This window comes from Carassius auratus, chromosome 49, assembly GCF_003368295.1.
Source record: "Carassius auratus strain Wakin chromosome 49, ASM336829v1, whole genome shotgun sequence".
Lineage (NCBI taxonomy): Eukaryota > Metazoa > Chordata > Actinopteri > Cypriniformes > Cyprinidae > Carassius > Carassius auratus.
Window position 1 is genome coordinate 13,763,979 of NC_039291.1, and position 113,066 is coordinate 13,877,044.

The 113,066-nt window shown below is 38.0% G+C and overlaps 5 protein-coding genes across 9 annotated transcripts; 2 read left to right on the forward strand and 3 right to left on the reverse strand.

Moving 5' to 3' along the window:
• Positions 1 to 3,199: 3,199 nt before the first annotated feature.
• LOC113065921 (succinate--hydroxymethylglutarate CoA-transferase-like) lies at positions 3,200 to 11,210 on the reverse strand. Its single transcript, XM_026237457.1, has 8 exons — positions 11,184 to 11,210; positions 10,779 to 10,886; positions 10,644 to 10,694; positions 10,426 to 10,539; positions 8,741 to 8,771; positions 4,229 to 4,293; positions 3,941 to 4,014; positions 3,200 to 3,209 (listed from the first exon to the last, which is right to left on the reverse strand). Exons 1-8 carry the CDS (start codon positions 11,208 to 11,210, stop codon positions 3,200 to 3,202), a joined length of 480 nt encoding a protein of 159 aa, XP_026093242.1.
• Positions 11,211 to 13,298: 2,088 nt separating this feature from the next.
• On the forward strand, positions 13,299 to 39,975 carry LOC113065923 (glycogenin-1-like). The gene is made up of 7 exons (XM_026237458.1): positions 13,299 to 13,305; positions 14,269 to 14,407; positions 14,494 to 14,668; positions 15,042 to 15,204; positions 38,160 to 38,286; positions 38,671 to 38,881; positions 39,518 to 39,975. The coding sequence occupies exons 1-7, from the start codon at positions 13,299 to 13,301 to the stop codon at positions 39,662 to 39,664; spliced, it is 969 nt and encodes a 322-aa protein (XP_026093243.1). The 3' UTR covers positions 39,665 to 39,975.
• A 1,465-nt stretch (positions 39,976 to 41,440) lies between these two features.
• Positions 41,441 to 83,221, reverse strand: LOC113066312 (cytoplasmic protein NCK1-like). Of its 5 annotated transcripts, none has more exons than XM_026238190.1 (5): positions 83,038 to 83,221; positions 61,454 to 61,505; positions 58,836 to 59,079; positions 44,664 to 45,382; positions 41,441 to 44,536 (listed from the first exon to the last, which is right to left on the reverse strand). In XM_026238190.1, exons 3-5 carry the CDS (start codon positions 59,059 to 59,061, stop codon positions 44,336 to 44,338), a joined length of 1,146 nt encoding a protein of 381 aa, XP_026093975.1. In that variant the 5' UTR covers positions 59,062 to 59,079; positions 61,454 to 61,505; positions 83,038 to 83,221; the 3' UTR covers positions 41,441 to 44,335. The 5 variants fall into 5 exon arrangements, with proteins under 5 accessions (XP_026093975.1, XP_026093977.1, XP_026093976.1 ...); XM_026238192.1 differs by lacking the exon at positions 83,038 to 83,221 and adding an exon at positions 67,919 to 68,110; XM_026238191.1 differs by lacking the exon at positions 83,038 to 83,221 and adding an exon at positions 65,693 to 65,796.
• A 3,164-nt stretch (positions 83,222 to 86,385) lies between these two features.
• LOC113066313 (solute carrier family 35 member G2-like) lies at positions 86,386 to 91,152 on the reverse strand. Its single transcript, XM_026238196.1, has 2 exons — positions 90,893 to 91,152; positions 86,386 to 88,065 (listed from the first exon to the last, which is right to left on the reverse strand). Exon 2 carries the CDS (start codon positions 88,043 to 88,045, stop codon positions 86,801 to 86,803), a length of 1,245 nt encoding a protein of 414 aa, XP_026093981.1. The 5' UTR covers positions 88,046 to 88,065; positions 90,893 to 91,152; the 3' UTR covers positions 86,386 to 86,800.
• Positions 91,153 to 100,799: 9,647 nt separating this feature from the next.
• LOC113065924 (uncharacterized) lies at positions 100,800 to 102,738 on the forward strand. Its single transcript, XM_026237459.1, has 5 exons — positions 100,800 to 101,408; positions 101,509 to 101,565; positions 101,651 to 101,701; positions 101,795 to 102,100; positions 102,194 to 102,738. Exons 1-5 carry the CDS (start codon positions 101,225 to 101,227, stop codon positions 102,736 to 102,738), a joined length of 1,143 nt encoding a protein of 380 aa, XP_026093244.1. The 5' UTR covers positions 100,800 to 101,224.
• Positions 102,739 to 113,066: the final 10,328 nt, after the last annotated feature.

Genomic DNA, 113,066 nt, shown 5'->3' on the forward strand with positions numbered 1-113,066 from the left:
CTTTCAAAGTGGTATCATTCAGGGGGTGAGTGCTCCGACTCGTTAGCTCTGCACAAAGGTTTTGCGGTATCATGTCAGAAACAAGAGTCGGATGTGTTGTGGATCTTTTGAATGATCTTTTCAGAAATCTAAAGGAAAAGATGACCGACTTAAAATGCAACTTTTTGCAAAGCCAGTGCAGGACAACAGATTTAACTCAGATGCCTGATTCTGAACCCTCTATTCATTTGCAAGGTTTACACAGAGTCCAAGGCTCTGTTCCAAAACACAACTACTTAGGCAGCACTTTGAGGCAGCATGATTATAAGGCCTTCTAAAATTCTTTCTTTTGGTCAAAATATAAGGCTGCATTGAAAGCACTCTCGGTGACAGAAAAAGGCAATTGATGCAATAATGATAAGAAGAGATTAAAAATTTTAAAGTTTTCAATTTAATTAAAATAGATTATTTTACCCAATATGTGTTATGTACTGTATTTACAATGCTTATCATATATAGCATCATATTGAAGCTTAGAACTATTGATAATGTTAAACCAATGGATCAAATAAATCAGCCCCTGTTGATAGATGAATAAAAAAGAAGTTGGTTCTGAAACCCATTCAAAAGTATCTGTGTATACAATATTTAGTTTCTAACAACATAACCGAAAATAATAATAAAAGTCATTGTTTTTAATTACTGTTAATAATATTTTTTTTTACATTTTTAATTTACTTACTTTTTTTCAACACTGATAATAATATTACAATGTTTCTTGAGCAGGCAAATCAGCATATTAGAATGATTTCTGAAGATCATGTGACACTGGAAGACTGAAATACTTGAAATGATAATAACATAATGAAAAATATAATAAAAGTATTTCAGAATTTGATTGTTTTTACTGTATTTTATTTTAAAAAATTTCGCCTTGGTGAGGCAAAAGAACTTACTAACCCCAAACTTTTGCAAATTGAAAACGTATTATATAATAAACTAAAAATGTTGTGCTCTAAAAGAGATAGGTCACCAAAATATGAAACTGTCATAAATTTACCCCAACCTCAAGTTGTTCCAACCTGTATATTTGAAGGGTAGTCATTTACTTTTTTCCATACTATGGAAGTCAATTTGGTGGTTACCAACATTCTGTGCTCAAACGAAGACAGAAGTTCATGCAGGTTTGAAACAACTTGAGGGCTAGTAAATTAGTAAGAGAATTTTAATTTTAGGGTGAACTATGCCTTTGACGTCATGGCTTCAGATAGTCAAGCTCTAGCTATTTCCTGCATTTCGAGAGTGATTAGTCACATGGCAATTAGAGCTCAGCATGAGCAAAGACAGCACATTTCCGACATACATCCGGGCATCAGCACGAGCAAGAACATTTATGAAGAATGATACCGGAGTAGACTGTGACCGCATTTTGTTTCATTACAATCATATTTGAGCATATTAAGATCGGGTCTAAAATTCATGAACATTTACTCATTTGTCTTAAAACTCCTCAGCTGTATCTCAAATAATGTGCAAAATAATAGTTTCTGCATTGTCAGTGATCCAACACTGATTTTCAAATGTCAAATTTCTGCAAAACTCCAAGTGGTTCAGATCAAATAAACAGTGGAGGATGCGGACCAAATCTGCTTTGTGAATTTTGGACTCTTATCATGCATTTCTGATTCCATGATCTTCAACAGTTTATTATGTGTGTCAGAACACAATGAGAAGCTGAGTGGAGGAAACACAGTCATTCAGCATAAACTGAAAAACATGTTTGTTGCATGCAAATATTTATCTATCAAGTCTTTAGTCAATCTAGAATTTCAGCTCAGAAAACAGCTTGTAGCTTAAAAGGTTATCTGAGGTTTCAAGTAGTTACTATGGTGAAAAACTCAATAAAAAATCCTATTAAGTGATATGGCAGATGCAAAAGACATTTGAAAAAAAGATGCTATACTGTACGTCTCCGTTCCAGTTTTTAAGTTTTCAGTAAAACACACTGGCAATTGCGAAACAATAAGGGAATATAGAACATTCACCAAGTGAACCAAATATCATCCGTCAGATTCTCCTGGCACACAGTGAAGCCTGTTTAGCATCACAGTCAACAGACAGCAACACACACTCATGAACAAGTACACTTAGCGTCTCGAACTCCATTGATGCTACACGCTCAGCGTCTCAAATGGCTTCTTTACGGCATTGACGTCTTCTGAGCGAGCCAGAGCTGCTATTTAGATCCTATGTAAGTTCGCATTTCCAGGCAGTCTGCAGGTGAGACGCGGTACGAGTGCTGTGACATTTGTTGAAGTCCCTCGCTCATTCGAAAAGCAAAGGAAAATTGCAGACGCAAATTATTCAAAATCATATTTGTAAATGGTGTGCTATTTTCTCCACAAGGACAGGTATTCAAAGTCTCAAAAGCTGATTTGTTCATGAAATACACAGTGGCATGACAGGAAAACCTACGTTTACTTACAATACATAATACATGTAAATTAGCATTTACCCTTAGCATGCCAACCACATCATTACTTACGACAGGAACAGATTGAGTTGAGTCACCACTTATATAAAGAAGAAAAGTCATCCAAAAAGTACATGTGACTTAATGTTCAAGATTACAGTGACCACTTGAATTAGAAACTTCACTTGAACTTTACTTAAAAGCCATAAATGGCATAATTTACAGTAAAACAACACTCAAGGTGAACATTTAAGGCATAGGAACATTAACACACACACACACACACACACACACACACACACACACCACACACATATATATATATATATATATATATATATATATATATATATATATAATATATATATATATATATATATATATATATTCATTTCATTCAAAGTAAGAGAAAAAACCATAAAGTCAAAACTATCAAGCCATCATGGTAAATTAAATAGTGCATGCTGAAGTCTAGTAGCTAGGGAAAATTGATTTATATGCTTATACAGTTATGGAGAGCTGATTTATTTATACTGTAAAGTAAAACGTTCATGTTTTCTCTAGAGTCTGGAATTGGTCAGATTAAACCCACTTCCAGCGAACTGCATACTTTCAAGCCAAAGAAATGAAACAGAGTCGTCAGGTTCGATTTAAAAAGCTTGTTCCATGTTTTAAGCAAAAGACAACAGTCTTGAAATCTGAAAAAGGGATTCTTCTAAGAGCTGAATATGTCATCATGGAGATATTCTACGAAGTACTGAATACATCAAAAGCACAAACACTGTTTTAGATCTACTAACTGTAATACTAAGATTTCCACTCCATTTGAAAGCATAATTCTATGCTTCGTGCTGTTGGTTTCAGAGCAAAATGCAAAACTGACATTTCATTCAACGGCGTGCTTCACTCGGCAGCGATAAACACAGCAGCACATATACTTCATTTTCATCAACCCACCAAAATAAGAGCTTACTTATTTTAGGTTTTAAAATGATACAAATTCACAAAAAAAGGTAATATTAGCATTGTATTTTAAAGTGTACTATAAAAATCTGTATTTTTATTTTTATTTTATACTCAATTTATATTTTCAATAGTATTACAACACTGATTGTTTTGTTTATTATTTCATTAAAATACAAACTATATCAATGCAATAATACTATTTTTACACTGGGAACAGGTTTGGAGAAATGCAGCATTACATCACTTGCTCACTAAAGGATGCTCTGCAGTGAATGGGTGCCGTCAGAATGAGTGTCCAAACATAGTGTTATTAGTCGGAAGCAATGGTTTAAAGTTTATTACAAAAATGCAGCTTTTTGCTTCACAAGACATTAACCGATGGACTGGAGCGGTGTGGATTACTTGTGGATTATTGTGATGTTTTTATCAGCTGTTTGGACTCTCATTCTGACGGCACCCATTCACTGCAGAGGATCCACTGCTGAGCAAGTGATCGAATGTAAAAATTCTCCAAATCTGTACAAATGAAGTAAATGAGTGAATAAACCAGTGGCTTGATCTGTCATTGCAAGACCTGGTCTGACTGGGTCTCCATCCTAAAGAAAATTATTAAAAAATAATAATAAATAACAGAAGCTGTTAAATAAACAAGAGGTAAAGAACCTTAAATGGGGTGTAGTATTTAAGATGAAGTGTGTAATCCTGGTGTGGGTTTGGGACGGTTATCTGTTTGTTCTGCCAATACTTGACCATTTGTTGATGCTAGAAATGACACAGTTCACATTTAGCTCATCAGATCATCTTCCTCACCTCAGGACCAGTGATGTGCACCAAACCAGACACCGCAGACGCAATGGAGTCATATCCAGGCTTGTCTGTCCGTATCCTGAACAAATTAACAGACGTGGTTACTGATTATGTGTGTGAGGATGATTATCAGATGAAAATGTGCTTACAGCTCACAGTTTGGTGTAACATGAGCATGTCAGAGCTACAATCTCCAGCATATTCTGCTTTGCCAGTATGGCTTGATTTGGGCCTGTGTGCGGCTCTCAGAAATCCCCACAGCTGAGCACACATGTCGGGAGTCAATGTGGGCAAAGACCCGATTCCATCTCTATTATCATCAGATTAATTTGATTCTAGGAACTCCATCGTGGTTCTAAGACTTTGACTCAGTGGAGGTAAACATCTATGGATGTGTTTATTTCCTTGGCAGAGGTATGGGCGGCTAAAGCTAAATCTGTCATGCCCTAGTATGAAAACAGCAGTCTACTAACCAGAGTTTGTGCAAGTATATTTCACAAAGCAGCATCACTTCATAACATTTTTCCCTCTCTCTTTGCTTTAATTACTTGTGTTTGCTAAGACAACTATCACTATTATTACTGCTCATTCTCAGATTTAAGTATTATATATATATATATATATATATATATATATATATATATACACACACAGACACACACACACACACACACACACACACATTTTGTATTATATTATCATGTATTATCAGATGCCTTTATGTTTATAACAGTATATTTCAATGTTAATATACCAATCTACCTGAACAAAAAACAGCTTTTCGTCTTAAAATGTATTGATAAACACCATAACATTACAGGGAGCAAAAAAACACCACACAAAACACCCTAATGTAATATGCTATCTAATACCAAAATTGAAGAAAAAACTAAAATATTTATACAACTTATAAGCATACGGTATGTGATGTGTCCCACAGAGATTTCTGAGAATTCTTTTTTTTTTATTATTAGTATGGTTAATCTATAGGTTTTTACCTGCAAAAACAAATTCACCGGACCTGAACCCAGTCGAGATGGTTTAGGGGTGAGCTGGACCGCAGACAGAAGGCAAAAGGATCAACAAGTGCTAAGCATCTCTCGGGGAACTCCTTCAAGACTGTTGGAAGACCATTTCAGGTGACTACCTCTTGAAGCTCATCAAGAGAATGCCAAGAGTGTGCAAAGCAGTAATCAAAGCAAAATATTTTCAGTTGTTCCACGCTTTTTTGTTATGTATATAATTCCATTTATAATTCCACATGTGTTAATTCATAGTTCTAATGCCTTCCGTGTGAATCTACAATTTTCATAGTCATGAAAATAAAGAAAACCGTTTGAATGAGAAGGTGCGTCCAAACTTTTGGTCTGTACTATTCCTTTAACCATGTATCATCATTTTACCAATAAATTATGAATACAAATAAAATAATAAAAATAAATAAATAAATAATCTTCATATAGTAAACTTTAAGAGCTAAACCACTTTCCGAGAACTGGTTTCTAAGAGAATCTATATCATCAGCAACATGAACTAAAATCTAATATTAATGCTGTATTCATTCATCAGGTTTCTCCACTGCCAGCTTTGGCACAATGTGAAAAGCATTCGATGCCAAACCTCGGCACATTTGGGTGTGGGGGCCGATAATGAAGGACATATGCTGAAAATAACTCGCGTTCTCAGACGCCACTTAATTTGCTGTAAAGAAATGAAACCTCAACAATAAAAAGAAACAGGGAGCTTTGTCGATTCTGTGGACGCCGAGCGCCACAGAGACCTCAACCGTCTCCAGAGGAGGAACAGGAGTCTGTGGTTCTCCTTCTCTGTACTCATCAGTGTATAACCAAGCCTGATTACTCCACGTCAACCAGACTAGACAGTGTGTGTCTCGCCCGAAAACACCCGTCTCATATCTGCATGGACTGTAACAGACATGATGTACTCCTGATAAAAACAGTGTGGAAATAAAACCACCTTTTTATAGTAGAAACATGGAAGACAGAAGAAATCTGAAGGGTTTTCTGGGGGTTTTATTTTGCTGGCATGTCAAGCAATGTGTTTACCATTGTGTGTATATACGATCCTCTTATAGACATCATGTCTCAACAGAATGACTGGTTGAATGACTAGTGAATGAATGGCTGATTTGGCATAAAACAAGAAGTCAAAGAAAAAAATGCAATGACTAAACAAACTTTAGATTAGTTTAATGGATAATAATAATACAAAGTGTGTACTAGACAAAACCACAAATGGTAATATTTTTGACAAAAGGAAGAGTATTTGAAGCATACAATAAGCACTTTAACCCTCCAAGAAGAAGAAAAACCTTTCGCAGTAAGAAACAGACAAATATTTGATGCTTGTGGACCAAATTTGGTCATGGTTATGCCAGCTATGGCAAATTCCGTGGTTCCTGATCATCAACATCTGATTAATCTCCCATGTGTGGGACCTCTTTTTTTTGGAACAAAAGGCAAATGATGTCTTGTATCAAAGACGCTGCCAAGTCATGGTTTTAAGCCTCCATGAGGATTTGCATATGCAATCGCTGTATATAGGTTACACAGTGCCGTTTCCTCACGAAATTGAGCCAAAATCACAGAAATTGGTCCCTACCAAATTGCTACTGGACTAACATTTTGCTCCCTCGGGACTGAAGCAATAAACCAAAGGATGTCAATAAATCTACTGACCACATGCCACTGCAAGGCCCATTACAAATAAATTAAACATGACTGCAGAACTGCTACAGCATGTGAGATGCAAACCACCCATAAATGAATGCTTCCTTTTTTCCTGATTGGGGTGTCCAGTTAATCACAGTTCATAAGGCAGGATAGGAGACTGGTAATGATATTTGCTTAAACACAGGGTTGAAAGACTTCAACAAGAGAGCCACAGCAGACCTCTAGCGCTGGTTGCAATATTCCCAATCGAAGGCCCATTTGCAGTGCGTATGAAGTGTATATATTTTTCTAGCCTATGTTAACGTGTTAGCGCATTCACACGATGTACTGTAAACCAGGAGCATTGCATATGCAGTAGTCTATTTTTACAGTGCTGCATGTGCTGAGTTCAAGTGGCAGTGCCTTTTTCTTAGTAAAAATGAACATGGACTGAATCGAAAATGTAGTAATTATTCTATAAAAGCTCTATAATATATATATATATATATATATATATATATATATATATATATATATATATATATATATATATATATATATATTGGTGCTGTAAAATGATAAATTGCATACAAAATAAAAGTTTTGTTTACATAATATGTTTGTTTACTGTGTATATTTATTATGTTTATATAAATACACACGCATACAGTCAAAATTTGGAAAATATTTACATGTATTTACATGTATTCATATTCTGACATTTTATATTATATATAAATATATTGAACATACAAACAACAATATTTTTCTCAAATATATACATACATGTGTTTGTATTTGTATAACAAATACACATACATTATACACACATATTATGTTAAGAAAAACTTTGATTTTGGATGTGTTTGACTGCACTTATACTGCACATATATATATGTGTGTGTGTGTGTGTATGTGTGTGTGTGTGTGTGTATGTGTGTGTGGAATAATAATTTACTTAAATTATGTTATTTCCTGTGTGTCAGTTATGTGTATTTCTTTGTTGTTGTTGTTTTTTTTGTTTTTGTTTTTTTTATAAATGTGTAGAGTGCAACGGGCAAATATTACACTTTATATAAATCACTTTTATTGTAGACAAATTACGTCAAAATGACCAGTCTGTTATATGATTTGAATTGTTACAGTTGAGGAAACTTTGCAGACCACACCTGTGAGCTGGTCACGATTTAAGATGTTTACTGTGTTTCAAAATAGTTACTCATCATGCGTTCTTTTTTTTGTTGTTGTTAGATTAGAGTTTCTAATATCTAATAACTTTTTCAATGTTCTGTCAAGCAGACACGGCTTCAATTTAATAAACATTCTCTAGATACCACAGAAAACCTAAAAATAAATTCCTATCTAACATATCTATTACAGTCAACACAGAACAAATTACATTTTGGCCTAATCTAATTGAGAGGGAAATGATCACTTTGGTTCAACGATGCAGCTTTAATTTGATCCGATATGTCTGAGTCGGAAGCTGTGGTTCTGGGAATTCTCTGGAGACTGAATATATAAAGTCACCTTTTATTCAAAACAATTATAATAATATTAAAATACTGATAAGGTAGTGGGCAGCAAAACCACAGGAGACCAGGAAGAATGATGAGAATCGACTAAAGAAAATTCCTGTCAAGTAATAAATCAAATAGCACTTGTTGAATCGAAGCATTGCAGACTTAATTTACATTGAAAAAAAGAAAGTGCAAAATCTTTTCAGAAGCGGAAAATTAAACGACACAGGATGAGCACAGTAAATCATTCTAGTTTAACTGTCCAGCATCCACAGTTTAATGAGGTCTTGTGGGTTACGCCTCCAGGTCTTCATAAGCAGCGCGAGACATGGGAATTTGGCTGTGATTTGTGATCTTACAGAGAACAGCAGAAAAATAACGCAGTCTTTGAGTGCAATTCATTGCTAACCGCAAGAGCTGCCATTGCAGTGTTGACATGATGTAGCAACTTGCATGAAATGTACAGTATAATCACGACCAACATGAGAGTTTCGTTTGCTGAACTCACTTGAGTGGCTTGAATCTTCGCGTGCTGATAGATGTTGTAATTTAGCTATACGACTTCATGTTTTCATGTAAATGAAAACAGATATTTATCAGTAGTTCTTTAACCGTATTAAATCCAGATGCAAATCTGTAGTAAAATATTTTAAACCTATATAACCGAAAAAACGAAATGCATGGTAGTTTGAACAAACTGGTGACTTTTTACACAGAGAGATGTAATACTGATTTCCTTATCAAGTGTGACTTGACTGCAGGATGTATGGGTGCCTGACACGTGAAACCAATCAGCAAAGCAGCCAGCGTGGTGACAGTGCCCATCCGCTTCAGATTAGCGTGGCTACAGAACAATTTTCAAGTAAAGCGTGGCTTCCTTTATGAGTGTGATTAAAAAAGAATCAGACAGTAAAGTAAATTAGCCTTTTCACAAGGGCCCTACAACTGAAAACATAAGGGTTTATGAGTCAAAAGCAGGCCAGATTTAGAATACCATAGGAGTGTCTACAGTACAGAAAACCTGGGTTTTTACGTATTTAACTGGAGACGAGTATCTTAAATACATTATAAAAGAGAAAACACTGCAAAAATGTGCAATGGCACATCTCTTTAACAAGCAGTAGTTCTTAAACGGGGAGCCGGGGTCCACTAGGGGGCCTTAAGATGACAAGAAATATATTGTTAACGTTAAAATAATTTAAATTCAAAACAAGTAGATTTATTTCAACTGTAAAATCTATTTAGGAGCATGATGCAAATAATTTTTTTTTTTTTTTAAATCAGTGTGGGTCTTTATAAAACGTGAAATTGTATGAAATTAAGGGTTATAAAAAGTATTAAATATCTGAAATGATTAAAATATTGTGATTATATATATATATATATATATATATATATATATATATATATATATATATATATATATATATATATATATATATATAAATTTTTAAGAGGTCTAAAATTTGGGGATGGAGCACAGGAATGCTTTGATTAGATTAAATATATGTCAGAACTACATGTCCAAATTCAGAAAGCTTGTGCTTTCAGAGCAGTTTACAATCAATAAATAACATGCATCCATGCCAAAAGATCATAATAAATCATAATAATTAACAGTAGATCATAACCAATGCTTGCATTGTGGTGTTTATATTGTGATATGTTGTAAATATGTTGCAATGTGTTTTAATGAGCAGCTGGCAATGGAAAAGCATACACATTTTAAAATAAAAATGTCAAAGTGTATTTCGGGCTTATTTATAACTAAAAGTCACACATTGTGCAAAATGTTTTTTTTTTTTTTTTCTGGTGGGTACACAAGCAATAAATAGTTTTTACAATTGTAATTTACAATTTTTTATTTAATTTAATGTGCCCAATTTCTAATAAAAATAAATAAATAATAAAAACAAGCAGTTTTGTCACAATACTGCAGAAATGATGGAAATAGCTTATTTTGGGAAGTATTTGCATGTTGTGAATACAGTATGTGTTCACCTGTTACAGAGCAATAGATGAGCTGAGGGGCCACTTTACTCAACTCTTCGTACCCAAGTCCCATCACGTTCAGCTTCCTGGTCCAGCAGTTCTCCACCAGAACATCACAGATTTTGGCAAGCTGACAGAAGAGACAAAGCAGTGCAACAGAGAAGATGCACATATCAAACAACAAATGTGATGTAATGCACCGAATAATATATACACTGAGTGTTGAAGATTTACCTCAGTTACAAGTTTGGTGCCTTTAGGATCTTTAAGATTAACAGCAATGCTCTGCAAGAAAGAAATCCCAATTATATATGACCTCACGCATTTGAAAAGATGCTAAAATTGCTCAAATAAGAAGAAAACAAACACAATGGAGTATATATTTTTGTTCCTGCTCACACTCAGAAAAGAAGCGCTCTCTTCACCCACAAACATGGAAGCAGCATTAACTACCTCACAATATTTGCTCTGGAGGCACTGGTCAAATACGAGTTTAATAGATGTGCAAGAAAACTTAATGAATGGGTATTTCTATTACTGTAGAGCTTAAAAGCCCCAGTCCTAATTCACCGTCTGTATATTAAACAGTGGCAAAGAAGAAAATCCTTTGGTGAGGTAAAAACAGCATTTGCTTTTTGGGACGAATCTAATCCTTGAAATTACGCCAACATCTTAAAACAAAAAGTCATGCAATATATGCCATAAGATGTCTTCAAAACACTTACGTACCACTCCATTCACATGAACCTTACCTGGTCACTCAACTTTAATCACCTCAGCTCCCAAATCTCCTAAAATCATAGTAGCGAAAGGTCCAGCAAGAACCCTGCATTGCACACCATGTAGTCATGTTATTTTTTTAACATTAAGCATCTAGCTGAGCATCATTTCTGAATATGAATGAACAGCTCCTTCCTCATCAGATCTAAGACTTTACCACCATCTAGTGGCCTGATCTGACCTTCATCTGTATTCATGGAGAAATGAGTTTGAATTATTATTAGCAATAAATCCGTTTTTAAATTTATTCTAGAATTCTCAATTGATAAATAAAATAAAAACAATGCATACAAATCTATATAATCTATATTACATATCAATAGGCAATTTAAGGATTTACAAAAGCTTGAAATCATATGTTAAGGGCAGACAGGTTAAAATGTTACTTGTTGATCCTTCAAGAATTCAGTTTAAAAAGTAAAATAGAAAAAATGACAATTGTTATGTATAATCCTCCTCCATGTTTATTGACGGTCTTGAGGTGAACCTCCTTCAGCAGCCAGAGGGGTATCTCATATATATATATAGGTGTGCACAAAAGCACCTCAACATAATCAAGCAAGCAGGTGTGCAAAACAATTACATCAGAATACACAATCTGCTCTAAATAAACAGGTGCGCATACAACTATTTACACCTGTAAATAAAGTAGTAATTTAAAGTACACAAGCTTGAAATTAATTTAAAGGACCACTACATTCAGGTCAGCTCGGGGCCCCAAGCAATTGCTTGGTTTGCCTACATTATATATACATATATACATATATACATATATATACATATATATATATATATATATATATATATATATATATATATATATATATATATATATATATATATATATATATATATATATATATATTCACATATATATATATATACACACACATATATATATATATATATATATATATATATATATATATATATATATATATATATACACACACATGTTAAACAGATTTGTATTTTGTATGTTTAACCATTAGATTAAAATATATAATTAGAGAATAGATGAATATAGCCCTCAGAAATGGCATCAAATAATATTGCAAACTCTTTTGGGGTTACTGGAATCTTATAATAATTATACTAATTTGATGGTTACAATTGAATAATTGTCTCAACAGAACAATACCACTGTTGTACAAGATTTATTCTAATATACTTGTATTGTTCAGAATAATAGATTTGTGTGTAGAAAAGTTCTGTTTATAAATGAGCTTCCACATGAACCTGTTTATGAAAAAAAAATAGCTTAATCAAAATTACATATAAATGAATAAATAAATCCAAAACGTTCCAAATTCAGTCAGGGGTTTTGTTTGCCATGTGCTGCTTTTTTCTGTAGCTGACTGATCCATGATGATGTAAAGCTGAGCAGATTTAATGAGTGATTCAGAGAAAACCTATGATGGGGGTCTATAAATGGAAAATAATATAATACTCATCCCAGATTAAATTACATAGTAACATATATTATGTACAATACAGAGGAGGCAATAAACAGTTGCTTCGATGTTTCAGTTTTTAAATACATTTAAGTAAAACTGAGAGATAGAAGGGTAGCCAGTGATGCCCACTGGGGTAGTTTTGCTAGTACATTTCTTAATATATCCCATTATATTGCATACACATGTAAAAGTAGTTTCTATTTTTCAAACTTTCAGACAAAATGATGTAATGAGCCCACATTTAATAATGTAAATTATTATTTACAGTCAGCCTATCTACATGTATCTGGCATAGGGGAACAGATATAATATATAATTATACATATTTATAATAGAATTAAGAAATAAATATCTTAAATCGTTTAATTAATATTAATATAGTATGCATTTATGAATAAAAAAAAATGCACAAATAAACCCTAACCAGTAGGTGGCATGAGACACCAATCAGTTCATTCTATTCTATTCTATTCTATTCTATTCTATTCTATTCTATTCTATTCTATTCTATTCAAGTAATGTCTCAATATTGGTCTCATTAACAGGTAAAACTACTGTACACAGAGTCTGTTGATTCAGTTAGGACAGCTGAAAAACAGTCCTAAATATCATAATTCTGTGGTGTGTTATTAACGATTAACAAATAACGAGCATGGCAGGTATGTGACAATCAATGTACTTTGTAAATTAAACAGAGCTGTTGATGTGTTGGGGTTGGAACATCTTACTGCAAATATCTATACGATTATCATGTAAATTGCATAGCATGCAAAAAGGCTTTAATTTATGTGGATGTTCTCTGCATTGCTCATATTCATATTTCTGCAGCACTGGATTTAAAGTAACCTATGTAATGCTGAGTTATACTGGCATGATTACTCAAGAGTTTAAGATGATGTTTTTCTTTGTGAATGGATTGTTCAGTCGACGAATCGGTTGAAACAGATCACAAAACCGGTTCTCGCGTCAACTCAACAACACTTCAATTACCGAGGACCGTCTATTTTGAACCGTTTTGTCCGATTCTTAATGAGCTGAGGACTCGTTGCAGGGTTGGTTTTAATAAATAGCATTTCATTAAAAAAGAAAAAAAAATCATCTGAGAGATATAAGATAGGCTAATTTAAGTTGTGTTTAATCCACATTTAAATTATATTTACGTTCTAAATTACTTTGTTTTAAGAACTGAATCATGGCTACAAACTGAACTCGAACAACTGCAACAGACACCCCTAAAATGTTATTAAAGATAAACGTAACACTGTAGCTTTATTAGAGTATTTTAGAGAATATCGCACGCAACGACGATTTAATAAGAAGTTACGAGGTAAAATAATCAATTAATCAGTTTTTGAGCCGATTCTTCAAAACTTATTGTTCAAACGAACCAATTCTAAGGAAACTAATGCTTTTTAAACCATACTGAAAAGAATAATAATATATATATATATTTTTTTTTTTTTTTTTTTTTTTGAGGGGGGCATGCATCATCGACTTCCATTAAGGCTTAAACATGACTTGATTTTTCAGGAAATCCACTATGTTGTGATCTGTTGTGCATTAGCATAATAATGTGAAATCAAATTCATTAGACCAGTGTTATGTCAAACTAATATCTTTAGCAGAACAGGCATTTGTCACTCTGACCACAAACGATAGCTATGCAAGAGGAGCTATGGTGCTTGGAAAATCTCTTAGGAACCACAAGACTTCAAAAAAGCTGGTGGTGCTCATTGGACCCCATGTGTCCAATCAGACAAGGTACAACATGCTTAACTCCAGCCAGTTTTGTACTTTGAATCTTCGACTTCTGTGAAACAAAAGACGATGTTTTTAAATGCCTTTAGGGCAGTTCTTCATAAGATCTTCGATGAAGTCAGGGTAGTGGATGTGTTGAACAGTGGGGACACAGCAACCTTAACCATGATGAAGAGACCTGATCTGGGTGTCACGTTCACCACCCTGCACTGCTGGACTCTCACACACTATTCCAAATCTGTGTTTATGGATGCAGACAAGCTGGTGAGTTTGCATCATGATTTTGAACCAGTTTAAATTGTGCCTTGTCAAAACATGCATGAAATATTTCTAATGCGGTTTGTTATGTCATTTGAATTACATTATTAATATATATATATATATATATATATATATATATATATATATATATATAATTATAATTATTTTTTTAATCGATGCAAATTTCTGAAAGTATTTCATTTATTCATCTAGAATTTATGGGATCTTAAGGTGAAATATGTTTCATTTTATATATATTTATTTTGACGTTTTGTACACAATAAGACCAGAAATATTTATGAAGAAAATTTTTAAATTGCCTCAATTTGAATTTATTTTTGATGATTTTCATGAGGCTTTTCTGTTGGTTGTATAGGTGGTATCAAACATAGATGAGCTGTTTGACAGAGAGGAGCTGTCTGCAACTCCAGACCCCGGCTGGCCTGATTGTTTTAACTCTGGTTTGTTTGTGTTTTGCCCATCTAACGAAACCTACAGCAAACTTCTGAAGTATTGCAAAGAGCACGGAAGCTTTGACGGTATGTAAAATAGCACTATAAATTGGTTTTAGATTGTGTCAAAGCTCTAAATTTCAGTTGGAGCAAATGGCTTTTAGGGCATTGACAGTTTATTGTGTAGTTTGAAGCATTTTACATTAATATTCTTGGTCTGTCCGTGCTGTCAAGGCGTTTCACACCAAGAACAAAAACTATAACATTGAGTATAATGAAAACATACACGGTTACTAACATAACCTAACAATAATTCCCTTTGTCACGGGTGGAAGGAACACACGACAAGGAGAGCTCAAAATAAATTCCCCGGAGGGTGGATTTATCCCCAAACGTCGAACTGAAACTAGTAGAAAGGTGCTGAGTTGAGTAAGTGCTCTCCATGTGGGTTTCCAGTAGTCGGTGGTTCCATGTATTGCTCGTGGCGGTGCTGATCGGCTACACACTCGTTTCAGGAAGGGAGAGGAGAATGCATGTTAGTTCCCAGTATAGAGAAGACCAGCCCTCCCTGGCCAAGCCTCGCACGACTTATCTGGCTGTGAGCGAATGAGCCTCAGCTGTGGCCGATCAGCCCATGATGAGTGAGTGCAAGTGCTACTTGACCATCTCCAGGGCATTGTCCTGCTCCTGGAGAAAAAATGCGAGAACAGTCAGGGGGAAACTGGGAGTGGGCGGGGAGTGACCCCTGACAGGCCTGAAAAAAACTGACCAGATCTGCGAGAGTCCGTCCACATTGGTGTTGGCGGCCCCTGCTCGGTGGCGGACGACGAAATGGAAGTCCTGGAGGGAGAACAACCACCGCATTACCCTGCCGTTAGTGTCCTTCGCCCTGGCCATCCACTGCAGGGGTGCCAGTACTTCCTTTTCCACCGTGGCATAATTCTTATCTGCCGTTGTCAGCTTCCTGCTAATGAATAATATGGGATCTATTTGCAGCAGGAAGGGGCAACTGAAGTAAACTGCACGTAAGACCGGCTCTGCGGTCAGCGCCTGTTTAATCCCGCGGAATGCCTCTTCTGCTTCAGGGCTCTAAACCATGCACTCGGGCTGTCCCTTCCTGGTCAGGTCTTTCAATCGGGCAGTTAAAGAGAAGAAGTTAGGGATGAAGCACAGATAATACCTCGCCAACCCTAGGAACACTCGTACCTGAGTTTTCATACAAGGTCCAGAGGTGGCATGTCTGGCTTCTACCTTCTCCTCCTGGGGATTGATAAGGTCCCACCCTATCTGAAAGATCGAGCATGGAGATATATAGGGCACTTCACTTGGGGCGTTGGGTAATCGTCGAGCTCCGAGACCTTGTTGAGGCGAATTAAGTCATTTCAGAAGCAGAGGTTGCCATCGACCAGACTATGGCTCTCATATGGATCGAGTCAGTAATTGTTCCCAGAAAGGTGATATGTTGGCTTGTAGACAACGAGCTCTAGGAAAAATTGACTCTGAGCTCCATCTTCATCCACTGGAGATATCTTGTTATAGCCCTCAACCTCATAGCCCGGGCCGTCAACCATGGTGAGAGCATGAGAGGCAGATGTTTTCAGGCGGGCTGAGTAGGGGTGCACCACAACTTCATACTCAAACTCTTTGTGGACCTCAGGGAAGAAGGGCGCGGCTCTCTGTGGACAGGCCTGGTGATGTCGCGGCAGGAACCATTCATCCAGACGGCTGCTTGACCGCTCCTCAGATGCAGACCACTCCAGACTGAGCTGCTTAACGGCCTTGGATAGGACACGGATAAGTTCATTGTCCAGTGAAGCCCTGGCTTCAATTGGCTAGAGAAACGGCAAGGGGTTGGGGGGGTCCTGGTTCGAGCCCATCCAGTCTTCTGCGTCCGAAGCTGCTATAAACATGCTGTCATCCAGTGCCTCATCTTTAGACCCACCAAATGAGACCAGGTTGTTCGCATTAGTGGAAGGATGCTGGTCTAGGTGGGATAATCAAACGGGTGAAAACTTTCTCTGCGGGGAGGCACGCAGGGGTTGAGCCAATTTGAGCTCAGTTTCCTCCGACCGCTGAAATCCTCTGCCCCACTGCTTCTTCCTCACAGGCTCCTGGGAGGAGAGAAACAGGATGGCGTGAGGAGCGGAGTCACTTTCTGAAAAGAAAGCTATCTGTGAACGCAGAGAGGCCAGACTCATATCCAAGCAATGTGGACAGGTAATGAGGATGTATTTGATTTATGTGGGGGACTTGCCCAGGCATCGGAGGCACTTATTGTCCCCTTCATTGGCATTCAGGGGTGCCCTGCACTAACCACAGCCGTGGCTCGACATTTGAAACAATGTAAAACAATTTGAAGTACTGACCAGGCTTGCAGGAGAGTTGCAAACTGATCCAGCTGCCGGAAAGCTGTGCGCCGATCGAGGCTACTCGGGAGTGGCAGGCTGAGGCGATGAGCAGAGAAAGCTATAGGGCTGCTCAGGAGCAGCGAGCTGCTAGGGAGTGGGGTGCAGGGAGAGGCAGCTGATCTGCGGCTGATCTGCTGCTATCAGGGGCGAATCTCGGCTGCTTGAGTGGCTTCAGGTCTCGGATCCAGCGAAGATAGATCTGTCGTTGCTGAAGAAGAATGTATCCTCAGTGAGACGGTCAGTGAGACGGTTTTGTGGCAAATTCGTTTTGTAATGCTTAATATGTTCACAATCATTAAATACTATTAAAACACTGGCAAAAAAAAAAAAAAAACTAAACAAAAAAAGACATATTACGCATACTCATATAACACATATTTTTTTATGTATTTATTATTTTTAGTATCTTGAAACCCTCCCAAGCAGCATTTTACGCTCAGATAAGATACAAATTGTCATAGCTAACAGCAATGCCACCTCAGTAAATAAGTAAAACATTAAACTGAGTTAATGAAAAAAATTATATATTTTAAATATTAATAATGCGTGAAACAAACATTAAAGCAGAAATAAAAGAGATGTAAACTGCATCTCTCTTTCAAACTCTTTCAGCTCGTCAGTCCACTCTGTATTGCTTCATGGGAAATAGTGCTTCAGAGAGTGTACATCAGTAATACACTCAAAATCAGAGAGTAAAAAGTAGCTAATTAATGTAGGGAATGAACTTGTTCACCCAGAATTCGGACAACACTATAACATTTTTGACACCCAATATAGTGCACTATATATGGTTTCAGACACAGCTCATGAATCTTGTAGAAAACATTTAATACCCATATTTATATCTCTGGTGAACCGGGTGCTTATCAAGTACCTCGTCTAGATTCAAGGCATATCATGGCTAAATACCCCATCAGAGATATATTTTATAGCTATAGTTTCTGAATTGATTCATCTTCCTGCATCACCCCTTATCATTCCACCTCTCTATTGCAGCTGAAGCATCTCTGCAGTTCCCCACATGCACAGCAATTCGACGTGTGCTCACCTTACACACACACTGTCAGTGTAATTAAGCCTTCCCTTCCCTGTTTTCATCACAAATTTACCTCAAGAGAAAATGCCACAACATACCCTCTCGAGTATTGCCCAACACAGCTGGTTCATAAGCCTGGCAAGAGGAATTTGACACGGGCGCCCTCAGCAAACAAAAGCCTTTTCAAAGCAACCCTGTTTTTCCTTTTCTTTAGGAGCCAAGGGCCATTTTTCTACAGCCACCTCTTAGTGAATGTGCTTGTTATGAAACTTTTATGGTTAACAGACAAATAGAGTGCATGTATCTTTTTCTCTATACTTAGTTTTTAAACTCGTTACTTGATAAAATGCAGAGTAATTGTTTGCAAATGTCCCAGTGTGCGAGTGACTTGCAGATTTATGATGTATTGGTGTAAATTTCTGGACTTGTTTTTAGCTCAACGACACAGCGAGCCCATTCTTATGAGTCTGGCTGTGAGTTTGAGCATGACGATCGAGGAACCAATTAGATTGCTTCATTGTGAGGGTGGGCTCTGCTTACATTATGGAGACTGGCACATTTTCAAAAGCCTGTTTATTATGCTTTTGTTATTCCACAGAATCCATTGGCTCTTTTGGACTGTCATAATTGCAGGTCACATAAATGCTACACAATCTTGTCCGTCTGAGTTTTTGGTCTATTTTTGTCTTTGGTAAATTTGAAGTGACTGCTGATTGGTATCTGACATATCAGAGTTCTAATGGTGTGGTTATTTGCAATGATTAATTTATTTTTAGCTGAGCTAGTTTGTTTGTGGTCATAACAGGGAAAGCTTGAACTCTTCTTGACTGTTGTCATGGTGTTTTGTGGTATTCTCTGCTCAATGAAGCTTTGAGTTTGGGAGAAAAGAACATGAGAAACTAGATAAAAATTTAAGAGGACAAACCGACTGGGGTCGTTAAAACTGGCACAAATAACCACCGTATCATCCAGGCATTTGTGTCTTTGCCATGGGCCATCCACTGGAGGGGGGCATGGTCTGTGATCAGTGTAAACTTTCTCCTCAACAGATAATAACACACCTCCAGGATGGCCCATTTTTTTACAAATTTTGCCAGTACCGCATGCAGCCCGAAGGGAAGGACCCGGTACTGCCAGTGCTAAGAGGGAGTGCTAAAGGTGGTTTTCTCTCAAGCTTGGGCTGTGAGGGGGACCTGCCAATAGCTTTTTGTCGGGTCCAGTGTAGAGATAAAGCAAGCCCTCCCTAGTCATTCAATCTGCTAATCTACTCGGGGCATGCAGTATCTGTTAAATGTGGACACTCTGTTGAGCTTGTGGTAGTCATTACAAAACAAAGAAGGTGCCATCCTTCTTTAGTACCATCACTAAAGGGTTGGACCATGGACTCCTGGATGCTTTAAGGACTCATAGCTTAAGCATCCTTTGTGCCAGTGGGCTTCTGGGGCCCTGTAGGCCCACTGTTGGATGACAACCCCAGGGACTTTCATCATGTGTTCTTTTAATAAAGGCATTATTCTGTTTATGATCTCCCTTACATGCTCAGTGGAGGTGCGAAGTGGGGATGGCTGTTGCTTCCAGGCCTCTTTTGCCACATCCAGTAATCCTCAGAGCTGATGACCAAACAACAGCTCAAATGAGGTACTTCCAGTGGAGGCTTGGGGTACGTCCAGTACACAAAAGAGTACATATATCAGCATGCAGTCCTAGTCACAAGCATCCTCAGTGATGACCCGCCGGATCATCCATTTGAGGGTTTGGTTGAAGTGCTCCACCAGGCCGAGGTGAGAACTGCTGTATCCTCAAGAGCTGACGATGTTGGCCAACGTGGCTTTATGGAGTGGGACTCTCTCTGGGTATTGGGTGGCATAGTCGGCAATCACCAAGATGTGTTCATGTCCCCGAGCAGACCTAGGGAGTGGCCTGACAATCCTATCCGCTCAAAGGGCACCTCAATTATTGGCATTGGGATCAGGGGATTTGGTGCTGGTCACTGAGGAGCAGTGTGTTGACACACTGAGCAGCACTGAGAGAATCGCCAGACGTCAGAATCCATTCCTGGCCAATGGAAGAAGTCCCAGAGTCACTGGTGTCTGTTGGCTGCCCCAGGGTGCCCAGCCATTGGCTGTGAGTGGGTCAACTCTGTAAGGATTAAAGAACCTGAGATACTTTGATCTCCTGAGAAACAGACAATACAAACATACACGGGCATCTTCGAGACACCCCACAGAGTGGAGGAGCAGGAGACCTCCTCCCCTTCTGGCCATTTGTTTCATTTTAAATCCCTTCACCCATTCTTCCTTCTACTCAGTCTGCTCAAAATGATTACATGAAAATGTCAATGCAAGTGAACTAACACTCATGTCTAGTATCATTGGAAATGTCTCAGTGCAACTGGTACAATGGTCTCAATCTTACAAAAGTAGATTAGAATATAATACAGATCTGAAGAGTCAAGAGATATCTTGATTGCTGTGATGGGAGTGCCCTTTCCTAGGGCCCTCCATGTAAATTACCCGCTATTCCCATTAAGTTGTAAAACCACCCAGGCTTGGGACCTGAGGTAATGCAAATTCCAATTGTTAGTTTCTGTCTCCATCTCGGGGGATGTTTGTCTTGGTCTGAGGTATTTAAAAGATTGCAGCAAGAGGATCAGGGCGATTTCTGTAGCCAGAAAGCCCGTAGTGTGTTGTGTGTCTCTTCACTTCATACTATGCATTTTCTAAGGTCAGGTATGCATATTTTACTCTTAGATTCATCTTTGAGAATTTGATGTTTTGTATTGATATGATTTGATGTGTTTCAATTGGATATGTAATTGGCAAAATACATATCTACCTGACTGTTAATAAATTGTTACATTTTTATTCTATTCTGTTTTACTCTGTAATTATTGACTCGTAGATTACGTTGTATCATTGTTAGCAACATGAGCACCCGAATGAATGAGTTAAAATAAAATAAATAATTAAATTAGAATAATCAAATATCAGAAGAATATTAATTAAAAAGGCATACAACCAATTTGCATTTCAACCTAAATTCGAAATCATATCAAAATGGTGTCAGATTAAATGATAAAATGGAGTCATATTTGAGTTTAAGCTAAATTAAATAACTCTACGCGCTGAAAGACCGAACACGCAGGAAACCTTCATCCAGCACCGGATACCTTCTTTGGGCCGAGTGCCTGGACCTTACAACTCCATGACCAGCTTTGCCTTGGTTTGTGGGACCACCAGCAGATGTCTTTCTTCTCCCCATCAATTTTCCACACAATATAAGAAACTATTCTGGACCACAAAATGGGGAGACGGTTGGGTCCGGGGGAGGTGTTCTTTACCATCGACCACTCTGCCCTGCCCCCAGCAGTGCTTAAGCCGTCCTCCAATTGTTCTTTTGCTAAGGAGCCTCCTTGCCCCATCTGCTGGAAAAGATCAACATACACAGTTAAGTTTTCAATCTGGGACTCACCCTCTTTTTTGCTCTCTTTCTGGGTGGTCTTCAGGTAGTGGGCTGCTCAGATGAATGCCATTGATTTGCACTTCCCTCTCTGGTGCACCTGTGGGCACTCGCTCTTGCATAATGCAGCCTGCCATCCAGGCTCACATCTAAGGAGGATTTAAATCCGTTCGTATAGATTCATCCTGGTCCCTGTGCGGAGTTAGTAGGTCTCCTGGTCTGGGCTGTTCTCTGAGCTGCGTCGCTCTCCCGGGGATCTCCGGGGGTATTAGAGCCAGCACTCTACCCACCCTCTCTAGCTTGTATAGCTTCTGATAGTTCCAATGCCTCTACCACCTCCATGAGGATACTAGGATTGGTCATGCTGACATGCCCCCGATGCACCTGGTGTAGGTCTCTCAAGAGGCGATCTATCACCACTCTCTCAGAGACATCATTCACCTGTGGATCACCTTGGAAGTACCACAAGTTTGCCAGTCTCACAAGCTGTGCTGCCTGCACTCGAATCAGCAAATGGGGCTAGAATGCCCAGTCTTTGAATTTCTAGTTGGCACATAGCGGTGAGAGACCCACCCTTGCAAGTATTTCCTGTTTTAAGATGGCTTAATAGTTTGCAGATGTGGCAGACATCAAATAGTAGACCCGTTGGGGCACCCCTGTCAAGAGAGGTGCAAGTAACTGTGCCCATTCAGCTTGATCTCACACCTCACTGCAAGCCACTACCTCAAATGTATGCAAATAAGCCACCACATTATCTTGACCGGTGAGTTTGGTCAGGAGCTGATGTGTGGTTGCTCTGGGAGGGGCACTCGTGCGGCTGCCTTGACCCGTAGGCAAACCAATTCCTCTGCATGCCAAGCATGGCTGACAACGAGCTATGCAGTCAGTTGCTGCTGCTGGACTGACACCTCTGCCAAATGTCTAACAAGGTACTCTGCTGTGATGATGTGAGTGTAGGTGGATTCGGGGAATAGCTTGCTTCTTCATGCGGTGGTGGTGAGAGTGTTGCTGGCTTGGCCTAGTCCTTAGTCGCTACCTAGGAAGAAGGAAACACACATTAGACAGGTCAGTGCACATTGGATACTCTTACCCCAACTGAGGTTTGCTGGGGCATTTATATCTATCTCCTCCTGATGAGCTGATTGGGGGCAGCTGTCTCCAGTCAGTGCAGCCATAATTGCTATTGCCAGGGGCGATGCTAATTGAGTGATGGGCTCCTCGTCACAATAAGTCTAAATCAAAATTCATTGTTAGGATGTTCTGTGTTATTGCTGCGGCATTGTTAGGTTGTTTTGGGTGACTATACAGTAAGTGTGTTGCTGTGTGGTTGGTAGGATGTTCTGGGTGGTTGCATTGGCATTGTTAGGGTGTTCTGGGTGGTTGCTATGGCATTGATAGGTTGTTCTGTGTGGTTACTACGGCATTGTGACTACACAGTAAGTGTGTTGCTGTGTGGTTACTTGAGTGTTCAGTGTGGTTACTATGGCATTGCCTGGGCATTCTCTGTGGTTGCAATGGCATTGTTAGGGTGTTTTGGGTGACTATACAGTAAGTGTGTTATTGCATGGTTTGTAGGGTGTTCTGGGTGGTTGACATGATGTTGTTAAGGTGTTCTGGGTGGTTGCTATGGAATTGTTAGGATGGGCTGGGTGGTTATAAGTATGTTGCTGCATGGTTGCTACTTGTTAGTGTGTTTGGAATGGTTCTAAGTTGGTTGATTGCTAGATTGTAAGATGGTTGCTAGATAGTACAAATGGTTTCTAGGTGATTTCTATGGTGTTCTGGATAATTGTAAAGCAGTTGCTATTGTAGATAGTTGTAAGTGTGATACACCTTTAAGTGACAGTACAATTTAATGTTTAAAGCAAATGGGTTTATCTAATAACATGTAGCGTTCACTAGAATTGCGATTGTTATTGTGTTGTACAATATAAATTAGGGGGGAACCAAAGAAAGCGGAACCAAAGTGCGGCGGGTGTTGTTGCGGGTGTCCTTTACTCTCATATTGAGATTTGGAAATGAAGATGGCAGTTCGCTCTTTCTCTGACTGAGTATGATTTTGTCTTCCAGGCTGACCTCAAGAGTTGAGAGGGGTGAACCCCAGTCAAAATCTTTTTGTTACTACAGTTGCTCAATTTAATACTCGTAACAAACTGGGGGGGCTCGTCTGGGATCTCTCCTCATCACGACCATAGGGGGAGCAGATCCAGAGATACTAGAACCACGCGACCAAGGTGACAAGACGTTGCTGCAGGCCAGGAGTCCACCCGTGAGTGTCCAAGGAGGGGGACCAAAGAGAAAAGGGATCTCAACCTTGCTTAGGAGCCGCACTGCTGATCTAGAGGCCAGCGCACGCTACTTTCCAGAGGGCCATACGCTGATCCTGTGGTCATCGCACACCACCATCAAATCATCGCATTGTGATCGGGAGGTCGACATATACACACATACACGCCACTTAAGTCACTATACCGCTGATTTACTGAATCTACAAACCACAAGGGGACATCAGGACTAGACACTATGTCAGCAACTCGTAAAGAATTAGTATGGGGCATCAAGAACCAACTATTCAGACTCTCAAGCAACGACATCAATCAGGTTGCAAAAGACATTGCAATTAACAGTCAACATGAAGAAGAGCTGAATGTGAATGATGAAGAAGGCTGCATGGAGTATGTAGTCTCCTACATGCAATCTGACACCTTACTAGGACTTGAGGATGAGGGTATGGGTCAGTTGTTGGTTTTAAATGATTTGATAGGTAGAGTAATTAATGCTGGCGATCCTGTTAATTTTCCAGTGGGTACATTGAGTAATTGTGGCACACACGTTACACCTAGTCAAAGTCCATCCACTACCAATCAAAACCCTACATCACAACCTCATTCTCACCCTAACAGTACAGTTATGCAAACACAACCCCACTCTAACACTCACACCAATACAACAACACAGTCCTTAGAAGAACTGAGACAAGTGTATGAAGAGCTGGGTGAGAAACTGCGACGACGTGAATTTACAGAAACCTCATCGCCCACCACTTACCTCCACCAGGGCGAGTCAGAGTTACACCGGATGCCACAGATGATCTCAGAGAGACCCGTACTACTGAAGGACCTTTCCTACCTGCAGCGCAGAGACTTCAAAGTACATGGTGGTCAGGTTGGGGATCAGAACTCTGATTTAAATTACAACAATATCAGCAAACATATTGACGAGGGAGTGAAAGAGGGCTTTGCAGAAGCAGAAGTGGTGAGAGGGGTGTTGAGGATCATCAAACCGGGGGCTTTTAAAGATATGCTTGTTAACAAAGATTCAATTACAGTATCTGAACTCAAAGGCTTCCTCAGGTCTCACCTCGGAGAGAAAGCAACGACAGAGATGTTCCAGGAATTGATGTGCGCAGGCAATCAGACCAAGAATCACCACAGCAGTTTCTCTACCGCATGATTGGGCTTAAGCAGAAAATCCTTTTCCAGTCCCAACAGGCCAGTCCAGACATTTCATATGATCCTAAGACCATCCAGGAGGTGTTCCTCCATACTATCTATCAGGGATTGGGGACAAAACATGCTGACCTCCGACAGAGGCTGAGACCTCTAATCTCAAACAAAGTCACAGATGAGGAAATTTTGTGCCAGGTCATGAAAATAATTAGTGATGAGGATGAGCACCAGCGCAGACTGGGCCAACCCCCTCGACAAAAGGTAACACAAGCACACCATCAACAGGATACACCATCAAACAATGAAAATCTCCAGACAATACAACAACTCACTTCTCAGGTAGAGACCCTGACACACATGGTGGCTTCTTTGATTGAGCAGCGGACAGAAATGCCTCGGGTGTCTTACCCTCCTTCTCAGCCAACCTCTAGCAGACCTGTCCAAACACAGTTGGGACAACCTGCAGTCCAGGTGAGAGGTAGGTCAGCTCGTTGTCCGAAATGTACTGAACAGAATGCACAGGAGTGTAACCATTGCTTCGTGTGTGGTGAGGCAGGACACAGAGCAGTGGGATGTCTGCAATGAGTAAGGGTACAGGGAAACAGAGCTCGGTCTTTGTGGAGGGACACCCAGAGACCGGTGAGCAGCTTCAGTCCCAAACAGTAACAAATAACAAACAAATAACAAGACACCGCAAGCAAAACAAACAGCAAGATTCACATGTACTGACCAGCCAGATTGACATCGCCTGCAAAGCACCCCTAATTGGAAATAAAAGTCTGCTGAAATGTTTGATTGATGGGTACCCAGCTACAGTCTTGTTTGATTCAGGCTCGCAGGTGAGCATAATTGACCAACAATGGACTGACACTTACATTCCCACTCATATCCTGAGACCTCTATCTGAGCTATTGGAGGAAGAACTTGGTGTCTATGCAGTCACTGGTCATGCTGTCCCCTACATTGGATGGGTTGAGCTCACTGTCAATCTTGCCGGGAATGAAGACCCGAATCTCACCATACAGGCCCTTTTCCTAGTCAGCCCGCTGCCACTGCCCCAGCCCCTTCTAGGTGCCAATGTACTCCAGGAGATCATCAGAAGGAAAGAGTCCTCGGGCGATGCAGTTGCAACGGTTGTCAGCCTTCTCCGCAGTGCCTTTGGAATAGAGGAGGAACAGGTGGAAGCCATGGTGCCTCCAAGGACATACTGTGATCCAGTCACTATAAGAGTGGGCAAAGACCATACCATCATTCCCCCTGGCAGGACAGCTTATGCATGGTGTAAGGCAGTGGTTCCCAAACCTGTCCTGGCGTACCCCCAACACTGCACGTTTTCTTTGTCTCCCTAATTAAACACATCTGATTCAACTGAGCTGATGAGTTGAATCAGATGTGTTTAATTAGGGAGACAAAGAAAATGTGCAGTGTTGGGGGTATGCCAGGACAGGTTTGGGAACCACTGGTGTAAGGTACCCCCAAACTTTGATGTCTCTAACCCCACTGTTCTATACGAACCAGCGGAGGAAAACGTTGTCTTAGGGCAGTTGAGTGTAGGAGAAGGCCTCTTGGAAATCAATAACACCCGACGGCCTTATGTTAAGGTGCCCATCTCCAACCACTCAAAGCATGAGGTCACCCTGCCGAGGAGAACCTCTCTGGGAACCATCCAACATGTTATCAAGGTAATTGAGACCAATACACCAGAGTCACATCAGGCTGATCCTACACTCAGAAAGATGACATCAGTTGAGATTAAGTCCGTTGCTTCTCCCAGCACCTCTCGACCAGAGTCCTGGCTTCCTCCTGTTGATATCAGTCACCTCAGCCCTGAACAACAAAAGGAGGTAAAGGAAGTGCTCTATGAGGAATGTGGAGCATTCAGCCGAGACAATGACGACATAGGGTGCATTCCCTCCCTACAGATGGAGATCAGGACTAAGGATGACATCCCAGTTCAGAGGGCCTACGCATCCATCCCAAAGCCACTCTACAGGGAAGTTAAGGAGTACATCCAGGAGCTGTTGGTAAAATGATGGATCGTGAAGTCCCAGTCGCCCTATTCAGCTCCTGTCATCTGTGTAAGAAAGAAGGATGGGTCCTTACGCCTGTGTGTTGACTACCGGCTCCTCAACAACAAAACTGTGCCAGACCGTCACCCTCTTCCAAGAATTCAGGACCTCACTGACTCCCTGGGAGGATATACCTGGTTTTCGATCCTCGATCAGGGGAAAGCCTACCATCAAGGCTTTATTGCTGAAGGATCAAGGTGCCTGACTGCATTCGTTACCCCTTGGGGGCTCTACGAGTGGGTCCGAATACCCTTTGGGCTATCAAATGCCCCAGCTGCTTTTCAAAGGAGCATGGAAAGTATGCTTGACACGCTGAGAGATGAATGCTGCATCCCTTACCTCGACGACGTGTTGTGCTTCTCCAGGTCTTTTGATGAGCATGTTCAGGTGCTACGCAGAGTTCTTCAAGCCTTGCAACACCACGGGGTAAAGCTGAAGCTGGAGAAATGCGAGCTCTTCCGCAAGGAGGTCCGATATGTCGGTCGTCTGGTGTCAGCAGAGGGAGTAAAAATAGACCCCAAAGACCTTGAAGCAGTGCGGGCACTGAAAGATAAGACGCCACAGACAGTTGGGGACGTCAGACAGTTGCTTGGGTTCCTGAGCTATTATCGAACATACGTGCAGGACTTCTCACGCATAGCCAAGCCCCTATACGACCTGCTCCAGTCAAAGCCCAGCACCTCTCCAGTCAAACCGGCACTAGGAAAAACGAAAGGCAGTCAGCGGTCTTCCCGTACTCCGGTAGAGTGGAATATGCAACACCAACAGATCCTTGAACAGCTCGTGGACCGGCTGACCAATCCCCCAGTGCTGGCATATCCCGATTTCAACTGCCCCTTCACACTCCACACAGATGCCTCCCAAAAGGGTCTCGGTGCAGTTCTTTATCAGAACCAGGATGGGAAAATGAGAGTGATTGGGTACGGGTCACGCACACTAACATCAGCGGAACAAAATTATCACCTACACAGCGGGGAGCTTGAATTTCTCGCATTGAAGTGGGCGATATGTGAGAAGTTCTGTGATTACTTATTTTACGCCCCTCATTTCACAGTCTTCACGGATAATAATCCCTCACATACATTCTGAGTTCTGCCAAACTCAACGCAGTGGGTCACCGGTGGGTGGGGCAATTGGCCGATTTCAACTTTGATATCAAATACCGGCCAGGCAAAACCAACATCGATGCTGACACCCATTCACGCTGCCCCATGGACATTGGCACCATCATAGCTAGGTGTTCGGAAGAGATATCGGAGGAGGCAGTATGCGCTGTATGGGAAGGAAGCCGGCGAGCACAACAAGGAGAAGTGGCCTGGGTGACAGCCCTCAACTTAACATCCCACAGCCAACCTCAAGTTGAGCCTCTGCCGGAAGTCAGTCATGATGAGCTTGTGAGGGAACAAAGAAAAGACCCAGCTATTGGGAAAGTGATGGTGTTGAAGGAAAAGGGCACACCACTAACAGAGGATGACAAAGAGAGGATGTACACACATGCAAGGAGACTGTTAAGAGAGTGGAACAGATTATACATAGAGAATGACCTTCTTTACAGGAAGAGTGCAGGTCGACAACAACTGGTCCTGCCCGCCACCTACAAACAGACAGTACTCACCCAGCTGCATAACAACATGTGCCATGTTGGCGTTGAAAAAGTTCTGAGCCTAGTGAGGGAGCGATTTTACTGGCCTTTCATGAAAAGAGAGATAGAGGAGTATGTGACCAGGAAGTGCTCTTGCATTAAACAGAAGAAGCCAGCCACACATGAAAGAGCACCAATGGGAAGTATAACGTCAAATTCGCCCCTTGAGTTGGTGTGCATCGATTTCCTTCACCTGGAACCCAGCAGAGGTGGGTACGAATATATCCTGGTAGTGGTGGATCATTTCACCAGATTCGCACAAGCCTACCCCACGAGGAACAAGGGTGGTAAGACGGCCGCTGACAGGCTTTTCAATGACTTCATTCCCAGATTTGGATACCCGGCCAAACTACACCACGACCAGGGTCGAGAGTTTGAGAATGAACTCTTCAGAACTCTCAGGCAGTTAGCTGGTATCGCCCATTCGAGAACCTCTCCGTATCATCCCCAGGGCAATCCTGCGGAAAGGCTCAATCGCACGCTATTGCAGATGCTCCGCACCTTGGGAGAGAAAGAGAAGGAAAATTGGAAGGACCACCTGCCCCATGTACTCCAGGCATATAATTGTACAAGGCACGAGGCCACAGGTTTCTCCCCGTTCTATTTGTTGTATGGCCGGCATCCTCGTCTACCAGTGGACATCTTCTTCGGCCTCATGGCAGACGAGGGAGCTGAAACTAATGGACCAAAAGGATATGCTGAAAAATGGGCAGGAAAAATGGTGGAGGCATACCAAATAGCAAATGCAAACAGCCAACAGTCCAGCTCCAAAGGGAAGACTTACTATGATAAACAGAGCAGGGGTGTGGTTCTTCAGCCTGGGTACAGAGTCCTTGTACGCAATCTCAGTGAACGAGGAGGCCCTGGAAAGCTTAGTTCGTAATGGGAGCAGCTTATTTAGTAATAATAATAGTCTTAGTGTTTATACTTGACTAACTGGGGCCCAGGTCAGGAAGCAGACAGACTGGCTAAACCGACCGTCTGCTAGCTGCCTCCCGTCACAGAGGTCAGTTAATTCTCAGCACATAGAGACTCTTTCACCTAGATATCACACTATAGAGACTGTGTCTGTTCCACGAACTAGAAAATACAAAAAACGTCCAAACCAAGTTAAGGTTAACAATTTAATTGAGGTTCAACAAATAAAAAACAAATGCAATATGGATAAACAAATGATAAAGATTGGCTTATTGAATATCAGATCCATTTCTACGAAAACACTTTTTGTAAATAATATGATAACTGATCATAATATAGATGTGCTCTGCTTGACAGAAACCTGGCTAAAACCTGATGATTACATTATTTTAAATGAGTCCACCCCCCAAGATTATTGTTATAAACACGAGCCGCGTCTAAAAGGCAAAGGGGGAGGTGTTGCTTCAATTTATAATAACGTTTTCAGGATTTCTCAGAGGGCAGGCTTCAAGTATAACTCGTTTGAAGTAATGGTGCTTCATATAACATTATCCAGAGAAACCAATGTTAATGATAAATCCCCTGTTATGTTTGTACTGGCTACTGTATACAGGCCACCAGGGCACCATACAGACTTTATTAAAGAGTTTGGTGATTTTACATCCGAGTTAGTTCTGGCTGCAGATAAAGTCTTAATAGTTGGTGATTTTAATATCCATGTCGATAATGAAAAAGATGTATTGGGATCAGCATTTATAGACATTCTGAACTCTATTGGTGTTAGACAACACGTTTCAGGACCTACTCATTGTCGAAATCATACTCTAGATTTAATACTGTCACATGGAATTGATGTTGATAGTGTTGAAATTATTCAGCCAAGTGATGATATCTCAGATCATTATTTAGTTCTGTGTAAACTTCATATAGCCAAAATTGTAAATTCTACTTCTTGTTACAAGTATCGAAGAACCATCACTTCTACCACAAAAGACTGCTTTTTAAGTTATCTTCCTGATGTATCCGAATTCCTTAGCATATCCAAAACCTCAGAACAACTTGATGATGTAACAGAAACTATGGACTCTCTCTTTTCTAGCACTTTAAATACAGTTGCTCCTTTACGCTTAAGAAAGGTTAAGGAAAACAGTTTGACACCATGGTATAATGAGCATACTCGCACCCTAAAGAGAGCAGCCCGAAAAATGGAGCGCAGCTGGAGGAAAACAAAACTAGAGGTATTTCGTATTGCTTGGCGGGAAAGTAGCATATCCTACCGAAAAGCATTAAAAACTGCTAGATCTGATTACTTTTCTTCTCTTTTAGAAGAAAACAAACATAACCCTAGGTATTTATTCAATACAGTGGCTAAATTAACGAAAAATAAAGCCTCAACAAGTGTTGACATTTCCCAACACCACAGCAGTAATGACTTTATGAACTACTTTACTTCTAAAATCGATACTATTAGAGATAAAATTGCAACCATTCAGCCGTCAGCTACAGTTTCGCATCAGACAGTGCACTATAGACCCCCTGAGGAACAGTTCCACTCATTCTCTACTATAGGAGAGGAAGAATTGTATAAACTTGTTAAATCATCTAAACTTACAACATGTATGTTAGACCCTATACCATCTAAGCTCTTAATAGAGGTGCTTCCAGAAGTCATAGGTCCTCTTCTGACTATTATTAATTCCTCATTGTTATTAGGACATGTCCCCAAAACCTTCAAACTGGCTGTTATTAAGCCTCTCATAAAAAAGCCACAACTTGACCCCAGAGAACTAGTTAATTATAGACCAATCTCGAATCTCCCTTTTCTGTCCAAGATACTAGAAAAGGTGGTATCCTCACAATTATATTCCTTCTTAGAGAAAAATGGTATATGTGAGGATTTCCAGTCAGGATTTAGACCGTATCATAGTACTGAAACTGCTCTCCTTAGAGTTACAAATGATCTGCTCTTATCATCTGATCGTGGGTGTATCTCTCTATTAGTTTTATTGGATCTTAGTGCTGCGTTTGACACAATTGACCACAACATTCTTTTGCATAGACTTGAACACTTTGTTGGCATCAGTGGAAGTGCATTAGCATGGTTTAAATCGTACTTATATGACCGCCATCAGTTCGTAGCAGTGAATGAAGATGTATCATATCGATCACAAGTGCAGTATGGAGTACCTCAAGGCTCAGTTCTAGGGCCGCTACTCTTCACGCTTTATATGTTACCCTTGGGAGATATCATCAGGAAACATGGTGTTAGCTTTCACTGTTATGCTGATGATACGCAGCTCTATATTTCCTCGCAGCCTGGTGAAACACACCAATTTGAAAAACTAATGGAATGCATAGTCGATATAAAAAATTGGATGACGAGTAATTTCTTACTGCTAAATTCAGAAAAAACAGAGGTGTTAATCATAGGGCCTAAAAACTCTACTTGTAATAACCTAGAACACTGTCTAAGACTTGATGGTTGCTCTGTCAATTCTTCGTCATCAGTTAGGAACCTAGGTGTGCTACTTGATCGCAATCTTTCCTTAGAAAGCCACGTTTCTAGCATTTGTAAAACTGCATTTTTCCATCTCAAAAATATATCTAAATTACGGCCTATGCTCTCAATGTCAAATGCAGAAATGTTAATCCATGCATTTATGACTTCAAGGTTAGACTATTGTAATGCTTTATTGGGTGGTTGTTCTGCACGCTTGGTAAACAAACTACAGCTAGTCCAAAATGCAGCAGCAAGAGTTCTTACTAGAACCAGGAAGTATGACCATATTAGCCCGGTCCTGTCCACACTGCACTGGCTCCCTATCAAACATCGTATAGATTTTAAAATATTGCTTATTACTTATAAAGCCCTGAATGGTTTAGCACCTCAGTATTTGAATGAGCTCCTTTTACATTATACTCCTCTACGTCCGCTACGTTCTCAAAACTCAGGCAATTTGATAATACCTAGAATATCAAAATCAACTGCGGGCGGCAGATCCTTTTCCTATTTGGCGCCTAAACTCTGGAATAACCTACCTAACATTGTTCGGGAGGCAGACACACTCTTGCAGTTTAAATCTAGATTAAAGACCCATCTCTTTAACCTGGCATACACATAACATACTAATATGCTTTTAATATCCAAATCCGTTAAAGGATTATTAGGCTGCATTAATTAGGTAAACTGGAACCGGAACACTTCACATAACACCGTACTTTCTACATCATTAGAAGAATGGCATCTACGCTAATATTTGTCTGTTTCTCTCTTGTTCCGAGGTCACCGTGGCCACCAGATCCAGTCTGTGTCCAGATCAGAGGGTCACTGCAGTCACCCGGATCCAGTACGTATCCAGACCAGATGGTGGATCAGCACCTAGAAAGGACCTCTACTGCCCTGAAAGACAGCGGAGACCAGGACAACTAGAGCCCCAGATACAGATCCCCTGTAAAGACCTTGTCTCAGAGGAGCACCAGGACAAGACCACAGGAAACAGATGATTCTTCTGCACAATCTGACTTTGCTGCAGCCTGGAATTGAACTACTGGTTTCGTCTGGTCAGAGGAGAACTGGCCCCCCAACTGAGCCTGGTTTCTCCCAAGGTTTTTTTCTCCATTCTGTCACCGATGGAGTTTCGGTTCCTTGCCGCTGTCGCCTCTGGCTTGCTTAGTTGGGGTCACTTCATCTACAGCGATATCGTTGACTTGATTGCAATTTAAAACAGACACTATTTCAACTGAACAGAGATGACATCAATGAATTCAATGATGTACTGCCTTTAACTATCATTTTGCATTATTGAGACACTGTTTTCCAAATGAATGTTGTTCAGTGCTTTGGCGCAATGTATTTTGTTTAAAGCACTATATAAATAAAGGTGATTGATTGATTGATTGATTTACATTGTGAGAGAACAGGTTGGAGATAATCCTGTCTACAAAGTAAGCCCAGAGGCAGGAGGCCGACCAGTTCACACTCTACACAGGAACCTCCTGTTGCAAGTCAACGACCTACCTGTAGAGCCACCTCAGAACCCGACGACAAACGTAGCTGAGTCACAAAAGAGAAAGAAAAGAGTTTCAGACAGGCTGAAACCTACGCATGAGACACAGGACCCAGATATAAGTGACTCTGAGGAAGAGGAAGGTGTGCCTCGATACTGGTTGCGAATACCGATGGAGAAGCCAAGAGCTGGAAGTTACGTACCTGTGCCGCATGTTACTCCTGGCTGCCAAGACAGATCTGAACAGAATGAGACCCAACTGGGAGAAATGATTCATGCAGAACCTGAACAGGACAGGGAGAGTGTTAGAGACGAGGAACAGGGGATATCCAGTGACGATGAACATGGCATGGAGCAGCTTCAGCCTGCGACTGTTCAAGAGGAACTGTATACTGTCCGTCAAGAGAACAATGTCCCCATGCCACAAACTGAATATCAGGTCCCACTGAGACAGTCAACGAGAGAGAGACGGCCAAAATTTGTGTTTACTTACCCATCCCTGGGTCAACCCGCTTATCACCCGCGGCCCACTGTGAGTGCAGTTGAAATCCAGCCAGTTCAGTGTACTTACCAGCGTCTCAGTGCACCATACCTCCACCACTTCCAACCCCCGTCCATTCCCCCTTACCCTTACTTACCTGTAGTGTTCCCAGCTCACTGTGGATGAGAAGCAATGAAAGACAATCATATACATACATTCACAATTACATACATTACATACTCAGATGCGATCTGGCACACACACCTGATAGGATATACTAATTACATACATATAGGATACACTAATTAAGAGTTGAAATGTGTTTTGTGAAAAAAAAAGTGTGAATGTTCAGAGTGAAATTGGTCAGAATATCTTGTGTCAGGAGCCACTTTCATTTGTTGGGGAGTGTGTGATACACCTTTAAGTGACACTACAATTTAATGTTTAAAGGATATGAGTTTATCTAATAACATGTAGTGTTCACTAGAATTGCGATTGTTATTGTGTTGTACAATATAAATTAGGGGGGAACCAAAGAAAGCGGAACCCAAGTGCGGCGGGTGTTGTTGTGGGTGTCCTTTTCTCTCATATTGAGATTTGGAAATGAAGATGGCGGTTCGCTCTTTCTCTGACTAAGTATGATTTTGTCTTCCAGGCTGACCTCGAGAGTCGAGAGGGGTGAACCCCTGTCAAAATCTTTTTGTTACTACAGTTGCTCAATTTGATACTTGTAACATAAGACTGTTGCTAATTTTTTGCTATTGCCTTGCTAGGTGTTTGACAGGGTTTCCTGGAGGGTTATAAGGCAATTTCTATGTGGTTGCTAGGATGTTCTGTATGATTGTAAGGGCATTGCTTGTTGTTGCTAGGGTGTTATAGTTGGTTATACAGATGTTCTGTATGGTTGTAAGGGTGTTGTTTGGTGGTTGCTACGGTGTGCTAGGTGATTAGATATTATTTGTATTGTAAAGTCAAGCTTTTTTTAGGGGGGGGGGGGGGGGGGGTTAAACTAATAAAATACAAAGAACAGTGAGCATGTTAAGTAATAATCACAGTGTCCAGCAGTTTCGAGTGTGTTTAGCGTCAGACTAATTAACCAGCCAAATCACTTCCAGTTTTGTTGGGCGTTCAGACAACTGCCATCCGTGGTAAAAGTATCAGTGTGTTCTCTTGCAGTTGAATCTCTGAAACAGTGAATTAAACAAGCATTGTTCAATTTCCTGGTTTATTACAGTCCTGATGACCTGAGGCTATCCTGTGGCCTTGTCCTCATCCTCTGCCAGTGTAGACCAGCCAGAGACTATGCACGTTCCAGTTCAGATCATCCTCTCAAAATAAACCCTCTAAGACCGCAGTAATGTTTGTAGAGCCACTTGCACAAGGAAAGCCCATGGGGAAAACTCTGAACCCTGTTTCTGGGCACCTGAAGGCATGCCTAAATAAAATTACTCTAGATTGGTTTGGTTGGTACACCAGCATGCTTTGCAAACAATTCATTTGTTATTGCTCCAGCATGTTAGTTAATCTGCAGTAGGCATGTAGCATTATTAGGTGAGTTTGAAAATGTCTTCTTTGTCTAGCAGTGTGGATGCTGCAAATGGTTTGTACTGAGTATCTTCATTTCCTTATAGCATGCACATGGCCTGTCCTAGGGCAAATATTCATGTGTTTTAGTGGAGAGGATGGAACTGGATTTTAAGCGCAGCCCACAGGTTAACAGCTAGATATTTAAAAAATAAATTGACTAGATTACAATAACCTCATGGGTTGGCATGAAATTAAAATTCATCATTCCTGTTTTCCAAATGGATATTATGGATCTTATTGTAAAAAGTTTATCCATGCATATGATTTAATACATTTTTTTAATCAAAATATCATAACTCAATCTTTTAACAGGCTTGGTGACATAGAGTATGCTGGACTTCTCCAATCATTTAGTCCTCTTAAATCCTGCCTCTTTATTTTATACATTCAGCCTCAAGTTTGCATTCAGATCTGTTTCCATCAATCAACAACTAATAGATAGAACAAAGTCCATTTATGAAAGCCAGCACTTCTGTTTCATTGTGATTTTTAATTTCACAATCATCAGAAAAAAAAGCAAAATCAATAAGCTTTACTGAATTTGGCATTGTTTTTCATTGATTGATTGGTTTGTTGATTGATTTTTATTAAATCATTTTTTAAATCTTTGTTTTAATCATTTTTACACAGTTTTTCCCTGAATCTGAGCATTTTAAACCCTGTTTGTTATAATAAGGTTCCATTAGTTTACTATATTAGTTTTTATAAATACTTTTTGTTGATTGTTTGTTAATTTAAATTTATGTATTAACTTACATCAAGTAATGAGATCTTATTGTAAAGTGTTACAGTCAAAAGACAGAAGACAACATTTGATTTGATCTCTTAAATATAATGAAAGTGAATGGGGACCAGAAGCTGTTAAACTCTAAAATGAAAAAAAAAAAAAAAAAAACACTATAAAGGTATCATAAAAATGTAATTCTATATAATTGTATGTTATACTATAATGTTATGTTATCTAAAGCATACAATATCATAGTGTGAATATCATACTAATGTCAGATTTATTTTGCCGTAAATGTTTCATGACAGCCATGTCACTATCCATTTCCATTGTATGGAAAATAACGGCTGTTATACAGTAAATAACTCCTGTTGTGCTCCATGAAGTTTCAGAAGATATGAGGATGAGTATATAATAGCCAAATTTTCATTTTATGTTAACCAGCTGCTATAATAGCTGCGTGCTATTAATATTTGCTGTGTCCTCCTACACTCCTGGATTCTGTGTCCACCACGGCACTGTACAGAAGACTAATTAAAGCTAATTTAACAGCCTTTCACTGTTTGTTTTTAACAGTGCAACTATTTCAGCGTCTGTGTGTGCTTAGTGCAGTATGCATCATGTGACTCTGTGGTGGTCGTCGTGTCTTCAGTGACCTTTGAACAAGCATGCAGGAATTAGGCTCTTTCAGAGCATGACCTTTTTAAGATATGTGGGGTCTTTTTTCAACTAGTAAGCATCTGGACACATTCCTTATACTCTGTATACTCCTCAAAAGAGCATGAATTTTGAAGAGCACTTATTTTCATTCACTGTCCTGATTTAGTGAACTATGTGACATTCACTATGTTGTCAGCAGTTTTGGACAATGTTTGTCTCTGTCTGAACAGATATATCAGATTTCATCACATATGACTGTGTGAAACAGAAAATGAGTCAAAACCAAAGATATGTATATGTAGATTCCTCATTAGCGACTGTTTCTATGGGCCGCAATACATGTGCTATGCGCCATATACGGGTCAAGTTGAAGTCATTCACCATAATATCCGATGGTCTACGAACCCTCGAGTACGGTGCACGAGAGAGCTCAAGGTGTTGTTGTGTAGACCTAACTAACACCATACAACAAGATGAGCGTGTTAGCCAACACAACATTAAAAGTTACCAGTGTTTCAAAACTTCTTGCTGTGTTCTAAATTGCACTAATAATAACTGATAAATGAAAGAGAGCCACTGTAATTCCATTTGTTCAACAGGAGGAGACCAAGGAGTTCTGAATGGCTTCTTCAGCGACTGGACAACAGCCGACATCAACAAACACCTTCCCTTCATCTATAACATGAGCAGCATAGCCATCTACACGTACCTTCCAGCGTTTAAACAGTGAGTGTGACTCCTTGACTTCAGCCGTGGCTCGACACTCTGTCACTGACGCTGGCATGCGCTGGCCGTATGATGGGACGGTAACAAGACACACACATGGATCAAATGAAGGTTGCTTATGCTGTACCATCGTGTTACAGGAGCTGAGGAAGAAGAGTGTGAGACAGGCTGAGAGTGCGAGGGTCACAAACCGCATATGCTTACACCATATTTAAATATCATTGTGTATTGTCCATTTCCAGGACTTTTAACCAGTAAAATCCTGAAATCCTACTTGACCTCTAAGCATTTTATTTTCAGCTCAGCATTGAAATGCATTGATATACGTTATGGATGCCTGCTATCTTTTAGGAATAAATGCTGAAAATGTGTTTCTGTCCACAGATTTGGTGCAAATGCAAAGGTTGTGCACTTCCTGGGCGAGATGAAGCCATGGAGCTACACGTATAACCTCACGCAGGGGAGATTGAGAGGAGACGTGCAGGCCTCGTCTCAGCCCGGCTTCCTGCTGCAGTGGTGGGCTCTGTACAGCGCCGAGGTGCTGCCCGCTCTGATCCGAGAGTATGGAGACCAGCGCTTCGACTCCGGCTGTGAGGTCAGGCCTAACACACTGAACAAGAAAAACACTGTCTACATGGCCATGTCCTGACTGTCAGACTTAAATAATTTTTTGTTGTTGTTAACTGTATTAAGATACATTATGCACACGGCTATTTTATATATTTATGTTTATATATCACACTTTTAATTGCAGTCTCTCTCATACAGTATTTTTTTTTCATCACTGTGAGAATGTTGTTCAAAGAAGGATATTTTGTTAGGGATTTACTGAAAATAAATAATATAATACCATTTTGTTTAGGATTTAAAATTAGAAAATTACAAACAAAAATTACTCACAATTTCTACAAAATCATTGTCATAACTAGAAAATGTAAATTCATTTTATATAAAATCACACTTTTAAATCTTGCATATCTAGGTTTCTTCAAGACTGCAAGATTCCTGGTTCTATTTTCCCACAAAAAATAAGAATAAAAATAAATAAATAAAGAATGAATACAAATCAAGCTCAATAAAAGCTTTGGCAGAAACTAGGAAAATAGAAATTCATGTTAAATATCAATTGTATAGACAGACTTTTAAACGTACAAAACTGAAAGATTCCTATATTTAATGGAGTTCATTAATGTGATGATTTTAATAACTTGGGCGGTTCTGTTGTTGGCAGGAGGAAGCTGTGGAGAGCGAGGAGCGTGTTCAGCCGCTCGTGTCCTCAGCGGAGCGCCGGCATCTCTGGGAACAGGGCCAGATCGACTACATGGGAATAGACTCTTTTGACAACATTCAGAAAAAGCTTGATGTTTTCCTGAAATAGAAAGTCAAAAACACAAATTTGAGAGGGTATTACTATTCAGCTATGCAAGACTCATCACACTCTCCATCTTCCTCATTCAAACATTTATTACTAGTTGCCAGAACTTAACTTTTGAACCTCGTGCAAAATGTGAATTCTGAAGGGCATGGCAACTAATGGAGTTTGGGGCCAGCTTTCTCTTTCACATACTCAGTGTCCATGTTTTAAAGACGCAGTCCAGGCATTTTTTGGACTTATACTGACACCTAGTGATCTGGATTCATTATCATACAGTAGGAAGAGTTTTCAGTCACCAATACCAATGTACAAACTCTTCAGTTTACAATGATGGATATATTTTACACACAAAAGTCCAGGAATGGGGATCCTGAGAAACCCAGCTACTACTGATGGTATTGAGGTGACATGTTCAATGTACACAAAACAGCTTTTATTAGTCTACTGGTGTAACAGGAGGAGTTTTATCACATGTGTACATGATTTTAAACATTTAAAAGTCATTTTCATTTTGTTAGGGGCGACAGCTTTTTCAATGAGGAAGAAAAAAATAACAGTGTACCTTTAACTAGAGCACATCATGTTGCCAGGTCCAGCACTTTTAAATGAAATTTTTAGACTTTTTTTAATGAAGAGAATAAAATTCGGGATATGTGGCTATATTTTTTAATTCTCTTTTAATTCGTACAGATTCCCATAATCACATTAAGTTGTTGATTGCCTTAATGTTTTACTTATTAAAAGCTCAATGCTCTCATGAATGTCAAATTTGGTTGATCTATTGTTTCATCACCATGTTCACGTGTTGTTCTCTGGTTTACAACGGTTTCTACTGTTTTCTCATTCTGCCATCTATTGTCACATGTCTTCATTTTCATATCTTTGTCTGTTTGTATTTTTGTATCTCTGTTTTATTTGATTCAGTGTTACAGGGTCTTTGTCCACACTGACTACAAAATAAAGCTTTCAAAATGATTATATGTGATATTTAATCTTTATTTTATAGTTGTATTAATGTAAGTTTGAGAGCCAGGCAAATTTAATGTAATAGACAATCCATAAAATATTACATGACATTTGGAAACACTAGGATTTGGGATTCACAAATGCTGATTTTACAAACTATACGTGGGATGGATTGCATGGGAAAGGAAATGATATCAAATGTTGGCCACTGGAGGGAGCAGTTGAGCTGATATCTGTAGCCATCAACCTCTTTTTCAAATATTGTACTGGATTATGTCTTCGCTCTCTTACACGTGATGTAATTGCCTAATAAGGACCGCGTGTTTGCATGGCTTTCCTGCTCGATTTCCTGTCTTGCATGTGAGTTTCTGGACATCCTTCCACTACAGTTTGCCTTTTATTTAACATAGCTTAAGCTGAAACATAATAGTACAGCATTCTCGTCTAATATTTTAGGGATTTTCACTGGCGTTGGTTGTGAAATCATGGGGAGTACATTTCTGTATTTACGGAACTGGGCAGACACAAGTAATTTCGTTCTTAATGGTCACGCGCTTCCCGTGCTGTTCTCAGCTAATATTTCACATTGGTTCAGTTAATTGTTTCACGCACAGCATGTGTGAAATCATTATGATTCCCAGCAGGTCTTCATTTAGTGCTAGCAAAATATAATTTCCATAACAGTCGGACACAAAATCATGCAGGGTAACTGATTCCAAATGACATTTACTAATTAAGCCTTTATATATAGTTTTAACCTCTGAAATTGTGCTGCCACATTTATGCTCTGGATGACATTAAAGAGATGTCAGCATTGATTTATGTAGTTTATTTCTTCCTTTGTACAGTCTGATAAACTCCTCTTACATACAAGGAGGAGTTTCATCTTGAGCACACAACTACATTTGATTTTCTCATCACCTCCAGGCCCATTTATAGAAACGGTTCACTTACAGTTCAGATAAAATGAGGTTACTCAGTAAAACTGGTCCATTCAGCCCACAACAGCAACTATGTTTGCTTTTCAGTAGAAGATCAAGGGGCCTGAATTAAGAATTCATTCTTTTGTAACAATTTAATGACATTTTAGCCACAACAATTACAGTGCCACATAATTCAAAGCTTGGATGGATCTAAAAGATTTGTTCAGTATAAACAGTTCAAAATCACTGAAAACCACCATGTTCCCAAAATAACTGACAGGTAAAAAAAAAAAAAAAAAAAACTGCTAACTGAGTCTGCATGATTAATAAAGTACCTCTTTCAGTTTATAGCTACCTCATAAGCTGACAGGTATACTCTTTTTGCTCACTGAAGGGTGTCCAATCCCACCCTTTCAGTGGTTCCCAATCCTGGAGAACCAAAAAATTCACATTTTAGATGTCTCTCAGTTGATTCAATTCATCAGCTCATTAGTAAAGACTCCCAAGACTTCCAATATTTGTCAGATAAGAGAGAGTGTTGGGGGTTCTCCAGGACCAGGATTGGGAAACTGTCTTAGATGGCCAACTTCTTGCAGAATTAAACACATATGTACCAGCTAATCAAGACCGTCAGGATTACTAGGAATTTCCAGCAAGTGTATTGGAGCTAAACACTGCAGAAATGAACACTCCTGGTTTAACCCCTTGAACTTGAATATGGCTTTTACTCTAAGGTCAATATCAGGGGTGCCAAAACCAGTTCTTTGAGGGCCACTGTCCTGCAAGTTTTAGTTCCAGCCTTAATAACACTTACTTCCAGGTCTTCCAACTCGAGTGTGTTGAAGCTGGTTGGAGCTAAATTCTGTTGGACACTGGCCCCTCCAGGAGAAGGATTGGACACCCCTGGTCTATATGGTAAGGTCACTTCAGTCAGGAGACAAATCATGATAAGTTCCTCAACGTGGATGTTTGTATGACCAGGACATGGTCCGTGCACTCCAGTCACTTATCAGGGGTGTATTACGCACATGCAAAGCGATACTCAAATAACAATCTTATAATAGTGTAGACGAATCTCCAACAACTGAGATGAAGGCACATTTTAAAGCACAAACTTTGATATGACTAAATATCTAAGAAACCCCTCATCCAAAACAAGTGAATCTCAACTGGTTGATCAAAACCTACAATTTGTTAGTAGGGTTGATCTCATAGGTTCTTGGTAGATATTTTCCAACAAGTACTTGCATGTCTCAGCGACCCCACTCCCAAAAAACAATCCTCATTCCTCAACTCTCGCCCCAGTCCAGCTCCGAACAGCTGGACAAGTAATTATAGTCATAGTGATGGTCCCCTGGAGAAGAGCCCAGATCATCACCCTACTCATAAGTCTTCAGAAAAGAAACTTCCCCATTTTTCCAACTTGAAACAGAGACATGTCCAGGGAAGTGTCTTTCCCATTGCCTGGTCCAGCAAACATACTTATCTATGATGTTTTACATAAACCTCTGATGCTCAATGGAACATCTCTCTCCGTTTATCATAAACTGTTGGAAAAAAAGGAAGCAGCACTGTGGATCTTGATCGCCAAGCAAAGTGGATACTTCCTTGAAACCTGAGTTCACAATGCTGCCTTTATGCCGACACATTTTCATTAATCCGCTACATTACAATACATAAGCTCATTTGAGAAAGTGTGCAACCAAATGAGTGCCAAGCAAAGAAAAGACAAACACCTGATGAATCTTTATACCAATCCTCCCCCACCATCAATAACAAAAACCATACCCATTACAACAATTGTAATGCGATTGCAGCCTTGTTCATGAAAGGCAGTTTTTATTAGTAAAACACTGAATCATAAAATACCTATTGTGTACACAAATGTGGTTTAATTTTCTTTAATCTTCAGTCATGGCATTGAAATTCAGGCTCCAATGAAGATCTGCAAATCTTGCACAAGCTCCCATATTCAAATATATGTCTAGTAGAAGTCATTAATCACAGCTAAGCACTTTGAGAAAGCGGAGACGCATCATATTATGGCATGGCATGGATTCTAACAGTTTCAAGATGTCTGAATAAATGTAGGACTCTATTGTTAAAGCTAGCTAACAAACCACAATCATAAGAACCTTGATTGTCAGGGAAGCAGAACTTAAGAAATGTTACCCCTCATAAATACAGATGTATATATCCTAAACAAGACCTCAAGCTTGATTTAATGTTGGAAACATGCAATTGGCAGACTATAGTTCAAGATTAATCCCAAAATCATTGTGCCCAATTCGGAATATTGGTTTTGGTCACTCACTTTAATTGTTGGCGCATATTGCAGAAATATTGATTCCTAATAAATATAGCAGATTACATCAATTTCAACAGTTCCGTGTGGTTCAGGCATTTGCAGGCAGTAACACCGTAGGTAAGACCTCTCAAAAATGTTGAGAAAAGTTCTCCTCAGTCAGGACTTCAATAGCAGAAACTTGAAAGACAAGGAAGTTAAAGAATGAATGAAAAGAATATATATTAACAAAAGACGACCTAGGTTGTAATTCTAATACATGTTGACATCAATATACACTTTATCACCTATGGTCTAAACATACTGTATTTTGATACATTGGGCGTGTCCCTCAATGAAATTCAAGCATTTTTCCGAGCAAATGAACGGGAGTCCATTGTCTGTCTCTCCCAGTACCTCCCTTTCTTGGAATGCTTGATATTCCCAGTCTGTCTGTCTGGAAGTGTAGTCATTGTTAACTTGATATTATTTCTACTTGGATCAGGAGGCAGCCAGAGCCTTGACCAGGTAGAGTTTGTCACCCTGATCGCTGGTGAAGATGGGTGCCTTTTTGTAGTGTTCCACCAACTCCTCCATTGAGTTAAACTTGCGTTGTCCGATGCAGTACAGGTTGTCCTTCATTTGGACTTTGAAATGCTTGTTTTTGGACTGAGCTTTCAGCGATATTGAAAAGTCATTGGGCTGGAAAACACAAAAAATGGGAGAAAGGGATAGAAATTGTCATTTCAGACCAATTATTGAAAGCAGGAATCTCAGCATAAACAGCATATTTATCAGAATCTAAGAGGTAACATTTCTTTCTACTTACTGAGGACTCGCTGTCCCGGATAAGAAAGTCTCCCTCTGTGCCCCTCTGGTTGAGTGCCACCTCTGCCTGATGACGCGTCACCTTCCCATAGTACCACTGCTTGCCAGCAAAACGTCCACTGGATGAAGGCTCAATGTAGTCACAGTCAGGTGTGGGCGGCCCGACCATGCTGGCCGAGTTGTGCGACTCCTCCAGAACAGTCACGTAGTTCTTTGGAACAAGTCCCATCTGCCCATCGGCTTTGCGACACTTCCACCACTCTGGGTCGTTTTCTGGCTTCTCCACAACATCCATAACCTCCCCCTTCTCAAAGTTCAACTCTTCATCGTTGCCCGAGCTGAATGGGTAGAGAGCCTGTACTGTGTGCAGCACCCGGTTGCCGTTCACACTATGAACAACAGCAGCCGATTTCTCGGACAAGCCGGCAGAGTCGTTGCTCGCCGATCCATCTGCATCCTCTGTCACGTAGTTGGATGGGAACCATCCCGAATGGCCATTGTAGCTCCCCCTCCACCAGCCATCACTGCACTTCTCCATAACGATGACCCTTGTACCCTTAACCAACGACAACTCATCTTCCCGCTCAGCCGTGTAGCTGAATTTGACAAGCGCAGGAAGGTTTAGGTCATACAGACGTTCACTATTGTCTGGACACAAGTCAGAGTCGGCGTTGGAGGCTGTTTCACGCATGCCTGTTTTCCGTTTCACCTTGCCGATCCCTGCATACAGACAGAAAGACAAACCATTAATGATTTCACAAATACACAACTTCTTAGACTTGTGGCATTGCAGATCAGTCAGTGTGGATGCCCAAGAAAATTGGCAATGCAACAGAGTTGAGCAGAGTTCAACTTCATTGAAACTAATGAGTGGGACTGCAATGTTTCAAGTCCACCATAATTGTTTACTTGTTTCTGCATTGTAGGTTTGCCTTCTACACAAAGAATATGTAAGATACTGCTTTAGAAGTAGACTGGCAGAAATTGTAGGTGAGGGGAAAGAATGAGCAGCGATCTCTTCCACCTTCAATAACCCTTGAGTAAGGTACCAAACCACCAATTGTTTCTGGGCGCTGCAGCAAAAATAGCAACGCTCTGGGTTTTTGTTCACTACTGTGTGTGTGCAGTTGTATGGGTTAAATGCAGAGCATGAATTCTGAGTATGGGACACTATACTTGACCACACGTCATTTCACTCTCACTCACTCAGAAGCATACTGTACCCCTGATACCTTCAAATGCAGCTTAAGTAGGCAAACAGACAGGTTTTGTTTCAGTTCATTTTATACTGAGAAAAAGTTAATGCAATAGCTTCATGACATTCAACTTCAAAATAACATTTAATTAAAGGCATCTGTCAATGAAAAGCCTTGATCAGAAATGAAAAATGTGTTGAGACGGTCTCTTCAGGGGTTAATTGCATTACCCCGCCCCCTGCACTCATTCCATTCTTGTTGAAATTATCTGTGAAACCAAAGAGCATTGTATTTTGATACAGGCAGCAACAGGCAGGGCATGAGTGAAAGGAAAACTTGTCCAAACACATGTTACAGTGTAGTCAGGCTTGCGTTTTCATTCTGACGGGTGCACAGTAGCTATCAGCTCCTGCCTGCTTGAGCAGTGTGTCCTCTCTTAGTTAATACGGGCACTGGTCCAGTTTCAAAACCACCCAATTACAACCAACTGATTGTGTTCTGACCATTTTTTACCACTCATGGATAATATGACAAGCTGTGTATTTTTGCCTTCCTCCTTTATCAAAGAGATGATTCAATTATCCCCATGTGAAGCATAAAAAAAATACTTGCTTTATGACAATGCAAAAAATATTGCAAACATGATAGCAAGGAGGCAAGTTTATCCTAAGAAAAGTTATATCATTAGCCACCTGTCTCACACAGCTGTGTGGTCTAGTTCTGTTATTCAGAGAAAAGTACAAGTAATTGCAAAGAGACACTGGAATGATCACCACACCCTTCGTCCTCCTCCATGGGGAAGGAATGAGCGAGGGAGTGTTGGGTTAGGTTCATGGATACTGTCGAGGATTCCGGCTTGTCTGACCACATTAGGTCAAGCCAAGTGGGCCGGTCTGGAGGATTAATGGAGAATATCTGACCCCGAGGCCGTCTGACTATGTTGGCGGGATTGACAAAGGTTTGTGAATAGTGTTACTGTGCAAAAATGTCCACTTGGCAGTGAAGTTTGCACCGGCCCAATCCAAAGGCCCAGGGACAGATAAACACGCTTTCTCTTTACATACCTTACAAAAACCTTAATCTTAATGCAGCAACAAAAGGATGGTATTAGACTGCAATACCATTGCCATTTCTATAATACAAAATGCATTGAACTTCTATGTAGGGCTTTAGCTATCTAAAGAATAATATTTTAGTAATCGAGTATTCTACCAAAAAATCCATCGATTAATCGAGTAATCGGATAAAATGTGTTTTTGCTTAAAGTGCAATATTAAGTATGCAAGAGAAATTTTTATTTTTTAAATGCATAGAATGCAATGCATACATCAAAAAATAAACATTTAATTATTACCCATTGTTTCTCTGTCTGTACTTGTACTGTGAACAATGACAATAAAGTTGACAGATGAATTAAGTGCATTTAAGTGCCATTCAGTTGGGGTTTTAAATAAAGCATTTTCTGAGATGCACATTAAACATTAAACACATAAAACATTAATTTAATTTATCTTTCAATTATTGAAAATTAACGTAACTTTTTGGTAAACAAAGGGGATTTACTATTAAAAATAAAACATGGAAGAAATGTTGTGTGATTAAACCTTTTTTTTTTAGTAGTAGGCTATGTACATTCTGCTGAACAATAGTCTTTAACCGGACCTTTATTTTGACGGGTTGGCGTACATTTACAGTTCTGTGCATGTGATGTGACACTAGTTTTACTCAAATAAAATTATCAAATGCTCATGAAGTGACTGTCAGAGCAGTTCTGGAGATATTGTTCATGTATTCACGTCCTTATTTAGTGAGACAGCAGATGCTGATATCACCGCGAGCGTCACACGCGCTTCTGTGCGTTTAATGAATGAAGACGCGCTTCTGCTCCATTAACACAAACATGCAGGATTCATATTTAAATATACTGTTCTAGCTTAATATTTACAGATATTAGTCCATATCGTGATTTGACGTAAGTGCAAATGACCTATTTTTGATTAATTCATTCAAAATTTGGCAAATTCCGTGCCATTCCGCGTTAAACTGTAAATTCAGTTTTTATGACTGGATTCTGCGATTACATCCGCGTTTTCTGCATCGCGGAAATCATAGGGCATAGTTGTGGTATGCCAGCTCTATCTTGCAATGGACACACGCCATGACGTTCTCTTTACGTTTGCCCACACCCTCAAATCAAAACACTGCTGACTCCTTGCATTATGCGATTTCGGACGCAGCGCTTGTGTCCCCTTCCGCTTTCTGGGTGAAGTAAACGCGTTGTCACATAAAAAAAAAAAAAAATTATTGCGCAAGAACCTGACGTGAGATTTAAAATAAATTAAAAGAGGCTTGAATTTGCCTCGATCATTTTTTGTAGTCGAGTTACTCAAGGAATCGTTTCAGCCCTACTACTATGGTATTACCATAGTATATCTGCTGAAAAACAACCTAAACTAGCCCAAGGTTGTTTGCTGGTTTAAGATGGTTTGTTCAAGGTAAGCCAACCCCATTTTAAACCATCAGAATAGACATTTCTCACCAGGGGAAAAAGAAGTCCACCAAACCACCTTAGGCGGGTTTACCCTGTTTCTCAACATGGATCTGTCAAAACAGCTATCTGGGAAAAAGGCAAACTCAGCCTGTATATTTACATTTATTTTTAATGAATATACCTGTAGGCATTGCTCAAGAATAATACTTACCAGATGTGATTTAACAAAACTTGACAACCGAGATGCAGGTAAAACCTTGGAAACTCTCTTACCTAATCTGAAAGGAAATCACCCAGTTTACTTTATGCTTACTCAAGGGTTAAAGGTTAACAGAGTGACAAAAAAGCTTTTCCAATGGCCCTTTCTGCTTTGAGAGAGATGCTTATCAAAGCTCAAGGCCAGAATAATTTACTCTGGCTTGCGGATACCTCTACTGCCTGATTTGCATGGCAAATATATGAAATCCGAAAACAAGATATATTTGTCTTTGGCCTCTAAACTATGTCAGATTAAGGGGATTGACGTTTGCAAGGTCAACGTGAGCAGGAAGTGAATGTGGAGTGTATGAACGATAATAACTGGAGCATTTAGTACTTCTGTGTTGGACATGTTGGTACATGTAACCACGTCTGTGTGAATCTTCTGACTGACAGCATGAGTTTGACTCTTCTACAAATTCAAAAGACTTTTCTTAAAGGGACAGTTCACCCAAAAATGCTACTTCTGTTAATTCAATTTATTCACCCTCATTTCATTCCTTTCCCACGAGCTGTCATGACCATATCATTAGGTCAGCGAGTTGATGAGAACCAGATCAATATGATTCATGACAAAATCATTCAAAAAGGTTGTGTGAATGGTTTGATTGATTCATTAAAAAGATCCAAAATCTTCCGTATGTAACTGTAAAAGCCTCAGTGTGTAACTGTATCGGAAAAAAAAAGACAAAAAGAATTCTTAATTTCTCCAGAATAAAGTCATACAGGTTTGGCAAGACATAACGGTGAGTAAATGATTGAAGACAATAAATACATTTGAATGAAATAGTGGGAAATAAATGCAAATCTGGACCTAAGTGCAGGTTAAAATAAACAAGGATTATAATGGCAAATTTCAAGTTGTCACTTGTTAAAACAGGCAACTGATCTGTGAATGTTTAGACCAGTGGTGGTGGGTTGTTTTTGAGCGTGATATGACTGATGTTGTTTCACGAGCCAGGGAAGGTAATCCACCCACTCAGTCATTGGATCGGTCAGTCTACTTAGACTAGAAAGAGCCGACATGGACAGTTTAAGCAAGTTTATTTTTAATTCTCTTAACTTCAGTAACTGACCACATCAACATAAACAGACAATTTCGCAAACAGGTTGGATCACACATGACATGTGTATCCCTCTTAAGTACATGCTTTTTTTTGGAATTCTGCTTTTTTAAAATAGATCTATACATTTCTTGAAGAAAATCTTAATGATGCTTGTCAAAAAACTCGCCACCATAATGCTAGGTTTTGTCCCACCCCAAGTCTCTATGAGTCCATGGATTGTGCTGCTTCTAAAACAATGGTGTATTTCCTGATTACAGAATTAGGAATTTTCCTGGATTCCTACGATGGATGCTCAGGAAGGAAGCTGCACGCTTTTGCATGGCCATAACTCAATGTGCATATATCAGTGTCTGTTTTTATTACCCACTCCAATATTAGCTAACTTTCAAATCAATTTTGACCAAAAACTGTCATTTACAACTATCCGGTAGCCATTACAACTTGTAAAACCCAACAGAGTCTGATTCATCTAAAGCTTCAATTCCTCCCGCCCGACAGACTACATCCACTTCCCTTCCATTTTTAAGTCTTTCCTGTGAGTGCAACACGAGCCAACCCAGATTAGTTGTTTCCTATGGTGAGTTCGTCCTATTGTTCTCCAATAAAAAGCTCTACTCCATTTAAAAGCAACATACGGCAATGAAAAATGGGATTTTATGCCATGACAAAAAAAATAAATAAAATAAAAGTGTGGAAAACAAACAACCCAAGTCTTGGTAGTACCATGGAAAATTTCTGATGGTAAATATTTACATATCATGGTACTGACTGATGACCATATTCATACACCATGGTGTTTACAAGATGCTTAATGGTACTTTGTAGAATATTTGTCATGGTATGGTACATGTCCACATGACAGCTGTCATATAGTTACCTACAAATATCATACAAGAACAAGAAAACGCAAAGATGGTGTCATCTGAATTTTTGAAGATTATGCAAAATATAACTAAGTGCATGAATGAAGGAGATTCAAGCAAAAACCACTTGCGCTTCTAACGTAAAAAAGCTGGGCTCAAAGCCAAGCAGAAAAGAAGACATTCGTTCAACTCAAAAAAGACAAGACATCAAAAGGCCTCCAATGACAGTGACTATAAACCACAGGGCTGTCTTCAACTGCTCGCTCCATGCACTAATAAATTCTAAACAATCTGCAAGGAACAGACCTCAAAAATCATGTAAACTTCTCTAAATGAAACATGCAAATGCTCAAAAACAGCTTTATAAAAAAATAATAATAATAATAATAATAATAATATTATATATATATATATATATATATATATATATATATATATATATATATATATATATATATATATATATATATTTTATTTATTTTTTTTTTTTTTTTTAATAATGACATTTTTGACACATAAAAATGGCAAAAATGTTAAAGCTATACTACGGTCTAAATAAATAATATATAAAACATTAAAAACTAAAAAAAAAAAAATTTTTTTCTTTTTTTTTGCAGAGGTGAAACATTTTGTGAGATTCACCTTTACAGTTTAAGCACTGATGCTGATTTCTGGTGCAGATTCTTTGACAACATGCAGGAATAAATAGCCTCACATCTGTGCTTGTTTGGCTAGCGCAGGTCTGTCGAGAGTCAAACGGGGGTCACAGCCCATCCACGTATGCAACACCATCAGCCTGTTGTGTGTTTTAATCATTAACACTCCAGAAAGCCATCAGCACTTCCTGTACTCCTCTTGTGTGAGAGGACGCTCGCATTTAAATTAAAGCTTGTGCGTTTGTCCCCTTCACAAAGCTACATTATCTCGTGGTGTTTTCCGTCAGCTTTATAAGTGGCAGAGTGGGAAGTGGAGAAAAACAGACGGATGGGCTGACGCTGCAGTGAATCATCAATCTGGTTTGCTCACTTCCTCCCTCACAGGCTCCAAAGATCCAAGGAGAAATCTGTCTCAGATTAGAGCACTTCCGCTAGCAGCCGAGGCCGAGCGACAAGAAAAGAGAAAGGATGAGATGGAGTGGATAAACTGGGAGAAAGATGGACGTGTTTCAATGATGAGTTTAACGTAATGGAATCAAGGGACAGTTTAGGCATTCAAACTCATGTCACTTTCTTCTGTCGAACACAAAAGAGGTATTCCTTTAAAGAAAGAACATTTTTTAAATATGGCGTATTTAGGTTTATGTCAGGTTTAAATGTCATCATTGTCAAACATAGCTGATGGTCACATGTCATGTGAAGAATGAGAATGAAGATCCACAACAGTGGAGGAGACTATTAGTGTTTAATAGGAGTGTGAACTAGGCACCAATGTTAATAATCTGACTGAAACTGCTAAAACAATACCGTATTTTTCAGACTGTATGTCGCACCTGAGTGTAAGTCGCATCAGTCCAAAAATATGTCATGATGAGGAAAAAAACATATGTCGCATTTATTTAGACCCAAGAACCAAGAGAAAACATTACCGTCTCCAGCCGCCAGAGGGCGCTCTATGTTTTCAGTGGTAGACTACAGGAGCACTGAGCAGCACAGAGCGCCCTCTCGCGGCTGGAGACGGTAATGTTTTCTCTTGGTTCATTTCTCTCGGTTCATGTCAAATTAATTTTGATAAATAAGTCGCACCGGACTATAAATCGCAGGACCAGCCAAACTATGAAAAAAAGTGCGACTTATAATCCGGAAAATACGGTAATTACTTTAATGTAATGGCTGGTTTGAGATAAATGCTTCAATAAAGTTCAATATTATTTAGTCAATGAATTGGAAATGAAATACTAAATTGAAATCAATCTAATGATAGATTAAAATGCTATAAATTATTGTATCACGATTTACAGTACGATAGATATTTTTTTTTTAATTGGTCAAAATTGACAGTAAAAGACATTTATAATGTAAATTCTAATTTAAAGAATCCTGTAAAAATTTTTACAAAGTTCCCAAAATTTTTAAACAGCACAACTGTTTACAACGCTGATAATGTTTCTTACTATATTAACATATTAGAATGACTTCAGAAAGATCTCGTGACAATGAAGACTATATTGAGTTATATATTTGGCATAAATAAATCAAAATAAATTGTAAAAGAGATTTCACAATATTGCTGTATTTATCCAATAAATGCAACCTTGGTTAACATAATTATTTCAAAAACAAACTTTTTAGCGATATACATTTAAAAAATATTTGTTTGGGATAACAGTGATATGGGTTTTGAAAAACAGATACATTTTTGATGCACAGTCCCTTTAAGATCCTTATTTCTTGATCAGAGTTACATACCCACACACTTCAGACACGGCCACATCACGTCCAACGGTCCTTCAGCACCTTGTAAGAGACTAAACTGTCCTTTACTGCACAGCTACAGAAGAAGACACATCAGTCCCGTCAGTGAAGGGTCCAGTGTCTCCAGAAAGCGGTCATATATTCCACCAGCGGCTCTCCCAGAAGAGATACGGGCTTCATCAATCAGCTTGAGCGGTACGGATGACACAATGCTTCCAGTGTTTCACCAAGAGCTGACACGAGGAAACCCCAAACAGCAGACCCTCAACACCCAAACTACAGAAAAAACCTCACGCGTCGGATCGAGAAGGACTGGAAGGCTTCAAAACCAAACTTGATTAAAGGAGACTTGAGCTGGGAAAGAATTCCGGTTGAGTGTAACAGGAGAGTTTAAGTGCACAAAGAAGAAGGGAAGTTCTTTACACTGTGCTGATTGCAGTGTGTGTGTGTGTGTGTGCGTGTGTGTGTGTGTGCGTGTGAAGTGCAATTACAGGCTTTTCAGAGCACTGCCCGCCCAGCTGCTCGACAAACACCGAGAGAGGGAGAGAGAGAGAGAGAGAGAGAGAGAGAGAGAAAGAGAGAGAGAGAGAGAGAGAGAGAGAGACTTCCCAAGCCAACTTCTCTGTTCTCTCATATTTGGTTTCCAAACAAATTAAGGAAAAGTAAAGTGTGTCCAAATGACAAATTAATAGTAAAAAGGAGTAAAAACTGTGCGTGTGTGTATGTGTGTGTGTTTGGTGGGGGTTAGTGACAAATTCCCACTCAGCTCAGAAAGGAAAAGCCTTTCAAACTTCCCTAATCCTATAACCAAGAATGTGTCAAAACTCAATCCAAGCTAAAACTTTCAGCACTGTCAGCTTTCTAGACTGGCGGTATAATGAGGAGGAGAGAAAAGTTGCAAAACTTACGGAAGAAGTGTTTGAAGAGGTTAGCCATATCCATTTTGGGCTATCCCAGCACTTCCCTCGGCAGCTGTGCAACTATTCCATGTGAAACACCCTCCCACGAGTCAACCGCTCTCCGCCTGGACAACAATCGGCTGCCTGACCATGTGACCAGAGTGAACCAATCGCAATCACTCCCTCCTCCAGCATTACTAGTCTTCCCCCCATACATACATAGTGAACTCATGGTGACTAGCAGGCAACGCTGACTGCCTCAAATGACTGATCTTCATTGACAGCAGCAAGTTAACCCAGTTTGTTCATACTAAAACAAGAACATGTCACTTGTTCGGACATGTTATCAATGGGTTATTGTTTTTTTAAGTACCATGAAAATACTATGATGTTATAGAATAGTATTTTATAGCATCTGATACAAACTTTTAATATACAAAATAAAGTTAAATTGTGTTGCAATGTTACATTAAATGAATGCATTTTAATAATAATAAAAAAAAAACCTTAAAAAGGACACCCTAGGAGTGTAAAATGTAACGGTAAATTCTAAACTTATTTTGTTGGATATTTTCTTCAAAAAAAAAAAAAAAAAAAAAAACCCTCTGAAGGTTCAGCGTGAGGAATGACCCTTATGATTAACACCACCATGATAAAGATTATTTATTATTTCACTTATTTCACTTAATTTCTCCTAGACCTTGGATGTGTGTTTGTTTGAACATGGGAAAAACTGGTTCAAAAAGTCCTAAATTTTGCAATTTCATTTGGAGGCGCTCGTAGCTCAGAAACTCAAACAACAAATTTTAGGATTTCTGAAGTAATTTGGCACTGAACGGATCACTCAAAACAAGCTATTCCAGGAGTATATTACAGAAGTGTACTGCACTCAGCAGGGCAAAAGGGCACCTAAAGGTGATGACACACGCAAAGACATGCACACAAACAAAACACAACAACAGACATCCAAGAGAAACGCTCAAGAACAGAGGCTGTGTGAACAAGCCATTTTCAAAACAGCCGCAAAGACAGCGATAGAGAGATAGCCATCAGCGTACAAACACACAACTCTCACTGTACAGCTCCAGGCTAAACACAAGCACCCATTCCTGTTCCTGTGTACCAACAACAGAGACCCCACCTCCAGCTAACCACCACAGAGTGCACCGATGTGAAGATTAGATTAAAAAGCAAACATGCATCTCAGAGACTTGTGCCTGCAGTTCCAGGGAAATATCACTTCAAATATTTACTAGCAGAAACTGTCGCTTTAAAAGGATGCTTACAGAAAAAGTTACAAACATAGAAATGCATACATGCATGTATTTAATCAATTGTATGGCACAAATTAATTTACCATATGCATTAGCTAAATTAGGAGGCATTTCCACAATAGTTTTCAGTTACGTGTTCAGTCTATAGGAATCTGTATGGTTTCTTTACAAAGTGACATCACCCACTGCTGGCCTGGCATGAAATAATACAGCATTTTTAGTCGTTTTTGTATATATATATTTCATTTTGACAATGTTGACAACTGTACTAGAGCTGTGGATTTAATTCTAGTTCATTTTCGATTTCGGCCTCAAACTATTATTCAAATAAAATAATAGGGGTGCTCCGATCACGATCGGTCGAACATTAATGCGCATCTCGTCAGTAAAGCCGGTTCTCTAATCAGCGGTTAATTCCATCAAGTGCGTGATTTCACATAGAGCAGCTTTTACTACGCAGAGCCGTTGTTAACTGAGAAGATGCGCAAATCCACGTTCATTTTCAGCATTTATTTGCGCATCTTCTCAGTTAACAACGGCTCTGCGTAGTAAAAGCTGCTCTATGTGAAACCACACACCTGATGGAATTTACCACTGATTAGAGAACCGGCTTTACTGACGATTGTGATCAGAGCACCCCTATAAAATAACCAAGAAAAATTATTATTGTGCCCTATTCCAGCCCCTTTCCATTGGTTTCTTTTGCTCCTCCATAAAAACCCAAACTTCACGTGCAAATCAGTAAAATCATGTAACCTGATTTTCTCAAAATGGGACGTGCTTGATTTATTAAAGGATTAGATTTATTCATGTCTTTAAAAGTAATTTTTTGTCAAATCATTGTTCTGTAAACGTATCTCCAGATTAGGGATGGCTGACATACCAATAGACACGATTAAACGGTAGAAATTTGTCATCCGGGAAAGATTTTAGACTATCGTCTCTATCGCAGTTACACACTGATGTGTCGTTGCTGTGCTACATGGTCACAAAAACATATCGTCTGCATGCGTTTTGAAGCATTGAAAATTTACTCCTGAAGGAGTTATTATTGCTGCCTTTTAGGCTTAGAGTGGTTAAATACGAACACTTTCATGTGTCAAAATTTTCATCTTTTGAAGTATTCTCATAAACACAGAAATGTAGCTCTTAAGTGAAAGCATTGTAACATACTGGATCCGGGCAGCTCTTAAAGTGACAGCAGTCCAATATTCCTACTGTCTGTCATTCATGTTAATCAAACAACAAAAGAAAAAAAATATTTCACTGCCCTTCACTAAATTACTTAAGTAACTTTAATTAGAAGAAATATATATTCAATTTATACAGTGAAAATATGATTTTTTTTTATTTGGTTACATTATACAATGTTGCATTTCTTATGTATTTGTTCTACTGTAGTTTTTTGTTCTATTGCTTGTCATTTCTTTTTCTTATTTAATCACTAACAGTTTACTTGATTTCAGTACGCGTGTTTTTTTTAGGCTAGTACTCTTTTTTTTTTTTTTGTGATACTGACCCTGGTGACAAGAATTATGATATTTCTATGGTATCAAAAATTTTAATCAAAAATAACCATATTGTGATATTAGATTTTGTTCATATCGCCCACCCCTCAGATATAGTGAAGAAAAGGGTTGGTTGACACATGGGCTGTTTCTCCGTAACTAAGCTTTTGCATCAAATAGAGGTTTGGAAACTATGATGTTCTGTTAAAAAAATAAACAATATATATAACTTAAAGGCCAAAGAGCCTTGGGACAACATTACACTAGGACGCACTGATTTCCTATTGAGAGTTTTGACTTCACTCAAGCCAGAGGCTCGGAGCAGCATTTCCACTCTGGTGATCGGACTGAAGCCGCCGGCTGAGGGGTCCAGGAGGTCTTCAAGTGTGGTAAACATGTGGTCTAGTCTGGACAGGAACATGATGAGCTAATCTTTCAATCTCCTCCATTTCTCTTTGTCTCCTGACACTATGCCTCACATTCCACAGTCACAAACACTTCCCTCGTCAACATCTCAAATCCTTTAAATGCACAAGAATTTTGCATGCAATTAAAATTTAAGCAAGTTATTGATCTTATTATGAAAGATCGTATCATCAACGCATACATTCCATTTTTTTTTAACCTCATTTTTTAATTAAAATATCATAGCTTAATCTTTGAGTGCACGGGTACAGATCTCTCTCTGGCGACATGCTGGTCTTCTCCAATCATTTAGTCTGGTTAAACCTGACATTCATTTCCAGTCAACAACTGATAGATAGCATAGAACCATGTCGCCACCCTACAGTGTTTTCTTTCTGTTTAAATCTGATGAACGCCACAACACAGAAGAAAAGATCTGTTGCTACTTCCGTTACAAAACTTTAAGTACAAACACTAAAAGCATTACACTTTATATCACTGTACATATTTAATGCTTTCATTAGATACATGAGATTTAGAGACCCCAATATTTTGCACCAATATCAAAAAGAGAACACCGCATACAAAAAGTAAAGCCAATTGCAAAAGTATTACATGTATTATTATAAGTATTTTCATGTTAAGCAAACATTTCTTTTGCATAAAAACCCATATTTTGTTATACAAAAATGCATCAAAATTGTTCAAAGCAGAGTTGTTTTGTGACTGGCATTAATTTTGCAAAAAAAAAAAAAATTGCATACATACATACATACGTATATACACACACACACACACACACACATATATATATATATAAATTCTATGAATCAGGTCAATTGACATTGCAAAATATAATTTCTGATTGCTTTCTTTTGACTGAAGTCAAAAAATATAACTATGTCAAGTTTCATGAGATTCATTCAACAAATAAGCCTCATTTTTATGCTAAACCTAATAAATCTGACAATACAGCTAGCACGGAGCATGCACTGCAAACGCAGTGTTGTCAAACTAAATCTTTAAATTCTAAACAAACCAGTATATTCAAGAGAAACTTCTCTTCAATGATAGTCGATGCATACACAATACAGTGTCTCAGTTTTAAGCTACTATTTTGCAGCAAGACGTTTACTGTACCTGAAAAGTAACTCCCTGAAGGTGTGTGATTTTAGGAGCTAGCAAGCAGTTGAACAGAAGCAGTCTCTCAAATTAAAGCTTCTAACTGTTCAGTACTGTATCTTCCGGTGTATCTAAGCACCAAGTATTGTGGTCAAAAACAATGACTCCCCAGGAAATGACAAGAAGATATGCCCTACATACTAAACCGCACATTACCCAATTAGAAACAAATATATCGGGACCTCTTTAAAGCAGAAGTAGATTCAAATAATTGTTGCCCACACAACAGTGAAAATGATCGTTGTCATCACTGATGCGTTATTTCAACCCTTCCTTCTATATGCAACCAAAGCTATTAAATGCCATTGCATTTCAATGTATAATAACTTAAATGTGTTTTTCACACACAACTATTACAGGGGTTCAGAAGTCCCATAGACTACATTTAGGGTGATTTTTTTAAATAATTTCTGGAGTTGGAAACATTCTTTTTCACTTTTGCTGAATGAAAAAGAGTAGCCTGGACATTCTGCTAAATAACTTCTGGTGAATTCTAGACATTCTGCTGCTAGATGTTACATAGGGTTGAAGCAACGTGAGATTCTAATTTTAATCTCGAGATCTAATCAAACAGCAACTGGGAGGATGTTCTTGAGTAAAGCAGAAGTTGCGGCCTTACCTAAAGTGTCTTTGAGGTTCTTGACGATTGAGGCTTTCCTTGCGCTGTTCTTTCGTTCGACGTAGTTAGATGGCACGAAACCGGTCTTGTTGGTAGCGTTTCGTACATGCCACCAGGACTTGGAGTCATCCAGGAGCCAGAGACGCTCGTTCTTCTTAATGTCCAGCTCCTGGTCCTGCTGGGCCATGTAATCAAACTTGGCGATGACAATCACCTCTTCCGTCATCTTGGATTTATTTCAACACTGAGGAAGATAATAATTGAACTGGGGTTACATAATGGAACTAGACTTACTTTAACAAATCGAAAACAATGATTAAAAAGCTCTGGCATTTAAGAAAAGAGAAAAGCTCTTCCAATGTCCAACATCAAGGTCAAATTGCTTTTTGGAAAACCAACAGAAATCTTCAAATTAACTCGATCTTAACAAATACTGACATTTGCTGGGAACAGTCTGGAGTTAAAATGGAAGTTGCAGAGATCCTGATGTTCATTTAGATGACTAAGCCTGACTTGATGGATCTAAAATGACAATGTTGTATTACAACAACAACAACAGCAGTGAACTTGAGAACCGATAAGACACTGGAGACCTTTGAGTCTAAAGGACATGACCAGGTAACGTTCTCAAGAACAGACCGATGCTGATTGGCCAACAGGGCTCAGGACGGCAAACCTGGCTGTCAGAATATATTTACATGTTTGTTCACCTTCTCATGAAAATATCAAGGCCTAGGTAGGTGACCTACTTTCTAAAGGTCTTTGGACTCTTGCTTTCATTAGTTACATCAAACAAATTCAATCCAGTCACAAAAAACGTTGAAATGTTGCCCTCAACTAAGAAACGAGGACTCAAAAGAATATAAAGTAATAGGTACATTAAATACGCAAAAAAGTATTTGTCTGATATCCAGATCTGAGAAGCTTGGAAACAAAATGAACACATAATTTGACTGGTTATATGCCGTGAAAGTATGAAAATAGATGTGCAAAGGCGCAGTCACAAAATGTTGGTGCAATTTCAAAGGTAAAAAAAAATAAAAATAACATTGTCTATTGTTGATAGTGTAGAGATGTATGAAGCACACAAACCACTTTCAAACTACGCAAAACGCGCCAAAATATTTGCACTCACACTAAATTCCCAACTATATGGGTTCCTACTGAATTGACTGGATTTCTTCAACAATACTTTTAATAATGAAACAAAACTTCGGCAACTATGCATTTATGTTTTTATTATTTCTGGTAATCCAAAATAGAGGTCTGCATAAGAATTTTTTTGTCCCGCAAGGTTATATTCCGCACCCACTTGCTCCTGCTATATATTCACTTTTTGTTCACCCGCTGTCTGCTAATAACAATTTTCTTCCCGACCGTTCCCTCCAAATTTAGATATAATTTCCAAAATCTCACATTTAAATTTCTGCTACTGAAAGAGAGATAGGCTAAAAAATAAAAGTGTAGTATGTATTTTCTTCATGTTGTCAGGAGTCTTGAATTTATATGAATTATCTTAAGACAAAAAATGTGTTTAAAATTTTATGCAACAGTAGGGGGAAAAAAAAAGTGTCAGAGAAAATATATATTTTTATTTCTTATTTTATTCATCTTGTCAGGATACAATTCATTTAACATTTACAACACAACAGAAAAAAAAGTGTTGCATTTTTCTGTTAACACAAAATATTATAACAATATGTTTTCCCATATGATTTGATATCAATATTTAACAAAATACTGATTACAAATTAATGGGGAAGAAAATGCTTTCCAGACAGACCTTGAGAATGAATGTGATCAAAATTGTTTTCCATTTTATTTTTTCTGGATTCTGTGTTTTATGATTTAAAACAAATGTATCATCAATGGTTTCTAATGAATGAGTAAATAAAAGTTTGATCATTCTTTTAAAATGGAATCAAATGAAAATCTAACAATTCATTTACAACAAAACATTGCATTTCTGTTTTGTCAAATAAGATGCTGCACAACAGAACTGTGTGAATTAAAACATGGATGAAAAAATATCTTGGTTGTATGATACTTCTTAAAAATATGAATTTTATTATCATTACTTTATTACATTTCAGTTTCTGTCACAATTTCTTCAAGTTAAACCAAACTTTTATTTTGATGGCTTTCATCAAAGTATCTTTAAGTTTCAATTGTGAAGTGTTTCGTTGTGTATTTGAAACTTAAATGAAACTGTAAAGTCCTGGTGAAGTGACTACCAGAGCAGCTCTGGAGATGAAGTTTAAGTGTTCATTTCCTCATATATTAAGATGCAGATGCTGAAAGCACCACGAGCACTCCACATTTGGGTTTGTGTAGACAAAACTGTGCCATTCATTCACAGAGAAACAGGCCAAACATGCTTGCCACATATACTGACTAGCTGCTGTCGTGTTTATTTCTGTATATTGCTTTATGATCGGCTGTTAGATTAATCAACACCAAGTAAAAATGTCCAGAGCTTATCATCGTTATCAACATACATTTTTTCAATACATCTTTATCCCCCCTCCCTACCTAGCATCCACCGAGAAAACTTTAACAAACACCTAGCAATGCTCAGACAACCACTCAGAATATGTAACGCCAGTGTAAATGCTTACCTGTGCTGCATCAAAGCTGTGGATATCTTCGTAGAGATGCTCTATGGCAGACCTAGAAAAGAATAAACACCAAAGTTCAACACCACGTGCATTATGTTCTCAAAGACAAACACAAGAAAGGAAAACAACTAATGGAAACAGACTCCAACCGATGCAACACACATCTCCAGTCCAAAGTGTTTGGCATGTATGCTGCCTAGGGCGCTGTTGGACACTCCCTCTGTAGGGTACGCAGGGAATGATCAACTGTTTATTCACCAAAGACAAGAATCTGCCTAGAGACTGTGTGTAATTTGGCTAAATAAATAGCTGAGGAAGATGACAATTGTTTTAAGACATCAACGCAACGACTGCCAGAAGAGAGTATATAGTCAAATTATGTCTGTGCATTCAAAGCGAGAGATCACTTCCTCTAGAATGATGGGCAGCGATTGTTTATTGTCCAAACATGAATCAGGAAGATGAGAAAAGGCAGATGCAAAAGTAGGACGCAAACAGCGAAAGCAGGATGTGCAGTTTCATTTTAAATGCAGAATTTTTTTTTTTCTTTTTTTTTTAACGAGCCAAAGTGGCTTCCCATCTATGATCCTGACATCATACCGGACAAACTGAAATCAGATGTCAGTAAAAGAATCGGAAATGCACCAAAAAGGAGTACAATACCTTAGGCTGTGATTTATGTTGCCAATCCGTTAATTTCCCTCAACATATTATTTTAACATCTTAATATTTTCTATTGTATAGCAGAATGTGCTACAATAGTAATGATCATGCATTTAACTATTATACAGAAGAGCGTACAAAGTAATATTTATTCTTGCATAGTTTAATAGTAGATGATAGTAATAATGTTGTGCAGCACTCTGTTTAGGTAAAATAATATTTAATTTCGATATGACAGCATTTTAAAAATATGAATTGTTTTAAACGATTAACTGCGTTTATGCCTAATTAAGTGCATACGTATTGTTGAAAAAAGATGATAAATTAAGTTAGAATTTCTAAATTATATAAAAATATTTTGATTGTTATAATTAAAATGGAATCCAGAAAATATTTGTATTTATGAAAACTCAATTTGAGAAAAAATTAATAAATAAAATTTACTCCTAGAAATTAATTTTTTGGTAAACTTTTAAAATATTTAGTTAAATTGTATGCTAGGGGCTGCATGATTAATCAAATGCAATTGTCATGCACATTTTGATAGTTAAGCTGGTTCTGTAATCAGCAATAAATCATCATCGTGTTTTCAGGTGGAGCAGCATTTACTACACAGAGCCCTAGTTCACTGACAAATTACGCAAAAAAAATTAAATACATTTTATTGCGTGATTATGAAATTGCAGAAATCATTTGCGATAATGACAGCTGTTTGCGAATCTTCTCCGTGAACTACGGCTCTGCGTAATAAATGCTGCCCCATCTAAAAGCATGTGAAAATACCACATTTAATAACATATTTTTACTCCAAGCTCGCTTCATAGCGTCAGTCGAGTGTTTGAAATAAATCGTTCTGCGAGAAGCTTCTTACACAGAATAAGGCGCACAACATATTTCACTGTATTTTAAGCAGTGATAAAGACATTGCATTATAAATATACTTTAATCTCATGAAAATGATAAAAAATAACATTCTGAACACCCCAAACAAGATTGACCAGAGGTATTTTCTCAGACAGTGGTTACTGCGGCGAATGATATAACACGATAGCTTTTTTTTTTTTCATTTAAGTTCTCACACATTTCTAAACGTGCACGTCTCCATTAATAAACTCGCCTGCAAGGTAAACCAGATCTATTTTATGAGGTCTATTACGAGGACTTTCAAACCTCTTGCAGTTTCACTAATTAGATTAATGAACGATGGGAGGCAAAGTTAACAACAGAGTGCAGAGACATTGAGAGTCACTCCCTAACTCTGGCAGATGAAGCCTACAGCCCACTGACTCCCAACGCATAGCTGAGTTCACAGCCAGAGATCACAAACCGAAGGCCAATCATACGCCCCACGCTCATCTGACCGTCACATTCTCTGTCCTAAACCAGCTTTTTCTCCATCGCTACTTTCCTTCTTAAAATGACCGGTCATCTGTCTGTTCATGACCTGTGGTAGTCTTCTTATTCTGCTTTTCAAGGTGTTCCTGCTCAAATCTCACCAACTAAACACTGGTTAGACACATGTGTCAAGATTTACACTACTGAGTATTATAATTTTTATTTTATTTTTTACTTTTTAAAAAAAGTTACCATTTTTATTCAGCAAGGGCTCATGAAATTGATCAAAGGTGGAAGTACAGACATTTATAATGTTACCAAAGACTTCGATTTCAAATAAATGTGCTTTTGAACATTCATCGTAACGTATCAGTTTCCACAACAATACAAACATACACAACCGTTTTTAACACTGATAATCACAAATGTATCTTGAGCAGCAAATAAGAATGATTTCTGAAGATCATGTGACACTGAAGACTGGAGGAACGATGCTGAAAATACAACCAAATGGAAAATGGTTATTTTAAACTGTAATAATATCTCACAATATTAAAGATTCAGTCTTGGCGAACTGACCCATAAAAAAACTAATCTTAGCAATTACACACATAATACTAATTAGAATAGAATAACTAACTGTAGAAATACTGACGATAATGTGAAATGCTTTAACCGATTAAAAAATAAGCTATCAGACCCATTTAGAAACCTGCCCACGCTAAAGGATCTAAATAGGAGTTTGAAGTGAAGAAAAAGGAAGGAAATGATGCATGTCATAGAAAGAGACTTTATAGAATTTAGACTCTGAACTCTACACTCCAGATCCGTTGACCCATTGAAGACACAGCAAACATGTGGACTGAATCTCAAAGCTACAAAACAGAAGCTCTCTGCAGCTCTTTGCTCACTAAAAAAGAAACGCTGTCGGAGTTCATCATCACAAAAGAATCGCGCTCAACTCTGCAACTTTCATGTGCTGCTGTCTGATAAACATGTGAGCTTCGCCAAACCTCTTGCCGTGTGCATCGGTGCTCTTCAAGCTTTAGGACTTGAGCAGGTTAAAGAGAGATGCACTTCACAGAAGAGAGCACAAAACATCTGCACACCAGTCACACTATTGAGAGCACGAGAGCTGAAGTGAGCCGCTCTCCTCGCTCTCCATCTGTCTCTCAGCCCTAGATTCTGCCGTCCCAGAAAGCTTTGTGCTCATCTGAGGGTTGGTTTGTCCCACAAGTCCCTCATCTTCTGTCTGATTACATCATTAACTGAATTTTACCGTACATTCCTGCCATATGTACATCAATGTAACATTCACCACTGACAAGATATTACTAAATATAATGTAGAAACATAATTTCTGTAAAGATGCTTTGCAACGAATTGTATCATGAAAAGCACTATGCAACTAAACTTGAACTGAACGTGTGCAAATTATTTTACAAATGATTAGCCAACTTGTCATGAGATAAAGTATGAAACAAAACAAATATATATATATATATGTAATGACAACATAATCAATAAGAAGCACTGAAGTACAGTAGTTATATTGTTCATCGGGACCATTAATAAAAAGTTTTTTTTTTTTTTTTAATATAAATTATCATACACATATATTATTTTACGGTGTAAGCAGCCGACCCAGAATGCATCATTAAACTATAGCAAATTATTTGTAGAATCTGGTGAGAATGCAATGATGAAATTATTTTTATGTTATGGTTTCATAAGCAGTTAGTACTACTGTATTGATACGATCTAATGAATAAAACTGACAAGAGACAACAATTCTATAAAAGCTAGAAGTAAATTTATGCTACATAACTTTATACAGTAAGAAAAATCATTTAGACATTTACTTAAGATTACTTTTTGTCAGGAGAGTTTTAATTACATTATTAGTGTTTTTAAATATTAACATTAAGTGAAAGTTACTGGCCAATAACCAGTATGATATATATGATATATATGCAAATATATATAAAAAAAAAATTAGTTAAATTGAAACAAAATTACATTCATACACTCACAAAAATGAAGTGAAATAGATATATTTTAAATGTACAGTACAAACGATTGATAACTCTGTTTTCTATGTTTGTAACCGGAGATAAAAAGATGCTGCTGTTGTAACCGTGTCCAAATCTGTGTTATGTTTTTTTAACCTTATGTTTGTGAATCTATATCTAACTGTGCGTTACATAAAAAACTAAAGCTAAAGTAATGAACTGAACCAACCTGACGAAGTGTGTTCTCCATTAAATCCTGTTTAGAGCCAATCTGAGGTCATCTTCTCAACATCCATCCACACATTCAATGACCCTGATAAGATCAAGAGGAACTGCAGAGGCGGTCTGGATCACCTCACTCTCTTCACGACATGCGTCAATTGAAAGCCAATTAAAACTGAGACCAGTGAAAGGAGAAATTCACATGCGAATGCTAGAACAGGCCAAAAAGCACAAAATAGCTCTGCATTATAACTACATACAGAAGTTGAATGAATGTTCAATATATGAAATTTAAGAAAACTCCTAGTTTGGTCAAGTTCTAAGGCAGGATCACATATATCACAGAGAAGACTCACAACGTACTGCACCGAGACCACTGATCAAATTAATTGTTGCAACTTCTTGCGTATTTATATGTTAACTAGGATACTAAAATTTTGACTTAGCAAAATGCTAACACATCAAACGGTGCTGCAGTCGAAAGAGAGTTACAAACCTTACTACATTTCCTGAAAACATTAGGGCTGCGATGATATATTGATGCAGAATCGATTCGTGGATGTATTCACAGTTCTTTCGAATACATTGCGACTCTGTCTTCTGAGCTTCGATTTTAACAGCAGATGGCGCTCTACTCTATTTTTTTTTTTTTTATCTGCACACTCAAACGCTCATGAAGAAGTGAGCTCGTCTGTTTGGCTGAGTCTAGGCTCAGAATGCTTTTAAGATGCCAGATTCATGTAAACATCGCCCGCTGTGAACACCTTTTGTAATTCGCTTCAACCTTTTCAAATTTAATGAATGACTATTTGAGGTTCAAGTGTGTGTAAGGATTTGGAAACAAGCAGAGTACGGCGGTTTCTAAAGCATGCAGCGCCATCTGCTGTTCAAAACTAAGCTCAGAATCGACTCAAGAAAGAATCGTGATGCATTCGAAAAATCTCAAAATCGATGCGTAAGCATTTCTCGTTTCGCGACGATTTATTTTCCAAGCCCTAGAAAACATCCTGTTGCTTTTTATATCAAACTGAAAGAAACCAAGAGCAGCACCGAAACGTAAAAGGAAATATCCAAATTGTTAAAAAATCATTCTTGTGAACCAATTCTTTTCAATGAACCCATTGAATCAGTTCATAACTGCACTGAATAACTCGTTCACAAACTGGGCTGTTCCCAGATAGCTAGCACACGTCTGCTAGATGTCTGTTAAAGATCACTTCATCTGCTGTGTACAAACATCTAACAGTCTCTCAGATGTCACTTTTACATACATTCTAAATCAGAAACATCTTAAAGACATCTTCTATGCATCTATTTGCCATCTGATAGGAAATCTGTAACCATGTTTTTTGGCGTAGATTTCCATTTTTATAACCATAGCTTTACTACAAATGCCATGGGTAAACTATGGTTAGTGTAGTAATCAATAGTTACCAAGAGTTTTTTTTTTCTTTTTTGTAGTAAAACCTTGGTTAAGTTTCATAGTTGAGTGTGAATACTGCGCAGTTAGCTTAGCAACAGGCTAACATCAAATGCTACTGGAACCAAAAGCAAGTTGAGTTTTACTTCTCTACATGCTAACATAACACGCTCAAACATCAAAAATCAAAGGTGAGTGAATCTTACTTTACTACATTTCATAAAAACATACTGTTCTAACTAAAAGCAACTGGATCGGCTCCGTAATGTGAGAGCAATGTTTATTCATTATCAATCAGAGCCAATTCTTTTGAGCCAGGTCTTTTTCAATGAACCTGCTTAATCAGTACATAAACTGCACTGTATGACTCATTTGAGAATTTGACAGCACGGCTTGCAGCTAATTGTAATATATATAGATTTTTATTTTCATTAGAGTACTGAGCTGTTAGCGTAGCGACATGCTAATCAAATGCTACTGGAGTCAAAAGCGAGTCAAGTCTCCGGTGCAGTGCTTTATTTGTGTGGTTCGAAGAGATGCTGTCTACATAAAAAGTTTTAAATCAGTCTTACAAGCTTCCATCTTAGTTAGAGTGCCAACTTAAAAGGTAGCGGCCTATTTAGGCAGCTCACAAGTTTTTGTAACAGGCCCCGCGTTTCACAGATATACAGTATATACAAAGCTTCTCATGATAATGGCTACACTGAGACATTTGAGTGCCTCTGATTTTTATTTTACATGCAGCGTGCTAATAAATAATTCTGTGGTGGATACACAAATGCTCAAAATGCACAAAAACTGAAAGAATCCCACCTTATCCGAAAACCGCAGGTTCATTACTGATGTTTTCCCCGGCTTGCCATTGACAACAACTCTGACATTATAGCTCTTCCTTTAGGTTAATGTCACTGCTAACAATCTGAAGTGCTCGCGGGTTAACAGGTAATCCTGTTTTGTTTTTGCAACCTGCAGTAAGTTTCACCACTCCCCTGGAAACTGTTACTACAAACCTGCACATCCAAAAAGACAAGTGTGCACTGCAAACAGAAACAAATGAGGTCTACAGCTGGCTTAGCAATGCTGCAACCATTGCGGCAACAGAGCTAGACCACACACATTCTGCTGCAGTGTAAGAAGTGCATGACTTCCTCTCTCTATTGTGTCTAGATGAGGTGAGGGTGATGGCGTCGCTCACTGCTTCCTTCAGTTCTTCTGCAGTGTCTCAGCCTCCACCAGGGCCTGACGAGCACACAGCGAGTGTGTGATGAGTGATGGACAGCCGAAGGCGCCCACCCTCGAGATCTGACGGGCTGGGAGATGCTTTCAAGTGCCATCAGAGACAGAGGAGATCCCGGGAGAAAGGGCGACAGGGGAGTGATGGGTAATGACGAATGGCAGAATTAATGAGGGTTAAATTACAGAGCGATGCCACTTTCCACACTGTGGTATGTGTGAGGTTTCCATCATTCAATGTGTTATGGATATACATTTCACATGAGGATCAGTAAAGTATATGTCCATCCATCAGTATGGATTAGGGCTGTCAAAATAACTGAATAACTAAATTAGAATTTTGTACTTAAATATTATCAATATATGAATTTAAAAGGCATAATTTCAGTTAGGTGGCCACAAGAGGGCGCATCGTGCAAAATATTACTAATGTACGTTTCTTCAAAGCAATAAAATAACACGCCTATCTTTGAAAAAAGTTTATAATGTTTAACGTGTTATAATGTTTATAAACCATATACAATTAAGTTGTCTAAACGAAAAAAAAAAAAAAAAAAAAACGGCATCACGTATGTAGGCTAATTAATTAATACAAATAACTTACAGTAATTTTTTCACAGTAACGCTTTTGTGCGAGACGCGAGCGCAACAGTGATAAATGTCCCTCTGGAAAATGCAATAAATATGCATTCTGTGTGAACGGCTTGGTTTCCGTTTTGACGTAAACAAAATCTTCTCTACACTGATGTTCTCTTTTTCAACAATATTTTTTATGAACTACGCAGCAGCAATGCCTCTAGTCGGTTCAACTGGATAAGCTAAGAAAAACATTTAAATTCAACGACACTTACATCGTCATCGCATCTCATGCACCATTGATAAGGCTGCCTCCTTTACACGCACCTAAAATTCGAATGCAACAATTTTTTTTTTAATTCGACAAATACTCCAAAATGTAATTTTATTCATTTTTTTACAGCCCTAGTATGGATCACACTCAACTAGGATTGAGCTGATAGAAGATGCCATCGCCGATGGCTCACAGACATCACGAAGTTGAGCTGGCATCGCGTTTCCCCCCTGCCCCCTGTGGACAGTCTGTGTACAACAGCGCAGGATGGATGTGAGTGTTGAGAAAGAGCGAGTCAAGTAGGTGATACTGCGCACGTGTCGAGCTCGTCCGTCCGTGCTCATCTGCAGTTGAATATACTTTGACAGCTGATCGAAGACTGTGGTTGCAGCCGTGAGCGAGAAGGAACAAGGAAAGGGAAGTTTAGCAAGGCGTCTCAAGGTGTCTACTCTGGACAAGCCTTTTCCTTTTAAAAACATGCACCAAAAGGTCACATATTTTTGAATGAAGCAGAACTAATGTCAATTATTGTATCGGTGTGGCTAATGATTCGACTAGTTATTATATTAAATGGTTTATATTGATATTGACTGTTTTACTGATACATCAAAAACAATATCAGGGACATCAAGAACACATTTTTTCAATTTTGATATCATAATTACTTAAAACCATATTCTTACAATCAGACTGTGGTAAACTAACAAAGCATTTTGTTAGTCTCTTATTTTAGTATTATTATTGCACTAATATAGTATTTATTAGTTTTTTTATATTTGAATATTATAGTTTTTATTCATAATTTAAATAAGTTTCAGCAATGTTCTTTTATGCTTTTGCAATTGTATTTGTTTTATATTAAACATTTCTATTTAGCTATATTTATATTTAAATTTTAGTTGTATTATTATTTTTTTTAGGCAAAAAGTTTTCGTGTTTTTATTTTACGTTTTTCATCTTTCACATATTTATTTTACGCTTACACTGCCAGATAAAGGTTTGCCATGATTATGGATGGATAAATAAATGAAAACATTTCATTAATTACTTAACTAAAAATGGTTAAATTGTGAAATCTTATTACAATTTAAAATAAAAGTTTTCTGTTAATATATTTAAAAATGTAATTTATTCCTGTGATGGCGAATCTTAATTTCATCAGCCATTATTCCAGTTTTCTTCAGTGGCACATGATCCTTCAGAATTCATTTTAATGTTACATTATAATAATGTTTCACAATATTATTGTATTTTTATTTATTTATTTTTTTTTTAATGCAGCCTTGGTGAGCATAATAGAGCTTGACTATTACAAATCTTTGACCAGCAAAGTATATTCTAGTTTATTTCAGCTACTGAAAATAATATTTCAATTACAGTAATAGAAAACCACTTTAAAAAGTTTTAGTTTTAGTTAAAAACTTCATTACATTTTGCAATCATCCTACAGTATTTGTATTTTGACAAACTTACTTTACTGCATAACTAAGCACAATATATCCACAATATTATTTTACTATATTTCATAAAAACGGTTCCTTTTTGGGGTTTTTTACCAGTTCAAAATAAAGAGAGAGCAATGTCAGAGTTGTGAATTAATCATTCTTTTGGGCTGATTACTACTGAAAAAAATTATCCTTTTCACAAACTGCACCGACTTCTTCATGAATTTGCAACTACTCCCGCTGCAGAGATTCTTCAGCCAGCAGTTCACTGATTCAATGATTCAATGAATCAGCAGTAATATGATCCTCAAGTGTGCAGAAGATGATACTGATGGTGCTGAATAGTTTGAAGAGAGTCTGTACCAAAATACAGATTCCATCATAAAACATCAGAATCCATGACTATATACTGACCCAGCAGATTTGAAGTGCTGGTTTCTGAGGTAGAAGTGGCCGGTCTGAGCAGTAGCTGTAAACCAGGCCCAGCGCTGAAACCGAATGCCTCTGACAGAGCGCTCAAATCACAGACTCTGGTGCCTGCTGGAATGCAGTCTGTGTGTTTTCCCCTCCAGCACTGCCTCACTTCCTCTGACACATCACACACACACACACACACACACACACACTGAAGAACTAGCAGAGGAGCAGAACTTCAACCAGACCAGTTGAGCTGATGTGATGGTCATTCAACCAGTCAACACTTCATAGTGGTCTACAGGAGATATTTAAAAAGAAGTCAATTCATAAAGATATTTACGGTTATTATAAACACAAAAGTCTTTTTTACTTCCTGGATCAATCCGCTCTGAATAAACCAGGATGTTTTGCTCTGGCACCTTTAAGACTGCTATATGGAAATTGATTAAACATGGCTAATGTTTTCACATGTGGAATAAGTAACTGTAGGTGTTGACATGTAAATGTGGGCTCATGGTTGTTGAGATTTCATTTATTATTGTGACCACAAACACTCGTGTGTTGCGCAAAGTTTTACATATTTATGCATTTGGCATTACATTCAAACACATTTGATCAGTTCTTGCTTCTCAGGGATTCGAACCCATTACCTTGGCTTTTCTAGCACCATGCTCTGCTGTTTGAGATATACTGTAGGAAAGCTGAAATTTAGCCTGCGCGTTCAATTGATTTATTAAGCATAAACATCTGTGATATTTACCCGCTGTTTTTCTAATCCTGAAAAGGTTTCATTTTAATTTACTATTTGCCAAACTTTCGCGTTTGAGGCCAGACTTTAAGAGCTTAAATCCACCCATTAAAAACAAAAAAATAAATAAACTTAAACTATATACATTTTCTTCCAGAGGGGAACAATCTTCCCCAACTGGCAACCACGCGCATGATGATCAGAAAACCCAATTCTGAAATTGCTTACTTACACACTGGAATAATGTACAAGTTGTATAAGCTACTTTTTAGATAAACATTTTTGGAAACGGTGACTATTTGGTGCTTGACAGCTGCTGTATGGAAAAGAGCAGCATTAGCACATTTCTAAACATCTCCTTCAGTGCTCTACAGAAGAAAGAAAATCGTACATTTGGAACAACGTAAATTTTATGTTTTGGGCGAACCGTTAATTCAAGAGTCACTGAAAACCCATTTTCCATGAGCACGTATACTATACTCCAACTTGCACAGCCTTAGAAAAGCTCAAGTTTAAAAACAATTCATCATCTTAAAGAAAAGCTCTGTGTGTGTTTGTTTAATCAAGGCCAAGGTTCAGATATCCCATGCCCCCTGTCGATGAGAAAGGCCATATAATATCAGGACAGCTGAACTCACAAAACATGATCATCCTGTAGTCATTTATGTGATGCTAATGTTGACATGAGGTCTAGAGGAGAAGTCCAGGCCTGTTCATTTATGCAGAGTCCGGGGAAAGGGTGCCACTTAATTAAGGGTGTTAAACAGGATGGCCACATGCCCGTGAAAGACACAAAATCCATTTATTAGGCTTTATATAGGACTCTGTCAAGGGTTCGACTGCTTGAGACTGACTGGAGCAAAAGTCATACAAGAAAACTGCTCTGTTCACAAAAGGACCTTAATATCTTTGGCCTGAAAACTCCCTCAGGGCTTCCGTTGACATTTTTTCATAATTAAGCCAATGATGATCATTTGTTAACAGACTTCCAGTGTCCTTGAATAGCGACTGCAATTCACATTTCAACAACCCCCAAACCAGAAGTATTAAACTTTAGCGTGCAACTCCGACTCATCCCGCGCCGTTTGTGCTAGAGACATGAATGATCGCCTACCTCCAATCACACGGACTGCTGAGGCCAGGTGTGCTTTTACTTTTGAAAGCAATCAAAATGATGATTTTCCAAATTCTACTCAAAAACTGCATACCACATTAGCATTGAGTTCTGCATTGGGAAGAACCACACATTTTCTTCACAAAACGTAGTTATATTCAGGAATCAATCGCCAATAAAAGCACTAATAAATGACAAGTTAAAATAAAGTCTTGCCATTTTTACATCTCAAGCTGGAGTCACTTTTAAGGCCCTTTGGCATTACAGAAGAATTAGACCATATGGATTATACCATGTGGTAACAGCATGATCATAATTTAACCACCAGTTTCCCCACAAGGCCTAATAAAATGAATTAACCCTATAGCTGTTTAACCACAGAAACTATTTAGTGCATAAAAACACCCCTGCCTTCCTGCAGAGTCAGATTTGAGCTTACTGACATATAGCCTTGTTCTAGCTTAAATCAGTCAAGAACTGACTCAAACTGAACAGAGTTCAAACCATTAGACAACATCACACTTGCAGACTTAATGGCTAAAGGCAGGAATGCTCTACTTTAAACGTTTTAGAAGTCGGCAGATATCGGGTAGCTGGAGTTGACAGATTTCACAGAAATTTCAGTGTATAATGGGCACAGGCTCCACATTTTATTTAATGCTTTTTATAAATGATTCCATCCATTTGGATCGTATTAAACGTTTGATATTTTGGTAACACTTTACAATAAGGTTCCATTACTAACATGAACAAACAACGAACAATACATTTATTTCAGTCTTTATTAATCTAGCAACAAGACACGCGCTTCTGTGAGAGCGTACTCAAAAGGATTTAAACATGGTGTGCAATCCTCAGTTGTTTAGTTTTACTTCCGCAACTATCTAGTATGCATGTGCATGTTTGATAGTCTGTGCAAAACTGCAAACTACCACGTCTCTAAATGAAACACAGACTTTCGGTTGACTCAAAAGAGAGCATGAAGCGAAAAAAGGACCCAGTTGTTCTCATTTAGTACATTTAGATGCTTAAGACGTGCTCACCTTTACACACGATGCACCGTCACCACTTTAGAACATTCCACAATTTTATTTGTGACTGATATGTTCAATAAAAAGCATATCTCCTGTCAGCTTCATCATGAGGATGAATTCACTGTTGCAAACAAAAGCTGCTGATTTGTAAACCACACTGATCTTGTGTCCGGAAAAGTGGATACAGCGGCTTTATGTTTCATTGTGTTTCTAACAGATCGCAATCCCATAAGACCTGCCACAATGGCAAACAACCAAATTAGTGCTAGTGCTCTGAAACCTGTCTCAGAGAAGGCCTGTGAGCAGCCTAAGTGGAAAACACTCTTTTCACACAGTGAACACCTGTTTTTCTCTTGGCCTATTTCACAGATCAAGGTCAAATGCTCAAATATTTCAGCTTCTCCCGCAGACACAGGTGGCGCACCAGTTCAAGTGCACTGATGTTACATACAAACCCTATAAAAATCACACGCAAACTTGAAAATTAACATAAAATGGCACCTGTAAATGAGACATACTTAAAATGTAAAACAGGAAGCTGAATAGAAATTTTTATTTTATCCATCAGGAATGGATTGGAGTGGACTGCGAAGGACTACATCCCTCCAGGCACACCCTCGGTGCTGAATGGTTAAAATTCACGCAACCTAGTAGTGCTGCAAGATTATGACCAAAATCATAACTGTCGATTTTTGCCTTGAAATTATAATTGCGATTATTAATCATGATTATCACAATGTACATTGAATGATGTTTATACCATTGTTTGATGCAACTGCATGCCGTATTTTTATAAGAAAACAAACAAGCTGCAAACGCTAATTGAAAAACTTTCTATAGTATTAAGTCTCAAATGTCAAATATACATCGGATTGATATCTTCAAATTATATATAATTTTTTGACAAATATGAATGGTATTAAATGTCATACTAAAACAATGGAAAAACCCTTAAGATAACGTATAGAAAGAAAAAATGCATCTTAAGCATGCAGAATAATATAAGTGGACTTTGAACGATTAATTGCAGATTTGAACGATTACGTAATTGTGGCATTCTTAATTGTAATCGTGATTAGAAATTCGATTTATTGTGCAGCCCTACAACCTAGTTGATGTTATTACATTCTGATGAAAGATTATGAAAAACACACTTCGTTTTTTTTTCTTTTTTTTTTTCTTTGGAACGACAAAAATGGTGTGCAATAAGACCAAAACGTGTTATAAAAGTAAATTGGGTAAATTTTGATTTCATGTTTAGGGTTGGGTTCTGAATGTACAAGAACCAGGTTTTCGATAAGACATGTGCATTTTAATTTCATTTTAAACCATTTAAGAGCAAGAGGGGAAATAACTGTTTTGCGTGAAAAATATGCATACAATTACATCACTATAACCTCGAAAACATATTTTATTCAATGCAAAACTATGAATTGATAAGAATAAAATTCAAACAAAGTTAAAATTCAAATGATACCCAACCCTATTCACGTTGCCTTCAAATCATCTGAGAAGATGAACTCGAGATAAGGCCATGAAACATTGAAATACATAAAGGAAATCCCACAACGAACCCCTCTATCGTGGTTTAAAACAAACCACAATAAGCCATGAGATGCTTACCAAATCAGTCTCTGAATACAGAAGTGAAAATTGCATGATAACCATAAACACATTTTCTATTACCACGCCTTCATTTCTTCTTTAAAACATTATTAAAATGGTCTGTTAATACTATGTAGGTTACTAAACTCTGGCAACAGTTTAGAGAGAGCTTTTGAACCGGTTTACTTTCAGTAAAAAAACATTTAAAATACACATTTAACGCTAACTAGCTTAACTTGCCTAGAACAAAGTCCAAGATTCATACAGAAGAATTCAATCTTGTCTCTCATTTCTTTTAATACAACATATCATTAGCAATTTCAAATGTATATCAATTCTTTGGTGCCATTTTTTAAAATAAATGCACAATTTCTTTACTTTTATTGCTTTTTAACTATAATTTCTACATTCAATTATTGGTTGAATAAACTAAAACGATTTTCCCCCCGTATTTTCTTCAAACATCACGTCTCAAATTTCATCTCAAGCTCTTCTTTAACACTTTTGTCTTAGTAAACAAGTGCACTTAAATTTGGTGAAACTAGAGGGAAACCGATAGTTCTGGTGAAAGTTGTGCAACAAGTTAGGAGCAGTCATAAAACTGTCTGTGCAGATCAACTTTTTTAATGATGGATTTTCATCATTTAAAATTGAATATTTGGGTCTGAGACAAGGGTCGAATGATAATTACAAAAATCTATTAATAAAATGCATTTCAAAAGTACCAAATATGCATCTATAAAAACTAATCTGACCTCCATTCATATATATATATATATATATATATATATATATATGATCTCTGGGATATAAAAGTGGACACAAATAAGACATTCTCCCTTGTGGTCTCATTGTCTTTGCTTGAGCTTTGCTTCTTACTCAAGAAAACAGCATTGCAGTGAAACAGAGAACAGAAACACGTGTTGTCTAAATGAGGACAGATCTGGGTATTGCAGCAGTTTCATGATACACAATACTTCCACCTTTTCAGTGTCTTACACTTGTTTTATATGCAATATATGCCCAGAAATAATGACTAACGCAAATCAAGCCTGCAGTACCACTGTGCAAACTTAACACACGCTCTTGTGTTACTGCGACTCTAATAAATCTCAGTCCTCCAGAGGACGACAGAGTTACTTTAAAATCTGAGCCATTAAACCAATGCATTATTAGGATGTTAATTATTAGGGATGTAATGACTCACTCAAGTCACGATTCAATTCACATTTAAAAAAAACAAGTGAGATTTAAGACCAATTATAAATTTAAATGTGTCTTTTTGTCATTGCTTGAAGAAAATTCTGCATGTTTCTTTGTGAAATTGAAATATAACACTATAATAATACTATACTAATAGTACTTTTATGTTATTGCTCCTTTGTTGGTCCTCTGTTGTCTTCATTTGTTACTTTGCTTTGGATAAAAGCGTCTGCTAAGTGTAAATAGCAAAACTTAATCAAATTTTAAAACAAGCCCCACATCAATTAAATAAGCAACAAATAAAATAAATCTCTTCATTTAAACCAGTAGTCGACCAGGGTCGGCAACCTTTTCGGAATGACATGCATTTTTATTTTTCTGGTTAACAACTGTGCAATTTTAATGTTTTTAAAGTTCTTTATGAACCGCAAGATTGCTTTTAAATAAAGATGTAAATGCAAAAGTAAAGGCAGTAAAGCTGACTGTTTCTGTCAGTTAAGTTTTAATTTAGAATGTTTGTGATAATGTAAGAAAAATAAGTTTAAATGTTTTAATATATAAATGTAAAAGTAAATGCAAAAGTAAAAAGCTTTGAATAGTTGATGATATATTGTACTGTGTAAAAAAATAATCACAATGTTGAAAAAGCATTAAGTGACAATGTTTAAAATCTAAAATAATGGATAAATGTTGCAGACTGATCCATGCTGCTTCTGTACCACACATGGACTACACACTTCATACATACAACATACACACACACACTGCAAACAGAGTGTGTGTGTACCTCTCATACAGCTCCAAAAATCAGGCTTGCGCTGTGTAAGCTATTGTGCAACATTTACACGATTGTAAAAACAAAAAATACAGTCCATGATCAAAAATTTAAGTGAAATAAATATATAAAAAAAGTAAAGAAAAAATATTGAAAAAAATACTCTCCCAAAGACTCTAAGAGAGGAATTAATTTTCACAAATGAAATTCAGGCCCTGAATAAATGTCTAAAAAACTTGATTGGATCATCACTATAGATAATTCTACATGATAAAAAGAAGACTTTTATAAAAAGATACTGCTTTCTGTGATCGGCCTCAAAAATACTGATAGGAGCACCCCTATGAAATTGGACATCATTCTGTTTTGTGAAACTACACATAAAAAATATGAGCATGAAACAGAAACAGCAGATTCAGTCTCTGCCAGCAGGTGGTGCTTAAAGCATTTCCTTGGTTTCTGCTGTAAACAAAGCAGCGTTGCACTCATGAACTTTAATATGCATTACACAAAGACAAATTGAAAAGAAAATACCATCTAAACTTTTCTAAAGACAGTAAGTTTTGCTCAGACATTCATTCATATAAACTCCTAACCCTAATTCAATCGCGATTTGAATATCATCTTAAGCGATTTGAATCGTCACATATTTTAATCGATTTTCAACCGGCTCAAGGTTAATCATTACATTCCTATTAATTATATAGACATGTCAAGTAATATTCTCTTCAAAATGTTGACAGTGGTTACTTTAAATCGAACCAAAGATGGTGGCTGTTTGACAAAAAATTTTATAATGCTGAAAACGCAACAAACGTGTCTTATGAATTTAACCCATTATAGGGCCCTATGATTTCTATAATTTTGAAAATGCAGACAGAATCACAGAACCCAGTCATAAAAAATGGAATTTACTGTATAATAATATCACAGAAAATTATGAAGTTATAATAGTTTTGCAATATGAATTCAATTGATTAGACATACTTTGTGACTTAAACCATTAAGTGGAAACCAGACAAATCAAAACATAAAACACACAATTTGAAGAAAATAAAACTGAATTAAAAAAAAAGTTAAATAATAGAAAATAAAAGAAATGAAAAAAAAAAAAAAGAAAATCTGATGGATTGCATGGGCCCTACCAATTTATGTGTAGAGTACTTTTTCGAAATAAAAAACAAACACACACACTAAAAAAATTTTGTTTATTTTTTAAATTATTTTGTCTACCCAAATGCTGGGTTGAGCCTTTTGGGCAATTTTTGGGGTAATTTTTCAGTTTTTGGGTAGTTTTTGTGCTCCTCGGATCCTGGTCAGGCATAAACCAGTGGTTGAGTTATTTATCGCAAGGATTTTGCATCCTTTTCAGAAGAGCGCAGTTCTAGGCACCATCGAAATGATTCATCACTTCAGTAAAATACAGGCTTGTGTACGTTTTATTTTATCTATAAAAACTGTGCTGTATATCGTTAAATTTTACGTAGAGCATCATACAGCCACATGGTGTGAGTCACCTAAAAGAGTGTCACGTGGAAAAGCCCGATGCTTTGCATATAAATAAACGATTACAGAATAAAAATACTTTATATGTAAAAATATGTCCTCAGAGTGGTTTATTGTTTGTTTATGGGCAGGTTATGGAGGCAGTCACAGGATGTTTCAGCTAAGAGTGAAACACAAGGCGGCGGTACGATAGCAGTTCTCCACCGAACACTACTCCAGCAGCGTTACGGTGCAAACTAAATAACAGAAACGGGTAACACGTGAACTACATCTGTTTAATTTTGCATTTTTAATTCTAATATTTGTTAAACAAGTTCAAATAAAGGCAATATGTAAAAACAATATAAACAACTGGGACAATAATTCAATGCATTGCAATTCGTGGATCGATTCTGAGCTTAGATTTTAACAGCAGATGGTGCGCTAAGCTAGTCTTTAGCCGCACACTCAAATGCTCACGAAAAAGTGTGCTTGTGCGTTTGGCTGAGTAATGTAAGTGTTTAAATGTACTTTCAATTCGAATTCACAGTGGGCTGTGTTTACATTAATCTTGCATCCCACAGCCCACTGTGAACTCGCTTCAACCTATTCAAACTTTATGAATTAATATTTTAGGTTCAAGTGGTGCACGTGTAAGGAACTGGAAGCAGTAGAATACGGCTATTTCTAAAGCACAGAATCGATTCAAAAGAGAATCGCGTTGCCTTCGGAAAATCTCAGAATCGATGCGCTGTCATTTCTCGATTTGCGATGCATCGATTTATTGTTCCAGTCCTAATAAACAATGTTGTAAATGATATACATACAAGAAAATAACATGAAGTTATCATGCAAACCAGTGGTTGCGTAGAGTTTTCACACAAGTTTAGAGGATTTAAGTTTATCTGTAAACTGTTAAAATGTAAAAATGTGACACCGATATGAAGCGGAAATTGAACAAATGAATCCGTTACGACTCACATCAAGATCAAAACATGCATTTAGAATACAGATGGGGGAATATAAAAAAAAATATCTTAATATATATTTTACATAAAAATCTAAGATAATGTATTACATCTATTTTAAACATATTCATCAAGATTTACCATTTAAAAAATATTGGTATAAAAATAAATAAATAAACTAACTTATTTCAGGCCAAGAACAGTCTCAGTGAACTCTTAGACCCAGAGGTGTAATGCTGCAGTAGCTTCTGGCCGAATGCACTGACAGAAGCAGTGAAAGACGGACGCGTGCGGATAATCAATGCCACGTCACTGCAGGCGTCTGAACAGCAGGTGCTGCTCTGAGAGACCGGGGTCGAGGCTGAATGAAACCGCTGTGCTTCCACAGGCACGTTTGGGGAGGGGACGGTGGGCTGAAGAAAAGAGACGGGTCCCCGCAGACCACAGATACATCGTCCAATTTCTGTGGGGTGACTCTCCCCTCACGGAGGAAATGGCAAAATATAAATAGCCCCTTTCACTCTTTTTCCCAACCCTTTCTCCTTGATCCCGAGCCCCTCAGCTCAGCGGGATCCAGGGCCCCAGACAAATTGTCTCTCACTCATTCATTCAAGTTTGCTCTCTAGCTCTCTCTCTCTCTTTAATCTTAATGAGAGGTTGTGGAGAGAGCTGTCAGTGTGACAATAATTACAGAAACTCACCAGCTGCAACTGGCCCCGGGCCCCAAAACATTCAACACAAAACTGTGAGGTCATGCTAAAAAGGCAACAAAAAAAAAAAAAAGTACTGTATCTGTACTGTATCTCGGCCGTCTCGCAGACGCTGAATACAGGGTTACTTCAATAAGACGACAGTGGAGAATCAAATAACAGTAGTTATGATTGCTCACCCCTGTAATTCGGATAATGTCACGCTCAGTCACACAGGCCTTACCCAGTGCCACCACAAACACACGAAACCACAGAGAGGGGATATCAGCAGCTGACTCACTGGCCCAACCAGGTGTGTACGAATTTTTAACGTGTCGCAGTGTGGTTTCTAGGGTGTTATGGTCTCTGAGATGTTCTGATCTGTATATATGACTTCAATCAATGCAAGTGAAGTGATCATCATCAGCCAAGAGTGATCTCTAAGAATAGCTCATCCCTCATGATCTATGTGATTTAAGAACAGCGCTGCAAATTTAACCTACATTACACTTTCAATCTTCAGTGACTAACTAGTTGGGACTAGGGTTGGGTATCGAAAACCGGTTCCATTTTAGAACCAGTTCCAAATATCCGAGAACCAGGTATTCGATAAGAAAAGTGCATTTCGATTCTACTTAACGACTCCTGCGTTCACATCTTAATGTGATTCAAAACTATTTAATTTAGAGGAATGGAAAGAATCTGCGACTTGCTAATAATTGATTTGTTTGTTCCTGTTTTATTACAGACTGTTTACTTGTCTTTAACACTTTAATATTTTAAATTTATATTAATCTAGTTGTTTTTGAGGTGGTATCTTTTCTTAAAGCAAAAATTTCCTCTTGCAGTGTTTTGTAGGCTGCTGATTTTTCAGCTGCAACAGAATGCTTTGTAAAAAGACAGAATACATGTCTGACTTATTTTTATTTTATCTTATTGGAATAGAAACTAGGAATCGATAAGCAAAATTGAAATTAAATTGAAATCCGAAATGATACCCAACCCTAGTTGGAACCAAATGTTGGTTTGCCATTATCAATAAACGTACGATTCCCATAATTTAAAGAAATACATTTGTTTTATCAATAGCTTTGGTTAAATATTTGAGCTTGAAATTAAAGAGTGTTCAAATGTAAAACCATATACAAATCACAAATAATGTTATTTCTTAACATACATCATTACAGATAATGTGTGATGGGACAGACCAACCTCGTACCAGAGATTTTCTTTCTTATACTTGCCTTCCAAACATCTAATCATTCCTAAATAAAGATGTTTACTAGAGATGCTAAAATACTCAAGACATGAATTCTTGTCTTATCAAAATGAAGTTTTTACACGTCTAAAACATTAACATAAACTCCTCTTCTTTTTTTCAGAAATCAAGAACTAATAACATCATTGTGCTTCTCCTGTAATCTTGATTTTAAAAAAGTTTAGATATGTATAAAGGAAATGTATAATGATCAATACATGTATTAATCTTTGTTAATGTTAGTTCATAAAAATACAGTCGTTCATGTTTGTTAATCTACAGTGCATTAACTAATGGTACCAAGCACAACTTTTGATTTTAATAATGTGATTGAAATTAACATTCAGATGAATACATACTGTAGAAATATCGTTCATTCTTTAGGTCATGTTAACTAATGAGCCTTTAGTGAAGTGTACATTAGATCAACCACACAAGACACTAAAGTGATCTTTCTTGGTGGGATGTGCTCGATCCGTGTGGACACTTCAGAGTTTGCTGAGAAATCTCACACATAACTCACAGTTCAGAGAGAGAACTGAACACACATGAAGGATTTAATACAGACCAGAGAGAGAGCAATCACATATCAACATTATCAGACATTAACTTGCTGACAGTTGTTGCATAACACATCAACATGATCATAAATCAAAAACCAATAAGGAAATCCCATCTAAACACAATCAAACTTCATAATCATATCTCATGAACAGTGATGAGAAGCGATATTTAGAATTAAAAATCCAATAAAACTGTGTTTTGTTTCAACAGAGAGCCTATAATGCAGTATTGTGCTCTGAGGTTTTAACGTGAATGGCATAAAGGCCTGTTGAAGACAAACATTACAGCAGTTTGTGTATGATTCGTGTTTTTAATAGCCACTCTTCAACATCTTCTGTATTTATGAAAGCAAATCACGGCAATGTGAGGCCTGACCACAGCCTTTTACACAATCCCTTTACAATTACACTGATTTACCTCTGACTGTTTCCTCTTTCTTATATTTATGTCGTTATGAAGATAAATATCTCTAGTCAGAATCAGCCTCGCATGTATTGTTTCAGCTCTATTCGCTACAATCTCTTATAAATATCTGTCATCTTACCCTCGAGTGCTCCGGTGTGCACCCTGACCCCGTGTCTCCGGCTCACACTCGATGATCAGCTCTGTTTAGATCACAGGCGTGTTTTCTCAGTTTCATTGTTTCACGGGAATGGTTTTTCTAGGCATCCAACGTGAGGAGACCTCGACCTGCGGTTCTACTCACAGCACTGCTGCGCTATCTAACCTGCTGTAGGAGGCGGGACTGTCTACAATTTACTCGTGTGCCCATTGGTTAGCCAAGAGCGCTCATTGGTCAGAGCACAAGTCCATCAATTGTATACATATTACACGGTGCACTGTTACTGTGGTCAGTTTCGCAATTCCCAATAATTATAATAATTGATTATTATATTATATTATATTATATTATATTATATTATATTATATTATATTATATTATATTATATTATATTATACTTTTGTTTGCTGTAAAATATATTTAAATATATTGAATCATGTATCAAATAATCCTGTTATCTGAATTTTGTTATGACATAGATGATTTTATCCTGCCTGGAGTGCATAGCTTTCTAGCATATTTAATAATATTATCTGTTAATAATAGTAATAGGCAATCCTATCACTAGTAGTTAATTTGGGATTCTTTGTCACCCCTGATTCATGTACAGATTAGTCCAAAGGTCTGAGATCACATGGATTAGATTTTTTGTTTATTTATAAACCTTTTTTATTTATATTTTTTGGGAAAATATGTATTTTCGTTATTTTAAAGAAAGAAATCAAAAACCCTTTTTATTAAATTAGAAAAATATAAGCAGTGATCTCAAGCCTTTGGGCTGAACTGTGTACTACATCATAAATTGAAAGGATGGATTGTCTGTATAACACCTAATCTATCAGTTTATCTCTGAACGCACCTGAGTGAGCTACACTGATATGAGCGTATTCAAAGTCCCTCACGCTTGGCTGATAGAGCCATTAGATGGTGCACAACATGCTTCAGGATGCAATCTGTTTCCTGTCCTAACAGATGGATGTGTCCTGGACCCCTGTCTTCTCCTGTCCATAATCCCAGAGCCTCGTGAACAGATATTACAGGAATATATATATATATATATTTTGCTGAAAATACTCACCCTCAAGTCATCCAAGATGTAGATGAGTTTGTTTCTTCATGGGAACAGATTTAGAGAAATGTAGAATTGCATCAGTGTGTCATCAACGGATGCTCTGTAGTGAATGGGTGCCGTCAGAATGAGAGTCCAAACAACTCACAAAACATCACAATAATACTCAAGTAATCCACAGCACTTCAGTCCATCAATGAATTAAAAACTGCACATTTGTCAGAAAACAAATCCCTTATTAATAAATTCTTAACTTTAAACCGTTGCTTCCGAGTCCATAATTCATAATAACGCTTCCCCCAGTGAAAAAGTCCTCCCTCTCTTGTCAATTGCTTGTGGATTATTGTGATGTTTTTATCAGCTGTTTAGACTCTCATTCTGACGGCACCCATTCACTGCAGAACATCTGCTGGTGAGCAAGTGATGCAATGTTACATTTTCCCAAATCTGTTCTGATGAAGAAACAAACTCATCTCTTGGAAGGTCTGAGGGTGAGTATTTTCAGCAAATTATCATTTTTGGGCGAACTATTCCTTTTACAATGTATTTATCTTCTTTTATAAATGAATAGAAGAAGGTCAGGTTGTTCCAACCCCATATATTGATATTTTAGTTTTTGTGGAACTTAAATTTTTTTGATAATATTCATAAAGACAGTCCATAAATGAACTAAAATACATCATAAGTACTTCATACGACTGTGCCATATATTCAAAGTCTTAAACAGATATGCAATAGCTTGAATATAGTTTATAACTGTTTATCTTTTTTGTTCCACTTTAGAGCTTGATAAACTGTATTGAAAAGAGCTGCATTCACTTTATTTCTTCAAAGCCCCTTTCTGCATTCCACAAAAAAAAAAAAAAAAAAAACACAATGTGAGGCTGGGTAAGCAGTGACATCATTCTTGATTGAACAGTTCCTTTAAGGAAACGGCCTCAGAAGAGCCCCCTTGTGGAGCACTGGGGAAATGTCATGCTCTGCCATTTAAAAGATGTATAACAAAAATATCTCCAGGCCCTGCCAACAAACCCAGCAGCGATGCATCATGACCACAGCTTTCATATGACCGAGGGCAGCGATGATTACATTGATCTTAAATCTAACCTTTGTGACAGGGTATAAACAAAAGAGAATCAAATGAAATACTGTACCACCCGTGTCTGGAGTTATTAAGAGGGGGGCTGATTTCATAAGATCTCACCACAGACCATCAACATCAGGACTTCATATCGGATACAAGAGATGACAACACAGAGCATGTGCACAAACAAATGCACAACAGCTACAAAGATGATGATGGTTATGATGATAAAATATTAACAGATATTTATCAACACAATCATGAGAGTGAGTCGAATAAGTTCACAGAAAATTGTCAAGAATGACATGGAAGACACTTCTGTGTCTATAATACATCATTTGACATTGCATAATCTTATCATAGGAGGTTTTCTTTCAAGTCTGATGAGATAACACACACACACACACACACACAAGCACACAAACACACACACACAAGAACAATGATGCCTAATTCCAAGCACAAATTCCTCCATCGTTCAGACAGGGATCGCATCGATCGCTTTGGCATACCCAGAAAGTTAATTTATAACATTTTTACAACAGGGTTTTTGTTCTCTTTAGATATATAGCCCATGTAAATATGGATGACCCTTACCGAAAGGTCAGATTAGAGCAGTTTAACTGGTGGGTCATGACCTGAAGAATAGGTAGAAAATGGGCAAAATAAATAAATGAATAAACCTGGTAAATGTTAAATAAAGTGCATGTAATTGTGCATATTGAGATACCAAAATAAGTACAGAATATTAAAGGGGTCCCGGTTCCAATCAAACACAATAATTTATTGCAAATTCATCCGTCATTTGATTGAAGCTAGAAGATTTTAAAGTAATATATATATATATATATAAACTAAAAATGATTACATTTAGTAGCTATCATATAGTATTTTAAAGACATTTTAGTGTACCCTGCCCATTAAACAAATTTGGCTGGTTCAGTCAAATCTGGGCAAAGCAGATGTGAAACTGGATTAGCATTCAGTTTTTAAAAACATAAACGGGCCATGCATTCAATTCAACAACATTTTTGTACAAATTTAGCTCTCATTTGTTTGAAGCTAAATAACACAACACCGTGAAATATTGGTTTAATATAATAAACAATCTTATTATTAATGTATGCATATATATATATATATATACATTTAACAAATTGTTAATAATAATTGGAACCGTAACATCTTGAAAAACAAGCCAAAAACCTGACCATTAAACACAAAAAGGTGCACAAATTCAATGATCAGTGTGTGAAATTGCAATACTGTATTATGATTTATCTGTGAGAGTCTCTGATCACACTGTTTATAGATTTAGGCCACTGCTTCTTTCTCTTACTTCAGAGACAGAAGAACATAAATCAATGCTATCAGAGGGGGCACTATGGAGCACTGTTTTTATTTTCCCACATCAACAGTTAGTGAAGACATTACACTGATGGCACTCTTTTCACAATTCAAAATAAATGCTGAAGATCCAGACATTCAGTGATTGCACATTGGTAAGAGAAGGGGGCTGAGAAACACTGCACACACACACACACATATATACATGCCCCCTCATGCGCTCGAGTACACACACATCGATGCTCTCATTTGATCGGTGAGTCCAGAATCTCTTGGTAATCTTGTCGGATGGCCCGGCCCACCCTGTACAGCTTGAGCCCCGTGAGGACGAACACGCTGACCATGATGACAAGCGCTCCGAAGACGTCGTACACGGACGGGATCATCCGCAGCACGATGAGCTGAAGAAGCATGGCCACCACGATCTCCAGATGCTGCACGGTGCTGACCAGAGCCGGGTGGAACTTGTTGAGGGCGTAGTAGACGCCCAGAAACGCCACGGTGGAGCAGATGCAGATTCCCGTGAGATAGCCCCACGTCTCGCCATCCAAGGGAATGATGGGCTCTTGCATGATGAACATAGTGGACGCCCCCCACACGGTTCCCGTCCAGCCGAACGTGAAGAGCGCCGCCCACATGCTGACCCGCTCTTTGATGGCCCGGTACACGATCATGGACAGCGCGGCGGTCAGACCCGCCATCACAGTCATCGTGTAGCCGAAGGCTTCCTTCCAGAATCCCAGAGGAGACTTTTCTTCATCTGCGATGTTGGGGATCATGACCAGACACAGGCCGAAGAGGCTACCTACGACCGTCACTACGTCTGTGTAACCCAGGCGTTCGTCTAAGAGCAGGAAAGCCAGAACGGCGCTGAAAACTGTGGTGGTGGCCCGCCACATGATGGTGCCATTGCTGGGTGGAACGATGGCGAAAGACGTGTATGCACACGTGATGGAGATGACGTTGCAAATCCCGTAGAAGAACAAACGCAGCCGATAGCCCTTCGGCCCGAAGGGATCTTCTTTATAGTAGAGGACCACCAGTATAGAAAACACCTGGATCACCGAGCGGATGAAGATGAGCTCTAATGATGGCACTTTGGAGCGGTCGGCTGCTAGACGTGTAATGAGAGCCACGCATCCGTGTGCGATGGCCGCCCCAAAGAGGGCGCCCCAGGTGACCCGCGACGCCAGGACCGAGGCCTCGCCGAAGCTCGCCAGCTGACCGCCCACTCCTTTATCTCTCTGATCGGCTCTGGGACGGGAATCCATAGTGCCGAATAAAGTCCTGCCGGGGCCGCTCTCTGACACCAGTCTCTTGCTCGGGTTGTTGTCCATGAACGAGCCGAAGTCCTCGAAGGATGGAGCGTCATCGTATGCCTCATCGCCCGGCTGGGGGAAATGCGTGGCGTACTTCACCGTGACCGTGTTGGGGTGGATTTTAACCTTCTTTTTGGAGCCGTACTGTTGCCTCGTGGGGGACGGATCCATTTTCTTCAGCTACAGAAGAGCTGTGAAACAACAAACACCAGAGGATTAACTGATGGTATAAACACAAATATACAAAATATGCTGAGTTTGGAGCAGGACTATAATATAAACATTATATAATTAAAGGCTTTCGAATTAGGTAGTTACAGGAACTAGCCACCAGGACGTCTTCTGAAAACTAAATACATTTTTTCCTGATTGCCCAACGCTATCTCACGGCCAATTCATACGTATTTTACGAGGTGGCTTATTCGTACGAATTTGTACAACCTCACTCGTACGATTTTATATGATTTGTCTAAACCCCAGTGACGGTTAGGTTTAGGGGCGGGGTTAGGTGTAGGTAATTCGTACAAATTCATATGAATTGTGCAACTCGTAAAATACGTATGATTTGGCAACAATCGTATGAATTTGTAAGAGTGTGGTCGTACGAATTCGTACGAATAAGCCACCTTGTGAAAAATTTACGAATTGCCGTGAGATCGGTTTGGATTGCCCTCACACCACCGATAAGAAATCTGGAGTGACGTAATCCGGACGAAAGCGGCGTTAATTAAGCGTGATGTTCAATAATGTCATCAGCTGGAGGATGGAGTCCCTGGACTTCAGTGTCTGTCCACCAGTCGCTGTTTTATTATCTTCATGTAGTTCGTTTTTTCTTTACGTGGCTTTTCAAAACTGACGGGACAGTGTTTTGTATAGCATGAGCTTGGCCAGTCAATGTATACTTAGGTCACTGGAAGCTCCTATTGTGCTGGGTTAGACCCTACTCTGAACTAAGAGCTATTTAGACCCCCAAAAGGTGTTCCACTAACTCAAATCATTCCCAGTTCTTGCAGTGTGGACACTAGGAACTATGAAAACCTTCCTCTGCGAAAAACCCTATTATTTATTCATTTTCATATCATCCCAAACACAGATGCTGTCATTTGATAGTACAAGATGAGAAGTGATATTGTGATGTACATCCAAGAGTAAAGGACTACTGGGAAGAAAAAAAAAAGTATGGCTGGGATGGAAGTTTCTTGGGTTTTAAAATGCAGAAGTGGAGACTAAGCAGACTAAAAGATTTGAGAAGTCTGGCATACGTCTACATAAAGAAGTCGAGTTATCACATTTTAGTTACACATTAAAAGATCAAAATGTAATCATACGTACAGTAGCTGAATTTGTTCACAAGCTCTATATCATGCATTTACAAAATAGGATGAATTTTCATTCATCCCCCCCCCCTGCAGTGAGCTATTTACCCCTATGTATTACTAGTCAGAGAAAATTGAGAACAACTTGGGAACCAAACAGGCCGGTAGATTGAGATCAAGATATGATTCCAGAATCAGCTGGTTCATAGAAAACATCAGGTTTGATCCTCATGATCTGTTGTTAAAAAAGACTGATAGAGCTCTACTAAGTGACTCAATGATCTGTTCACAGCAGTTCAGAGGTTAATAGATCACCAGAAGGCAGCACTGTCAGTGAATAATAACTTAAATGTCATTCATATGTCATATTAACATTTATGATGTTTATTTCAAAGCTTGACAAATATGGTCACTGTAATTCAATCTGCCTGAAGATTCCTTAAAGTTGCTCCTTTTGTGTTTGTTTGATGGTGGAATAATAACTGCATATTGGACGACATGAATGAGAACATATTGTCAGAATCTTCTTTTTTGGGCAAACTAAACACATTAAGACTGACACGTTTTGACGGAGGTGGGTCTATCTAGAACAGTGAATCTAAAAAGCATATTTTTGCCACTTTAAGCTTGTACTGTGGTTTCACAGAAATGCAGAAGCAAATCTTACATAATTCATAACTGGCTGCTTCAACGGTCTCCCTGTCGGTCTCTCTCTGCCCCATGTGTACAGCAATTTCTATATTTAAGTGCTGTAGCGCCTGCTCAGATAAGCAGAATTTGATTCAGTGTGATGGGAAGAAATTATGTAATGAGGAAACTAGATCCTGGTGAAACAGGTTGATTTTGAATTATCATACTCCAATCACAATTTCAGCATTACTAAAGCATGTTAAAATCTGCGTTTGAATGTTAAGCAAAACGAGATGTATCATTGTGGATCTATTTCTTTGAGTACAAGCCAAAACACTGTAAAATGGACTTGTTTTTCGGAGTGCATCACACTACCAAAAAATATGGTCTTTTTTTTCACCCGATCGAAAGCAAATAATGTTTCCAACAACCGAAATCCCCACCAGAGGGCAACAATATCAACAAGATCCTCCTGAAGAAAGCCCATCTCATGCTCTAACCTCATAACTCGTAAAAATGTCATATTATATCAAACTTCATATTGGCATATTGCTCTCATGGTGCACCGTGAGGCTGGAGACATGACAGATCTGCTGAAGAAAGCAGGATTTATTTTAGGTTTGCAAGGGCCACAGCCTTTGAACCACATATGAACCTGTCTCTGGTTTCTGTAATAGATTTCCTACAAAATGCTAGATACTAAAAATTCACGATCATTAAAAACAACAGTAAATTAACGGAGGAGTTTTGGCGTAGAAAATAGAAATGTAAAAAATTATAGAAAATGCTTTACTAGCCATTTATTTCACCAGCAAACGATCTATCATGCATAATATTATGTATTAATTTGCATGCACTTTCGTGTAAATACTCTTAACTCCTAATTCTGCACGCAGCCTAAAATACTTTTCTCTCCAAAATTTGATTACTTATTAATTTCTTCATACAAACACCGTTTGCACATCAAATCAAAACGCGTCAGATTTATTTTTAACCTTCTGCAAATATCGCCAGCGCAAGTGCATCTCCATACTGAGCGCCAAACGAATTAAATGAAGCGATTTTCACTCACCACACTTCTTTCAACGAAAGGATCCTGCTGTCTTTATAGCTATAAGTGTTTAATTCACTGGCTTCAAGATACGGAGAACTGCGCTCGCCATGTCTCCATCCTTTCCTCATGGACGCGCTGGATGTCTCCAAGGTGCGCGCATCAGCCGCGCGACGCTCCACACGCCTCCTGATGCTCGTGCTTCTGCTGGGGTGATGCTCAACACAGACCCCCGTGTCTCCTGTCTGATGGCGGAGTGAGGGTGGGGTAGACCATCTTCAACCTATCACCATCAACATCTCCAGCGTCAGAAGAAGCACGTGCACGCTGAGTTGATCTTATTTCTTGGCAGAAATGGGCACCACGCTGCCTTTCAGACAGTCTCTCATATTATATTTAACTTTTTTAATTTATTTTTTTACGTGGAACTGTTTAATGTTAGAATACATTGAATGAAGTCTTCCTAACATCTCGGACATCTTGCGCATCTTCTCTAGTTTGATTTCTAATTACCCTCTAGATGGGGCATTACCAGAACAGCATGATGTCACCTTGGTTGTCTTTTTTTAAATGTCAAGCAATTTAATTCATGATGTGTCATATGGTTAGATCAGGTTTTGAACACGTTATGAAGCCCTACACCAGTCAAAGGTATAAAATAAGAAATGATGTAGCAGTAGAATTGTTTCGCAGGAGACAGCCAATCATGAACCTGCTTGGCTCATTAAATATTCATGAACTCGGACAGTCACAGGAACTTTTCATGCATGGAGCCCGCTTATCAAATAAAGCGTCCTACATAAACTCCTACATAAACTGTCAAATTGTTGAATTTCTCTCTTAATTGTATGTAATTGTTAACTTAAATTGTTGAATTTCATTGTAAAACACTCGTAAAATTTGTATTTTGTAAATTGTTGAATGTTTTTTTTTTAGAAATTGTTCGTAAAACCATTCTACATAAACTGTTGAATATCTGACTAAACCTTTTGTAAAACTATTATAATATTTATAAAACCATTTTTAAACTAAAAGGCTCCAATCAATGTATTTTTGTGTAAATCATAAAAATATTTTTATTTTGTAAATCATGAACCCATTCCTATGTGAATAAATTACTGTGTAATTTATAAAACTATTCTTTATGCAAAATGTTGAATTTCTTTATAAATTGTACAATTATTCTTTTGTGAATTGTTTCTGTGTAAATCATAAATTCATTCTTATGGAAATTGTTTCAATTCTGTGCAAACCTTGAAAAGTAAACAGCAAAGCCACTCTTATATGGATTACTGAATTTCTGGGCAAATCTTGAAAGTATTCTTAAGTAAATTGTTGAGTTTCTTAACTAACTCTTGCATTAGTTGTTTAACTTTTTATACAATATTTGCACAATCTGCAATACTTATTAATCGTCAAATGAAAGTTGTTTGTAAAACCCTCTGCTTATTCCCTTGGTCAGTCTGATATATCAGTTCTTGATTTTCTTGCCACATTGTTTCAGAAAAGTGTAATGTTTCTACTGTGGTCAGTCACATATTCCCCTCCAGATGGGTCGTGGAGCAAGGAGGTGAACTGCTGGGTTCATAGTCTAAAGTCTTACTGTAATGTTTCCACTGGTGCTACAATAAACAACCAATCTTGAGCCCAATGACACACTGCTGAGTTTGTTAACAGTAGCTAGTTACATTATTGCTGGCCTAATTGCTCTTCAAAGCCCAGTAATCGGCCCAAATTCAGAGTTTCTATGATATTCTCCCTTGATAAGGCTCAGGTCCCCGTCAATGTTTTGGGCTGGAAATAAAATTGTCAGATAAAAAAGCCCAATGACTACCGTTTTCTACTAAAAAAACAACAGTGTTTTGGGGCCCTGAAATTAAAACCGTTTGAAAATGGGTTTCAAAGTGCAAGTTTTTGAAAACAGTACCGTTATCGTTACCATTCACTACAAAACTGCATAGCGTTTCTTTACAAAGAGACATTGCCATCTACGAGTCAGCCGTGACTTTTGAACAGGGATACATTTGACAGGGTTTTCGTCTCTATTTGAAACTTTTCAAAAACATAAAGGAAAAACACAGTTTTTAGTACAATCATGCGAGTCTGTAAACTTGGACACTGGGGGACCCTTTTTAAATAAACGTAAAGTAATAGAAAAGTGAAGGAAATTCTATTTTCAATTCAAAATGTACATATTTAAGAAAAAAAAATGAGTAGCTTGCATCACTGGATATTAATGTCTTTGAACATTTCTAGAGTAAAACAGTTCAGACTAACTCGTGCTTGAATTTGCGATCTGCTTCTGTAAACAATAAACCCCGCCTACTTTGATTTGATTGGCCGAATCAACCATTCTGACACTGATGAGTGTTATTAGACAGTCCAGGCTAAATATGGACCTTTTAAACTGTTTTGTCATCCTGCAGTCATGTCAGGTGAATATACCCTTAGATTTAGTGGAGACAAGCTACATGTCAAAGTTTAATAACTGTTTAGATCGTTCACCCTAAAAGAGCAGAAGTATATAGTGTTGCTTCCCTTAGCAGCAAGCATCTCTGATTCTCTTGAGGAAAGCTCAGTGAGGTGAAGATAATATTAATGACAGGAATAGCACCAGAGGAAGCGGGTTGATGTGAACTCTCCGTCCCGCCTGATGCTCAGACACAACCGTTCACATCGAGACTGAATTCATAACTCTGAATTCTGACTGACTCCAGCGCTGTCATATCACTCACAACACAAACACTCCATTAAACAACAACAACAACAACAACAACAACAACAAAACATAAGGGTTAGTAAATAATGAAGTTTATCATCACAGGAGACAATACCGAGTTTCACCTTCCTAAAACCATGTGATTACCTAATAAACTTCATCTGCAAACGTTTGAATTGACATATTTGTTTCTTTCACAAGCTGAAATATTAGTTAAAGTAATTTTCTGTGATAAATGATAGATTGTTAATAGAGTGTTACTTGACTTTACCATTGTTTAGCCTGAGGAAATCTGTATATTTAAAATGGTTTTAGGCAGCAAAATGGGTTCAACCTCTTCAGAAATTTATTTAAGGGACAAAGTGTGTCTCTACAGTGTATGTCTGTGTGTATGTGTATGTGTGTGTGTGTGTGTGTTCGTGCATGCTACAATCAATGAATGAACAGTTTTATAAACCATTCACCAGTTCAGATAGACAGGCAGCTGACCAGTCTATGAAATGCCAGCTAAGCCATATTTTAAAATGAAGCCATTTTTAATGATGATTTCAGTCTGATTTGTGAATTGTCCTGTAATAATGACAGCTCATTTTTAAATGAGATGAAATGGCTAGATGGGGTTCTGATCAGTGAAACATGTCCTGGGATAAAGCCAATCAAAGACACTAATGCAAGATCAAAGACCTGCTCTTTGTGAACAGTGTGCTGTGAGACGGGTGACAGATGTGGATTACTCAGATCCCCGATTACTGTCATGCCCTCTCTCTCTCTTTTTTTTTTTTTTCACTGGATTTCCAGAGGTTAGAAAAGCCAAAAATAGCGGAATAGCAATCTGAAGAAAACGTGAGCTGTTCTGCCATAGCTGTTATAGATGGTTGCTGAGGTGTTGCTACAAGGTTGCTCGGGTGTTCTGGGTGTTTGTTAGTGTGTTGTGATGATATTGCTAGGGTTTTATCTGTGTTCTCTTAGTGGATCACGTACTTTTGCGTCTCTGAGACATGTTCCAGGAGTGTGTTTACACAACAACAACTTACAATTTCATTTGCATCTTTGAAAAGTTTTGCATATGAGAACGTTGTCAAAACAATCACGTTCATACAAATCTGCAGTCTAATCTAATATAATATAATCTAATATAATATAATATAATATAATATAATATAATATAATATAATATAATATAATATAATATAATATAATATAATATAATATATTTTAAAATGTAATTTATTGTGATGCAATTTCATTTAAGTTAATAACAGATACTGCTTCTGAGATGTTATATTTCGAATAATGCATTATAAATTGTAACTCAACATACAATGGGGTCAACTTTACTTTACTTAAACAATTAAGATACGAACCTTTCACACCAAAAATAAATAAATAAATAAAAAAATTGCTTTTTACAAACTCAAGAACAGAGGAGGAAATAGCCTAAAAGGCCAAACATTCTGATTTCATGTGGTATTTAAGGAGCATGTGCAATATGAACATGTAAATATTGCAAGCCAGGTTTCATTCTGAATAGATTAGAAAAATAAAACTGTCCATGATTCTTGATTTCTGTCCACTGTGCACATTTGAAATCCCAGTTTAGATTTACAGGCTCAGAGCCGAGCAGACGAACACAGCCAGTGATCCAGAGAATAAACAGTGTTGTAACTGTATTACTGTGTGATTTCAGATGAGTCCCGGATGCCCACGGTGAACTAATGAGCCAATCGCTGTGTGATATTATCATGAGCATCTCCAGAGAAACAATAATGAACCGCACATATACAGAGTGTGACACTGTCAGCAGGAAACAATGTCATCTGCACTGGCTGTATGAAACACATTCATCTGTCTCTTCAAGACTCAAACGTAATTGAGCACAAATATCCCCCAAACAAATGATAAACGCTGAAAGGTTTTGCTCAGCGATGCTCCGAATGGTGAAGATTGGATTTAAATGGGTAACAGATAGACTTTATATGATCATGTTCTTCAACTTTTCTAGCAAATTATTCTTTTTCAATACATTTATTCCTTTGAAATCTTTTTCTATTTTAAAATCCATTTGAAAGATATTACTGACGCATTAAACTTTTGTTTTATTACAAGGCTTTTTCTTTAGAAATTTGACAATTATATAACATCATTTATTATTCTTTGTTTTTCATCGTATCAGAATATTTAAATATGTGAAATGCATGAAATGAATGAAAGAGTTAATAATTTTTTTTTATCAAAACATAAAAAAATTAAAATGCAATTATTAAATAATTAATGCCATAATTAATTAACTATCTGTATTATTGTTAGAATGATTAGTACTATTATTATTATAATCATGAAAATGCATTCAATTATTATTATTATTATTTTATTAGAACATTTAAACGTAAAAAATGCATTGAAGTATTAGAGATATAAGTTTATAAAATGATATAAACTCACTATACATAAACTCACAATCCTGATTTTTTTCTCATAATTGTGCATTTACATATAAGTCGGAACTGTGAGATATAAAATCAAAAATTACTATTTTATTTGTGTGTGTGTGTGTGTGTGGCGGGAACAGAACAGAACAAATTTTACTGTGAGCATTTCAGTTTGACAAAATATCCTGATGTAACCCAGCCTCTAAAAGTCACTTTATAATGTAATTTTTATAGGTTTATAACCATTTCTGAGCACTTTCAGAATAAAAATGGATATATGATATCTAGATAAATTAAGAAATGACGACAGATTCATTATCAAAACAACATTTATTCTCCTTGTGCCCTCGATAGACTGCCACAGCCTTATATTGTATCGACTAGCGGCTAGTCTGTGAATCAGATGGACAGAGCTGGACGGCAGCAAATCATATTTGAGCTTTTAGAATCAATCTCTATTAACTTCTATTTTAGACTCCATGGGTAAAGAAATGATGATACAGGAGAAGTACTGTATTTAAGTGTGCATTTAGTTGCCCGTAGACCTATAGATGGTGTTGCATTGCATGCTGACTTGAAAGGCAGAGTGTGTAATATCTGTTTCCTCACTGTTTTTAATGGCAACATTTCTCTTCGGTTAATCTTTATAAGCCTGACCGATTTCAATTCTGTGTGCCATTTCTGCTGGAGATATCTTGTATTCATGACCTTTTCAGGGGAGTCTGATAAAACCAGATTTACATTTAAAGCTTTCGGGTCGTCTGAGAAAAGGGGACATTGCTATGCAGAGTTTGGACTAAAGGGTGTATGTGATTAAGTGTGGGGTGAGCAGGCATCCTCTCCTCTGTGTCAGGTCACATCTGTCTCCATTACGGCATCAGAGCGCTCTGTACAGCTAATACCAACCCAGAAATATCTCAGAGGAGACTTTATCTCAAGCATGTTTATTTCATGTGTACTTCACATACTTGCTTACTTAAGTGTCTGGGGATAAAGGGAAAGACACAGACATATTTTTAAGGACTATTCTGAGCAGTGTTACTTAAGCATAATTAAGAAATCATTAGTACACTGAAAAAAATGTTATGTTGAATTTACTTAATTCAAGGGGTTGCACGAAATAAATTTATCTAAATCCAGATATATTTTTTTAAGTTGAGTGAACTTATATTTTATAAGTTGAGTTAACTTATATTTTATAAGTTGAGTTAACTTATATTTTATAAATTGGCTGTACTTATATTTTATACATTGAGTTTATTAATCTCTTTCAGTAATTTCAGATTAATTATATTCATAATTTTAGCTAAACTATTTTGAGTAGAATTAACTCAAATTAATTGTGCAACCTAAACAATTTAATCGTTTAATTTCTACATAATAAAAAATAGTTTTAATCCAATAAACTTCATTTTTCAGACAAATAAAGCAAACCCAATGTTTTTGATTCTAACTTTATTTCTCTCATCCAAGATATTTTTGCTCTGTCAAACAATATGTAACTCAGTAGTCACCATTTCTCAGAGACCTCAATACATCGTACACCACACACAATGACGGTAACAATCAGTGAATAGTGTTTGAGTATAAATGGGTCATTATGAGCAGAAAACGAACTTCAGGCATCACAAAAATGAATGTCACTAAAAATAACATCAAAAGCAACCATAAAACTGTATAAATACAACTCGAAAACTGTGAAAAGTTTAACATTTTAAATTATTCATGCCCCAGTGCATGATGGGAAATACACTGAAAAAAATTATTCATTGAATTTACTAAAAAAAAATATTTAAATATAGCTAAAATAAATTGATTGCAACCACTTACCATAATTTTTTTAGTAAATTCAATGAATCATTCCATCATAATCAATTTGTTTAAAACCAATTAATAATTATTAATTAAAATCAAAAACTAAATTTAAATGGATTAAACTAGCTAAATTGATTTACGCTTAATATAATTGGGGCCATAATCGTTTTTTCAGTGTATAATATATATATATATATATATATCCTTCTTTCTTTCTTTATTTTTAAATACGTCTATATTTTTATTATTTTTATTTCGGTTTAAGTTATTTTAGGACATAGAGTTAAACTAGACAAAAATTTGAAAAGTTGTAACATTTATCTATTTTTTAAATTTATTTATTCATGTATTTTTAGTTAATTTAGTTAACTATAATAAACCTGATTCTGAGGTCAAAATAAGTGAAGGTCTCCATGTTAATTAAAAAATAAATAAATAAATAAAAAATAAATAAACACTTGATTTATCCCACAATGCATTATGCAATAGAGAGGATAAAGTATACCATGTGTCAAAAATTTGATTGATGAGGGTCATAAAAGTCATCTGTTCTGGACACCTGTTTGTACCCCCCACCCCTCCCCTCCCTGTACACCCCGGTGACCTAGATATGAACTTACGACCCTAAGAAGGAATTTCTGTGAGGGAGGGTGAAAATGTGTTGGGGGTCTATGTGCTTTTTTTTTTAAAACAGTGGAAAGGGATGAAATCATGAAAATGGTATAAGGGAAGTTTTTATTAAGGTTTTAAGTACACAGTGCATTTCAAGAAAAAAGGTTATAACACAAACAAAATGGGAACGATGTAATGATTGTTTTCGTAGTTGGAAAAGTGTAAAACGTTGTTAAAGTTGTAACAAATAAAAAAAAGAAAAAAAATAGGTTACTGGTTATTTATCTAAAACAACTAAACAAGTCAAAACCATCAGATGTGTCTTCTTTAAGCAACACGTGAAAAAGATGTGAGAGCTTGTAAAAATTTAAAAAGGTGTTTTGTTACCAGTTAGAAAAGAAAGCATTTAGCATTTGTACCTTACCTCAAACTAAAAAAGAAATGAATGTAAAGCGGCGATACAAACCAGAAAACTTGGTGTTTGTCATAATGTGAGAAAAAGTTAAAACAAAAGAAAAAAGATGGTAGGCATTACGCGGATCAAAAATAAAATCCATCAGACAAGATCCTTCAAATCAAATCTATGTTGTACTTTACCACTAACTACAACTTTAAAAATCGAGAGTGTTACTGACAGAGAGTTAGACGAAAGAAAAAAAAGATCTCACAGCAAAGTGTCAAGGCATCTCCGTTGAGCGATCCTGACAGCGCCGCAGACACACTTAGAATGAGGCTCGGGGAATGCTCCGGAAAAAAACCACGCCTCCGGCGCTAGAGACTGCCCCGCTGTAGGCGTGATAGCAGCGTCAAATAGATTTTAAATGTTAAAATAATTAAACTAAGTATTTCTTAATAAATAGACATCAGTCCTTAATTAGTGAAAACTTTAAATCCGTTTAAACATAAGATCAATTTGTACTTTTTAAATGATGTAGCTTTAGGCGATTTTATTTACTTTTAGTCTTAAAAAATAAAAAAATAAAAATAATAATAAAAAACAGCACTGAAAAAAGCATTATTTGTTTTTAATGTATTAAGTTAATTACTCTAATCTACGACTAGTCTAAATTTAGACTATTGCCGTCGATATATCTTTTATTTTTGTCAAGCTTAATTTCTCAAGCTATGACAATTAACACACACACACACACACACACACACACCCAGCCACCCATCCACACTTTCCTTCAGCCGAGTTTGTGTCGTGTTATCTAGTAATTAAACCATACATATGTAGTTAAAAGTATCCCCATTTAACAATATGACAGGAAAGAAATATCTCGTCTCAGGTCGTGCAGCGAAACGTGACCGTGCCGCGCATCTGGTGTCTGTGTGATGTCGCCTGCATATCAGTTAGACATCAGCGGGGGGTAAAAACATCTAGGTTTTTGGGGGTTTGCAACTCGACTGTAATCTAATTAGTTTTCCGAGGGGGTTCTGGTGTTGTAGCTAAATGGTGCGCTGCAGGACGGCTAAAGTTAAAAAAATTGTATGTAATCAAGAATCAAAGACTCAACAAATTTAAACTTTATGGCTTAGGCCTGTGATCACAAGGTTATCTGACAGTTCATTTACTGGTCAAAAGGATGTGAAATCTTTTAACAAGGCAGACCATATAGGAAGATGTAGTTTAATTGGAGTTAATTTAGTTTATTTTAGTTACATTTATAATTTTTATTAACCCCTAGATCTTTCAACCTCAACATAATTGTACCGAGAATGCAAACAAGTGCACAAACACAACCATACAATCATAAACACACACACACACACACACACACACACACACACACACACACACACAGCCAACCATTCACACTTTCCTTCTGCCGAGTTTGTGTCGTGTTATCTAGTAAATAAACCATACATATGTAGTTAAAAGTATCCCCATTTAACAATATGACAGGAAAGAAATATCTCGTCTCAGGTCGTGCAGCGAAACGTGACCGCGTCGGGCGTCTGGTGTCTGTGTGATGTCACCTGTATATCAGTTAGACATCAGCGGGGGTAAAAACATCTAAAGGTTTTGGGGGTTTGCAACTCGACTGTAATCTAATTAGTTTTCCGAGGGGGGTTCTGGTGTTGTAAACGGTTTAAAAAAAAAAAAAAGTATTTATTCAGGGATCAAAGACAATTTAAACTTTATGGCTAAGGCCTGTGATCGTGAGGTTATCTGACAGTTCGTTTGGTGGATCAAATGGGTGTGAAATCTTTTAACAAGGCAGACAATACAGGAATATGTAGTTTAATTCGAGTTAATTTAGTTTATTTTAGTTACATTTATAATTTTTATTAACCCCTAGAGCTTTCAGCCTCAACATAAATGTACCGAGAATGCAAACAAGTACACAAGCACTCACAGCACACACACACACACACACACACACACACACACACACACACACACACACACACACACACACACATACAACACTTATGAGATTTTTAATTTAAGACTTTGACTTATTAAGAGCTTTGATTTCCAATGTAAGATGAAATAACTATTAAATGCAAACGATTCGCAATACTTTGCGGGGGCAAATGCTACACAGATATCAATGCATTGATTTTGGGTTTGTTAAAAAGCTTTGCATTTCAAACAAATGAAGTTAATGCCGTATCTAACCCCGTCGAGATGAAAGGGCGTCTTTACGCACCAGGATCCGTGATAAAGACCAGACGGTGTCTGATGCAGATCAGTCAGGTAACAGATACATTCAGTCAAGTTGTAAAACATACAGGCGTAAATAAATCAAAGTGTATGTGTATTAAAGATTTATGTTATTAGGGTATCTTCTTCTGAAGTTTATTATATTTAGAGGCGTTCTCAAGAGACGCCCACACGGGGGTACCCAGGCTTTAAAAACTAAAAGTTTTGTCATACTGATTACCTGCAAAATTAACTTCAAGTCGTGCTACGCCACAATAAACAATAACGAAACAATGGCGGACAACTACCAGGGTGAGTTTTTTATTTTTATTTTATTCATTTTATTTTATACAAATGATTTAAATATATTTTAAAGTGAATATTTGTTTAATGTATGGTGGATGATTTCTAGACGGTTTCGAGAATCAGGACTTCGATGAAGGTTTGGATCAGATCCTTGAAGAGTTATGTAAGTATTTACCAATTTTATTTTATTAATTCAATGATTAATAATAATAATAATAACGACAATAACGTTGCTATCATTCCAATAGTTGATGAGAACGTGTTGTTTGCTTGTGATGAACCCGGTGCTGTTAATAACGGTAAGACTTTTTCTCAATAAGTTAAAAATGAAGGTTCCCATAACATACTTACCAGTATAATAATGAAATGTTTATTTATTTATTTTTTGACAGACGAGCAAGATGTTGGCAGCAATCAGGAGCTGATAACCCCTCCAGAAAACGTTGCGCAAGAAGTTGAGATTAGCACCGAATCACAACACGCCCTAGGACACGTCACAAAGCCTGCCTCCGCCGACGCGCCGGATCCCGAGGGTGATTCTCACAATCTCCCAGATGTCTCAAACGTACGCACCGAAGCTAGCGTTACGTGTAGAGTACGACATTCGGAGGGCCAGGGAGTGAAACGTCTGAGGTTACCGGAGTGGGGAACAGACGATGTACCAAGCACCAGTCGTTTAAGGACTTCGGAGAATAACGGTATGTATTAAAGCAGAAAAATTGCTTTTATGTTTTATGTTTTGCGTTTATTCAGCAAAATAATTAAAAAAAAACCTTTATCTATATTTACAGAGCAGCGATATGATGAAGGAGGGGTGACAGCTTGGAGCGATTCTATGGTGAGCGCGTGGGATCGTGCGTCTTTTAGCGATTCGGCAAGCGAAGAGGAGACGGAAGAATTGCCTAACGAAGACCCTCAAGAGCTGTTCCGTGAACGTGACTTAAATAGAAGGCTTGATTATGATATGCTTCGCCGTGTTAATCGACGGTTTGGCACACTTTTCGATTTGAGCGGTCAAGCATTGTCCTATCGAGGTGCAGAAGAGATCGTGGGTAATGCTCAAAGTGATGTGGTAGCGATTTTGAGGAACATCATCGAATGCCAACAACAGCTGAACGAATCCTTACGTCATGCAGCCGAATTTTGGAGGAGTTGTCACGATCAACTATATGGTGAATTTCGTCAGTTTCAACAACGTATGAACGGGGTACCGGGAGAAATCCATCAGGTACAAGTTGAACAAAACTTAATTGTTAACGCTCTTACTCTGATCAGTGAACGTTTACATCTAATGCAAAGAATGTTATCAGATTTGTACCGACGTGATCATCCTTGATATGTATTGTCTTGTTGTTTTTAGTATTATTAATTTTTAAAAAAAAAAAAAAAATATTGTTTTTTTATTTCTTACACGTATTATTGTTTTGTTCTAGGTAGTGAATTGCCATTAGTTTTTCATTTATTAATATTGTCTGTTGGGGGGTGCTTTATATCATATGGTATGTTATTGTGTCCCACATTAGCGGGGTTGTTTTACTTGTGGAGAAAATATATGGTTTTGAATTTATAACAGTTGTATGTTTCTGTTTTGTCATCTATATCGCATTGTGAACTGGTGTTGGTGTTTTCAGGAGTATGCACGCTCGTCTTTAAATTTAAAAAAAAAAAAAAAAAAGGTGTTTTCGCTTTTAAATAAATAAAATAATAATTCAAAATGAGTAGTAAAAGATGTCACGATGATTTACATACCCACGGTTCAGAAGATGATCAGAGACCATTAAGACCCAGATATGATTTTCAAAACAATACACAACAGTTACACGAAATTATTAACAATCATTTACACATGTTACCGCCTAATCCTCTTAACATGATAGATAGATTACACGAGCTAATAGACGAACAACACGAATGGTTGGGAGCCGCTGTAGACAGCGATGTCCAGATCGGTGCTGGAACTCCTAATAACGATCCCTCAGGTTATGATCCCACAGCTCCAGATATGGGTCTCAGTCAGCATTACATAGATAGACTAGTGAGAGAAGGAGGTAGTGTGGGTGATTTTACGATTGTCCCAAGACCTCGATTTAATGGTTTAGAAATTCGCAGAACTTTAAATTTTCGTGAAATAGCGACAGATGATTTTGCAGCATACAATATATTTTTACATGATATTTTGAACGAGATTGTTACACTTTCCAGATTATTAGCTGGCGATGGGGGTTTTTTTAACATCTCCCTGCAAGGTGCAAGTCTGCCCACTGATATTAATGCAGTTCTAACGCCTGATAACAATCATGACGTTAATGTATTTGTAGACCAAATCGAACGAACCGTTCAAAGCAATACGGATGTAGCTTTTGATACCGCTTTAGAGTTACGTGTCTCTGTAGCGCGAAACAAACAAGGCGGTGGTCGTAGGAAGTTGGCTGATCTGGCACATAACCAGGTCATACAGAAAAATAGAATGCATTTGTTTGCCCCCAAAAATGTCACAGACCATATGTGTTTTAGCATGTGTATAGCGCACTTTCTAAATCCACAGTGTACCGATGCAGAATTGATGACATTAGCTAGAAATATACATACCGATCTGGGTTATGATCCACAAGACAAAATTGCGTTGCATGATGTTTCTAAATTTGAAACCCTTCTAGACTTGAAAATAGTTATCTTTCACAGATCAGGTTCAGGTAAATTGGAAGTGTATAAAAATACGGACGAGCTGCATCACAAGACGCTGCATTTGTACCTGCATGAAGAACATTTTTATGGGATAAAAAATCTGAAAGGTTTCTTAGGATACGCGTATGTTTGTGAGTACTGCTATCGAGGGTTTAGTGATCGTAGTCTACATCATTGCAAATTTACATGTAACGTATGCATGAACATATCTTGCTACACGCATCCCAAGAAATCGGTGCAATGCGATGATTGCTTGAGATACTGTAGATCTGATTTCTGCTATGAAATGCATAAACAAGCAAAAAGTGACGGATCAAAGTCTCAGTGTGATAGCATAAAATACTGTGATAAATGTTACAGACAGTACAGAGCAAAATGGACCGGTGATAAGCTATTAACGCACAAATGTGCACCATCCAGATGTGTTCACTGTGCCGAAGTTCTCATGGGTGAAGATCAGCACTGTTGCTATATTCAACCAGCCAAGCCTAGTGAACATAGTCAAGACTATATTTATTTTGACTTTGAGACGATGTATGAAGACGGTCGTCATAAGGCAAATTATGTTTGTGCAATAACGCAAGCTGGGGATGAGTTTTCGGCGGAAGGTGTAGATTGTGTGGATCAGATGGTCAAGCATTTCAGACGACCGAAATTTGCGGGTTTCACATTTATCGCACACAATTCTTCAGGTTTCGACTCTTTTATACTGCTAGAGTATTTTACTAGTCAGGGACTAACACCAAAAATCATACTCCAAGGCTGTAGACTTGTTTACATGTACGATCATGCCTTTAAACAGAGATACATCGACAGCTATAGCTTCTTGCCCATGAAATTGTCAAAAATGACCTCTGCTTTAAACTTAAACACCAGCGAAAAAGGATATTTTCCACATCATTTTAATCGCTTGCAGAATGCAAACTATATCGGTCCGTATCCGTCAAAAGATTATTACGGATATCAGACGATGTCTGACGCTGAACGTGTGAAATTTGATTCGTGGCATGAGGGTGTAGCAGGAGAGGTGTTTGACTTCAAAAAGCAACTAGCATTGTACTGTAAGAATGACGTTGTTTTGCTACGTGAAGGCTGTATGAAATACAGAAAAGAGTTTATAGAATGTACCAACGTAGATCCTTTCGGATGTATAACATTAGCCGGCTGTGCTATGAAAGTGTTCAAAACGCTTTTTTTAACCAAAGACACGATTGCCTTAACGCACAAAAATGCTTACATCAATCAGTACAAAGCTTACTCAAACCCCTCCATACAATGGTTGGAATACATTAAAGCAAGCAGAAACGTCGATGTTCATCACGCTTTAAATTATGGTGAAGCCAAATTTGGACCGTATCATGTGGACGGCTATTATGAGACTGATAATGGAGATAAAATAGCTTTGGAATTTCTGGGATGTTTCTGGCACGGACATTGTTGTCGTTTTAATCCTAACGATTTGAATCCTGTGTCAAAAACGCCTTTTGGCCTGCTCAGAAGACAATCTGACAATAAGCTGAACGTTTTGCGTAATACCTACAATCTCAAAGTGCACAAGATTTGGGAATGTCAGTGGGAGTCTGCTAAACAAAACGATCCCAATGTCATCGCATTTATGAGTAATTATAATGCACCAGCGAGACTGAATCCTAGACAAGCACTTTACGGCGGACGCACGAATGCACTCCGCTTGTACCACGAGACCGCCGAGGGCGAACGCGTGTCATATCTGGATTTCACATCTCTATATCCGTATGTACAGTCGTGTAAAACCTACCCTATCGGACATCCTGAGATCATTTTAAAAGATTTTGAACCGGTCAAATCTTATTTCGGTCTCATTAAATGCGATGTACTGCCCCCACGTAAACTACTGCATCCAATATTACCTGCAAAATCCTCTCAGGGGAAACTACTATTTGCGCTGTGTCGCACCTGTGCTGAGACGCAGTATCAGGGTCAGTGTCAGCACAGTGATGACGAAAGAATCATTTCAGGAGTTTGGACTTCTGTCGAGCTCTCCAGGGCTATTGATAAAGGTTATTCGGTAGTCAGAATTGAGGAAGTCTGGCATTTTCCGCAGACATCAGACACTTTATTCAGCGGTTATGTTAAGACGTTTCTCAAATTCAAACAAGAGGCTTCAGGATTTCCATCACATGTAGTGACAGATGATGAAAAGGAGTCTTACGTCAGAGATTATTTTGAGAAGGAGGGAGTTCAGCTCGACCTTGACAAAATAGCGCTTAACCCCGCACGCAGATCTATAAATAAATATTTATTGAATTCGCTTTGGGGTAGATTTGGTCTTAGGTGTAATCAAACTACAGCGGAGCTTTTAACAGACCCTGAAGATTTCGCCCGCTATATCTTTGGAAACGGACGTGTCATTAAACACTTCTCATTCGTGTCGGACACTGTGGCTTTAGTTCAATGGTGCTATGCCGATGAAGACCCCGCCCCTGCGAGTGATGTTAATGTATTCATCGCCGCATTTACCACGGCTTACGGCCGTCTGGAGTTATATGAGCTCATGGATCAGTTAGGGCCCCGTGTTTTTTATGTAGATACAGACAGCGTTATCTTTGTATCGAAAGATGGAGATTGGATGCCTAAAACAGGTGCATATCTTGGTGAGTTGACGGATGAACTTGATGATGGAGATTTCATAACTACTTTCGCGTCAATGGGACCGAAGAGCTACTCCTTTAAAACCACAAAAAATAAAGTAACTCTTAAAGCTAAAGGGGTCACGCTACATTCTGCTAATGCAAAAATTGTAACTCTAGAAAGCATGATATGTCTGATACAGGGTTATGTAACATCACGTGACACTAGCCACCTGCTCACTCGCACAGAGACCATTGTGCGGAATAAAAAGAAGTTCACTTTGCATAATACAGCAGTATTGAAAAGATTCAAAGTGGTTTATGACAAACGCGTGCTACTTCCTGATTACACCACACTTCCTTATGGCTACTAAGGGTATTTCTAACGCACAAAATGTGTATGTTGAAGAGGATTTTGACTTTCGTTTAGAATATCCATTCTCAGTCTTGGTGTCCGGCCCGTCAGGAAGCGGAAAGACTGTTTTTGTAAAGAATTTATTGCGTAATGCATACAAGTTGATCAATGTAAAAATTGACAGTATTGTATTTTTATACAGTTGTTGGCAACCTTTGTATGATGAACTGTTGTCATTGTATGATATCAAATTTATTGAAGGTATTCCAAAGTCTTTAACCGATGAAACTTTAATAAAACCCAATGTCAATGTACTTATCATATGTGACGATCTGATGTGCCAAGCATTTTCAAACGCTGAACTCTCGCGAGCTTTCACACAATACGTGCATCATGTACCATTTTCTATCATATTGATAACCCAGAATCTGTTTTTTCACGGTAAAACCAGTAGGACTATCGCGCTCAATACTCACTATCTTATTTTGTACAAGAGTCCGAGAGACTCGATGCAAATAATGACTTTAGGACGACAGATTTACCCAGGAAACACAAAATTCTTTATGGAGTGTTATAAGGATGCTACCAATCAACCTTACGGATTCCTTTTGATTGACTTTAAAGCTAAAACACCGGAGCGTTTTCGTCTCAGATCACATTTGTTTTCAGATCAACAGGTGGTGTATGTGCAGAAAAGAAAATGAGTGATAGGCTGTGTAAAAACTTACCTCTTTTAAAACTATTATATAAGGCTTCACCGAGACAACGTCGTGTTATTTTACAGTCAGCGTCAGATCAGCTGATTCTATCCCTGTGTGAGATAGCTCTAAATGTTCTTCACGGCAACATACCTCTAAACACCAACCAGTTCCGGAGGTTAAAAAAGAAAAAACAGGAGATCAAATACGCTGCTAGTAAAAAGATTAACATCAAAAGTAAAAAGCGGTTGATTAATCAACGAGGCGGTTTTCTTGTACCTCTGTTAAGTGTGGCAATACCATTTATCACTAGTTTAATAACCTCCAGACAACATTAGAAATGGAATATGCCGAAAAACTTTACCTAATCCCTCAGAATCAGATGAATAAATTAAGGACTGCAGGTGCTCGTGAGACCATTCAACAAACTGTGGAGAACGATTTAGACGCGGCTATACGAAGCGTATTGCAGAGGAGCGATTTAGATTTGCATGGGAAGGCTAAACTTTATTCCAGTGTCTTACAGAGGTTTTTAACTATAGTAAAACAAGGTGATTTGGAGAACAGTACTTTAACTCTTTCACTACCGAAAACGGACGCTATTCATCCCGATGAACCTGCTAATACACCTGCTACAGCGCCTGCCACTGCACCGGTTAGTGCACCTGCCACTGCACCTGTTAGTGCATCTGGCGGTGCACCGTCGCATACTGATGATGAAGGCGAGGATCAGCTTGTCAATGAAATCTTAAACAATGTGCCTCAAAGAAGTTTAAAAAACATCAAACTCATTCTGAATAAAATGTCTAATGCCAAACAAGTGTCTTCATGGACAAATTCTGGAGAGTTTGTATATAAAGGGAATGTAATTGTAGGTTCACACATGTTGGATTTGGTTAAAAGTATAACGGCGCCTCACACGTTCCGCGATGAATACAGACCGCGCGGTTGGGATGAATTTCTGGATGCTTTTGCAACTTTAAATATACCATTTTCCACTATCACGAATCCGCAGGTTAAACGCACGGTTGAAACCCTTAAAAGGAAATCGCCTAACCCCACGAAAAAAGGCGGTCGTAAAAAGCACAAGTCAAAGACTATGACACAATCTACTACAGCTGTTGGACAGCTGTTTAATTCACCCTCGCTCGACACTACTGCCTGGCTATCTTTTTAATTTTTATTTATTTTTGTGTATGTGTAAATATATTTTTGAAATAATTGCGTTGTTATGTATTAAGTTTTTGATGTAAATAAAAAAAAAGATAAAAAAGAGGTCTGTCTATACGTTGTCTTTATTTATACAGTACAAACATATTATTGACATTCAAGATTACATACCATTTTTATTTATTAGACATAAAATAATAACACAGTTCTAGACGCACTAAAGGCACCTTTTACAATTTTGTACACAGTTAATACAATTAAATGTATGGCAGAGAGAAGGTTTCATTCTCTTTACAAATCGTGCAACCATATTATCATTTTTAATCAGATCATCATGGTACAGTTTAACAACGTTTTCATAATCATAACCCTTTGACATGTGATACAGAAAAAAACACACAATGTTGTCCGCAGGTATCGGATGTGAAGTCTTGAACCTGTTTGTTAGAGTATTGTACACAGATAGAGTTGTTTTTTAAAAAGGTTTGCACAGTCTTTGGAAAACGAGGGTCTTTTGGAGATCCTCCAAAGGTATCAAAAAAGCAACTCAAGCCATCCTCGGCTATGTAAATTGCTAACCAATGCAACCCCGGTTTTGTGGAGGGGTCAGAGTTAAAAATAAGCATAGATGGGGTTTTTCTTTACGGTCACTTTGGGTAGATAATCGCTGGGGAGCACTCCTAAAAAACTTGTATTGTGATCAATCTTTTCCATAACAGACGTTAGTTGTACCGTATTCATTTTCCTTCCTTCCTCCTCAGTAATAATCCACTAACACCTGTCTTCGGTTGGATATTTCAACAATTGAATCAAAAATCGCATATACGATAATTGTTATGGATTGTCTGAGAGGTTGTCTGAATCGTGCTTCTAGTCTAATATTACCCGATTTAATTAGTGAAACATGATTCGAACAATCTTCATCAGGGGTCAAATTAAACGCGTAGAGCGTGTATCCGTTTAGAAAATCCTGACGGTCTATTACAAGAGGTTGATTTTTAAGATGTCTTCCGGTAGCCGTCACGAGCTGATAAAAGTCCCTAACGGCTGATCCGCTCTCATATTCCGGTTGAAACGGTTTGGATGGAATTTGGACGCCGTCTTGATATAAAGCCAAAAACTCCAGGTTAAAATGTTTAAAAGCAAATGGGTTTTTATCATACGCCCCTGAAAAGGCTGAATTTTCGGTCATTGCTAAAATGATTGATTTTGGTAGTGTCCCTAGAAAAAGATTTTCTTGATTAGATACGCGAGAACCGGCTGGGATAGAAAAATTCTTCACACACACCCGGTCTATGGGGTATTTAGCAGTAGTGCCTAGAAGCGCCTGAGCATGCCCCAACCGGACGCCTGGTGAAACAGTAACTTTTTTGACAAAAAGAGATGCTGACACAATATTGAGTCTATATGCAACTGTATCATCGCGCATTAGACAGAACTCATCTTTAGCTCTTGTCATCCTTATTTTTATATCTACACCGTTCAACATTAATTTTTCTTGAAAGAAAATGTCACTATGAATGGGGGCTAGTAATTCTATCACATTACTAGCGTTGGTAAATGCAGCTCTCTTCATTAACCCCGTATTTTCTCCAGCGGGGTCCGTAGCATCCATGTGACCCGGTGTATCTTTGTAGAACAAACCGGCTGAAAAGACACTTTCGAGTGTATCTGTTCCAAAATTAATCAGAGCTTCAATCAAACATCTGTAGGGGTAGGTACTGGAACTCTGGGTTATCAGACGATCCCCCAGAGACACATCCACCTGTGAGAATATACATGCTCCCGGATAGTTTATTAAACCGACAGGTGATCCATCTGGTATATTAGAACCGTCGGGTCCGGTTATTTTGAGTCTAGTGTATAAAAGAGTGTTATTAAGATCCAAATAATCCTCTCCCGTGCCAGCGATAAAAATTCTAACGGTGATGAATCGTTTATTGCGGATAGAGGTGGTATTTCGACGTAAGTATTTTTTTCAATGGACGTCTGTGTCATGGGGATCGTAAATAAGTCTAACTCTGATTTAATACACTCCTCGGACATGCGATGGAATAGAGCCATGATTAGAAAATAGTATTCAGAAGTCTTTTGGTACGGACGGTTTTCTTTACACGTTTAGTGCGGGGACGCCTGCTACGTTTTGGGGCAACGCGTTTGTTACTGCGACGTTTAGCTTTCTTCACACGGCCACTCCCCCTACGTAGACGCTCACCCGGTGGTTTAAAAGAACCTCGTGACATCACCATTAACCCGTGGCCATTTTGTCCGTTATTATTATTATTATTGTCGTTATACGATCTTGATAGAGCGCTGGTCACAACATCGCTAGCTATATTTCTAGCAGCAGTTTTTAGATGTGGTTTTACTATACTAAAACCTCTTTTCAACAGAGGTAGTGCCGTCCTAAAAAGAGCTTTGAAGATGCCACCTATGCCTGCTCCATACATAACAGGACCGCCTGCGTATCCTGGTAATCCGTTACCCGCCTGGTTCCTGTAGTATGTAACATATCGCTCGGGGGTCCATAGCCGCGTAATAGTTTTGCTAAAACTAAAAACTTATTTCACCGGTCTGAAGTGAAGTTTAACCACAACTTTACCATAAGTGAAACGCACGTGTTTGTTCTGATCGTCTTTAACCTCAATGCAGATATCTGTAATATTAGATTTATTCACAGGTACGTAATGCGGCTTGTCGAATCTAACACTGACGCTGTCGTTAGATGTACCGTCTATATGTACAGTTCTCAGTAGCGGCACGTACGAATCACCTACTGATTGATATTCGATCATATCACTGTATATGTACATGCTATAAAAACGCACCTCTTATGTCAGCTTGATGCGGTGCGTATGTGACGACAGGTACACCGTCAGAACTATTTTCGGGTGATTGCTTTGTAGTTCCTAGAGACACACCAGAGTTTAATCCTAGAATAATAGCCAACTTCCCATAAAATATCAAAGATGTATTTGTCGGTGCTTTTAGAAATATCCTGTTTTTTGATGTGATCATAACCAAGTGTGACTTTTGGTGGAAGGTTGGCGTTGATTTCCTCTAACCAGAAATAGTACATCTTCATAATAACCAGGCTTTAAACTTATTGCACACTTTAGATACATTTTGTAGATTTTTTTCTTTAATGTAGATAATCACATCACTGTCCTCTTGTAATGTCTCTCATCATATCCCAGTATATTAGGATCTGTGTTAATAATAAATGCGGCATCCTCCTCATTAAATGTGTACCAGGAAACAGTATAATAAAATTCAATTAAACCGACTTCCCATTGGCCCTTGAGGTTCATACTTCTTGCTAGTCTCGTTTTGTAATTTGAGATACGATTGTCAGGGTAAACATCCATAGATGCATTACAAGGGTAGTGTGATATAAAAGCCGCCCTCACTCATGGTGTAGTTTTCACAAATGCTACTTATGACTCCTCGGGTTGTTATTTTAATGGATTCTGTATGTCCACGATCTCCTTTTCTGGTAACCATGAGGAAAACTTAGCAGGCCAGCCCAACCAACTTGACAAGACAAAGCACTTGGCGACCACTCTTTTTTCGATCTAAAATCTTTTCTATTTTAAACGCTTTGTCTTGGTTCACAATGATTTTTTGTAATTCCTTTTCATAAAAGCAACCGTCGATAACATCGCCATCATAATCTTGTAGTCTGTACACTGGAGGGATTCGTGGTATACGAGCGGCTATAGTGAAATATTCCTCGGTGTAATTCTGTTCATAACCCTTCGAAAATACACCTCTAACTTTTGAAACTCTAACTACATCTCCTATTTTATACTTAAAGATAGGTGTTCCTTTACGTAACTTTCCATACAGATTATTGAACCACGTCTGTCTCGTTTTCTTTATTAACGTCCAACGGTCGCATTTTAATACTTTTGTGATAACTGGCATTATATCCTTCTATAAGATCTTGTAAGATATTGTAGTAACGCTTTGAATTGATAGCCGTTAGAAACCGCCACATAAATGATTTAAGAGTGCGGTTGAAACGTTCAACACAAGACGCTTTCACATCACTCGCCGTAGCAAAATGATGTATGTTATACTTTTTTCATCAGTTGTTGGAAATGTTTTGTTGAAAAATTCTGTACCTTTATCAGTCTGTAATTTT

Excerpts from the sequence above, each read along its gene's own strand:
- LOC113066313 (XM_026238196.1), bottom strand. The coding sequence starts at position 88,045 with ATGGATCCGTCCCCCACGAGGCAACAGTACGGCTCCAAAAAGAAGGTT.
- LOC113065921 (XM_026237457.1), bottom strand. The coding sequence starts at position 11,210 with ATGATTTTAGGAGATTTGGGAGCTGAG. Across the intron at positions 10,695-10,778 it reads ACAAAAATATATACTCCATT|AGCATTGCTGTTAATCTTAA; the intron begins GTGTTTGTTTTC and ends TCTTTCTTGCAG. Across the intron at positions 4,294-8,740 it reads CAGCCAAATTCCCATGTCTC|ACAAGCCTGGATATGACTCC; the intron begins GCGCTGCTTATG and ends GGATACGGACAG.
- LOC113065924 (XM_026237459.1), top strand. The coding sequence starts at position 101,225 with ATGTTATTAGGGTATCTTCTTCTGAAGTTTATTATATTTAGAGGCGTT. Across the intron at positions 101,409-101,508 it reads AATGGCGGACAACTACCAGG|ACGGTTTCGAGAATCAGGAC; the intron begins GTGAGTTTTTTA and ends GATGATTTCTAG. Across the intron at positions 101,702-101,794 it reads ACCCGGTGCTGTTAATAACG|ACGAGCAAGATGTTGGCAGC; the intron begins GTAAGACTTTTT and ends ATTTTTTGACAG.
- LOC113065923 (XM_026237458.1), top strand. Across the intron at positions 38,287-38,670 it reads TACCTTCCAGCGTTTAAACA|ATTTGGTGCAAATGCAAAGG; the intron begins GTGAGTGTGACT and ends TTCTGTCCACAG. Across the intron at positions 38,882-39,517 it reads GCTTCGACTCCGGCTGTGAG|GAGGAAGCTGTGGAGAGCGA; the intron begins GTCAGGCCTAAC and ends TGTTGTTGGCAG.
- LOC113066312 (XM_026238190.1), bottom strand. The coding sequence starts at position 59,061 with ATGACGGAAGAGGTGATTGTCATCGCCAAGTTTGATTACATGGCCCAG. Across the intron at positions 45,383-58,835 it reads GAACCTCAAAGACACTTTAG|GGATCGGCAAGGTGAAACGG; the intron begins GTAAGGCCGCAA and ends GTCTGTATGCAG. Across the intron at positions 44,537-44,663 it reads TCCGGGACAGCGAGTCCTCA|CCCAATGACTTTTCAATATC; the intron begins GTAAGTAGAAAG and ends TGTGTTTTCCAG.